Consider the following 140506-nt stretch of genomic DNA (forward strand, 5'->3'; position numbering starts at 1 on the left):
CTTTCTGACTGCTGGACCGACTTGCTGTTGTGCTCGGCGGCTTGTTGTTGTGCACATGCCATAGTGAGGCACGTGCGTGCCACAACTCTACTACTATTATAAAAATAAAAACTAAAGGGAACGTGTAGACTTGGTATTGAAAGACGCGTTCGAGAATGCTTCAAGGACACGGAAGTAGCTTTCGGACTGCTGGGCCGACTGAGACTAATAGTTGCGGTATGCATTCGCTCTTTGATGACAATATATGGCCTTCGAAGCATGCGGATGAGCTTGCTCTTAGCTACACCTCATTACCGATCAAGTGTTCTTGGGATGCCGGGCCGCCCAACTGTGGTGTGCACATGCCACAATTAAAATGCTGTTATAAACACAAAAGAAAAAAAAACGTCTAAACTTGGTCTTGAAAGACGCGTTCGAGAATGTTTTAAGGTCACGGAAGTAGCTTTCGGACTGCTGGGCCGACTTGCTGTTGTGCTCGGCGACTTGTTGTTGTGCACATTCCATAGTGAGGCACGTGCATGCCACAACTCTACTACTATTATAAAAATAAAAACTAAAGAGAACGTGTAGACTTGGTATTGAAAGACGCGTTCGAGAATGCTTCAAGGACACGGAAGTAGCTTTCGGACTGCTGGGCCGACTGAGACTAATAGTTGCGGTATGCATTCGCTCTTTGATGACAATATATGGCCTTCGAAGCATGCGGATGAGCTTGCTCCTAGCTACACCTCATTACCGATCAAGTGTTCTTGGGATGGCGGGGTGCCTAAACTGTGGTGTGCACATGCCACAATTATAATGCTATTATAAACACAAAAGAAAAAAAAAACGTCTAAACTTGGTCTTGAAAGACGCGTTCGAGAATGCTTCAAGGACACGGAAGTAGCTTTCGGACTGCTGGGCCGACTTGCTGTTGTGCTCGGCGACTTGTTGTTGTGCACATGCCATAGTGAGGCACGTGCGTGCCACAACTCTACTACTATTATAAAAATAAAAACTAAAGAGAACGTGTAGACTTGGTATTGAAAGACGCGTTCGACAATGCTTCAAGGACACGGAAGTAGCTTTCGGACTGCTGGACCGACTTGCTGTTGTGCTCGGCGACTTGTTGTTGTGCACATGCCATAGTGAGGCACGTGCGTGCCACATCTATACTACTATTATAAAAATAAAAGCTAAAGAGAACGTGTTGACTTGGTATTGAAAGACGCGTTCGAGAATGCTTCAAGGACACGGAAGTAGCTTTCGGACTGCTGGACCGACTTGCTGTTGTGCTTGGTGACTTGTTGTTGTGCACATGCCATAGTGAGGCACGTGCGTGCCACAACTCTACTACTATTATAAAAATAAAAACTAAAGAGAACGTGTTGACTTGGTATTGAAAGACGCGTTCGAGAATGCTTCAAGGTCACGGAAGTAGCTTTCGGACTGCTGGACCGACTTGCTGTTGTGCTCGGCGACTTGTTGTTGTGCACATGCCATAGTGAGGCACGTGCGTGCCACAACTCTACTACTATTATAAAAACAAAAAATAAAGAGAACGTGGAGACTTGGTCTTGAAAGACGCCTTTGAGAATGCTTTAAGGTCACGGAAGTAGCTTTCGGACTGCTGGACCGACTTGCTGTTATGCTCGGCGACTTGTTGTGCACATGCCATAGTGAGGCACGTGCGTGCCACAACTCTACTACTATTATAAAAATAAAAACTAAAGAGAACGTGTAGACTTGGTCTTGAAAGACGCCTTTGAGAATGCTTTAAGGTCACGGAAGTAGCTTTCGGACTGCTGGACCGACTTGCTGTTGTGCTCGGCGACTTGTTGTTGTGCACATGCCATAGTGAGGCACGTGCATGCCACAACTCTACTACTATTATAAAAATAAAAACTAAAGAGAACGTGTAGACTTGGTCTTGAAAGACGCGTTCGAGAATGCTTCAAGGACACGGAAGTAGCTTTCGGACTGCTGGGCCGACTTGCTGTTGTGCTCGGCGACTTGTTGTTGTGCACATGCCATAGTGAGGCACGTGCGTGCCGCAACTCTACTACTATTATAAAAATAAAAACTAAAGAGAACGTGTAGACTTGGTCTTGAAAGACGCCTTTGAGAATGCTTTAAGGTCACGGAAGTAGCTTTCGGACTGCTGGACCGACTTGCTGTTGTGCTCGGCGACTTGTTGTTGTGCACATGCCATAGTGAGGCACGTGCATGCCACAACTCTACTACTATTATAAAAATAAAAACTAAAAAGAACGTGTAGACTTGGTATTGAAATACGCGTTCGAGAATGCTCCAAGGTCACGGAAGTAGCTTTCGGACTGCTGGACCGACTTGCTGTTGTGCTCGGCGACTTGTTGTTGTGCACATGCCATAGTGAGGCACGTGCATGCCACAACTATACTACTATTATAAAAATAAAAACTAAAGGGAACGTGTAGACTTGGTATTGAAATACGCGTTCGAGAATGCTCCAAGGACACGGAAGTAGCTTTCGGACTGCTGGGCCGACTGAGACTAATAGTTGCGGTATGCATTCGCTCTTTGATGACAATATATGGCCTTCGAAGCATGCGGATGAGCTTGCTCCTAGCTACACCTCATTACCGATCAAGTGTTCTTGGGATGGTGGGGTGCCTAAACTGTGGCGTGCACATGCCACAATTATAATGCTATTATAAACACAAAAGAAAAAAAAACGTCTAAACTTGGTCTTGAAAGACGCCTTTGAGAATGCTTTAAGGTCACGGAAGTAGCTTTCGGACTGCTGGGCCGACTTGCTGTTGTGCTCGGCGACTTGTTGTTGTGCCTACGTCATAGTGAGGCACGTGCATGCCACAACTCTACTACTATTATAAAAATAAAAACTAAAGGGAACGTGTAGACTTGGTATTGAAATACGCGTTCGAGAATGCTTCAAGGACACAGAAGTAGCTTTCGGACTGCTGGGCCGACTGAGACTAATAGTTGCGGTATGCATTCGCTCTTTGGTGACAATATATGGCCTTCGAAGCATGCGGATGAGCTTGCTTCTAGCTACACCTCATTACCGATCAAGTGTTCTTGGGATGGCGGGGTGCCTAAACTGTGGTGTGCACATGCCACAATTATAATGCTATTATAAACACAAAAGAAAAAAAAAACGTCTAAACTTGGTCTTGAAAGACGCCTTTGAGAATGCTTTAAGGTCACGGAAGTAGCTTTCGGACTGCTGGGCCGACTTGCTGTTGTGCTCGGCGACTTGTTGTTGTGCCTACGTCATAGTGAGGCACGTGCATGCCACAACTCTACTACTATTATAAAAATAAAAACTAAAGGGAACGTGTAGACTTGGTATTGAAATACGCGTTCGAGAATGCTTCAAGGACACAGAAGTAGCTTTCGGACTGCTGGGCCGACTGAGACTAATAGTTGCGGTATGCATTCGCTCTTTGGTGACAATATATGGCCTTCGAAGCATGCGGATGAGCTTGCTTCTAGCTACACCTCATTACCGATCAAGTGTTCTTGGGATGGCGGGGTGCCTAAACTGTGGTGTGCACATGCCACAATTATAATGCTATTATAAACACAAAAGAAAAAAAAACGTCTAAACTTGGTCTTGAAAGACGCCTTTGAGAATCCTTTAAGGTCACGGAAGTAGCTTTCGGACTGCTGGGTCGACTGCGCTTATAGTGTCGGTATGCATTCGGCCTTTGGTGACGATATATGGACTTCGAAGCATGCGAATAAGTTTGACCCCAGCTACCCGTCATTACCGATTGAGTGTTTTTGGGATGGCGGGGCGCCTCACCGTGGCATGCACATGCCATAATTCAAATGCGATTATAAACCCAAAATCAAAAGTTTGTCTAAACCTGGTCTTGAAAGACGCCTGTGAAAATGATTCAAGAATATGGAAGTAGTTTTCAGACTGCTGGGCCAACTGAGACTAACATTTTTGGTATGCGTTCACCCATTGGTGACAATGTATGGCCGTCGAAGCATGCGGATAAGCTTGCTCCCAGCTACACGTCATTACCGATTGAGTGTTCTTGGGATGGCGGGGCGCCTAACTGTGGCATGCAGATGCCGTCAGTGACCAAGGTCTGAGAACGATTTCGCCACAGTTAGGGTGTCTTCTTGGAAGCAACGTTTAGTGCGCAGGCTATGGAGCTCGAGTCCGCAAACGGCTACCGGCGGACGTCAAGGCTGATACACGGATCAACAGGGGAGAGTACGACGGCACGTGATGCGCACAGAACCTGTTCCCTCGCGCGTTGTATTTTGTAACGTGCTTGTCATCAATGCAGTGTCTGTAATGAAAGTGTTCCTGCAATTAGTTGTAGTGATGTGAACCTCCATATAGGATTAGCTTGTTTGGAAACTCTTTGTCTAACAGAGGGTTGACAAGAAGTTGTTTGGATGTGAATTGGAAAGCAGAGGGTCACGCTTGGACTCGGGCAGACGCCTCAGTGCTGCAGTAAAGCGTCTCTTCACCTCTCAACTGCTCTTCTCTCACGCTGTCACCAAGCCCTCGAGTCGTTGAGGGGTGCCCATTCCGAATCTCAAACACCTTCCCTCCTTAGCTAGCGTGTAAGTTAGTCGAAGAGAATCATGGGAAAGTGGAAATTAACTGTGTTCCTGTCTGCATCTTTCACGTGCAACAATTTACAAGTAGTTATTTTATTTATTTGTTTCAGACATACTGCCAATCACAGCAGGAAGTTTCGCAGGGTCATACACGGAACAAAGATATACAAGACTGGCAACTTGGGCCAGTTGGATTACGTTCATGATTGAAAATTTTGTTGAAGCGCACTAAAAAACGGACGGACAGAAGAGGCTGACAAGGACAGCACTTGCTCTGAGAACTGATGGCTTATTATTCAGAAAAGTTATTTAAAACCGTTTTTTGTGCGCTTCAACAAAAGTTTTTAATATATACAAGACTGTTCACCCAGCTAACCCTTTGGTGAATTAAGAAGAAAGTTGCACGTAAAATTTAACAAATACACCTGGAAAGAAAAGAAAGTATTCATGCAAAGGCTACTATAGCACGCGGCATGAAAAGGAAGTCAGAATGATAAAGGAAGAGTATACATAAGTAATGTGTGAATTGCTCGTTACAGGATGAAAATGTTATCATTACATAAACAAACAATGGTATGTCAATAAGCACAAGTTGACATCCTTCTAATGTGTTACCTAGGCTTGTTTTGCAATTCGAGTGCTATAATAAAAAACAAATAAACACATGTAAACTTGGTCTTGCAAGATGTCTTTTAGATGACAACTACAGCGAGTCATAAGCAAAGCTATCCGACGGTCAGCCAGCCGTCTACGGCTACAAAATGTGTTGACCAAGACGTCTATGAGCCCTTTCGACTATAGCTGTTCAAGACGTTTTTTAGACCGGGAAATACCTTCTTGGGTGTTTCATGGGTTGTACCCTCACGTATTGCGGGCTCCCTTTGAGTGACGAACAATAACGCTACGCCCGAGATTCCCGCTAAGTAAGCGAAAGCAATGCAAAAAATTCCTTGTGTCGCATGCAGTTCCCGCCATAGTTCTGAATTTACGGCACCTACAGGTCACTCACTGTACCAACAAAGAGATCGAAAACACGGAGAACACGCAACATGGCGAGCATCCCGCTCATATACTATATATACTTTATGAAAACTTTAACAAAAGGCGCGCCTTCCCTCTATACCATTTTACCAAACCACAACGAGAAGTTCCACCCATTCTAAACGGAACGGTGACATTCCTTCATTCCTCAAAAAGGAACTACTTTAGTCAGGAGTACTGTTCCGCAAAAGACTGCGTATAACATAACGTATCACGCTATGCTAGCAAATAGCCGGCATAAATCAAGAGCGGTGTTTGTACCAGACGCGCTTCCAGCCATGAGCTGCCACCACGTGCCAGCGCCACGCTACAGTGCTTGCTAATATCACGCAGTAACCATACTAGTGCGCGAAGATGTCAACACGGGAGAGCGATCGCGCCTTTTATCACGCGCGCTGACTGAGCTTTTCTCTACCGTGCCACCCCACAGAGTTTTTTTCAAGGACACTATTGGCAACTTTCACAGAAGGTGGCGTCGTCACGCGGCATCCGTCGTAAATGTCGTTTGGGGGATGCCCACGCAACCAGCCCATGTCATCGTTCAGTCAGCCTCACTTTGGCGGTTCGCTGGTGCTTTATATTTTGTCGCTGGCAATTTCTACTACCATTATTCTGAAGTCGGACAGGTACTGAGTCGTAGTAGGAATAGTTCACTTTTTATTGTTTTCTTGATGAGCTAGAAAAATCTCGAAATAAAGCCTATTGGACTGGATAAACTTTTATTTGGTCCTCCAAAACACAGATCACTGTGTTGCGGGCAGCTCCCACGTGGGGACTGAGATGCCAAGCTCCTCAGCCTAGTTCACACTGAAACATCCGCTTTCTACAGCGACCGAAATTCCCCTGCCGCCGAAACGCAGCGTCGTTCGCACTGGACGCGCCCCGCGCCGCCGAATATGCCATCTACTACGGGGCGAACGTGGGATGGATGCGCTGTCACCCGGTTGTTGTCGCGGCTCGCAAACGCTACTACGCTATCCGGTGGTGTATACTTCGACGATTCTCGTGCGCAAGAAGCAAGAAAAGACAGTACTGCTTACTTTGCTGGCAAGTGGCTGTCTTGTAATGCACGAAGAGCAGAAAAACCACCGACGCCAGCGGCGTTGGTGGGTTCGTTTTGCTCTGCAAGACCGCAACAAGCTCGGTCACGCCAACAGCAAGCTCGGTCACCTCTTTCACGAAATACGTAGGCGAAGTAGGCACAGAGTAGGTTAAACTGCCGTTGGTTTCAACATTCAGTTACGTGCACTGCGGCAAAACAAGTGAGTAGGGCTTGGCCGCCATTTTTCAAAATTCCTCGACGAGCGCTCCTATTGGTCCGCGGTGACCGATTCGGCGGCAGACGCCGCAAAAATCGGTCCGAGAGCGATCGGCGCGGAGAGGGCCCTTTCGGTGGATCTCGCCGCCGCCGAACCGGATTCGGAGCACTTTCGGCGGCCGGAATGCTCGGTGTGAACGCGCCTTAAGTTGGATGCCGCTGTGCAGACGCCGTGCAGTCAAAGGCGATGTTTCCTGCTTTGCACGAGCGCGGCCACTCGAACTTCCCTGGCCGTGCCACGAGCAGCGTTCACAAAGCTGTACGTGCATTCCTTCACACCCCAGCACACGATGAGCTTGGCGTTCAAAACTTCTTTTCCTTAAATATACTCCGCCCACGCGTTTCTCAACACGCAGTGTCGAATAAAATACATGCTACATAGAGTCAATCACCTTCTGAGCAAAGCCTTAATTGACAACACGGTGGCTGCAGCCGAAAATACTACGCAGTTTGAAGCGACGGGCACACCGGCGGCTGCTGCTGGCGCGCCGGCTGCACGATCCCCCAAACGACAGCCATTTAGGGTAGAGTTACTATATATGCTACCTTTAAGTACCTAAAGGTGGCATATATAATAACTCTAGTGTTGCGCTTGCACTAGCGCCCTCTCTAGGTGGTGAAAGTTGCCAATAGAGTGAACTCTGGCGATAGTGTGTATGGGAGCTGCAAGCCAGCAACACATGGCACTTCAACTAGCATGGGAATTATGGGTAGAATACAGGGTTCAGTCTGAACTTTGTTTGTTTTTTCCTATGTGGCCTGAATCCGCTTTGTCAAAATACGAAGTTCAGCAAACGTGCAGCAGTTACACTTCACCACCTTCACCTTTTAAGGCGCACACATCTGCTCGTGAAATTGACAAGAGCCCGCTCCTTTATTTTACCACACCGAAAACACAATAACAGCCATTATTAGTTATTATTGGCTGTATAGCCTGAAGTGCGTTCGAAGTTCGCAAGCTCAATTAAGGGCTAGGCAAATGCGTGTTACCCGTCGTTCCCATGGTCCCTGATAAGGTACCTCGATGCGCTCGTTCGCATTCGCTCCGTTGGGTGGAGACAGGCGCGTCGTGTGCTACCGTGGTCGCCATTTCGGAGCCCAATGGCCCGATCGCCAAGGCGCTTGCTGCCAGCATTCAGGTTTTCGCTCATTTGTACACGGGTAAAAAAAGGCGCTCTGTGCTGGATTCACCTTCACAAATGCAAAGTTATTAACGCTTGTTACAGGTGATGTACACGGTTGTGGGTCACTGAGAGCTGCAGACTTCGCTGCTTACTTTTATGTTTTGCGGTTGTATGTGTTCGTGTGGTGTTCTTTTCTCTTTCTTTTTGGAGGCACGGCGCGTCAACTTTATTCAGGCAAGTGGGGCGAAACACTCTCTACTAGAAAGCAACATTGTAAAGGGCGGGTCTGTTGGAAAGAAAAGCGGTGCAACAATGCACATACTATTCAGTCGCATAACTTGTGCCTTTATGCTCGCAATTAATCCGGCCCAAATTCTTGAAGTGAGACGCACAGTACAAAATTTAATGTACCTTGCTTGTTAGTTTGAGTGAGGAACGCACTCGGTGAAACAGACTAATTAGCGAAAGATAAGGAAGCGAATGCAGTGCTTGCAGATTCGAAGGTTGCACTAGAGATACGGAGTGATAATAAGCCCAAAGGGAATATACGGGAGCACGACATTTTCGTCTCATCTCTAATGGCGGGCCGTCTCGAGAAGGTCCAGGTTCTTTGCACGCTAACTCTTAAATAATAATAATAATAATAATAATAATAATAATAATAATAATAATAATAATAATAATAATAATAATAATAATAATAATAATAATAATAATAATAATAATAATAATAATAATAATAATAATAATAATAATAATAATAACAATAATAATAATAATAATATAACACCTATCAGTAGTGGTAGTAGTAGTAGTAGTAGTAGAAGTAATGTTAACATTACTAAAAAATGGTAGCACACGAGAACCTCTGGCACTTATACAGGGCATACAAAACGTGCCCCAACCTTCAAAAAAAAGAACACAAATGACGATGTTATCCGTTGAAGAGTGGTTTTATTGACGCATGGCCTTCATTAGCGACACGCCTGAATGGTGTCGTTGTTGCAAAGACATGTAAGAGAGGAGCCGTAAAAAGAAACGGTATGACAGAAACGGCGGTATCGAACGTAGAGACAGCTGCGCCAGATGCAGCTATACTGACAGAAATGAAAAAAAAAAAGACAAAACAGATCTTGCAAAAGCCACCAGATGGCCTTCTAGATTCTCTTCGGTTTTACTGCTACTTGGCACACGCCTTTGCAGCCTGTCAAAAACGGAGTAACAAAAAGTGCTACCAGCGCCTGCAAAACGTGTCGCGTCTAAACTAACTATTTGCCTTTACCTTCGTTCTCATCACTACCGTACTGTTCACTATAGTGCGTACAGGTGTATACAAAGCAAAACTAACACTTCTAATCTATGGACCGACTTAACCACGGCTCTTTGTTTTTTTGAAAGGTACACAGTATGATAATGAATTCCGTACTATATGAGATTCCTTTATATGCCACACTGTGGCAACCGTTACGCGTGAAACGGTCGAGGAAAACAATTTACGTCGCTATTCGCAAGAACTATACACATGCAATCGAAAGAAAGATAAAGAAATATTGACAGTGAATTTTTGTCAGGGTACAAGTAAGGGCCGACTTCGAGGAAAAATGCGTGTCTTTTTCCGGGTAAAAGTAAATCTATATAGTCGTTTTTGTTTGTTGTTGTTTTTATTTTATCACGTTTGTCGGAGTACTTCAATCCCCCAGACACTGACTGCCTCAGTGCGAGGCAACGAAGTCGCAGGTGCGGATGTAGGAAATATGTGCAAGAGGTCTACGTTGCTCTGCTTGTTTCTCATGGGCCTTGCAGTCTTGTCCGGTAAATTTCATACCGAGTCGATTTTAATGAACCCATCTGTACTCGGTTTGACGACTACGAGTTTGAAGATTCAATTTCAATCATTAGCGTAGTAGAAGCTCGCGCAGGAGAGAGATTGATATAAAAATAGATTACTAGTACTACGCTCAAAATTAAGACGCTGCTATGAGCTTTTGAAGAGTCTAGCGCGCATTTTATTACCTGCGAAGCATGTTGGCAGGTATGTTACTGAGCCTGCGTGGTTGTGTACAAAAGAAGTAAGGTATCATACTGTGTACAAAGATAACTTGCGCGTTACTTAGAAGTGCGGTAGCTTGGGCTAGTTGGCATGGCATGACGATAATTATAGCGCGAGAACAAAACGATGACACAGAGTTCATGTCCTTCTTGTCTCTGTGTCGTCGTTTTGTTCTTGCGCATGACGTCATGCACGCAGCTTTATAACATACTAGCAGTTAACGTTGGCGGCTTTCAGAGGCGTAGTCAGAATTGTTTTTCTGCGAGTTGGGCGTTCAACCGTAGTTTGTGTATGTTAGTGCGTGCGTTTGTGTGTGTGCGTGTAATATATTGTTACGTAAGGTAATGTAACTGAAAGGGGGGTTTTTAATGGACCCTGAGTCCACGATCACCGTATGATGATGATGATCATTTCACCGCCATGGCTCGTTCCCCAGTCAGGGGGATCGCAGTAGAAGCAACGTCGTCTTCCTTCTCTACCGCCCCGCCGCGGTGGTCTAGTGGCTAAGGTACTCGGCTGCTGACCCGCAGGGCGCGGGTTCGTATCCCGGCTGCGGCGGCTGCATTTCCGATGGAGGCGGAAATGTTGTAGGCCCGTGTGCTCAGATTTGGGTGCACGTTAAAGAACCCCAGGTGGTCTAAATTTCCGGAGCCCTCCACTACGGCGTCTCTCATAATCATATAGTGGTTTTGGGACGTTAAACCCCACATATCAATCAAATCCTTCTCTACCCACGCTTCTCTTGTTTTTCCTGGTAGTGACACTTCGTATCATTCCCACTGTTTCAGACGAAGTCCTCCGGGTGAGTCATTCTTGTATCCTTCGTGTATATGGCTTCAGGCGGGCAACAAGCGTCACCTCTGTCTTGCATGAACAACGGCCGCTAGTGGTGACACATGCAATTTAATAGTTGACCTCACGGAGACGATGGACTATCACGAATAAACCGGCGTAGTGAGCCAGTAGCTTTTGGCTCAAGCCACGTCTGCGTATCGGGGTCCACACCCACACTAGATCACCGGGGGCATAGGTTACATGCCGGTGTTGACTGTCGTAGCGAGTTTTGGAGGACTCTTGCGCTGCCAGTGTACTTAGCAGGCAAGTCGACGTGTCTCTTCCGCACGACACAAAGTTTCCGCAATTGTGAAATCGTCATGGACGACAAAAGGAAAGATAGAATCCAGCGTATGTCGAGGTGAGCGAGCGTAGAGCAGATAGAAAGGGCTGTAGCCTGTCGTTTCGTGTTTCGCCGTGTTGAAGGCGTACGTGACGAATGGTAATACTTCATCCCAGTTTTTGTGGTCGGAGGCGACGTACATTGACAACATGTTGATGAACGTTCGGTTTGTGCGCTCGGTGAGGCCGTTAGTTAGTGAATGATACGCAGTTGAGGGTCGGAACTTGGAGGCACACAAACGAAGTAATGATTCCACAATATCAGTGGTAAATTGTCGTCCACGGTCACTTATTATCACGCGAGGCGGCCCGTGTCGGAGGATGACTGAATGCAACAGGAACTCCGAAACCTGGACTGCCGTGGCGGAGGATAAGGCAGCCGTCTCGCAGTACCGCGTCAGGTAGTCGGCGCATACAATTATCCACCGGTTACCTTTTGAGGAGCGTGCAAATGATCCCATCAGATCAATGCCGATCTTTTCAAAAGGGGAACCGGGAGGCTTTGCAGGTTGCAGGTGACCAACTGGACCCGAGGTGGGCCGCTTGTGGCTCTGACACTGGGTACAGCTGGCTACGTAGTTTTGAATCGTCTTGCTGATTTTCGGCCAATAGAACTGCTCTTTCATGCGACTAAGTGTTCGTGCGATTCGTAGAATGCCAGAGGTGAGGTCATCATGCGTGAGACGCAGAACAGACGTTTGGAGGGACGCAGGAACAACCAGCAGAAAGCGGGCGCCTGTCGTGGACAAGTTTCTCTGGTAAAGAAGACCATTTCGGACGCAGAATCAGCCTTCGCTTAATGACTTTCTTGCTCCAAGAAAGAGAGCTTTCAAGCTTGGGGCATTACGCTGCTCAGCGGCGAAAGTCACGGCATCGGGAAAGCCAGATGACCGAGAAGCGATAAGGTGGTCAAAGTTATCGCCTTCACAATTTGTCGTCGGTAGCGGCATCTTGGAGAGGCAATCCGCATTAGCGTGTAGACGGCCAGTCTTTTTTTGAAATGGTGAAGACATATTCTTGCAAACAAATGGCCCATCGTGCGAGGTGGCCGGATGGGTGAAGAAGGTGGACCAGCCAAAACAGGGAATAGTGAGCTGTGACGATACTGAACGGGCGACCATAGATATATGAGCGAAACCGTTGCACGGCAAGGACTACCGCTAGGCATTCCTGTTCGGTCAGTGTGTACTTGCGTTCAGGCTTGCCTAAAGAAGAACTTGCGTACGCCACAACGTGTTCCCTCTTGCCAGAACGCTGAACGAGAACGGTACCGATACCGATGCCACTTGCGTCTGTGTGAATTTCCGTGGGCGACGAAGGATTGAAGTACCGAAGTATTGGCTGTGAAGTTAACAAACACTTAAGCTGGTGAAAAGCGGCATCACACTCGGAGGTCCTCTGAAATGGGCTGTTCTAGCGTAGAAGGCTCGTCAGAGAGTGAACGACATCCGCAAACCTGGGTACGAACCGGCGGAAATACGAGCAGAGCCTAATGAAGCTACGCAGTTGTTTCACAGATTTAGAAAGCTCGAACGATTCAACGGCCACTGTCTTTTGTGGGTCAGGTATAATGCCATCTTTATCGACGAGATGTCCCAGCAACAATGTCTGTCGCTCGCCAAAGTGGCACTTTTTTGAATTCAATACAAGGCCAGCTTTTTCAATGCAGTTGAGGACGAGGTCTAGGCGAGTGTTGTGCTCCTCAAACGTACGTCCAAAAATTACGACATCGTCAAGGTAACACATGCATACATGCCACTTTAAACCACACAATATAGAGTCCATAATTCTTTCAAATGTCGCAGGAGCATTGTATAATCTGAATGGCTTAACGTTGAACTCGTAAAGTCTGTCGGTCGTAATGAGTGCCGTCTCTTTTTGTCAGCTGCGTGCATTGGAATTTGCCAGTAACCTGACCTCAGTTCAACAGATGAAAAGTAGGACGTGGAATGCAGGCAGTCTAGAGCGTCATCGATGCGCGGCAGTGAATAGACGTCTGTCTTGGTAAGAGAATTCAGTCGGCGGTAGTCAACGCAAAACCTCCACGTACCATCCTTCTTCCTCACTAGAATGATGGGAGCAGCCCGCGGACTTGCCAATTCCTGTATTATTAAATTTTCCAGAATTTCTTTGACTTGCTCGTCGATGACCTCGTGCTCCGATGGTGCCACTCGGTAAGGTTTCTGCCTAATGGAATGCGCCGATTTGGTGTGGATCTGAGGACGTATCCGAAACGCTGGGATTAAGGGCCTTTGGCTGTTTTTAGAAAAAATCGAACACATTTGAGTGCTTATATAGAACGTCGAGCAGTGTGTGATGTTCACTTTGGTCAAGTGATTTGCTGACCATTTGTAACAATTGGGCATCCTCGGAACCTTCTAAGCCTAGATGTTCATTTTGGCTTGCAGCATCAACAAGCGTAACCAGCGTCGTAGATGATTCGGGTTTAAATACTGCAAGTTTGATGCCGCCTGGTAAAACTGCAGGCTCCATGGAACTGTTCATTGTTCACACACCTGCCCGTCCATCAACGACTAGCACTATACAATGGGGAGTGAGGATGTTCTTTTTAAGACATGCCAAGGGAATCGGTTCGAGCGTGGCGTCAAATGTGCCACAGTTGTTACTGGAACATGTCACGGGAACACACACAGCAGAAAATGTAGGAACGACTGTGTCCACGGAGACGGAAAAGATGAATTCCTCCGGACAGGAATTTTCCAAGAGCGCCGTTGGGAAAGTACCTTGTATAGAAAGGTGCCCACTTCTGCAGTCTACAGTTGCCCCACACTCACACAAGTCGATACCCAAGATAACGTCATGTGTAGACCGCGGAATAACCGCAAACTTCGTGCAAAACACCTTGCCATAAAGCAAGACGTCCACAGTACAATATCCCACCGGACACAACACGTTACCACTTACAGCACAAAATGTCACCCCACGGTTCAGGCAAAACATCACTTTTGGTCCTAGCAGGTTCTTAAGATTTACGCTCATCACCGAGACTGTCGCGCCTGTACCCACAGGTGCCATAGTAGCCACTCCATCGACAATTACATGAACTTTGTTCTTCAACAGAAACGCTGACGGGGGTATATCTGTAGATGGCGCCTGTGATCTCGCAGCCTCACCCTCACTGGCCGCACCGACTAGTTTTCCGGCGGCGATGTCCGTGCGCGTCGCCGTGGCGACGGCGATCGGGGAGCATGTGGAGCTGGTGGTGGCGACAAACTTCGATCAGAGGCCGGTGAGGGGTAGCGTGACCCGGTAGGTGCGCGTGGTTTTCGTCACGTGGGGAGCGGATGGTCGAAAGGTTGGTGAGACATGTACCAAGACTGTCGCTGATTTGGGCGGTGGTCACAAAAAACGTGCGATGTGACCCGGGACGCCACAGCTGTAGCTCGCCGGAATTGGTCGAGAAGCACGTGGCTGCTCAGAGTAAGGACTCCTCTCGGAAGGCATGGGATAGTGGTGCCGCCCTTCAGGGGCACTGTAGGCAGTCGATGTTGGGTAAACAGGCGGGCGAAAACTTCGTTCGTAGTTTGGAGGTGGTTGACTTGGGAATCCAGCCTGCCGCGTTCCTTTATATTTATAAGCGTCTGCTGCGTTGATCGATGGATGTCATGGTGGAAGAGAAACAAGAGTCCGCACACGTTCAGGTTCGCTTGCGTACGCATCCTGAAAATTGCTGGAACGATGATAGGTCTGCTGACATCGAAGCAGCTCTTCTCTGACGATCTGCCGTATGGTCAAAGGAATGTCGTTAGGTGGCACTGTTTCAACACTAGCCACAGTGGGGACGCTGGAAAGGCGGCCGAATTTCGGAGAAATTCGTCGCATCTTGAGGGATTCAAAGGTACGACAGTGCTTAATCACGTCGGACACGGAGTTCAAACAGATTTTCCCAATTAAGAAATTGTACACGTCTTCGGCTATACCCTTGAGAACGTGTCCAACCTTGTCTTCTTCAGACATCCTTGCATTGACGATGTTGCACAGCTTCAAGATTTCTTCAATGTACGTCGTACATGTTTCTCCTGGAAGCTGTGCCCTCTGAAACAATGTCTGCTCCACGCGTTTCTTCTTTGCGTCCGAATCACCAAAGCACTTCTGCACTTCTTCAACAAAACGTTCCCAAGCCATGAACATGTCCTCATGGTTTTTACGAGGACATGTTCCCTTTCAGTTACAATATATTCGCTAGCAAAGTTAATAACTTTCGGGGAGAATTTGACCCACTCCAAGCACTTCCCGGCAACACCCCTGGTGGCTTAGTAAAAAAAAGGGTATGTTCAACTTTCTTCAATATGATAACGACGTGGGGAGAACGCCCCTGTGCGTGAACAATGAAGGAATTTGCATTTGATGATTTGATACCTATGATGGGACATCGCAAATGTCGCATCACTTCATGCAGGTTCTCAGACATGGTAGTGTACATCACTTACGTTAGTGCAGGCCATCTATAGACTTTTCCGCACGAAGTTTCCCTTGGCGCCACCATAATCCTCTCCGTGTTGGTGTATAGGCATCACCCACTCTGAAAATGCATTGCCGATTCACCGACGGCGGTCTTCGTACTCTTGTGCCCCAGACCTGCACAGCGGCATTTTTCTCTCCTGCAAAATGGTCTATAGACATTTTTCAACAGAAAGGGTCTCGGAGCACCTTCTTTTTTGACTGTGGTATGAATGTACAAAGACGTCATTGCCTCGGCTGTGTGCACTAGAAATACCATGCCTATTTACCTCAGACGAGAGGTGATTATGGCACCGCCAACCATGAAGCCTTCCGTGGAATGATGTTATATGACTTAGAAAGAGAACACCTCTTTTCTGGGCTGTAGCACGGGAGTACAAGGGCTGGTGTCATTGCCTCAGCTATGTGTGCTGGAAAGGTGATGCCTATTTACCTCAGACCAGAGGAGACTATGGCGCCGGCACCCGTGCAGCCTTCCGTGAAATTATGTTGTATAACGTAGAAAGAGAACATCTCCTGTTTGGACCATGACACGGGAGTAGAAAGGCTGAAAAAAGCTGACGTCATTGCCTCGGCAAGTACTTTCGGCGGGTCCCGCATGTTTGCCATAGCTCAGTAGCAGTTAGGGTGGCAGCAAGGGAGTCTTCAATGGAAAAGTGCATTGTCTTTGTCTGTAAGCTTCACCGTTCGTCAACGTTTTTTGGGAGCTTTTTGCGTTTACTTATACAACAACCCACCTGTTTATGGTTCATTTTGAAGTACAACACTAGAAAATTGTAGACTGAATTGGTTTGAACGTCCTTCACGGAGAGGTGCACCAGTTCGCTAAAAAAAGACGTTTTTAGACATCACGATAACTCCTTGATATTTCTGGAGCCCTCCACTACGGCGTCTCTCATAATCATATCAAGGTTTTGGGACGTTAAAATCCACAAATCACAAATTAACTCTAAAAAGATTGTGTTTTATACGACTCATGGCTGCTTCACGCATGCGCAAGATGGTTGCCGACGGGTATAAGTTTTCGTTTTAAGCACATGCTTTGATCATTTGTAAGTGCCAGCCTGTCCCGTCACGCTCCTCCTCCGTTTTCGTGTTTACCTCTGGCTTTTTATGCATTTCTAGAAATTCGGGGGCCAGGGGCTCAAGAGACGCTAAACAGAAAAGTGATTTTTCTTGTATAAGTAAATTGCAGTTTTGCAATACCAAAATAAACACTCTGCGATGATGTTTATTAGAACAGAGGAGTCGCAACGAGGTCGCGACGGAAAATGGGCAAACAGCAAGTCTGGCAAAGGCGGCACAGGTTCTCGCGCATTCAGAGCACGGGCTTTTCGTTGTCTTCCGAAGGCGCATACGCGTTGGTGCGTATGCTCCACTACAATACCCCCTGGGTGAAGGGTAGCCATCCTGGCGTCTGAGGGAGTAGGCACAATGAGGGGGTCGTAGTAGGGCTTGAGACGGTCGACGTGTACGGTCTCGCGTCCTCGACGGCGCAAATCTGGTGATTGTGTTAATGGCTCGATGACGTAATTCACCGGGGAGGTCGCGTCAATGACACGGTAGGGACCATGGTACCGGGCCAGAAGTTTAGAAGACAGGCCAGGAACGTGCGGGGGCACCCAAAGCCACACAAGGGAGGCAGCACGAAATGTAGGAGCTATGCGGTGAGCGTCGTCGTGTCGAGTCTTTTGTAGGCCTTGAGCCTCACTTGTCAGAGACCGAGCCAACTGACGGCAGTCTTCAGCGTATCTGGCGACTTCCGAAAGCGGGGAGCACTCAGATGCATCAGGGCGATATGGTAGTATAGTGTCGAGTGGGTGGGAAGGTTCGCGGCCGTACAATAGAAAGAACGGGGAAAAACCGGTAGTCGCTTGCGTCGCGGTGTTATAAGCGAAGGTAACAAATGGCAATACAGCGTCCCAGTTAGTGTGGTCGGAGGAGGTGTACATCCTCAGCATGTCGCCAAGTGTGCGGTTGAACCGCTCAGTAAGACCATTTGTCTGTGGATGGTATGCGGTAGATTTCCGGTGGATGATATTGCATTCAGCAAGGATAGCTTGGATGACCTCCGACAGGAACACTCGACCCCTATCACTGAGTAATTCCCGCGGAGCACCATGGCGTAGAATGAAGCTGCGGAGAATGAAGAATGCAACTTCGTGGGCGGTCGCTGCCGGTAGAGCTCCAGTCTCAGCGTAGCGTGTCAGATGATCGACTCCTACAATAATCCACCGGTTTCCAGAGATACTATATGGGAGGGGGCCATAGAGGTCTATACCCACGCGGTCGAATGGGCGAGCCGGGCACGGGAGCGGCTGTAACATGCCAGTAAGGTGCCGCGGAGGTGTCTTGTTCTGTTGGCAAGTGGTGCAAGACTGAACGTATTTCTGCACAAAGCGATACATTCCTCGCCAGTAATAGCGTTGGCGCAGCCTTTCGTAGGTTTTCAGGACACCTGCGTGAGCACTTTGGGGATCTGCATGGAAATTCATGCAGATGTCAGAGCGCATATGAGTTGGGACAGCAAGGAGTCACTTCCGACCACCAGGCATGTAGTTACGGCAGTACAGAATGTTGTCTCGTAAGGAAAAGTGGACTGCTTGCCGGCGTAGCGCTCTCGTGGAAGGGGCAGCAGACGGATCGGTAAGGTAGTCGACTAACAAGGCAAGGTGTGGGTCTTTACGCTGCTCCGAAAGCATGTCAGTCGTGTCGAGTGGTGACAAGGTGGTAAAAGGGGGAGACAGAGAAGCCACATCTGGTGTTAATGGCGATCGCGAAAGTGCATCGGCATCCGCATGCTTGCGACCGGAACGATATACGACACGGATGTCGTATTCTTGCAATCGAAGTGCCCAACGCCCCAGGCGTCCGGACGGGTCTTTCAAGGTGGACAGCCAACATAGAGCGTGGTGGTCTGTGACCACGTCGAAAGGACGGCCGTAAAGGTACGGGCGAAACTTCGTCAACGCCAAGATTATGGCCAAACACTCCTTCTCTGTCACGGAGTATTTCAATTCAGCCTTCTTGAGAGCGCGACTTGCATAGGCGACTGCGTATTCAGCTTGGGTGCCTTTCCGTTGTGCCAAAACTGCACCAAGACCGATGCCACTTGCATCGGTGTGAATTTCTGTGGCCGCAGCAGGGTCGAAGTGACGAAGAATAGGTGGTGAGGTCAGCAGGCGGCGCAGCTGGCGAAATGCGTCGTCACATGCAGGTGACCATGCAGATATGCCTTTACTGTTGGAAAGCAGACTCGTGAGAGGTGCGATGATGGACGCGAAGTTGCGCAAGAAGCGACGAAAGTAGGAGCAGAGACCGACGAAACTTCGTAGGGCTTTCAGTGATGTAGGCAACGGAAAGTCAGCGACAGCTCGAAGCTTATCGGGATCCGGAAGAACACCGTCTCTGGTGATGACATGTCCCAAGATGGTTAGTTTTCGTGCTACGAAGTGGCACTTCTTGGAGTTAAGTTGTAGGCCTGCAGAAGTTAGACACGTCAGAATCTCGTGGAGGCGAGCAAGATGTGTCGGGAAATCAGATGAAAAGACTACGATGTCGTCCAGGTAACATAAGCAGGTTTTCTACTTGTGGGCACGCAAGATGGTGTCGATCATGCGCTCAAATGTGGCAGGCGCGTTGCAGAGCCCAAATGGCATGACTTTGAACTCATATAGGCCATCCGGCGTTACAAAGGCTGTTTTAGGGCGATCACATTCAGCCATTGGCACCTGCCAATACCCACAACGCAGATCCAAAGATGTAAAAGACTCGGCGCCTTGTAAACAGTCAAGAGCATCGTCTATTCGTGGTAGCGGGTAGACATCTTTTTTCGTAATATTGTTTAAGCGGCGATAGTCGACGCAAAATCGTACGGTGCCATCTTTTTTCTTGACCAGAACCACAGGTGATGACCAAGCGCTTTGAGAAGGCTGTATGACTCCACGTTTAAGCATGTCATCTACTTGCTCCGTAATGACGTGGCGCTCTTCGGCGGAAACGCGGTAAGGACGCTGTCGCAGAGGCGAATGTGAGCCGGTGTCAATAGTATGAGCGATAGTGGTGGTGCGGCCCAAAGCAGGTTCTTGAAAGTCGAAAAAAGAACGAAACTCATTACGGAGAGCAACAAGTTGGCGGCGATGCGAGAGGGGAAGGTCTGCGTCAATAGCATTGTCGAAGGCTGACGAACTTGATGGCTCAGACGCATGAGTGATTGCAGCAATGTGACATGGCGTTTCGTCGGGAAGAATAATATCATCGATATGGTCGACAGGTTGCACATATCCTAACGTTTCACCACGAAGTAAGCCAATGGGGTAGTTGCAGTGGTTGTTGACCAGCATTACGGTTAAACCAGACGCAATTGTAAGAACAGCAAATGGGAGAACGATGCCCTTGCGTTCAGTAAAAACCGGAGATGGCGTAAACACCACCGTGCCGTCAGGTTGCGCCAGACATGAAAGGCTAATAGGGACCGAAGCTTCAGGAGGCAAGGTGATGTCGTCATCAGCGATGACTTTGCAGAGCAGAGGAGAGCGGTCGGGTGGTGGAAATTCACATGTTGGCACAAGGGACACTTCGGCACGGGAACAATCGATGATAGCTTCATGACGTGATAAGAAATCCCAACCCAGGATAAGGTCATGAGAGCAAGATGGTAGAACAAAAAACTGTACGACGTACAAAACGTCTCGAATGACGACGCGCGCCGTACACACAGCCGAGGGATGAATGCGTTGCGCGCTAGCCGTGGACAGCACCAAGCCACTGAGAGATGTGGTCACTTTCTTCAGTTTCCTACAAAAGTTTGCGTTCATCACAGAAACGGCGGCCCCGGTATCAATTAACGCTAATGTGGCGACTCCCTCTACATCGACGTCAACAACATTTTGCGGCGAAAATGGAGGCCTTGGGAATTGCGCACAAGTTGCAGTTCTTGCCCCCGGAACTGCACTGATTAGTTTCCCTCCTCAAGAGGTGGTCGACGACGCATAAGGGATGGCGATCGGTGACGAGGTGATGGGAAACGAGCAGTCGATGGGTGGCGATCCGAGTCGGAGTGCCTCTGTTCATATGCAGACGTGGTGGTCTGCTGCGGTGTGTAGGTAGGAGTTCCGAAGTTTGCGTGCGCAGGCGTTGGACGGCGGCGGCAGAAGCGTGCAATGTGGCCAGCGATGCCACACGTGAAACAGATGGGACGATTGTCTCGGGTGCGCCACTCATTAGATGGACGGAAAAAGCGAGGTGGGGGCCTGTAGACTGGAGGCGAGGCCGGAGGAGGTGGAGCCGATAAGGCGACTGGATGCGGTGGGGGCCGCGCGACCACAGCTGCGTAGCTGAGAGGTGAAGGCGGCGCAGTTGGTGCGTAGCCAGCAGTTGAGAGATCAGATGGCACCGAAGTGCACGGGTAAGAGGCCGGCACTGTAGGGAGTGCATTGCAAATTTCAGTGCGTATGGCCTGCTGCATATTCGAAGGGAGGCTTGTCGTGGGCGCGTCACTATGCGGCAGCAGGGAAAGCTGTCGGGCGACTTCCTCCCTGATGAAGTCTTTAATCTGGTTCGACAGAGTTCCTTGGTGAACGTTGCCATTGGCGAGTGCGACGGCCGAGATCGAATCTGGTGATGGGACACTCTGTCGGGCGATGGAACGCTGACGACGCAATTCATCGAAGCTCTGGCACAGGCTTACGAGGACTGCCACCGTGGTCGGGCTCTTCGCCAGCAACATCTGGAATGCGCCATCCTCGATGCCTTTGAGAATATGTCGAATTTTCTCTTCTTCAGGCATGGATGAGTTAACACGCCTGCAGAGGTCGAGCACATCCTCAATATAGCTAGTAAAGGTCTCACCAGGTTGCTGGGCTCGGTGGCGCAGACGCTGGTCAGCGCGGAGCTTGCGGACCTCTGGTCGGCCGAACGCTTCGGTCACGAGGGTCTTGAAGGTGGACCAGCTGGCGATGGCGGTTTCGCGGTTGGTGAACCATAGCTTGGCGACGTCAGCCAAGTAAAAGATGACATAGGCAAGCTTAGAGTCGTTGTCCCATTTGTTGCTGGCACTCACGCGTTCGTACAAGGAGAGCCAGTCTTCAACGACTTGCTCACCACTGCCGCTGAAGATTGGTGGGTCCCGCTGACGGGTAGCACCGGGGCAGGTCGACGGGGCAGCCGATGGTGCTGGCTGTGCTGGGATGGGCTGGTTGGCGACTGCGTCAGCCATGTTGTACGGTAGTCTTTCGGCCAACTTGCGAGAGCGGAGCTCCAGGTCTGCTTAGGGATCCCCGGCACCTCCACCAAATGCGATGATGTTTATTAGAACAGAGGAGTCGCAACGAGGTCGCGACGGAAAATGGGCGAACAGCAAGTCTGGCAAAGGCGGCACAGGTTCTCGCGCAATCAGAGCACGGGCTTTTCGTTGTCTTCCGAAGGCGCATACGCGTTGGTGCGTATGCTCCACTACAACTCGTATAATGAAAAGGCGCTCGGTAAGCATGAAAACAAGAAAAAAAGGGCAGATCCCACGTACTTGGGAATCGACATTATGCGAAGCATGCGGAGGTAAGGTGACCATGTTGCATCTTTTTAATTGAGCGACGTGTCATAAAACGACGCTAATTATATGTACAGTGTCAATTTTTATGAAAGGGAACACGAGAACACGTGGCCTGCGCGCTCCGGCGGCTGCTGGCAGCGCGTTCAAGCGGAAACGAGAGCAACCGCAGTCTCTTTTAGCGTCATCTCGCGGCGAGCAAAACAATTTGTCGCTGATATGGTACCAGCAGCAAGATTGTGACCCCTCCCCCTTCAAGGCAATTACGGGCTCTCCCGTAATCACCTTAAGAGGCAGGGGGTCGCAATGTTGCCGTTCTATATCGGCAACGAATGGTTGTTTTGCTCGCCACGAGACGCAAAAAGAGACTGTGGTTGCTATCGCTTCCGCTTGAACGCGCTGCCAGCAGCCGCCGGAGCATGCAGGCCACGCGTCGCCATGTTCTCTGTCATAAAAATTGACACTGTACAAATGTTGCACGCACAGAAATATTTAGAAGAGTTGCAGATGTTCATATAACCAGTTGTTTGCACTTGCGCAATGACGTCAAATAGAACATGCGTACTAGCAACGCCAGAAGCTGATAGGAAGCGCTGATGCTCGCGACGATACTGGCCCTGGACACTTCTACGTAAATTAACTTCAGCGCATGACTTTAACCCGACGTGACGGCTCTATCAAAGAAGCACATATGTAATGTTTATAAAATTGGGTAGGCAGCACTGCGAACACTTTTGACGCTTCAGGAAGAGATTCGCGTCTATTTGAAAGGTAGTTCCGAGTCCTGGCGTAACTCTGTGGTAAAATGCCTCATTGGCACGCAGAATACTTTGGTTCGATTCCAGTTGGGACCCTGGAATTTATTCTTTGCATTCGTCGGGTTGACGCTACCTATGTCGGCTATGAACGCTCGTACGTAAAAATTGCCCATGTGTGTCATTACTGGGTAGATACTAAGTGTCAATCAACTGTGGCACATACCCGCGTACCAGCCGCAAATACCCGCCAGTGGATATGTGCCACTTTCTGGCGGGTAGTGTCTGAGGACTTACGCAGCGGGATTGTGACATTATTCATGTCTTGACCAGCGCGTCATATTCGTTAAACCATTTTATCCTCCCATACTAACTTTGGTTCACGCCAAGTTACAAGGGTGACCACAAGAGCACCCAAACGTAAGCGACTAGATAGATGGATACGCTCCAAGTCGCCGAAGCTCGCTAAGAAATGTTTCGAATTTAAAACACACGTGACGACTCCACCTTGAAGTGCTAACCATGGCCAGCACACAGAAAAAAGAAACAAAAAACACAAGAAAGTGCACCACAGCATTCGTGTCATGCACTTTTTTGTGTTTGTTCTTTTTTTATGCACTGATCTCCATGAATATGTGCCAACTAGCCCAATTTGCTGGTTTACTTCACCTTGAAGTGCTCGCACCAGCTTGCCGTGACGTCTTAGATGGAAGTAAGGCTTAGAAGTCTGTCGGTAAAACAGAATGTTTACATTGAGGCACTAAAAAAACCTGTATTATAGCCACTGTAAACAAAAAAAACATTAACTGAACCAATGTGGCTGAAAACCACAAATATCTTGTGCTTCATGATGTTCCACTTACGTCCAAGCTTCGGCGTTTACTTCAAGTTTACTTACTTCAAAAGTAAACTTAGGCCTCCGTTTCCTCTTCAAACAATTATTCTATTACGGTGAAATCAATGACAGCTGAGCTCGAAAAGAATAATGCATCTCTTCGAACTGGTTCGTTGTTTCAGTTTAATGACCAGTTCATTGGCACGAGCCCGGTTCAAAGAGCACGGTCAATGGCCCGTGGCGGATCCAGAGGTGGATGGTAGGGGTGATCACATCCGTTCCCTCCCAAAGGTTGTATCAGCACTCCCATTCCGCTCCCTTCAGTGCCAGTCATCTACCTCTATCACCGATTAGGACAGATTAGGGGGACAAAATTAACGGTATTTATGCTGTGATGTGGTTGTTAAGACGATAGTGATTGCTGAAAACAAAAGTCAAGATTCTCCAGTACAACTTTGAGCAACCCCCTCCCCCCACCGAAAAAAAATGAGTGGCTCGATCTAACTGTTCATGAGCGCAGGAACGGTGATGTCACCCGCATGATGCGCAAAGTGCAAAAATACAGACGCATGCAAAACCGAGGCAGATTAGTCTCCCTACTTCTTCCTCTCTACCTTCTCCCCTCAAACCGGCGAACACGCGTTCCCGCCACTGACCGCAGCCGACTCTCTCCAAGCTCGCGGGTCTTGAAAAGCGTCTGCTGAAAAAAAGTACAAAGTCGTTTGCGTCCAATTTCTAAGGAGCTTCGCTCATTGGTTGTATCAGTACACGGAAATGCTAGTTATGATTACCATACATCTCACTTGCGTGAGGATTACAAACATACATGTGACTTAATGCCTTGTACTTTCTTTCAACCCAATGGTGGGCAACGAAGAGAAGGGCACCAAGAAGAAAGTCAAGGAAGCTTCAGGTCAGTAGTGCCTTATGTTCTTCATTCCTCAAGGTTGCTCTGGGCCTTATTCACTTTCCCAAATAGTTTAAAAAAAGCCCGTAGTTGTCCACAGTTGTCAACATATGAACCTGTCGTGATTACGTTTATTCGAGCAGAGAAGTCGCAACGAGGTCGCGACGGAAAATGGGTGTACGGCAAGTCTGGCACAGGCGGCACAAGCTCTCGCGCAAGCAGAGCACGGGGCTTTTCGTTATCTTCCGAAGGCGCATACGCGTTGGTGAGTATGCTCCCCTACAATACCCCCGTGGTGAAGGGTAGCCATCCTGGCGACTCAGGGAGTAGGCACAATGAGGGGGTCGTAGTAGGGCTTGAGACGGTCGACGTGTACGGTCTCGCGTCCTCGACGTCGCAAGTCTGGTGATTGTGTTAGTGGCTCGATGATGTAGTTCACCGGGGAGGTCAAGTCAATGACACGGTACGGACCATGGTACCGGGCCAAAAGTTTCGAAGGCAGGCCAGGAACGTGTGGGGGCACCCAAAGCCACACAAGGGAGCCAGCACGAAACGTAGGAGCTATGTGGTGAGCGACGTCGTGTCGAGTATTTTGTAGACCTTGAGCCTCACTTGTCAGAGACGGAGCCAACTGACGGCAGTCTTCAGCGTATCAGGCGATTTCCGAAAGCGGGGAGCACTCAGATGCATCAGGGCGGTACGGGAGTATAGTGTCGAGTGGTTGGTAAGATTCGCGGCCGTACAATAGAAAGAACGGGGAAAAACCGGTAGTCGCTTGCGTCGCGGTGTTATAAGTGAAGGTAATAAAAGGCAATACAGCGTCCCAGTTAGTGTGGTCGGAGGAGGTGTACATCCTCAACATGTCACCAAGTGTGCGGTGGAACCGCTCAGTGAGACCATTTGTCTGTGTATGGTATGCAGTAGATTTCCGGTGGATGATGTTGCATTCAGCGAGGATAGCTTGGATGACCTCCGACAGGAACACTCGACCATATCACTGAGTAATTCCCGTGGAGCACCATGGCGTAGAATGAAGCTGCGGAGAATGAAGAGTGCAACTTCGTGGGCGGTCGCTGCCGGTAGAGCTGCAGTCTCAGCGTAGCGTGTCAAATGATCGACTCCGACAATAATCCACCGGTTTCCAGAGATACTATATGGGAGGGGGCCATAGAGGTCTATACCCACGCGGTCGAATGGGCGAGCCGGGCACGGGAGCGGCTGTAACATGCCAGTTAGGTGCCGCGGAGGTGTCTTGTTCTGTTGGCAGGTGGCGCAAGACTGAACGTATTTCTGCACAAAGCGATACATTCCTCGCCAGTAATATTGTTGGCGCAGCCTTTCGTAGGTTTTCAGTACACCTGCGTGAGCACTTTGGGGACCTGCATGGAAATTCATGCAGATGTCAGAGCGCATATGAGTTGGGACAGCAAGGAGCCACTTCCGACCACCAGGCATGTAGTTGCGGCGGTACAGAATGTTGTCTCGTAAGGAAAAGTGGGCTGCTTGCCGGCGTAGCGCTCTCGTGGAAGGGACAGCAGATGGATCGGTAAGGTAGTCGACTAACAAGGCAAGGTATGGGTCTTTGCGAGTGCTTCTTAAGATAGAGAAAGGAAGAGAAAAGTGAGCCCCGTTATTGTCTTCTTCAGGAGCGACACCGCCACAGAGCTCACAAGGGATGGGGGTGAGGAGGGATAAAAAGGGTAGAAGTAAAGGTATAGAAAAGAGGAAGAAGGAGCAACAACAAACTGAGGGGATAGGAGAGACAGGAAAGATGGAAGCATGGTCACTGGAGTCCGAGGACGGGGTACACTTGCGAGAGATGTTGTCGGCGTCTGTAGATGGCGTAGAGCAGGTCCAGTAGGTCAGAACTGCACTGTCGTCGAAGACCGTCGGCGACAGGAGGTGACGTAGGGCCAGCCCAGTCGGCCAGAGCTACGAAGACGCCGAAGGTCGCGAGCGCGCGGAGCACACGGGCGCACAACCGGTCGGCACGGAATCCAGTGAGAGGTATGGGTCTTTACGCTGCTTCGAAAGCATGTCAGTGGTGTCAAGTGGTGACAAGGTGGTAAAAAGGGGTGACAGAGAAGCCACATCTGGTGTTAATGGCCCATTAACACCAGATGTGGCTTCTGATCGGGAAAGTGCATCGGTGTCCGCATGCTTGCGACCGGAACGATATACTACACGGATGTCGTATTCCTGCAATCAAAGTTCCCAACGCCCCAGACGTCCGGACGGGTCTTTCAAGGTGGACAGCCCACATAGAGCTTGTTGGTCTGTGACCACGTCGAAAGGACGGCCGTAAAGCTACGGGCAAAACTTCGTAAGCGCCAAGATTATGTCCAAACACTCCTTCTCTGTCACGGAGTAATACAATTCAGCCTTCTTGAGAGCGCGACTTGCATAAGCGACTACGTATTCGGTTTGGGTGCCTTTCCGTTGTGACAAAACTGCGCCAAGACTAATGCCACTTGCATCAGTGTGAATTTCTGTGGCAGCAGTGGGGTCGTAGTGGCGAAGAATAGGTGGTGAGGTCAGAGGCGGCGCAGCTGGCGAAATGCGTCGTCACGTGCAGGTGACCATGCAGATATACCTTTGCTTTTGGAAAGCAGACTAGCCAGAGGTGCGATGATAGACTCGAAGTTGCGCACGAAGTGACGAAAGTAAGAGCAAAGACCAACGAAACTTTTTAGGGCTTTCGGTGATGCGGGCATAGGGAAGTCAGCGACAGCTCGAAGCTTATCGGGATCCAGAAGAACACCGTCTCTTGTGATGACGTGTCCCAAAATGGTTAGTTTTCGGGCTGCGAAGTGGCACTTCTTGGTGTTAAGTTGTAGGCCTGCAGAAGTTAGACACGTCAGAATCTCGTGGAGACGACGAAGATGTGTCGGGAAATCAGCTGAAAAGACTATGATGTCATCTAGGTAACACAAGCAAGTTTTTCACTTATGGGCACGCAATATGGTAATCATGCGCTCAAATGTCGCAGGCGCGTTGGAGAGCTCAAATGGCATAACTTTGAACTCATATAGGCCATCCGGCGTTACAAAGGCTGTTTTAGGGCGATAACACTCAGCCATTAGCACCTGCCAATACACAGAACGCAGATCCAAGGATGTAAAGAACTCGGCGCCTTGTAAACAGTCAAGAGCACCGTCTATTCGTGGTAGTGGGTAGACGTCTTTCTTTGTAATCTTGTTTAAGCTGCGATAGTCCACGCAAAATCGAACGTTGCCATCTTTTTTCTGTACCAGAACCACGGGTAACGACCAAGCGCTTCGAGAATGCTGTATGACTCCACGTTTAAGCATGCCATCTACTTGCTCCGTAATGACGCGGCGCTTTTCGGCAGAAACGCGGTAACGACGCTGTCGCAGAGGCGAATGTGAGCCGGTGTCAATAGTATGAGTGACAGTCGTGGTGCGGCCCAAAGCAGGTTTCTGAAGGTCGAAAGAAGAGCGAAACTTGTTAAGGAGAGCAACAAGTTCGCTGCGATGCGAGGGGGGAAAGTCTGCGTCAATAGCATTGTCGAAGGCTGGCGAGCTTGATGGCTTAGACGCATGAGTGATTGCGGCAAAGTGACATGGGGTTTCGTCAGGAAGAATAATATCATCGATAAGGTCGACAGGTTGTACATATTGTCACGACGCAGACACAGCAGGAGTCCGATATAGAAAAGCTCACTTTAATTAAAATGTAAGGCGCTCGTAAAGAGGACCGGGCTAGAGCTTCGTCTTCCTCTCTGGCTGTGCGAGCTCTCCTCTGCAGGTTGAATGCGGCATTTGCCTCCCTCCAGGAAGAGCATCGACCCGATGCTCGGCTACAGAATACGCGGTGTATGTAGTTGACGTATTACGCAACTGGCTCACTGCAATGTGGCTTCATCCGAACAACGTGTACGATTTCAGATTTTTGAGCTCACGAGGAACTGTCAGGGATGACCTCATAATTCACGTCACTTAGGTGCCGTACAACATTGTAGGAACCAAAGTACTTCTTCAGTAACTTTTCAGAAAGGCCGCGTCGATGAATAGGGCTCCAGAGCCACACTTTCTCGCCTGGTTGATAAGTGACGTATTGGTGTCGCAGGTTATAACGTTGTGCGTCGTAACTCTGCTGTCAGGCGATTCGCACACGTGCTAGCTGCCGTGCCTCTTCAGCTCGTTGAGTAAAGGCTTGAACATCTATGTCTGTATCGTCGCAGTCGTGCAGCAGCACGGCATCAAGCATTGTCGTCACTTCACGGCCATAAAGAAGACTAAATGGCGTGCTCCGTGTAGTTTCCTGCTGCGCCGTATTATAGGCAAACGTCACGTATGGTGGAACGTCGTCCCAATTTTTATGATCCACGTCGATGTACGTACTGAGCATATCAGCAATTGTCTTGTTGAGGCGTTCTGTTAAGCCGTTGGTTTGTGGGCTGTAGGAGGTAGTTTTTCAATGCGCTGTTCCACTCAACTCAAGCACTGACTTGAGGAGCATAGCCGTGAAAGCGGTACCTCTGTCTTTTATTATAATTCTAGGAGCACCAAGCCTCAGAACGATATTTTCAATGAAAAATTGTGCTGCTTCTACTGCGGTTCCACTTGATAAAGCCTTTGTTTCTGCGTAGCGAGTAAGATAGTCCGTAGCGACAATTACCCACTTGTTTCCAGTATGCGAAGTCGGAAATGGTCCAAGGAGATCCATTGCAATTTGTGCAAAAAGCATGGTGGGAACTTGAACTGGTTGCAACGATCCGGCTGGTTTTAAAGGTGGCGATTTTCATCGTTGTCAATCGAGGCACGTGCGAATGTAATGCTTTACAGTGCCTGGAAGCTTCGGCCAGTAGTACTTGTGTTGGATTCCGGCCAATGTGCGCGTGTATTCGAGGTGGCCGGAGGTTGGCTCATCGTGGCAAGCGCTCAGGATCTCATCGCGAACGGATGTCGGGATGACAAGTAAGTGGGCATTTCCGCTGGGGGCAAAGTTCTTCTTGTATAGGACACCACTGCGCAAGCAGAATGATGGCAGGCTCCTTGCAAATATCTTGGGAACGCTTGTAGACTGGCCGTTAAGAAAACTAATAAGAGGGAGCAACTCACTGTCTTCTTTCTGCTTAGACGAAATGGTGACTGTGTCGACCACTCCTAAAAATGCCATGTCATCATCTTCTGAGACATCGTCTTGCTTTATAGGCGACCTGGATAAGCAATAAGCATCAGAGTGCTGCCGTCCCGACTTAGAGACGACTGTCATATCCCATTCTTGTAGGCGTAAGCTCCAGCGCGCTAGCCGACCGGATGGGTCCTTCAAGTTGGTCAGCCAGCAAAGGGAGTGGTGGTCGCTGACTACGTGGAAGGGGTGGCCGTAGAGGTATGGGTGAAACTTCAGAACTGCCCATACTACAGCAAGAAATTCCTTTTCCGTTGTGGAATAATGGGACTCGGCACGGGAAAGCGTCCTACTTGCATATGCAATCACTCTCTCGGCTGAGTCTTGCCACTGGACGAGTACAGCGCCTAAACCTACGTTGCTGGCATCAGTGTGGATCATGGTTGGAGCGTCCTCGTCAAAGTGAGCAAGCACAGGTGTTGTCTGCAGGCGGTGTCGTAGACCGTCAAATGCTGCTTGTTCCTCTTCGCCCCATAAAAATGAAACATCGTCTCTCGTTATGCGTGTTAAGGGTAACGCTATGTGCGAGAAATTGGCGATAAACCTGGGGTAGTAGGCGCAAAGGCCAAAAAAACGTCTTACGACCTTCTTTTCTGTTGGCACTGAAAATTTTCGGACGGCGTCAATCTTGTCGGGGTCCGGACGAACACCTTCATGGCTCACCACATGTCCTAAGAATCGGAGTTCCTTGAAACCGAAATGACATTTCTCAGGTTTCAGCGTTAAGCCAGCGGACCGTATTGCTCAAAATACTAACAGCAGCCGTCTCAGATGTTCCTCGAATGTTGGTGAGAAAACAATGACGTCGTCGAGGTATACCAGACACGTCTGCAACTTAAGGCCTGATAGGACGGTATCCATCAGTCTCTGAAATGTTGCTGGGGCTGAGCACAATCCGAAGGGCAAGACTAAACTCGTAAAGCCAGTCAAGCGTAACAAAAGCAGTCTTTTCTCTGTCCCGCTCATCGACCTCGATTTGCCAATAACCGCTTTTCAGGTCCATCGACGAGAAGAAGTGTGCATGCCTCAGCCTGTCAAGTGAATCGTCAATACGCGGCAGTGGGTATACGTCTTTCTTTGTCACGCGGTTCAGCTTGCGGTAGTCCACACAGAAGCGTAAGCTGCCGTCTTTCTTCTTAACTAGCACTACAGGTGACGCCCAAGGGCTCTTTAACGGCTGAATGATGTCATCATTGAGCATTTTCAGGACTGCTTCGCGTTCTTTCGGTGCCACGCGGTATGGGTTTTGTAGAATTGGTCTTGTCGTCTCTTCCGTTATAATTCGGTGCTTTGTTAGTGGCGTTTGATTTACCCTCGAGGTCGACGAAAAACAATCTTCAAACTGGCCGAGAAAATGTAGAAGACTCTGCCTCAGCGCTGGCGATAAATATGTGCTCACGTCGACAGGCAGTGGTGTTGAAGCGGCCGGTGTCTCTGCCTGTTGTACTGCGAAGCGCTCGCGGAGTTCTACAATTTCTTCGAAGTATGCAACTGTGGTACCCTCTGTAATGTGTCGACGCTCGTTGCTGAAGTTTGTCAACAGAACCTCTGCTTGCCCAGACACTACACTGACGAGACTTCTGGCAATAGTGATTCCTCGAAAGAGTAAAAGCGTCGATATTTGTTCCGCGACACCTTTTCCAGTATGCTGCGTGTTACACGTGACAGAGACGAGGCGGCATGACAACGGTGGCATGGTCACGTCGTCAATCACGCGCATGGGCTTGCGCTGCAGCGCTGCGCTATGATCCGCTGAGAAGGCCAGTACACCATCCGGTATATTTATGATGGCACCGTACTCCCGCAAGAAATCCATACCCAAGATGTCCTGTTTACAACACTCAGAAAGAATAACGAAGGTTACCACGAATGATGAATCCCCGATCTTGATTCGTGCGGTGCACTTTCCGGTAGGCGTCAGCAGCTGGCCTCCGGCTCCTCTAATTTGCGGCCCCGTCCATTCTATTTTTACCTTCTTGAGTTTGTCGGCCAGATTCGCACTCATTATTGAAAGGTCCGCACCAGTGTCGACCAGTGCGGTCACGTCGTGACCGTCAATTGAAAGTGTAATGTCGGCGATGACAATCTCGTCTTTCGTCGGTTCATTCGAAATGTGCGGCGCTTTGTGCGGCGGTAATGCGGGATTTTCAAATATTCGGCGATTCGCAACCTTCCCCCCTAAGGTCGCTGCTTTTAGTTTCCCCGGCGTGAACTGGGAGATCTTCCTCTCGCCATGTCCGTGGTGCTACCTCTATTAGATAGGGGAATATGACCTGGGGAGGGCGAGCGTGACCGGAACCCAGGAGAAACGTCCCGCGGGATCGCCGTGCTCGTATCAACGTTGCGCCTTCCGTCGAAATAGCGCTGAGGGGTAGTGGACGGAAATCCTTGATACCCGGCAACGCGATGAGGACAATACCGCACGATGTGGCCTGCTTCCCCACAATGGAAGCACAGGGGCCTGTAGTCAGGGGTACGCCATATGTCAGTTTTGCGGAGTGGTGGTCGCATCGGCGTCGACGTTTCCCTGTAGTACCAAGGCACTGTCAGCGGCTGTTGCTGGTGGTACGGCTGAAGTGGTGGCAAGTTAGATCTAGGCTGTCGACGGAGAATATCTGCATATGTTGGCCTGACTATTTCAGTGTTCGGCTCGGGAAGTGAAAGCGCTTGCCTTATTTCTTGGCGAACAACTTCTGTGACCGACGCAATCGCGCAGTCATTCGGTGTGGCGGCGAGCTTCTTCACCTCTTCATGCACAATTTCGCGTATCAGGTCACGCAAAGAACGCTCGTCAGGTGTCACAGTGGTCACAGCGGTTGCGCTGATTTGTCCGCTGTTGTTTGGGCGGTCGTACTGGTGGTACTGTAGCTGTAGTGCGCGTTCGATGGTGGTCGCCTCCTTCGAAAATTTGTGGACGCTTGAAGGTGGGTTCCGTACGAGACCAGCAAACAGCTGCTTTTTAACACCACGTATGAGGTGGCTGATCTTTCTGTTCTCGGACATATCGGGATCGGCTCGATGAAAGAGACGAGCCATGTCCTCAACAAACATAGCAACAGACTCGTTGGGCTTTTGAATCCGTGATTCGAGGAGTCGTTGTGCATGCTCCCGCCTTTCGGTGTTTGCGAAGGTGTCCAGGAACTTCCGTCGGAACTCGTCCCACGTTGACCACACGCGATTCGTGAACCATGTGCGAGCCCCGTCTTGAAGAGGAAAATACACGTACCCCAACTTCTGTGCGGCGTTCCACCCGTTAACGTTGGCTGTGCGCTCTAACTCCTCAAGCCAGTCATCTGCGTCCTCATATGTGTTGTCATGGAAGTCCACAGGAGTTTAAGGGGTGAAAACAGTCACCTGTGTCGTGCTTGGGCTCGTCATGGTGGGGCAACTGCTTCCCGGCGCGGTAATGTTTTCCGTCCAAGGACCGAACTCTGGGCTCAGACCTAACAGGCGGCGGCTGGCGCGGTGAACGGGTGTTTCGACGAGTGGAATTCTTTGTGAACTAGATCCCGGGTTGTTGGAAGGTGTCCTGGACATGTACCCAGCTCCTCTACCAGTGTCACGACGCAGACACAGCAGGAGTCCGATATAGAAGAGCTCACTTTAATTAAAATGAAAGGCGCTCGTAAAGATGACCGGGCAAGAGCTGTTTCTTCCTCTCTGGCTGTGCGAGTGCTCCTCTGCAGGTTGAATGTGGCAATATCCTGAGGTTTCACCACGGAGTAAGCCAATGAGGTAGTTGCAGTGGTTGGTAACCAGCATTACGGTTAAACCGGACGCAATTGTAAGAACGGCAAATAGGAGCACGATGCTTTTGCGTTCAGTAAAAACAGGAGATGGCGTAAACACCACCATGGCGTCAGGTTGCGCCACACATGAAAGGCTAATAGGGACTGAAGCTTCCGGAGGCAAGGTGATGTCGTCGTCAGCGATGAGTTTGCAGAGCAGAGGTGAATGGTCGGGCGATGGAAATTCACAAATTGGCACTAGGGACACCTCCGCACGGCAACAATCGATGATAGCTTCATGACGTGATAAAAAATCTCAACCCAGGATGAGGTCATGAGAGCAAGATGGTAGTACAATAAATTGGACGATGTACGAAACGTCTTGGATGAGGACGCGCGCCGTACACACAGCCGAGGGATGAATGCGTTGCGCGCTAGCCGTGGACAGCACGATGCCACAGAGAGATGTGGTCACTTTCTTCAGTTTGCGACAAATTTTTGTGTTTATCGCAGAAACGGCGGCCCCAGTATCAATTAACGCTTGTGTGGCGACTCCCTCAACATTGACATCAACAACATTTTGCGGCGAAAATGGGGGCCTTGATAATTGCGCAGAAGTTGTAGTTCTTGCCTCTGGAACTGCACTGACTAGTTTCCCTCCTCAGGAGGTGGTCTACGACGCATAGGAGATGGCGATCAGCGTTGAGGAGATGGTAAACAAGAAGTTGATGGGCGACGATCCGAGTCAGAGTGCCTCCGTTCGTATGTAGACGTGGTGGCCTGCTGCGACGCATATGTAGGAGTTCCAAAGGAGGCGTACGCAGGTGTGGGATGGCGGCGGCAGTAGCGTGCAATGTGGCCAGCGATGCCACACGCGAAGCAGATAGGACGGTTGTCATGGGTGCTTGCTGGATTCCGCGCCGACCAGTTGTGCCCTCGCGATCTCCGGCGTCAGCGTAGCTCTGGCCGACTGGGCTCCCCCTACGTCACCTCCTGACGCCGACGACCTTCACCGACAGTGTAGCTCTGACCGACTGAACGTGCTCTACGCCATCTGCTGACGCCGACATGAGCTCTCGCAAGTGGTGCCCCGTGCTCGGACTCCTGTGACCGTGTTTCCATCTTTCCTATCTCTCCTATCCCCCAGTTTGTTGTCGCTCCTTCTGGCTTATCATTTCACGTCTCTTCCTTTTTGCTACACCTTTTCTTCTACCCCTTTTATCCCTCCTCACTCCCATCGCGATTGGTAAACCAAAGCTTAGCTACGTCTGCCAAGTAAAAGATAACGTAGGCGAGCTTAGAGTCGTCATGCCACTTGTTGCTGGTGCTTACGCGTTCGTACAAGGAGAGCCAGTCTTGGACGTCTTGCTCACCACTGCCGCTGAAGATTGGTGGGTCCCGTTGGCGAGTAGTGCCGGGCAGGTAGACGGCGCAGCCGATGGTGCTGGCTGGGCTGGGACGGGCTGGTTGGCGACTGCGTCAGTCATGTTTCGCGGTAGTCTCTCGGGTAACTTGCGAGAGCGAAGCTCCAGGTCTGCTTGGGGATCTCAGCAGCCTCCATCAAATGTGATTACGTTTATTCGAGCAGAGAAGTCGCAACGAGGTCGCGACGGAAAATGGGTGTACGGCAAGTCTGGCACAGGCGGCACAAGCTCTCGCGCAAGCAGAGCACGGGGCTTTTCGTTATCTTCCGAAGGCGCATGCGCGTTGGTGAGTATGCTCCCCTACAATACCCCCGTGGTGAAGGGTAGCCATCCTGGCGACTCAGGGAGTAGGCACAATGAGGGGGTCGTAGTAGGGCTTGAGACGGTCGACGTGTACGGTCTCGCGTCCTCGACGTCACAAGTCTGGTGATTGTGTTAGTGGCTCGATGATGTAGTTCACCGGGGAGGTCAGGTCAATGACACGGTACGGACCATGGTACCGGGCCAAAAGTTTCGAAGGCAGACCAGGAACGTGTGGGGGCACCCAAAGCCACACAAGGGAGCCAGCACGAAACGTAGCAGCTATGTGGTGAGCGACGTCATGTCGAGTATTTTGTAGACCTTGAGCCTCACTTGTCAGAGACCGAGCCAACTGACGGCAGTCTTCAGCGTATCAGGCGATTTCCGAAAGCGGGGAGCACTCAGATGCATCAGGGTGGTACGGGAGTATAGTGTTGAGTGGTTGGGAAGGTTCGCGGCCGTACAATAGAAAGAACGGGGAAAAACCGGTAGTCGCTTGCGTCGCGGTGTTATAAGTGAAGGTAATAAAGGCAATACAGCGTCCCAGTTAGTGTGGTCGGAGGAGGTGTACATCCTCAACATGTCACCAAGTGTGCGGTTGAACCGCTCAGTGAGACCATTTGTCGGTGTATGGTATGCAGTAGATTTCCGGTGGATGATGTTGCATTCAGCGAGGATAGCTTGGATGACCTCCGACAGGAACACTCGACCATATCACTGAGTAATTCCCGTGGAGCACCATGGCGTAGAATGAAGCTGCGGAGAATGAAGAGTGCAACTTCGTGGGCGGTCGCTGCCGGTAGAGCTGCAGTCTCAGCGTAGCGTGTCAGATGATCGACTCCGACAATAATCCACCGGTTTCCAGAGATACTATATGGGAGGGGGCCATAGAGGTCTATACCCACGCGGTCAAATGGTCGAGCCGGGCACGGGAGCGGCTGTAACATGCCAGTTAGGTGCCGCGGAGGTGTCTTGTTCTGTTGGCAGGTGGTGCAAGACTGAACGTATTTCTGCACAAAGCGATACATTCCTCGCCAGTAATATTGTTGGCGCAGCCTTTCGTAGGTTTTCAGGACACCTGCGTGAGCACTTTGGGGACCTGCATGGAAATTCATGCAGATGTCAGAGCGCATATGAGTTGGGACAGCAAGGAGCCACTTCCGACCACCAGGCATGTAGTTGCGGCGGTACAGAATGTTGTCTCGTAAGGAAAAGTGGGCTGCTTGCCGGCGTAGCGCTCTCGTGGAAAGGACAGCAGATGGATCGGTAAGGTAGTCGACTAACAAGGCAAGGTATGGGTCTTTGCGAGTGGTTCTTAAGATAGAGAAAGGAAGAGAAAAGTGAGCTCCGTTATTGTCTTCTTCAGGAGCGACACCGCCACAGAGCTCACAAGAGATGGGGGTGAGGAGGGATAAAAAGGGTAGAAGTAAAGGTATAGAAAACAGGAAGAAGAAGCAACAACAAACTGAGGGGATAGGAGAGACAGGAAAGATGGAAGCATGGTCACTGGAGTCCGAGGACGGGGTACACTTGCGAGAGATGTTGTCGGCGTCTGTAGATGGCGTAGAGCAGGTCCAGTAGGTCAGAACTGCACTGTCGTCGAAGACCGTCGGCGACAGGAGGTGACGTAGGGCCAGCCCAGTCGGCCAGAGCTACGAAGACGCCGAAGGTCGCGAGCGCGCGGAGCACACGGGCGCACAACCGGTCGGCACGGAATCCAGTGAGAGGTATGGGTCTTTACGCTGCTTCGAAAGCATGTCAGTGGTGTCAAGTGGTGACAAGGTGGTAAAAAGGGGTGACAGAGAAGCCACATCTGGTGTTAATGGCCCATTAACACCAGATGTGGCTTCTGATCGGGAAACTGCATCGGTGTCCGCATGCTTGCGACCGGAACGATATACTACACGGATGTCGTATTCCTGCAATCAAAGTTCCCAACGCCCCAGACGTCCGGACGGGTCTTTCAAGGTGGACAGCCAACATAGAGCTTGTTGGTCTGTGACCACGTCGAAAGGACGGCCGTAAAGCTACGGGCAAAACTTCGTAAGCGCCAAGATTATGTCCAAACACTCCTTCTCTGTCACGGAGTAATACAATTCAGCCTTCTTGAGAGCGCGACTTGCATAAGCGACTACGTATTCGGTTTGGGTGCCTTTCCGTTGTGGCAAAACTGCACCAAGACCGATGCCACTTGCATCGGTGTGAATTTCTGTGGCCGCAGCAGGGTCGAAGTGACGAAGAATAGGTGGTGAGGTCAGCAGGCGGCGCAGCTGGCGAAATGCGTCGTCACATGCAGGTGACCATGCAGATATGCCTTTGCTGTTGGAAAGCAGACTCGTGAGAGGTGCGATGATGGACGCGAAGTTGCGCACGAAGCGACGAAAGTAGGAGCAGAGACCGACGAAACTTCGTAGGGCTTTCAGTGATGTAGGCAACGGAAAGTCAGCGACAGCTCGAAGCTTATCGGGATCCGGAAGAACACCGTCTCTGGTGATGACATGTCCCAAGATGGTTAGTTTTCGTGCTTCGAAGTGGCACTTCTTGGAGTTAAGTTGTAGGCCTGCAGAAGTTAGACACGTCAGAATCTCGTGGAGGCGAGCAAGATGTGTCGGGAAATCAGATGAAAAGACTACGATGTCGTCCAGGTAACATAAGCAGGTTTTCTACTTGTGGGCACGCAAGATGGTGTCGATCATGCGCTCAAATGTGGCAGGCGCGTTGCAGAGCCCAAATTGCATGACTTTGAACTCATATAGGCCATCCGGCGTTACAAAGGCTGTTTTAGGGTGATCACATTCAGCCATTGGCACCTGCCAATACCCACAACGCAGATCCAAAGATGTAAAGTACTCGGCGCCTTGTAAACAGTCAAGAGCATCGTCTATTCGTGGTAGCGGGTAGACATCTTTTTTCGTAATATTGTTTAAGCGGCGATAGTCGACGCAAAATCGTACGGTGCCATCTTTTTTTTTGACCAGAACCACAGGTGATGACCAAGCGCTTTGAGAAGGCTGTATGACTCCACGTTTAAGCATGCCATCTACTTGCTCCGTAATGACGTGGCGCTCTTCGGCGGAAACGCGGTAAGGACGCTGTCGCAGAGGCGAATGTGAGCCGGTGTCAATAGTATGAGCGATAGTGGTGGTGCGGCCCAAAGCAGGTTCTTGAAAGTCGAAAAAAGAACGAAACTTGTTAAGGAGAGCAACAAGTTGGCGGCGATGCGAGAGGGGAAGGTCTGCGTCAGTAGCATTGTCGAAGGCTGACGAACTTGATGGCTCAGACGCATGAGTGATTGCAGCAATGTGACATGGCGTTTCGTCGGGAAGAATAATATCATCGATATGGTCGACAGGTTGCACATATCCTAACGTTTCACCACGAAGTAAGCCAATGGGGTAGTTGCAGTGGTTGTTGACCAGCATTACGGTTAAACCAGACGCAATTGTAAGAACAGCAAATGGGAGAACGATGCCCTTGCGTTCAGTAAAAACCGGAGATGGCGTAAACACCACCGTGCCGTCAGGTTGCGCCAGACATGAAAGGCTAATAGGGACCTAAGCTTCAGGAGGCAAGGTGATGTCGTCATCAGCGATGACTTTGCAGAGCAGAGGAGAGCGGTCGGGTGGTGGAAATTCACATGTTGGCACAAGGGACACTTCGGCACGGGAACAATCGATGATAGCTTCATGACGTGATAAGAAATCCCAACCCAGGATAAGGTCATGAGAGCAAGATGGTAGAACAAAAAACTGTACGACGTACAAAACGTCTCGAATGACGACGCGCGCCGTACACACAGCCGAGGGATGAATGCGTTGCGCGCTAGCCTTGGACAGCACCAAGCCACTGAGAGATGTGGTCACTTTCTTCAGTTTCCTACAAAAGTTTGCGTTCATCACAGAAACGGCGGCCCCGGTATCAATTAACGCTAAGGTGGCGACTCCCTCAACATCGACGTCAACAACATTTTGCGGCGAAAATGGAGGCCTTGGGAATTGCGCACAAGTTGCAGTTCTTGCCTCCGGAACTGCACTGATTAGTTTCCCTCCTCAAGAGGTGGTCGACGACGCATAGGGGATGGCGATCGGCGACGAGGTGATGGGAAACGAGCAGTCGATGGGTGGCGATCCGAGTCGGAGTGCCTCTGTTCATATGCAGACGTGGTGGTCTGCTGCAGTGCGTAGGTAGGAGCTCCGAAGTATGCGTGCGCAGGCGTTGGACGGCGGCGGCAGAAGCGTGCAATGTGGCCAGCGATGCCACACGCGAAACAGATGGGACAATTGTCTCGGGTGCGCCACTCATTAGATGGACGGAAAAAGCGAGGTGGGGGCCTGTAGACTGGAGGCGAGGCCGGAGGAGGTGGAGCCGATAAGGCGACTGGATGCGGTGGGGGCCGCGCGACCACAGCTGCGTAGCTGAGAGGTGAAGGCGGCGCAGTTGGTGCGTAGCCAGCAGTTGAGAGATCAGATGGCACCGAAGTGCATTGGTAAGAGGCCGGCACTGTAGGGAGTGCATTGCAAATTTCAGTGCGTATGGCCTGCTGCATATTCGAAGGGAGGCTTGTCGTGGGCGCGTCACTATGCGGCAGCAGGGAAAGCTGTCGGGCGACTTCCTCCCTGATGAAGTCTTTAATCTGGTTCGACAGAGTTCCTTGGTGAACGTTGCCATTGGCGAGTGCGACGGCCGAGATCGAATCTGGTGATGGGACACTCTGTCGGGCGATGGAACGCTGACGACGCAATTCATCGAAGCTCTGGCACAGGCTTACGAGGACTGCCACCGTGGTCGGGCTCTTCGCCAGCAACATCTGGAATGCGCCATCCTCGATGCCTTTGAGAATATGTCGAATTTTCTCTTCTTCAGGCATGGATGAGTTAACACGCCTGCAGAGGTCGAGCACATCCTCAATATAGCTAGTAAAGGTCTCACCAGGTTGCTGGGCTCGGTGGCGCAGACGCTGGTCAGCGCGGAGCTTGCGGACCTCTGGTCGGCCGAACGCTTCGGTCACGAGGGTCTTGAAGGTGGACCAGCTGGCGATGGTGGTTTCGCGGTTGGTGAACCATAGCTTGGCGACGTCAGCCAAGTAAAAGATGACATAGGCAAGCTTAGAGTCGTTGTCCCATTTGTTGCTGGCACTCACGCGTTCGTACAAGGAGAGCCAGTCTTCGACGTCTTGCTCACCACTGCCGCTGAAGATTGGTGGGTCCCGCTGACGGGTAGCACCGGGGCAGGTCGACGGGGCAGCCGATGGTGCTGGCTGTGCTGGGATGGGCTGGTTGGCGACTGCGTCAGTCATGTTGTACGGTAGTCTTTCGGCCAACTTGCGAGAGCGGAGCTCCAGGTCTGCTTAGGGATCCCCGGCACCTCCACCAAATGCGATGATGTTTATTAGAACAGAGGAGTCGCAACGAGGTCGCGACGGAAAATGGGCGAACAGCAAGTCTGGCAAAGGCGGCACAGGTTCTCGCGCAATCAGAGCACGGGCTTTTCGTTGTCTTCCGAAGGCGCATACGCGTTGGTGCGTATGCTCCACTACAACTCGTATAATGAAAAGGCGCTCGGTAAGCATGAAAACAAGAAAAAAAAAGGGCAGATCCCACGTACTTGGGAATCGACATTATGCGAAGCATGCGGAGGTAAGGTGACCATGTTGCATCTTTTTAATTGAGCGACATGTCATGAAACGACGCTAATTATATGTACAGTGTCAATTTTTATGAAAGGGAACACGAGAACACGTGGCCTGCGCGCTCCGGCGGCTGCTGGCAGCGCGTTCAAGCGGAAACGAGAGCAACCGCAGTCTCTTTTAGCGTCATCTCGCGGCGAGCAAAACAATTTGTCGCTGATATGGTACCAGCAGCAAGATTGTGACCCCTCCCCCTTCAAGGCAATTACGGGCTCTCCCGTAATCACCTTAAGAGGCAGGGGGTCGCAATGTTGCCGTTCTATATCGGCAACGAAAGGTTGTTTTGCTCGCCACGAGACGCTAAAAGATACTGTGGTTGCTATCGCTTCCGCTTGAACGCGCTGCCAGCAGCCGCCGGAGCATGCAGGCCACGCGTCGCCATGTTCCCTGTCATAAAAATTGACACTGTACAAATGTTGCACGCACAGACATATGTAGAAGAGTTGCAGATGTTTATATAACCAGTTGTTTGCACTTGCGCAATGACGTCAAATAGAACATGCGTACTAGCAACACCAGAAGCTGATAGGAAGCGCTGATGCTCGCGACGATACTGGCCCTGGACACTTCTACGTAAATTAACTTCAGCGCATGACTTTAACCCGACGTGACGGCTCTATCAAAGAAGCACATATGTAATGTTTATAAAATTGGGTAGGCAGCACTGCGAACCCTTTTGACGCTTCAGGAAGAGATTCGCGTCTATTTGAAAGGTAGTTCCGAGTCCTGGCGTAACTCTGTGGTAAAATGCCTCATTGGCACGCAGAATACTTTGGTTCGATTCCAGTTGGGACCCTGGAATTTATTCTTTGCATTCGTCGGGTTGACGCTACCTATGTCGGCTATGAACGCTCGTGCGTAAAAATTGCCCATGTGTGTCATTACTGGGTAGATACTAAGTGTCAATCAACTGTGGCACATACCCGCGTACCAGCGGCACATACCCGCCAGTGGATATGTGCCACTTTATGGCGGGTAGTGTCTGAGGACTTACGCAGCGGGATTGTGACATTATTCATGTCTTGACCAGCGCGTCATATTCGTTAAACCATTTTATCCTCCCATACTAACTTTGGTTCACGCCAAGTTACAAGGGTGACCACAAGAGCACCCAAACGTAAGCGACTAGATAGATGGATACGCTCCAAGTCGCCGAAGCTCGCTAAGAAATGTTTCGAATTTAAAACACACGTGACGACTCCACCTTGAAGTGCTAACCATGGCCAGCACACAGAAAAAAGAAACAAAAAACACAAGAAAGTGCACCACAGCATTCGTGTCATGCACTTTTTTGTGTTTGTTCTTTTTTTATGCACTGATCTCCATGAATATGTGCCAACTAGCCCAATTTGCTGGTTTACTTCACCTTGAAGTGCTCGCACCAGCTTGCCGTGACGTCTTAGATGGAAGTAAGGCTTAGAAGTCTGTCGGTAAAACAGAATGTTTACATTGAGGCACTAAAAAAACCTGTAGTATAGCCACTGTAAACAAAAAAAAAACATTAACTGAACCAATGTGGCTGAAAACCACAAATATCTTGTGCTTCATGATGTTCCACTTACGTCCAAGCTTCGGCGTTTACTTCAAGTTTACTTACTTCAAAAGTAAACTTAGGCCTCCGTTTCCTCTTCAAACAATTATTCTATTACGGTGAAATCAATGACAGCTGAGCTCGAAAAGAATAATGCATCTCTTCGAACTGGTTCGTTGTTTCAGTTTAATGACCAGTTCATTGGCACGAGCCCGGTTCAAAGAGCACGGTCAATGGCCCGTGGCGGATCCAGAGGTGGATGGTAGGGGTGATCACATCCGTTCCCTCCCAAAGGTTGTATCAGCACTCCCATTCCGCTCCCTTCAGTGCCAGTCATCTACCTCTATCACCGATTAGGACAGATTAGGGGGACAAAATTAACGGTATTTATGCTGTGATGTGGTTGTTAAGACGATAGTGATTGCTGAAAACAAATGTCAAGATTCTCCAGTACAACTTTGAGCAACCCCCTCCCCCCACCGAAAAAAAATGAGTGGCTCGATCTAACTGTTCATGAGCGCAGGAACGGTGATGTCACCCGCATGATGCGCAAAGTGCAAAAATACAGACGCATGCAAAACCGAGGCAGATGAGTCTCCCTACTTCTTCCTCTCTACCTTCTCCCCTCAAACCGGCGAACACGCGTTCCCGCCACTGACCGCAGCCGACTCTCTCCAAGCTCGCGGGTCTTGAAAAGCGTCTGCTGAAAAAAAGTACAAAGTCGTTTGCGTCCAATTTCTAAGGAGCTTCGCTCATTGGTTGTATTAGTACACGGAAATGCTAGTTATGATTACCATACATCTCACTTGCGTGAGGATTACAAACATACATGTGACTTAATGCCTTGTACTTTCTTTCAACCCAGTGGTGGGCAAGGAAGAGAAGGGCACCAAGAAGAAAGTCAAGGAAGCTTCAGGTCAGTAGTGCCTTATGTTCTTCATTCCTCAAGGTTGCTCTGGGCCTTATTCACTTTCCCAAATAGTTTAAAAAAAGCCCGTAGTTGTCCACAGTTGTCAACATATGAACCTGTCGTGATTACGTTTATTCGAGCAGAGAAGTCGCAACGAGGTCGCGACGGAAAATGGGTGTACGGCAAGTCTGGCACAGGCGGCACAAGCTCTCGCGCAAGCAGAGCACGGGGCTTTTCGTTATCTTCCGAAGGCGCATACGCGTTGGTGAGTATGCTCTCCTACAATACCCCCGTGGTGAAGGGTAGCCATCCTGGCGACTCAGGGAGTAGGCACAATGAGGGGGTCGTAGTAGGGCTTGAGACGGTCGACGTGTACGGTCTCGCGTCCTCGACGTCACAAGTCTGGTGATTGTGTTAGTGGCTCGATGATGTAGTTCACCGGGGAGGTCAGGTCAATGACACGGTACGGACCATTGTATCGGGCCAAAAGTTTCGAAGGCAGACCAGGAACGTGTGGGGGCACCCAAAGCCACACAAGGGAGCCAGCACGAAACGTAGCAGCTATGTGGTGAGCGACGTCGTGTCGAGTATTTTGTAGACCTTGAGCCTCACTTGTCAGAGACCGAGCCAACTGACGGCAGTCTTCAGCGTATCAGGCGATTTCCGAAAGCGGGGAGCACTCAGATGCATCAGGGCGGTACGGGAGTATAGTGTCGAGTGGTTGGGAAGGTTCGCGGCCGTACAATAGAAAGAACGGGGAAAAACCGGTAGTCGCTTGCATCGCGGTGTTATAAGTGAAGGTAATAAAAGGCAATACAGCGTCCCAGTTAGTGTGGTCGGAGGAGGTGTACATCCTCAACATGTCACCAAGTGTGCGGTTGAACCGCTCAGTGAGACCATTTGTCTGTGTATGGTATGCAGTAGATTTCCGGTGGATGATGTTGCATTCAGCGAGGATAGCTTGGATGACCTCCGACGGGAACACTCGACCATATCACTAAGTAATTCCCGTGGAGCACCATGGCGTAGAATGAAGCTGCGGAGAATGAAGAGTGCAACTTCGTGGGCGGTCGCTGCCGGTAGAGCTGCAGTCTCAGCGTAGCGTGTCAGATGATCGACTCCGACAATAATCCACCGGTTTCCAGAGATACTATATGGGAGGGGGCCATAGAGGTCTATACCCACGCGGTCGAATGGGCGAGCCGGGCACGGGAGCGGCTGTAACATGCCAGTTAGGTGCCGCGGAGGTGTCTTGTTCTGCTGGCAGGTGGCGCAAGACTGAACGTATTTCTGCACAAAGCGATACATTCCTCGCCGGTAATATTGTTGGCGCAGCCTTTCGTAGGTTTTCAGGACACCTGCGTGAGCACTTTGGGGACCTGCATGGAAATTCATGCAGATGTCAGAGCGCATATGAGTTGGGACAGCAAGGAGCCACTTCCGACCACCAGGCATGTAGTTGCGGCGGTACAGAATGTTGTCTCGTAAGGAAAAGTGGGCTGCTTGCCGGCGTAGCGCTCTCGTGGAAGGGACAGCAGATGGATCGGTAAGGTAGTCGACTAACAAGGCAAGGTATGGGTCTTTTCGAGTGGTTCTTAAGATAGAGAAAGGAAGAGAAAAGTGAGCCCCGTTATTGTCTTCTTCAGGAGCGACACCGCCACAGAGCTCACAAGGGATGGGGGTGAGGAGGGATAAAAAGGGTAGAAGTAAAGGTATAGAAAAGAGGAAGAAGAAGCAACAACAAACTGAGGGGATATGAGAGACAGGAAAGATGGAAGCATAGTCACTGGAGTCCGAGGACGGGGTACACTTGCGAGAGATGTTGTCGGCGTCTGTAGATGGCGTAGAGCAGGTCCAGTAGGTCAGAACTGCACTGTCGTCGAAGACTGTCGGCGACAGGAGGTGACGTAGGGCCAGCCCAGTCGGCCAGAGCTACGAAGACGCCGAAGGTCGCGAGCGCGCGGAGCACACGGGCGCACAACCGGTCGGCACGGAATCCAGTGAGAGGTATGGGTCTTTACGCTGCTTCGAAAGCATGTCAGTGGTGTCAAGTGGTGACAAGGTGGTAAAAAGGGGTGACAGAGAAGCCACATCTGGTGTTAATGGCCCATTAACACCAGATGTGGCTTCTGATCGGGAAAGTGCATCGGTGTCCGCATGCTTGCGACCGGAACGATATACTACACGGATGTCGTATTCCTGCAATCAAAGTTCCCAACGCCCCAGACGTCCGGACGGGTCTTTCAAGGTGGACAGCCCACATAGAGCTTGTTGGTCTGTGACCACGTCGAAAGGACGGCCGTAAAGCTACGGGCAAAACTTCGTAAGCGTCAAGATTATGTCCAAACACTCCTTCTCTGTCACGGAGTAATACAATTCAGCCTTCTTGAGAGCGCGACTTGCATAAGCGACTACGTATTCGGTTTGGGTGCCTTTCCGTTGTGGCAAAACTGCGCCAAGACTAATGCCACTTGCATCAGTGTGAATTTCTGTGGCAGCAGTGGGGTCGTAGTGGCGAAGAATAGGTGGTGAGGTCAGCAGGCGGCGCAGCTGGCGAAATGCGTCGTCACGTGCAGGTGACCATGCAGATATACCTTTGCTGTTGGAAAGCAGACTAGCCAGAGGTGCGATGATAGACTCGAAGTTGCGCACGAAGTGACGAAAGTAAGAGCAAAGACCAACGAAACTTTTTAGGGCTTTCGGTGATGCGGGCATAGGGAAGTCAGCGACAGCTCGAAGCTTATCGGGATCCAGAAGAACACCGTCTCTTGTGATGACGTGTCCCAAAATGGTTAGTTTTCGGGCTGCGAAGTGGCACTTCTTGGTGTTAAGTTGTAGGCCTGCAGAAGTTAGACACGTCAGAATCTCGTGGAGACGACGAAGATGTGTCGGGAAATCAGCTGAAAAGACTATGATGTCATCTAGGTAACACAAGCAAGTTTTTCACTTATGGGCACGCAATATGGTAATCATGCGCTCAAATGTCGCAGGCGCGTTGCAGAGCTCAAATGGCATGACTTTGAACTCATATAGGCCATCCGGCGTTACAAAGGCTGTTTTAGGGCGATAACACTCAGCCATTAGCACCTGCCAATACACAGAACGCAGATCCAAGGATGTAAAGAACTCGGCGCCTTGTAAACAGTCAAGAGCACCGTCTATTCGTGGTAGTGGGTAGACGTCTTTCTTTGTAATCTTGTTTAAGCTGGGATAGTCCACGCAAAATCGAACGTTGCCATCTTTTTTCTGTACCAGAACCACGGGTAACGACCAAGCGCTTTGAGAATGCTGTATGACTCCACGTTTAAGCATGTCATCTACTTGCTCCGTAATGACGCGGCGCTTTTCGGCAGAAACGCGGTAACGACGCTGTCGCAGAGGCGAATGTGAGCTGGTGTCAATAGTATGAGTGACAGTCGTGGTGCGGCCCAAAGCAGGTTTCTGAAGGTCGAAAGAAGAGCGAAACTTGTTAAGGAGAGCAACAAGTTGGCTGCGATGCGAGGGGGGAAAGTCTGCGTCAATAGCATTGTCGAAGGCTGGCGAGCTTGATGGCTTAGACGCATGAGTGATTGCGGCAAAGTGACATGGGGTTTCGTCAGGAAGAATAATATCATCGATAAGGTCGACAGGTTGTACATATTGTCACGACGCAGACACAGCAGGAGTCCGATATAGAAAAGCTCACTTTAATTAAAATGAAAGGCGCTTGTAAAGAGGACCGGCCTAGAGCTTCGTCTTCCTCTCTGGCTGTGCGAGCTCTCCTCTGCAGGTTGAATGCGGCATTTGCCTCCCTCCAGGAAGAGCATCGACCCGATGCTCGGCTACAGAATACGCGGTGTATGTAGTTGACGTATTACGCAACTGGCTCACTGCAATATGGCTTCATCCGAACAACGTGTACGATTTCAGATTTTTGAGCTCGCGAGGAACTGTCAGGGATGACCTCATAATTCACGTCACTTAGGTGCCGTACAACATTGTAGGGACCAAAGTACTTCTTCAGTAACTTTTCAGAAAGGCCGCGTCGATGAATAGGGCTCCAGAGCCACACTTTCTCGCCTGGTTGATAAGTGACGTATTGGTGTCGCAGGTTATAACGTTGTGCGTCGTAACTCTGCTGTCAGCCGATTCGCACACGTGCTAGCTGCCGTGCCTCTTCAGCTCGTTGAGTAAAGGCTTGAACATCCATGTCTGTATCGTCGCAGTCGTGCAGCAGCACGGCATCAAGCATTGTCGTCACTTCACGGCCATAAAGAAGACTAAATGGCGTGCTCCGTGTAGTTTCCTGCTGCGCCGTATTATAGGCAAACGTCACGTATGGTAGAACGTCGTCCCAATTTTTATGATCCACGTCGATGTACGTACTGAGCATATCAGCAATTGTCTTGTTGAGGCGTTCTGTTAAGCCGTTGGTTTGTGGGTGGTAGGAGGTATTTTTTCAATGCGCTGTTCCACTCAACTCAAGCACTGACTTGAGGAGCATAGCCGTGAAAGCGGTACCTCTGTCTTTTATTATAATTCTAGGAGCACCAAGCCTCAGAACGATATTTTCAATGAAAAATCGTGCTGCTTCTACTGCGGTTCCACTTGATAAAGCCTTTGTTTCTGCGTAGCGAGTAAGATAGTCCGTAGCGACAATTACCCACTTGTTTCCAGTATGGGAAGTCGGAAATGGTCCAAGGAGATCCATTGCAATTTGTGCAAAAAGCATGGTGGGAACTTGAACTGGTTGCAACGATCCGGCTGGTTTTAAAGGTGGCGATTTTCATCGTTGACAATCGAGGCACGTGCGAATGTAATGCTTTACAGTGCCTGGAAGCTTCGGCCAGTAGTACTTGTGTTGGATTCCGGCCAATGTGCGCGTGTATTCGAGGTGGCCGGAGGTTGGCTCATCGTGGCAAGCGCTCAGGATCTCATCGCGAACGGATGTCGGGATGACAAGTAAGTGGGCATTTCCACTGGGGGCAAAGTTCTTCTTGTATAGGACACCACTGCGCAAGCAGAATGATGGCAGGCTCCTTGCAAATATCTTGGGAACGCTTGTAGACTGGCCGTTAAGAAAACTAATAAGAGGGAGCAACTCACTGTCTTCTTTCTGCTTAGACGAAATGGTGACTGTGTGGACCACTCCTAAAAATGCCATGTCATCATCTTCTGAGACATCGTCTTGCTTTATAGGCGACCTGGATAAGCAATAAGCATCAGAGTGCTGCCGTCCCGACTTAGAGACGACTGTCATATCCCATTCTTGTAGGCGTAAGCTCCAGCGCGCTAGCCGACCGGATGGGTCCTTCAAGTTGGTCAGCCAGCAAAGGGAGTGGTGGTCGCTGACTACGTGGAAGGGGTGGCCGTAGAGGTATGGGTGAAACTTCAGAACTGCCCATACTACAGCAAGAAATTCCTTTTCCGTTGTGGAATAATGGGACTCGGCACGGGAAAGCGTCCTACTTGCATATGCAATCACTCTCTCGGCTTAGTCTTGCCACTGGACGAGTACAGCGCCTAAACCTACGTTGCTGGCATCAGTGTGGATCATGGTTGGAGCGTCCTCGTCAAAGTGAGCAAGCACAGGTGGTGTCTGCAGGCGGTGTCGTAGACCGTCAAATGCTGCTTGTTCCTCTTCGCCCCATAAAAATGAAACATCGTCTCTCGTTATGCGTGTTAAGGGTAACGCTATGTGCGAGAAATTGGCGATAAACCTGGGGTAGTAGGCGCAAAGGCCAAAAAAAAAAACGTCTTACGACCTTCTTTTCTGTTGGCACTGAAAATTTTCGGACGGCGTCAATCTTGTCGGGGTCCGGACGAACACCTTCATGGCTTACCACATGTCCTAAGAATCGGAGTTCCTTGAAACCGAAATGACATTTCTCAGGTTTCAGCGTTAAGCCAGCGGACCGTATTGCTCAAAATACTAACAGCAGCCGTCTCAGATGTTCCTCGAATGTTGGTGAGAAAACAATGACGTCGTCGAGGTATACCAGACACGTCTGCAACTTAAGGCCTGATAGGACGGTATCCATCAGTCTCTGAAATGTTGCTGGGGCTGAGCACAATCCGAAGGGCAAGACTAAACTCGTAAAGCCCGTCAAGCGTAACAAAAGCAGTCTTTTCTCTGTCCCGCTCATCGACCTCGATTTGCCAATAACCGCTTTTCAGGTCCATCGACGAGAAGAAGTGTGCATGCCTCAGCCTGTCAAGTGAATCGTCAATACGCGGCAGTGGGTATACGTCTTTCTTTGTCACGCGGTTCAGCTTGCGGTAGTCCACACAGAAGCGTAAGCTGCCGTCTTTCTTCTTAACTAGCACTACAGGTGACGCCATAGGGCTCTTTGACGGCTGAATGATGTCATCATTGAGCATTTTCAGGACTGCTTCGCGTTCTTTCGGTGCCACGCGGTATGGGTTTTGTAGAATTGGTCTTGCCGTCTCTTCCGTTATAATTCGGTGCTTTGTTAGTGGCGTTTGATTTACCCTCGAGGTCGACGAAAAACAATCTTCAAACTGGCCGAGAATATGTAGAAGACTCTGCCTCAGCGCTGGCGATAAATATGTGCTCACGTCGACAGGCAGTGGTGTTGAAGCGGCCGGCGTCTCTGCCTGTTGTACTGCGAAGCGCTCGCGGAGTTCTACAATTTCTTCGAAGTATGCAACTGTGGTACCCTCTGTAATGTGTCGACGCTCGTTGCTGAAGTTTGTCAACAGAACCTCTGCTTGCCCAGACACTACACTGACGAGACTTCTGGCAATAGTGATTCCTCGAAAGAGTAAAAGCGTCGATATTTGTTCCGCGACACCTTTTCCAGTATGCTGCGTGTTACACGTGACAGAGACGAGGCGGCATGACAACGGTGGCATGGTCACGTCGTCAATCACGCGCATGGGCTTGCGCTGCAGCGCTGCGCTATGATCCGCTGAGAAGGCCAGTACACCATCCGGTATATTTATGATGGCACCGTACTCCCGCAAGAAATCCATACCCAAGATGTCCTGTTTACAACACTCAGAAAGAATAACGAAGGTTACCACGATTGATGAATCCCCGATCTTGATTCGTGCGGTGCACTTTCCGGTAGGCGTCAGCAGCTGGCCTCCGGCTCCTCTAATTTGCGGCCCCGTCCATTCTATTTTTACCTTCTTGAGTTTGTCGGCCAGATTCGCACTCATTATTGAAAGGTCCGCACCAGTGTCGACCAGTGCGGTCACGTCGTGACCGTCAATTGAAAGTGTAATGTCGGCGATGACAATCTCGTCTTTCGTTGGTTCATTCGAAATGTGCGGCGCTTTGTGCGGCGGTAATGCGGGATTTTCAAATATTCGGCGATTCGCAACCTTCCCCCCTAAGGTCGCTGCTTTTAGTTTCCCCGGCGTGAACTGGGAGATCTTCCTCTCGCCATGTCCGTGGTGCTACCTCTATTAGATAGGGGAATATGACCTGGGGAGGGCGAGCATGACCGGAACCCAGGAGAAACGTCCCGCGGGATCGTCGTGCTCGTATCAACGTTGCGCCTTCCGTCGAAATAGCGCTGAGGGGTAGTGGACGGAAATCCTTGATACCCGGCAACGCGATGAGGACAATACCGCACGATGTGGCCTGCTTCCCCACAATGGAAGCACAGGGGCCTGTAGTCAGGGGTACGCCATATGTCAGTTTTGCGGAGTGGTGGTCGCATCGGCGTCGACGTTTCCCTGTAGTACCAAGGCACTGTCAGCGGCTGTTGCTGGTGGTACGGCTGAAGTGGCGGCAAGTTAGATCTAGGCTGTCGACGGAGAATATCTGCATATGTTGGCCTGACTATTTCAGTGTTCGGCTCGGGAAGTGAAAGCGCTTGCCTTATTTCTTGGCGAACAACTTCTGTGACCGACGCAATCGCGCAGTCATTCGGTGTGGCGGCGAGCTTCTTCACCTCTTCTTGCACAATTTCGCGTATCAGGTCACGCAAAGAACGCTCGTCAGGTGTCACAGTGGTCACAGCGGTTGCGCTGATTTGTCCGCTGTTGTTTGGGCGGTCGTACTGGTGGTACCGTAGCTGTAGTGCGCGTTCGATGGTGGTCGCCTCCTTCGAAAATTTGTGGACGCTTGAAGGTGGGTTCCGTACGAGACCAGCAAACAGCTGCTTTTTAACACCACGTATGAGGTGGCTGATCTTTCTGTTTTCGGACATATCGGGATCGGCTCGATGAAAGAGACGAGCCATGTCCTCAACAAACATAGCAACAGACTCGTTGGGCTTTTGAATCCGTGATTCGAGGAGTCGTTGTGCATGCTCCCGCCTTTCGGTGTTTGCGAAGGTGTCCAGGAACTTCCGTCGGAACTCGTCCCACGTTGACCACACGCGATTCGTGAACCATGTGCGAGCCCCGTCTTGAAGAGGGAAATACACGTACCCCAACTTCTGTGCGGCGTTCCACCCGTTAACGTTGGCTGTGCGCTCTAACTCCTCAAGCCGGTCATCTGCGTCCTCATATGTGTTGTCATGGAAGTCCACAGGAGTTTAAGGGGTGAAAACAGTCACCTGTGTCGTGCTTGGGCTCGTCATGGTGGGGCAACTGCTTCCCGGCGCGGTAATGTTTTCCGTCCAAGGACCGAACTCTGGGCTCAGACCTAACAGGCGGCGGCTGGCGCGGTGAACGGGTGTTTCGACGAGTGGAAGTCTTTGTGAACTAGATCCCGGGCTGTTGGAAGGTATCCTGGACATGTACCCAGCTCCTCTACCAGTGTAACGACGCAGACACAGCAGGAGTCCGATATAGAAGAGCTCACTTTAATTAAAATGAAAGGCGCTCGTAAAGAGAACCGGGCAAGAGCTGTTTCTTCCTCTCTGGCTGTGCGAGTGCTCCTCTGCAGGTTGAATGTGGCAATATCCTGAGGTTTCACCACGGAGTAAGCCAATGAGGTAGTTGCAGTGGTTGGTAACCAGCATTACGGTTAAACCGGACGCAATTGTAAGAACGGCAAATAGGAGCACGATGATTTTGCGTTCAGTAAAAACAGGAGATGGCGTAAACACCACCATGGCGTCAGGTTGCGCCACACATGAAAGGCTAATAGGGACTGAAGCTTCCGGAGGCAAGGTGATGTCGTCGTCAGCGATGAGTTTGCAGAGCAGAGGTGAATGGTCGGGCGATGGAAATTCACAAATTGGCACTAGGGACACCTCCGCACGGCAACAATCGATGATAGCTTCATGACGTGATAAAAAATCTCAACCCAGGATGAGGTCATGAGGGCAAGATGGTAGTACAATAAATTGGACGATGTACGAAACGTCTTGGATGAGGACGCGCGCCGTACACACAGCCGAGGGATGAATGCGTTGCGCGCTAGCCGTGGACAGCATGATGTCACAGAGAGATGTGGTCACTTTCTTCAGTTTGCGACGAAATTTTGTGTTCATCGCAGAAACGGCGGCCCCAGTATCAATTAACGCTTGTGTGGCGACTCCCTCAACATTGACATCAAAAACATTTTGCGGCGAAAATGGAGGCCTTGATAATTGCGCAGAAGTTGTAGTTCTTGCCTCTGGAACTGCACTGACTAGTTTCCCTCCGCAGGAGGTGGTCTACGACGCATAGGAGATGGCGATCAGCGTTGAGGAGATGGTAAACAAGAAGTTGATGGGCGACGATCCGAGTCAGAGTGCCTCCGTTCGTATGTAGACGTGGTGGCCTGCTGCGACGCATATGTAGGAGTTCCAAAGGAGGCGTACGCAGGTGTGGGATGGCGGCGGCAGTAGCGTGCAATGTGGCCAGCGATGCCACACGCGAAGCAGATAGGACGGTTGTCATGGGTGCTTGCTGGATTCCGTGCCGACCAGTTGTGCCCTCGCGATCTCCGGCGTCAGCGTAGCTCTGGCCGACTGGGCTCCCCCTACGTCACCTCCTGACGCCGACGACCTTCACCGACAGTGTAGCTCTGACCGACTGAACGTGCTCTACGCCATCTGCTGACGCCGACAAGAGCTCTCGCAAGTGGTGCCCCGTGCTCGGACTCCTGTGACCGTGTTTCCATCTTTCCTATCTCTCCTATCCCCCAGTTTGTTGTCGCTCCTTCTAGCTTATCATTTCACGTCTCTTCCTTTTTGCTACACCTTTTCTTCTACCCCTTTTATCCCTCCTCACTCCCATCGCGATTGGTAAACCAAAGCTTAGCTACGTCTGCCAAGTAAAAGATAACGTAGGCGAGCTTAGAGTCGTCATGCCACTTGTTGCTGGTGCTTACGCGTTCGTACAAGGAGAGCCAGTCTTGGACGTCTTGCTCACCACTGCCGCTGAAGATTGGTGGGTCCCGTTGGCGAGTAGTGCCGGGCAGGTAGACGGCGCAGCCGATGGTGCTGGCTGGGCTGGGACGGGCTGGTTGGCGACTGCGTCAGTCATGTTTCGCGGTAGTCTCTCGGGTAACTTGCGAGAGCGAAGCTCCAGGTCTGCTTGGGGATCTCAGCAGCCTCCATCAAATGTGATGACGTTTATTCGAGCAGAGAAGTCGCAACGAGGTTGCGACGGAAAATGGGCGTACGGCAAGTCTGGCAAAGGCGGCACAAGCTCTCGCGCAAGCAGAGCACGGGGCTTTTCGTTATCTTTCGAAGGCGCATACGCGTTGGTGCGTATGCTCCACTACACTGTTTTAATTATTTAAATAACTTCACAATACTGAAGGCCATAACCAGCCCAAGCAAGAGTGGACAATCAACTGAAGCAAACAAGAAAATGAGTGTACACAAAAAAGCCGGGATTAAAGATTTATAACGCCGCTAGCGATCGAACAGGGTTTCATGAATGAACATGTATTACGTGCTGGTTAACAAAAAATAATTATGAAGACAAAAACGACCATTTTTCCTGTCTCGCTTTAAACTTAGCCTCCTCAAAAATTTATTAGGAAGACAGTTGCAGTCTGAAATCACTTGTTAAAAAAACCGTCTTCAAGTGCACGAGCTTTAGCAAAAAGCGGTTTCACAGCATGGATATAATTCTCTTTTGGTCGTACCCCAGCTGGAGAAAGTTCATAGATGAAGATATCTTCGCTGCAGGCATTTTTAGTGGCAATTAAGTCAAGAAAAGCTAAACGAAAAAAATCACAGCATATCCACGGAGTGAATGACGATGAGTGGGACGAAGCGTCCGTCCGTTCTACCGTCCGTGTGTCCGTTGATCCGTGCATGCGTCCATGCGTCCGATCGCGTTCGAGAATGCAGACGGTGTGCGGGTAGCACCGACGAGACGCGAGCTAAAGAAGCTGAACGCAAGCGTCTTCAATGTGCCCACCGCTCTGCTTCGTCCTTGTCCCACCAACGATACGCCACGTACAGAGACTATCCAGGAGACTCGTTCTCCGCGCACTTAGGCAAAGCGCGCACAGCAGCCACACAGGGAGCCACGGCTAGACTTCTCGATGTCTGCTTTTCCGCGCGCGCATCAAGGCATCCTAGCAGCGGCAAAGTGCCTTGATGCGCCATCTAAGAAATGAGAGGAGAAATTGTCATCCATTTATTTTGCCTTCTTTTCTTTCTCGTCTCAACTCTCGGTAACGCGTGACCAGTGACAAGGCTAGATAAAGAGAAGCTTCGTCCATAAAAAAAATCCTGTTGCAGTTTCTGGCCGTGAATGGTGCGTTTTTAAGAGGTTTAGTCTGTGATTGCGTGGCGAAGGTGGCGAGTAGGGGCGCGCGCCGTGACGACTCTGACGAGATGTTTAGGGAGCGAGACAAGAGCGATTCAAGCGGCACAGTTGTCGCAAGTTACAAATTATCCCCCCCCCCAAAAAAAAAAAAACAAATCGAAAGTGCGAATGCAGGCCTGCGAGGGTGCCTACCAGCTGAAGGCGGACCGTTTCGAAGGGAGAGAATCTCCACTTAAGAAGTTTTCAGTGTTACCACATGCTACCGAGCTAACAAACACGTAATTATCTCAAGAGAAGCCTAGAAGAAGCGGGAAATCATTGGCTTTCTCTGTTCTTGAAAATATTTCCTTTTCTAGCACTATCTCCAGGGTATAGTCTCAATACGGTTGAATCTGCATATTCCAGAGCATGATCGACGTTACTTGTTGATTACCGCAATAACTTGAGGATCGGACTACTTAAAGTAATTGATGAAGGCGGCATCGGTTAACGCAATATCACTAAAATATCCATACTTGCTTGGACAATGTGAATGATCCTCCCCCCAAAAAATTAAGAAATAAAGAAAAAAGAACGCGACAGGCGACTGCAAAATTTTTCGAACGATTCAGCAAAAAGAAGACAAAAACAAACCTGCCTATTGTAAAATAAATTGTCAACTTTAGGTGTTATTAGGACTTTGAGAATGTTCTTTGAAGTTTGATAGGACCAAATCGCAGCGGTGATTTCCATGGGTATGGCAACTGCCTCCAATGCGGGAGGCATTTGACTCAATTTCAAACGCTGGCGCTACAGGGTTTAGAAGGTTGAGTATGTTCGTCAGACATCGGAGGGAACACAGCGCTAAAAGGAGACGGTATACAAGGAGGGGCGACGCACACATGTACAGCACTGTGTGTGCGTCACCCTTGTCTGCTCTCCTGTTCTTTTGCACTGTGTGCCCTCCGCCGCCGTACACATGGTGGAGAGAGAGGCATACACAAATGACTACGGGATGAGCTACCTGATTGATGGTTACAGTCCCAGATGAAGCGTGAACATGACCTTCTCAAGAACTTTGCGTCCCGCAAACAATACATGCAGGATTCACCCTGGCCTTTGCGCTTGCCTAGTGAATTACCCGCCTCATTCCTAAGCTCAACCACGGAGAGCCATGCTGCCTCATGGCTTGCAGAAGTATAGACCTTCTTCCGTAAGACATCTGGGCGTGGCAATCTGGGGCTGTGGGGCTGTTAAGCAGATCTTACCTTGGTTTTGTATAGACTTTTTCGCTGTTTACAAACACACACAAATCTTACCTTGGTTTTGTATAGACCTTTTCACTGTGTACAAACACGGGCCCTTGATGACATCCAGTTTTGCCCACCAATGTGCCTGAACAACGCCTCCTCTAGAAAGATGCCTGCGAAATCGCACGCTTTTCAATGGGGACGGGAGCTTCCTCGTAGTTCAGTGCTTTCTCCGTTAGAAGCACTCAGAGCTGACACTACTACTTCCGCTGATTTCGGATATGACGCCATCACAAAAAGACACGACGGTGTAGCCTGCGAGACAGCAGTAGACATCGTTTTAATCTCAAAGGTGGCATGGTTTAAACCGGCCACCGCAGCGAGCACTGGCAGCCGACGACGTTTTCGGGAGCGGAGGTAGAGAGAACAGGAAAGAGCTGGGGATGGGCTTCCCGGCTCAAGTTGCAGGCGTCTTTCTAGAGGAGGCATGAGACTGAATAAGATTGGTGGACAACAAGAGCTTTAGAAAATGGCCCGCCGATTTTCTATAGTTTCTTTCTTTTATTTGACAGAATAAATTCAAATAAATGTTATTTTGAGCTACCTAAGAGTTATAAGAGGTTCCCTTGTACTTTACACACGTTCATTTTATGTGAAAAACCAAAGAGGGACTTTCCTTACTCTTGAAAAAAAAACAAACAAACTGTAAAACGTGCTTTCAGTTTCGACGTGAGGAGCTGGTAAATGACGGGGAAGGAAGTTTTTGGGGTACAGCACTTGCAAGGTCGTACTTACCAACCCAATCGCCTTCATGCGTATGCGTCTGCCACAACTCTGTTTATTTTTTTAAATATACAAAAAAGAATGGTTAGCAGCTGAATAAGGTGACATTCAAACACAGCTGTAAAATTGTCTATCAGCATCTTGTCTCTCCTCAGACCACTATTAATAAGACGTGTCAGTAGTAATACATACGTGCACCCGCAAGCAAAAGTCTATGGACCAGGTGAACGCGTGCCAAAATAACCGTCCAGCGGCAAGCTGTTTGCTGTCGAGAGCATTTTTTCTGACAGAATTAGTTTGTCAGAGAAATTTTCTTAGCAGCATGGGTCACCTGTACACGGCGCAGACCCCAAATGTACACGGACGGCAATGGTTCGTACACTTTTGCACACGAGTGCACAGATCGTTTTTTAGTCATATTGTCACGACAACACCAGGTACTGCGCTGACCATTATACAAATACCTATGCGCATACTGGACCATTTCCATTCACGGAGGTTTTGCATATAATCTTTTTTTTCGCCTAAACTGTCGGTTGCGTTCAACATGTTTTTATTGCCTTCATATATTTTCGTTATAATATAAAAAGAATGTCGTAGCTTTTACGCAAGGGAGATGCAATGAATGCGATATGTTATACGAAGTGAGGCCAGCAGCTAGCTCTTCTGGACCCGATCTCACGCAACTCTATAAGACGCATGTCGAAGAGGCAGTACGACTGCTTCACGGACGCTCTTCACACATGTTTTCGCACTGAGATCGCAGTATTTAAAAATTGGCCTCGGATCTGCATGTTACACTGCAAATGTCGTCAAAATTGTAAATTTTGGCTTTATACGCGACACGATGGTAACGGCAACGATGAAAACACCTTGATATTGTCCATATAATTGCTATCGCAAGAAAAAAGCTTAGCACTGCTGCATGCGTGGTATATTTGACGTAACGCGGAACATATACATGTTTCCCGGGGACGCTGCTGCAGGCACAGCTCGGCATACTCACTCATGAATACACTCACTCACACTCATTCTTACTCATTCGAACGAGGTGAGTGTGAGTATGATTGAGTATGAACGAGAGTGAGTACTCCGAGGGTCAATAGAAGTATGAACATGAGCGAGTACTTCGAGGGTGAGTAGAAGAGAGTAAGAACGTGAGTGAGTACTCAAGAGTGTAAGGAGGAGTGAGTATGAACGTGAGTACTCCGAGGGTCAGTAGAAGTGAGTATGAACATGAGCGAGTACTTCGAGTGAGAGTAGAAGAGAGTAAGAACGTGAGTCAGTACTCAAGAGTGTATCCAGGAGTGAGTATGAACGTGAGTGAGTACTCCGATCGTCAGTAGAAGTCAGTATGAACATGAGCGAGTACTTCGAGTGTGAGTAGAAGAGAGTAAGAACGTGAGTGGGTACTCAAGAGTTAAGTAGGAGTGAATATGAACGTGAGTGAGTACTCTGAGGGTCAGTAGAAGTGAGTATGAACATGAGCGAGTACTTCGAGTGTGAGTTGAAGAGAGTAAGAACGTGAGTGAGTACTCAAGAGTGTAAGTAGGAGTTAGTATGAACGTGAGTGAGTACTCCGATCGTCAGTAGAAGTGAGTATGAACATGAGCGAGTACTTCGATTGTGAGTAGAAGAGAGTAAAAACGTGAGTGAATACTCAAGAGTGCAAGTATGAGTGAGTATGAACGTGAGTGAGTACTCCGAGGGTCAGTAGAAGTGAGTATGAACATGAGCGAGTACTTCGAGTCAGAGTAGAAGAGAGTAAGAACGTGAGTGAGTACTCAAGAGTGTACCTAGGAGTGAGTATGAACGTGAGTGAGTACTCCGAGGGTCAGTAGAAGTGAGTATGAACATGAGCGAGTACTTCGAGTGTGAGTAGAAGAGAGTAAGAACGTGAGTGAGTACTCAAGAGTTAAGTAGGAGTGAGTATGAACGTGAGTGAGTACTCTGAGGGTCAGTAGAAGTGAGTATGAACATGAGCGAGTACTTGGAGTGTGAGTAGAAGAGAGTAAGAACGTGAGTGAGTACTCAAGAGTGTAAGTATGAGTGAGTATGAACGTGAGTGAGTACTCCGAGGGTCAGTAGAAGTGAGTATGAACATGAGCGAGTACTTCGAGTGTGAGTAGAAGAGAGTAAGAACGTGAGTGAGTACTCAAGAGTTAAGTAGGAGTGAGTATGAACGTGAGTGAGTACTCTGAGGGTCAGTAGAAGTGAGTATGAACATGAGCGAGTACTTGGAGTGTGAGTAGAAGAGAGTAAGAACGTGAGTGAGTACTCAAGAGTGTAAGTATGAGTGAGTATGAACGTGAGTGAGTACTCCGAGGGTCAGTAGAAGTGAGTATGAACATGAGCGAGTACTTCAATTGTGAGTAGAAGAAAGTAAAAACGTGAGTGAATACTCAAGAGTGCAAGTATGAGTGAGTATGAACGTGAATGAGTACTCCGAGGGTCAGTAGAAGTGAGTGTGAACATGAGCGAGTACTTCGAGTGTGAGTAGAAGAGAATAAGAACGTGAGTGAGTACTCAAGAGTGTAAGTAGGAGTTAGTATGAACGTGAGTGAGTAACATGAGTGTGAGTAGGAGTGAGTACTCCGAGTGTGAGTGGACGCGAGTGAGCACTCAGAGTATGAGTAGTCGTGAGCGTTAGCATGAGTAAGCCCACATGAGGGTGATCGAGTAGGCGTGCGTATGAACGTTAAAGAGTACACATGAGTGGGAGTAGTCATGAGCGTGAATGTGAGTGATTACTTAAGAGGGTGAGTAGTCGCCAGTGTGAACGTGAGTCAGCGCTCATTAGGTATAGTAGGCGTGGGTACAAATGTTAAGTAATATTCGTGAGTATGGGTAGATATCTGTGATTCCTACTGACCAACGCCGCGTTATTATGTTGCCTTTACTCTATACGTGCCCTTCCAAACGATATTGCTGCTTGATTTCGCCTATTATGTCCGGAACACTCGTTTGTTCTCTGATGAAAGCCTGCCATATTCTTGTCCCTATGGGTTACACCTATCATTTTTCTTACCATTGCTCGCTGCGTCCTCCTCAACTTAAGTTGAACCTCTTTTTATCATCCACGTTTCTGCTCCAGAGGTATATAAGTTCAAGAAAGATGTAGCTGTTATATACCTTACGCTTGAGAGATAGTGGAAATCTATCATTGATGCTTTAAGAATGCTTGCCGAATATGCTCCACCCCAGTCTTATTCTTCCTGTTACTCCAATCTCATGGTTCGGCTCCGCAGTTACTACCTATCATAAGTAGACGTACTATTTTGCAACTTCAAGTGCACTGTTACCTATCTCAAAGCGCTGTTCTTTTCCGAGGTTGTTGGACATTACTTTCATTTTCTGCAGATTAATTTTGCAAATTCCAAGAGAATGCACGTTGGTTAAAGGGAAACGAAGTTAAATGGGCAGATCAGATTATGAAGTTTGTGGGTGTAGAGTGCCATCAGCAAGCACAGGCCTAAGTTGACTGTCGGAACAGTGGACTGGCCTTTGTCCTTCAGTGGGCGTAGTCAGGCTGCTGCTGCTGCTGCTACTGATGATGATGAGTAGATGTGAGCATGAAAGTGAGTGCATATTAGTGTGGAAAGGCGTGAGTATGAACTTGAGTGAGTTCTTATGTGTGTGAGTAGGCGTGAGTGTGACTGTGAGTGAGTGCCTAGGCCTCATGACTGTGTGTAGGCGTGAGTATGAGCGTGAATGAGTGCCTGTGTGAGTAGGCGTGAGTATGAACGAGAGTTAGGGCTCATTAGTGTGAGTAGTCGTGAGTATGAACCTGAGTGAGTACACATGAGTGTGAGTGGTCGTATGAGTGTGAGTGAGGGCCTATGTGTGTGAGTTGGCGTGAGTATAAACGGGAGTCAGTGCCTGTCAGTGTAAATGGTCGTAAATATGAAGTGTGTGAGTGCTAATGGGCGTGAGTAGTCGTGAGTGTGAAGTGAGTGAGTGCCTACGAGTGTGAGTAGTTGTGAGTATGAAGGTGAATGAGGGCCTATGAGTGTGAGTTGGCGTGAGTATGAACGTGAGTGGGTACACATGTGTGTGAGTAGTGGTGAGTATGAACGTGAGTTAGGGCCTACGAGTGTGAGTAGTCGTAAGTATCAACGTGAGTGAGTACTCATTAGTGTGAGTAGTCGTGAGTATGAATGTGAGCGAGGGCCTTTGAGTGTGCGCAGACGTGAGTATGAATGTGAGTGAGTGCGAAGGCTGAGAAAACTGTAGTGATTGAGTATGAGCGAGTAGTCTCTCAAAGTGCCGACCTACGGCGGCAGGTGACCCTTACTGGTGCGGCCCGAGGTTGGAGGAGGTGTGCTACGAGGGTGACTCCAAGGAAGAGAAAGACTATAACTTTGACGACAGCGTAAAGGATCCCAAGGACAATAATAACGACAAACCCAAGGACAACAAGCCCAATGAGGCGAAAAAAACGCCTGCCACGAAAACGCCCTCAGGTGAGAGACGACGCTGCTGCACCGTGACTTCTCTTTCTAATTCCTTGCGTCATGCATCTATAGTTGTCGTTCTTCGCGCTTTTACTGGGCCAGGTTACGTCCAGTGAAAAAAAGGAGAAAAAATGGACAGAGAGAGAAAGACATTAATAATTGCTGACGTTCAACGTCCGAAAAACTGCCATATCCTAATGAAAGACGCCGTATCGCAGGGCTGCGGATATTCAGAGCACCTATGGTTCTATTACCTGCACCTAGATCAAAGTACACACGCCTCAAGAATTTTCACTTCTCTAAAAAATGCGGCCCCAGCGGCCGGGATCGGATCCAGTGACCTACGGGTCAGCGCTCGAGTGCCATAATCACTATGAGCCATCGCAAGTGGGGGAGATAAAAAGCAGGGAACCTACAACATAAGAAGAGCTCCGCCCGCATAGCCATGGCTAGGTGGGTGCCTTGGAAGTTTTTTGTCAGTGCTTCTTGAACAGTGCAGGCACCGGCCTGTCGTGTTGCCTCGCCTTGACTGTGCATGCCTGTTGAACCGAACGGTGCCGGTTTTGATTCCGGCTGCGGCGGAGGCATTTTAAGTGCAAGTGAAAACGCTAGACACCCGTATGTATAGATATACACGTTAAAGTATGGAGGAAGGAAAAAAAAAAACTTAGGAGAGGCCTTGATGTCACTCGTTGTGAGGCTGTGGTGAAGCCGGAAGTCGGCCATGTTGACTGGGCGAATTCTCCTCTCTTGTTTACATCCGAATGTAAAGAAGAAGGTACGAGTCTCTCTCCGGCTCGGAAAGCACGTGGGCTGCGCAGAGCGCGTGTCGTGGCGATCCGAAACTAATGGAACGGGGCTCAACACTCTGCGCTAGCGCGACACCTTCGACGAAATCATTTCGTCCGAGTATTAACAGCGAGTAACGGCTCGCCGACAACGAAGCAAGTACAAGAGAACGCGCACTAGATGCACTGACAACGGCGAGTGTTTTCACGTCATTGATTCAGCAACTGTGCAGACAACACGATCGGCCATGCGCCTTCTTCCACGGCTGCATTCCGACACTAGGCTGGCGCAGCGCCCGGCCCCTGTGCCCGTGTTCCGCGTGAAACTCACCGGCGTCAGCATTCGGCGACCGTGGTGACCTTGAGCACGGTGCAAGTGACACTTGAACGCGGTTGCTCTAACGTTAATATTACAATGCTCGGGGCGAGTATAACAAGCGGAACAGAAATTGTGTTTTATTACGCACACGCAAGCTGTTACTGTGCACATACCGAACACGAAACTACATATGTGCACATGGTCCTTATTGCGTCTCGCTGGGCACAACAGTTCCATCTGTTGCCACAAGCAGCAGCACTGCCCAACCATCACTGACCTGCAAGGCGTTCGTCGTGATTCCACTTCGTCATGGTGCCCAACGCCATTTTTCTGAACACTTCAAATGCTTCATTCGCGTCATCCGCCGCACGACACATAAATATGCGCTCGTTCTACGCAGTGTTCAGGCCCCGTGGTGGACGAAAGGTTTTGTAAACGTTGCTAAGAGTCCAATAACTGCTAGGAGAACACTACGTAACCAATAATGCGGCGCAGAGCACAGTTATTGTCTGCCACGGCTCAGCACGGGACCTGCGGAGGCACACCTGCCGCCGCCAGCCACGGCCATTCACTGCTAAACCAGCTACACTGTGCAACACGTAACCATACCAACGCCGCCATTGTGCCCAGTGAATATGGCCGCCATGGTGTCATTTCCTCCACACTTTTCACGTAGTAATGTTAACATTACTAAAGAATGGTAGCACACGAGAACCACTGGCACTAATACAGGGCATACAAAACCTGCCCCAACCTTCAAAAAAAAAAACACAAACGACTATGTTATCCGTTGAAGAGCGGTTTAATTGACGCATGGCCTTCATTAGCGACACGCCTGAATGGGGTCGTTGTTGCAAAGACATGTAAAAGAGGAGCCGCAAAAAGAAATGGTAGGACAGAAACGGCGATATTGAACGTAGAGACAGCTGCGCCAGATGCAGCTATACTGGCAGAAATGAAAAAAAAAAAGACAAAACAGATCTTGCAAAAGCCACCAGATGGCCGTCTACATTCTCTTCGGTTTTACTGCTTCTTGGCACACGCCTTTGCAGCCTGTCCAAAACGGAGTAACAAAAAGTGCTACCAGCGCCTGCAAAACGTGTCGTGTCTAAACTAAGTATTTGCCTTTACCTGCGTCCTCATCACTACCGTACTGTTCACTATAGTGCGTACAGGTGTATGCAAAGCAAAACTAACACTTCTCATCTATGGACCGACTTAACCACGGCTTTTTGTTTTTTTCAAAGGTACTCAGCACGACAATGAATTCCGTATTATATGAGATTCCTTTATATGCCACACAGTGGCGACCGTTACGCGTGAAACGGTCGAGGAAAACAATTTACGTCGCTATTCGCAAGGACTATATACAGGCAATCGAAAGAAACATAAAGAAGTATTGACAGTGAATTTTTGTCAGGGTACAAGTAAGTGCCGACTTCGAGGAAAAATGCGTGTCTTTTTCCGGGTAAAAGTGAATCTATATAGTCGTTCTTGTTTGTTGTTGTTTTTATTTTATCACGTTTGTCGGAGTACTTCAATTGCCCAGAAACTGACTGCCTCAGATCGAGGCAACGAAGTCGCAGGTGCGGATGTACAAAATATGTGCAAGAGGTCTACGTTTCTCTGCTTGTTTCTCATGGGCCTTGGAGTCTTGTCCGGTAAATTTCATACCGAGTCGATTTTAATGAACCCATCTGTACTCTGTTTGACGACTCCAACTTTCAAGATTCAATTTCAATCATTAGCGTAGTAGAAGCTCGCGCAGGAGAGAGATTGATATAAAAATAGAGTACTAGTGCTACGCTCAAAATTAAGATGCTACTATGAGCTTTTGAAGAGTCTAGCGCGCAGTTTATTACTTACGAAGCACGTTGGCAGATATGTTGCTGCGCCTGCATGGTTGTGTACGAAAGAAGTAAGGTATCATACTGTGTATATAGATAACTTGCGCCTGGAGGAGGTGAGCTACGAGGGTGACTCCAAGGAAGAGAAAGACTATAACTTTGACGACAACGTAAAGGATCCCAAGGACAATTTTCTCCACACTTTTCACGTAGCGCGCCGACTGGGCATGTCCTCTCCTATCTTTCCTTCCTCCGTGCTTCTGTGGCTCTCGCTGCTTTCGGTCTGCTGCTACTAGCACAGTAAAGCCGGGCAACGTTGTGCATGGCAACAGCGACGAGAGTCGGTCCAGGCGGTCCGCCTCTTGAAGTGGGTAATTTGAAGTGCACTAACCCAATGCGGTGAAGATCTGCATGTGACCTTTGTAAAGGGAAAAGAACCGAAATAATGTTACTTTAATCTTGCTGGTTAGACATAAGCAGCACTAGGAAGGAAAAAGAGTAAAAGCACTCACCGCGAGGCCGTCCTGAGCAGTAAGCAGGTACTCTTTGAGCATAGCCTCCTGAAGTTGCCTTCATTGCGGTCTAGGGTCTTCAATTTGATTCCTTTTATTCGTGTGGTCTAGTGCTAAGCTACACAAGGTTTCCTATTACAGATTTTTTTTTGTTTTTTATGAAGATATGCAATAGCAAAATGTATCGGAATGAGATGTGTCGTATAAAAATCATATTCAGGTGATTCCAAAAAAGTAGACACTTTGGAAAAAGAAGAATTTCAATAGAGCCATAAAAGTTAAAAAACACATCAATAAAAGCACAGTCCTCATTTAAAAACAGACAGGGAAACATCACACTGGACGGGAGCTGTCCTCGTGTGATGTTCCTTTGTCGATGGGTGCATACCGACATACTCGTATCCAAACAGTTCTAAATTAGTATTGCACTTCTGTGCACTTGTTCTATCAAAGCTCTAAGGTTCGTGCACCTGATAGATTATTTTATCATTCACTTAAATATAATTTTACTTTGTTTGTGTAAGCTTTGCAAAAAGCTTGTTTCGTATCTATTGCAAATTGGTTCACAATAGCCGTGAACATTGGTTCAGCATTGTATTGTGTTCTTATTTTCTGTGTGCCTATTAGAAGAGTTGTGGGCCAGTTGGTGATGCGTGCTTGGTAAAATGAAGTGCAATAAATGGAACATAAAAAGGTGAGACAGACAGGACCAAGTGTTCCTGCCTGTCTCACCTTTTGTTGCCCCATTTATTGGGCTTCACTTCACAAAGCGTGCCTAATAGACTTGTCATTGTGTGGATCTTGTAAGCTGCTAATGTGTGAATTGCTACAGTGCCTGTATAGTGAATCCAACAGGCTATGAGTCTGGAACATACAGGGAACATTATTTGTAGCTTTTAAGGGCGAGCACCTCACTTTAATCTTTTTTTTACTTATAGATGAATTTTGATCAAACTTCTATCTTTTATGTATTTTGACATGTTGATTTTAACTATGCCATTACTGTTTTTCTGTGCAACAAGTACTTTTAAAAAATATTGAGAAATCTGTGTTTTTTGCATTGCCCAATTTGTAGGTGAGTTTTCTCTTAAATGCTGGTAGTGATAAAAGACAGTGGCCTATTAAAATAATGTTGTATGGTCAGAGCTTGCAAGAATAAATGCTCTGGACCAATTTGGACCAAAGCTACAGCATGTAGATTTTTTGTAAGCAAAAAGGCTTTAGTAACACCCTCGAGAACAAACGTAAATGAAAAGGAATGAAAATAGATGAAAAATCAACTTACTGCTGGTAGGCATTTAAGGTGCAGCCTTCAGATAGCAGTTTCCGGTGTTCTACTAATTGGGTCACAGTGGCTGTTGCTTTCCTATCCACTTTATTCGGTATTTATGGTTGTGTAATAGCGGGTCTGATTAACGCCACCAGAATTGCATTAGTGCTTGATCTTGTGAATGGAAAAGCGACGGTTGTGGTAGCTCATTTTTTAGGTCATTGGACGCATTTTATGAAGGCTAGGTCTGTACCTGCAGCAAGTTTTGCATCCGCTTTATATCCTTCCCACTTATGTCATAATTACTGTGCTGCTGCTAAAAGCTACAAATAGTGTCCGCTATACCTTCCTAAGCTTCATTGTCCGTTGGGTTTTGTTATGCTTTGTCTAACGGGTGCGGTGATGGCGTAGTGGTTAGAGCATCCGCCTCGCATGCAAGAGGTCCGTGGTTCAAATCCCGGTGCCGCGCAGTTCCCAACCGGAAAAAAAAACCGCGTGTTGATGGAACTGCATTAAGAGGCCTGGCGTGTGGCCTCACCGGTAACCACCGCCGGGAACGCACTCCCTCACCAGAGAAGGATTGGCCACCCTAGTGCAGTATTTGGTCACTACCTCCCACATGCATACGTCAAATAACTCACGGCCCTCAGTTCCCAGCAGCTGCGAAGCAATTGACCATGGTGGCGGTCAGATCTGCAACGCAGCAGAGGGTGCTAAGAATCTCTGGACTACAGGCCGCCATTGGAACCTGAACTTGGCAACGTTTAACGCTAGAACCTTATCTAGTGAGGGAAGTCTAGCTGTACTATTCGAGGAGCTAGAGGGTATTAAATGGGATATAATAAGGCTCAGTGAGGTTAGGAGGACAGATGAGGCCTATACTGTGCTACAGAATGGGCACGTCCTTTGCTATCGGGGCTTGGCAGACAGAAGAGAACTGGGAGTGGGGCTCCTAACTCACAGAAACATAGCTGACAACATAGAGGAACACTATAGCATTAATGAAAGGGTGGTAGGTATTGTAATTAAACTGAATAAAAGATGCAAGATGAAGGTAGTACAGGCTTACGCGCCTACATCCAGCCATGATGACGCTTCAGTTGAAAGCTTCTGTGAAGACGTGGAATCGGCAATGAGTAAGGTAAAAACACAATATACTATAGCGATGGGCGACTTTAATGCAAAGGTAGGGAAGAAGCAGGCTGGAGACCAGGCAGTAGGAGATTATGGCATCGGCACTAGAAACGCCAGAGGAGAGCTGCTAGTAGAATTCGCAGAACGCAATAATTTGCGGAGTTTGAATACCTTCTACCGAAAACGAAAAAACCGCAAGTGGACATGGAGGAGCCCTAATGGCGAAAATAAGAACGAAATAGACTTTATAATGACTGCACACCCAGGAATCGTGCAGGATGTGGAAGTGGTTGGCAAGGTACGATGCAGTGACCATAGAATGGTACGGTCTCGAATTCGCCTAGACTTGAAGAAGGAACGACAGAAACTGATACGCAAGAAGCCAATCAATGAGCTAGCACTGAGAGGGAAAGTACAGGAATTCAGAGTGTCGCTGCAGAACAGGTACTCGGCTCTTAGTGAGGAAGCCAACCTTAGCGTAGGTACAATGAATGATAATCTGACGAGTATCATTACGGAGTGTGCAGTGGAAGTTGGAGGCAGGGTAGTTAGACAGGACACTGGCAAGCTTTCCCAGGAAACGAAGAACCTAAATAAGAAGCGTCAAATCATGAAAGTGTCAAGTACAACAGACAAAATAGAACTGGCAGAGCTTTCGAAGTTGATTAATAGACGTAAGGTATGCGATGTAAGAAGGTATAACATGGAGAGAATTCAACACGCTCTGAAAAACGGAGAAAGCGTCAAAGCAGTGAAAAGGAAACTTGGGATAGGCAAAAGTCGGATGTGTGCACTAAGGGACAAAGAAGGCAAAATAACTACCAATATGAATAGGATAGTTAAAATGCGAAGGAGTTTTACAGAGATCTGTACAATAGCCGAGACAACCACGACCTTAATACTATAAGAACTAGCAGTAACCCAGATGACACCCCACCAGTAATGATAGAAGTTCGAAAAGCTTTGGAGAGCATGCAAAGAGGCAAAGCTGCTGGTGAGGATCAGGTAACATCAGATCTGCTGAAAGATGGAGGACAGATTGTGTTAGAAAAACTAGCCACCCTGTTTACGAGGTGTCTCCTGTCGGGAAGGGTACCAGAGTCTTGGAAGAACGCTAACATCATCTTAATACATAAGAAAGGAGATGACAAGGACTTGAAGAATTACAGGCCGATCAGCTTGCTCTCTGTAGTATACAAGCTATTTACAAAGGTAATTGCTAACAGAGTAAAGAAAACATTGAAATTCAATCAACCAAAGGAACAAGCAGGATTTCGAACAGGCTACTCAACAATTGACCACATTCATACTATCAATCAGGTAATAGAGAAATGCTCAGAGTATAACCAACCACTATACATAGCCTTCATAGATTACGAGAAGGCGTTTGATTCAGTAGAAATATCAGCCGTCATGCAGACACTGCGGAATCAGGGCGTAGATGAAGTATATATAAACATTCTGGAAGAAATCTACAGGGGATCAACTGCTACCATAGTGCTTCATAAAGAAAGCAACAGAATACCAATCAAGAAGGGTGTAAGGCAGGGGGACACAATCTCCCCAATGCTATTTACCGCGTGGTTACAGGAGGTTTTCAGAAGCCTAGAATGGGAACAGTTAGGGATAAGAGTTAATGGAGAATACCTTAGTAACCTGCGCTTCGCCGATGACATTGCATTGCTGAGTAACTCAGGGGACAAATTGCAACTCATGATTACGGAGTTAGACAAGGAGAGCAGAAAAGTGGGTCTGAAAATTAATCTGCAGAAAACGAAAGTAATGTACAACAACCTCGGAAAGGAGCAGCGCTTTGAGATAGGTAATAGTGCACTTGAAGTTGTAAAAGACTATGTCTACTTAGGGCAGGTAATAGCCACAAAGCCTAACCACGAGATTGAAGTAACTAGAAGAATACGAATGGGTGGAGCACATTCGGCAAGCACTCTCAAATTATGACAGGTAGATTGCCACTATCCCTCAAGAGGAAGGTATATAACATCTGTATCTTGCCGGTACTTAGCTACGGAGCAGAAACCTGGAGACTTACAAAGAGGGTTCAGCTTAAATTGAGGACGACGCAGCGAGCAATGGAAAGAAAATACGTAGGTGTAACCTTAAGAGACAAGAAGAGAGCAGAGTGGATTAGGGGACAAACGGGGGTTAAGGATATCATAGTTGAAATAAAGAAGAGGAAATGGACATGGGCTTGGAATGTAGCGCGTAGACAGGATAACCGCTGGTCATTAAGGGTAACTAACTGGATTCCCAGAGAAGGGAAGCGGGTTAGGGGGCGACAGAAGGTTAGGTGGGCAGACGAGATAAAGAAGTTTGTGGGTATAAATTGGCAGCAGCAAGCACAGGACCGGGTTAACTGGCGGAACATAGGAGAGGCCTTTGTTCTGCAGTGGACGCAGTCAGGCTGATGATGATGATGATGATGAACCCAACGCGGACCACTAAAACATGACTTTATTTCCAAATAGGCCATTTCTTGGCACAAAAGTAACACTACGAAGTTTCTAAACCACTACTTTAACAACCAACGTCAATTATTAGTTGCCTTTAGTGTCAGTTTGGAGAACACCAGGGGGTCAAAATTTGCGGAGTCTTCCGATGTGGGGTGCCTCATGATCATATTGCACTTTTGGCACACAAAACGCCAACTATTATTACTAATATGAATCCACTCACTTGTAAGACTGATGTGCTAGGTTGCTTTCGTTCGAACCATAGGTACAGATGGCTTGAAACGACGTCACTGAAACTACCCTGTTCATGCACCAGCATGGAGGGGGGGGACGAAGGGGACGCGATGTTGGCGATGTCACATTAGTGTCACGGCCACTCGATCTACTTTCTTGGGTCACAGAAACATGACTTTTCTCAGTTTTGTGTATACCAAACTAAATCTCTAAACTGTCCTAATACTACAATATTAGCGCAAAAACACTTGACGGTAACTCACTCTAATTTCGATGGCAGCAACGTAGAGCTCAATGTTTTGGAGGGCCTTTTTTATAAAACTCAAGCGTCACCTTTATACGTAGTAAACGTCTATAGGCGGCCACAGCAAAACACCATCGCTTCAATACTCTCTTCGCCCGAGCCGTCGCGGCCACGCAAAAGCACCCTCTCCGAATACTTGGTGATTTCAGCGCACCAACTCAACTATGGGGCCACTCAGTTTTTACAGCCAAGGGTAGGGCTTTATGGGTTCACGTGCAGGACCACTGCCTCACCCTACAACCATGCCCACAAGATTAGGCTGTAGTGTAGCTGAATATGCCTCTCTCGTCCTTGCACCCATCCATCGCATTGAGGGTGTCACATGAACTAACCTGAATATTAACTTCGGTAGTGACCACTAAATTACACTACATTAACTACCATACATTTTCACCAGAAATTTAGCTCTGAAGCGCCCTGAGTCTTCTTAACTGGAATAAGTCCCGCGAGGCTCGTCGTCGCCTTGTCAGGAAATATATGACATCTCGGAATCGGAGCAACAACCCCACACTGACACAAGAATGCATACCACTATGTTACCACCTGATACTCATTTTGCAACAATTGACTCCCGACTTCTTCACATGGGCGATGCTAAACGATCTGTCCCCAAACTCCGGAGGATGAGAGTGACACAATCGCCGACTGAGACTGAGAATTACGAGACTACGAGACTGGATTAGCAAATTCAGGAATATGCTACAAAGCTCGCCTGCCAACATTGGGGCCAATATGCGAAAACATGCATAACCATCTAGACAGTAGGACAACATGGCAGCTCTTGCGACATTGATTAGACCCTTATGTAACCCTCACACCTAAAAATCCTCACATTAACCCACAAAGATGACCTTCTGAACAACCTTTTTAATGATCTCCGCGACAAACACCTACTCAGAAGATATCGATTCGATGCATCTGAATATATCGGAACACCAAATGATGATCTGAATAGTCCCATAACGGAGGCTGGTGTTAGAAACGCGCCTGCGAACTTTCCCACTTCATCTGCACCAGGCACTGACCTCATCAATATTAAGCTTCTCTCCAACTTAGATAAAAACTCAGTTATAGCCCTGACTAATTTTTTAACCATTGCCTCGACACTTCTACTTTGCCGGCTGCGTGGAAGGACGCCAGAGTTATTTTCATACCAATACCTAGTAAGCACATAAACACAGCCAACATGCCCATTTCCCCCACTTCATGCATCGGCAAGGTACTCGAACACATCATTCTCAAACGCCCTTACAAATTCATGGAACAGTACTTATACTCTCACGAAATGATAGGCTTCCGTAAATCCCTCTCCAGCCAAGATGCCATGCTTCGACTGAAGCATGACATTGTTATTCTTAACTCTAGCCTAACAATTCTCAGTCTCGATCTCTATGGGGCTTGCGACAGCACCAGCGACACCACCATAGTGAATGAACTGAGCGCTATAGGCGTTGGTAAAAAATACATAACGACATATCTATGCTCCGTTTGCACCGTTCGGCCACTATTCATAATGGGTCTGAACACTCTTGCTCTTACTCCTCGGGGAGTTTCGGCCGATCTTCAGGATGAGTCCTATCCCCTCTCCTTTTTAATCTTGCCATGATGTCACTTGCTAGAACCCTGAGATACATTAGATACATTACCCTGAGATATGTATCTCAGGGTTCATCATATCATCTGCATCAAGTGAAAACTTGCGATCGCAAGTTTTCACTTTATGCAGATGATATTACCCTCTGGAGGAGGGGCAGCTCTGACGGTCACAATCAGGAGACTTCGCAGACTGCAGCTGACAAGGTGGTGGTTTGTGCGGGTAACATGAATCTGGCCAGTTCACTCACTAAATACGAACTGCTCCTCCTCCCTGCCCATTGATGAAATGCAAAGCACATCTCCGATATGCAAATAACACTGAAAAACACACCCGTACCCAAAGTTGAAAAGCTCAGGTGCTTGCACTGCACATCCAACGAAATCGACTTAACAACCACACAGAGCTTTAGACAATGGTGGACCACATGCTATGTCTTTCAGAATAAGCACGGCAGGCTATGAAAGGCAGAGCTCCTCCGCCTCATGTAAGCCTTCGTCCTTAATAAAGTGACTTATTCTCTCTCTCTCTTACCTGCCCCTTATGAAAAAAAAGGAAATGACGTAGTCACCCTCATGCCCGAAATCTACAAATTCGCTCTCGGAGTCCCTATTCGCACGTCCGCTGCACAGCTCATGGAGATAGGCACATTCAACACGTTAAACGCACTCATTGAAGCGCAGTTAACGTCACAGTATGCCGCTATCTCCAACACACAGACCGGAAGATGTATACTCGAAACTCTCAGTATCAAGCCCACTCCAACCACAAACACCAAACTCACTATCCTGCATGAAATACACATAAATCTACACATTCCGCCCCTCCCTATACACATTTTCTCAAAAGGAAAAAAAAAACACCACCATGATGGGCTGCGCGCGGGAGTACAAAGGCTAAGGGCGCAGCCTTGTCAGTGCATTTTTCAGGGGTCACGCCAGTTAGCGCAGCCCAAAGAGGACTACGGCGGTTCCCAAGGAGGCGTTTTTGAAAAGGTCTATAGAAACATGCGCCCTGTGTACCACGAGCAACGTCGATGACAGTGCGCAAAAATTCTTTAAAAACAATTTTATACTTCCAAAGAAGTGCTATACGTATATGCTGCCGAAAACCCGTCCTGTTTCTGCCCTCTGTTCAACTCACAAAGCCAGATTGGTATTACAGCTTTCGTTCTTGCTTCCTCTTCTGAGGAAGCGGAGAAAGCAGCCATTAAATATAGCGGCTACAGTTCCAAATTATTCAGTTATTATCAGTGATTCAAAAACGGACAATTTCTGAGCGGGTAGGGTGTCCAAGACAGCCCTCTTCCACCTCCTCCCCCCGACACCTCTATAATATTGACTCCCGCGCACGCGGGTACTTGGACTGCATATCCTACGAAATCGACTAAACAACCATGCCATTAAAGCGCTTCAGACGTTTGCCGGTAGCATGACAGCTCATGCCAGTGCCTGAGGATTCACGGTCTGGCTGCAGGTGTTGGAAGAGCCAAGCCCCGTTTCGACAACGGCACCGTTTGTCGCGCGCTATTGCCTTCTAACATTTTACGACATATGCAACCACTACCGCCTCGGACATTTACCTTAACCGCGGCTAATGTCGACATCCCCGCGAAGGCGCGAAGTACTGTGGCGACAGCTGCAGACTCACACGTTTCCTTCTCCTTACCTTCTTTACATCATGTACACCTCTCTTTACCCGTCCTCCTCTTTTAAGTATTTCTCTTCAAGGAAAGCGAACCTTAACCATATCATATGGGGGTGCCCTCAGCACCCCCCTCCCATATCTCCCCAACAAATATTAAGTAATGAGGAGCAGTGGGAGGCTGCCTTGTGCAGCTTGAAACCAGGCGTCCAGGAGACCATCCTGGGTTGAGCAGAGAAGGCCGCGGAGGACTACCGCGTATAGCAATCTCTCGTCATTGCTATCTCATTGCCCCTTTCCTTTGAAAAATAAAAATAAAGTTTTTACCTACCTACCTACCTACCTACCTACCTACCTACCTACCTACCTACCTACCTACCTACCAACCTACCTACCTACCTACCTACCTACCTACCTACCTACCTACCTACCTACCTACCTACCTACCTACCTAGCTGCCTGCCTGTCTACCTACCTACCTACCTACCTACCTACCTACCTACCTACCTACCTACCTACCTACCTACCTACCTACCTGCCTACCTACCTACCTACCTACCTACCTACCTACCTACCTACCTACCTACCTACCTACCTGCCTGCCTGCCTGCCTGCCTACCTACCTACCTACCTACCTACCTACCTACCTACCTACCTACCTACCTACCTACCTACCTACCTACCTACCTACCTACCTACCCACTCACGCTCTGTATGAGATTGAGTGGCCGTGACGATGTTATCCAAGCATCACGTGCAGGTACGTTCTTTATTCACACACAGAGGCCTCCCGCCTCGTCGTCCCAAAATAGAAGCAGGCTATTCGAAACCTACGTGTAATCAAAGACGCCATCGTGGAGTACTGGTACCAATACAGATTGAAGCTGCGTCCATGATGTCACCTGCAAGCCATCTATAAAAGATATTCACAGGACGTCATCTGCAAATGCTAGCGTGGCAGTCGCCACATTCGAGGTCATACGTGCAGACTTGTTTCCGGCCGGACATGTTGTTTTGATATCTTTCAAAATCATTTCATAGTCATGCTATGTCAGGCATCCGTCGTTGGGGGGTGGTGTCAGCCCGCCAATAGAAAGGGCTTTAGCCGGCAGGTGTTATCTCTCCGCTCTCACTCCCTCTCCCATAGCAATAGCTGTGAGCGTGCGCTCTTATAGACCTATTCCATGTTTGTAAACACGGTGGGCCCCGAGTGACGTCACGGCGCGTTAGATCCACCTAGTCGCCCCATCTGAAAGCGCGCTCCCAGCCACTATGAACACGTGACGACGAGCGGTGTAGCTGCGCAAGCTGCCTTCGAGAACAGCGCGTCGGGACGCCTCTGGCATTTTAAAAAGTGGCGGCTGCAGCAGAGGGATTTGCAGTCGCTGTACAGGGGTTCTGAAATGAACATATGAGCTATGTTGACTTGTAGCTCTAGGTTTCAGAGCCTCATAAAACATATGAGTTATCTTAACAGAGGACATGTAGCTCATTTGGGAAGTGTCATCGTCGCTGATGCAGCCTATACGTCACACGTGCACACTTTAAATTCTACTAATGCAAGGACAGACCCAGTTCAGCAAGAGGCTATAGAGTACAATATACAAATGCGCGGTGTAAAAATACGTGGTCATGAATTGTTACGGTGAATCCCCACATATATTAAATGTACCGGAGAAGCTATTCGTGCAGATTACCAGAACGATCTCGGTGACCCTTTCATCCGCAACACGCTTGCGATAATGCTTCAACAACATGCTGGGGACAATGCGGTTACCTACTTGTGAGGTCCGCAGCTCAATTAGTACGCTCAAGCCGACGCCGCGAAATGCGTACGACTGGACAAGTTCCTTGCGTGATGTTTTTATGTGATTTTACACAGACGTGAAAATCTAGTGAAGCGCTCCAGAGCCAGAACAGGGCACTTCTGTCAGGTATGTCATCGCAGCCGCATATAATAATAAAAAAAGCAGTCTAAGTGATCCTTTTGTTCGCTGTTACTTGAAAGAACCGTACCCACGCAAAAACAAGCACATGCTTGATCGTTGGTTTGATAACTGAGTGACACCTTTGGTTCACGTAAGTATGGCGATATCATTTTGACGTGTGGAAGACTTTTGCAGTTATATCAACAATCCAACCGTGAAAAAGGCTTCGCATATGTCAATGCTGTCCAGAACGTTAACGTGCTTTGAGGTAAACGTGCTCAATACGTTTCCACGGCTTATTAAAGAAGTATTTTTGTATGGCTTATTCGAACGCTTGAGAGAGCTAATCGCTTTTCATGGATAAGCTGCTCTAAAACATAACCGGTAAAGTGGCGTCGAAGGCAAGTTCTCACGTTTCACAACTGTGGCTGCTCGGCGATGGTTTTCGTCAACATAAAACAGAAAAAAAAAGAATAAAGAAAGACCAGGTCCATCTTTCTTGTGCCTTTCCGCGCAAATCACTGTGAAAGTTCGTTGGTGCAACACTCTTTCTTCTTTGCACGGCCAAAAACAGCGCACGCACCAGCGAAAACACAGCAACAACTGTGGTAGGCGCCGCGGCTTTTGCCAACCGTGAGACAACAGCGCCAACCCGACAACAGCGCCACCGCATTTTCTTGACGTGTTTCCGGTGATTTTTTTGTATTTTCGGCCTTAGTATAGTGAACTAGAAGAGATTTAGTGGCACGAACAGCTTCGCGCAGGTGGCCTGTTTTCGCATGAATGCCGTGAGATGGCGCCACTGCATTTTTTCATACTACTGACACGTTCGTTTACGGTTGCCGCGGATTTTCCTCACGCAATAATTGCAGATTTAGATGTTATTGCGGCTGTTGTCCACACACTCAGGCCTGTAGTGGGTGGGGGGGGGGGGAGGGCGAAATTGTTATGATACATAGCGTTTTACTGAAAATAAATAGTAAAAATACTCGTTTTTCTCAAATAATCAAAGCTTTCAGCAAGACCCCCCCCCCCGAAAAAAAATTCTCCTGGCTTCATGCCTGCATACACCAATCTTACAAACGCAATTATTCATTGTTTGCACATTTCTGGCAGTAAAAGTGCGGGTAGATCAATAACACCCAAACTTTGTATTTTGTAAAATGACTTTTTGAGAGCCAGGATTTTACAAAATTAGCACCTGCGCCCGTTTTTGGAAGCCGACATCAAGAGAGCGAAACATTCTTGACAAGACGAGAGTGTTGATAAGTTCCCAGGGTAGTCCGAAGCACCTATCTAGGGGGCTCCCACCCTTCCACTGCCAGCAAAGACTCACTTATGTCCATCTTCATTCTCGCGATAAATTATTGATCATGAAGGTATTTATTATGCGATTAAGGTGAAGTGTAGCTTTCTACACATGGCAGGCAGATTTACGACAAATTACGACAAACATATACAGCAAACTTGACGGGTGGAGAAGGCCACCATTTTCTCGGTGGACAGTCTGACAGCCTGAAAGCACTGTTGGCTCGGCGTTGGAGTGAGAGACGGCTTCCCTCTCGGAAATCGCACTTCGTTGCGGTTTATGACATGCACATAGTCACGCCGAATGAAGTGCGGTTCAAAGTGGTGCTCGCATACGGCCCAAGAAATGCTGAAACCTTTATCTTTAATTTGAAGGTTCCGCTCCCACTTCTTGCGGAGGTCATCGTCCTTCGGTGCGGTGAACAGCGACACTTTTGGCCCATTCGGGTAGCCCGTGCGGCAGCCCGGAGCGAAGCAGTGCAAGTCTGTCCGCTCCTTCGCCATTCCGCGGGCTGCACGCGGCGAACACGCTCAGGGCACACGATACACACGAGAAGGCACGAAAGCGCAGCGGGTGCTCCCAACACTCGCGACACGCAAGCTCAGCCAATCTAGCAGGTTGAACCAGAGAACACGTTGGGCCCAGCCGCCCACGCCATACCACCGCCACACACACTATGAAAAGGAGCAGCAACGCCCCCACCAACCCTAGCGGCCGTCCAGAGCATAAAGGCACGCTGGGAAGCCAGGCACGCCCCTCCGGCCATGCTACCACATCTAGTTCACAATAGCCCTAGCAACCGGGGAACGTGGTGCGAGAGAATATAGGAGAGGATGGGTTCAGTGCCGCGCTAGCAGTGTACTAGTACACTCTAGCCACACCGCTCGTTGTCTCCCCGTTCGCTCTCTCGCCTCCCTGCTACCCACTTTCCCGTCCACTCGCGCCTCGCTCTCGACCATTCGCTGGCTGGGATCCTCTCAAGAACATCCGGAAATGTGCTCGTGACGTCGCTGTGAAACACCAACGCCGAGCCAAACACGCCGTTTGTGTTGTTCACTTCAACGTAATTTTTAACCGTGCACGCCAGCTACTTGACCTGGAAACGCATACCGCATTTCTCGCGACACAAAAACGTCGCGTGCGGCAAACAGCACTATTGGCTGCACGGTACAAGAATAAAAAAAAAAGAAAACATTATTGGGTTCTCACGAGCAAAACGCTGTTATGGACTCCCCGCAATGCATTCGAATTTCCTCAGAATCCTCTTCGGGGAGGTGAGGGCATTTTTTTTAGTAGGGAGCTGTAGCGGCGCCAAAGAACAGACTACCATGTCATGAATCGCTGACCACCAAGGTATGGCGGTGCACTCGCTGCAGCCACCAGGCGGGCAGAGCACAGAGAATGGCTCTTATCAAGTTGCCGACCTAATATCAGTGACAAAAACATGCACCCGTATGGGAGCGTCAACTATCTGAAACACTGAAGAAGTACTAAACGTCACGAAGATAAGTAACAGCTAATGGATGGAACATTATAGCAAATGACCTGTGGGAAGGACAGCGATGGCAGTGTGGGTGGAGCTGAGATTGTTTCATTTATTGTAAACAGCTTGAGGTATTGCGACGATGTCTTAGCATCTGCCACTGCTGCTGCGTATACATGAATGCACAACAGGACAAAGCGCTTCAGGGGCTTGCGATGAAGTATTCAGAGTATAACAAGGTGAGTTTAGAAGATAGTGCCGAAACATCACACGCGTTTTTATTATCTTGGGAGGGAGAGACAAACGTTATATTGGGTCCTTGCTGCTGTCAACGGAGGCGTGGACCGAGGAAGTAACCATGCTGCAGCCCCCATTTGTTCAGTTGGAGGCCAGAACTTGAGTACTCGTCGCGTCTGCGACAAGCCGGGCTGCCCATTGGTCCTCCTGGCGCGGGCTGAGCAGTATTTTTCCCACTGCTCAGGCGGGGTCATGTAGAATTAGTGCTGTGTTTTATGGTGTCTGTCACGGAGCGTTTATCGTACTTCACTTGGATAGAAAATTTTGAGCAGAATATCTGAATCGCATACAAAGCACGTGTCACAAAAACACGTCTATGTAGACTTAAGCCTTTTCACTACTAGCGCGATGACCGCATTGACTTGGACACTCACCGTGGGACGGGTGATTTAGCCGCCTTGCCATTACTTCTAGCCTCCTGTTGCCTCCACTTTACAGGTGCTGATGGGATGCACCAATGCTATTTACGTTGCTTGTTCTCTCTTTTTACCTTTCACTCATTTCTCGTCGTTATCTCTTCAAGACACACTAAACAAAAACAAAGCCCACTTTACTCGTATTGCGAAATTGCTCTTTCAGAATACAAAAATCACCACTCTTGCCTTTAGAAGACGAGGGATAAGCGAGAAAACGCGAAATAAGAAACGGCGGATAGTGAAACCCCCTTAAATTTTTCATGTGAAGGGCTGTGACGCCGTTGATTCTGGCGGCGTCTTCTAGTCTGCGTAGTTCTTCATTGGCAATTAAGAGCTACATATTCCGGTGAAGCAAGGAACGTTACATACCACGTTTCAAGAAACTCTACTGTGCTAGCGCGAATAAAATATTTTCAAATTCCTGACGTTGCGTACGAAAAAGAAGGTGCGAACAGTAGAAATGAAACTTGGAGCTTAATTTTTGAACCTATGATAGTCATATGAATGACAATAGAGTTTTCCGAATATACGATGTCAATCTAAACTGACTGTTTTACTTTGGGGCTTCTTTAAGTTATGTTTCACCTTCTATCTTCTTTTACGAAACAGACAATTCGATTTGCAACAAAGACTTCGACAGCGGTCCGTGCTTCAGTTCGATGCCGAAGTACTACTACCGCACGGAGACCAAGAGGTGCGAGATGTTTGTTTACGGAGGATGCGGAGGCAACGAGAACCGCTTCGACACGCAGAAGGCCTGCCAGGAGAAGTGTGGTGGTGGCTAAAGTTCTCTGAGACATCGCTCCCTGCGCAACGCTCGCCCAACTGTCAGTTCATTTGTAATAAAGGTATGGTTAAGCTAAGACTGTGTAATAAACGACGCAGGTTGTGCGATCTTACCTTATCCAGTGCTTCAAAACAAACTGTCTTTGCGGTGGTGGTGGTGGTGAAAAACATTTATTAAAGTGGAGGGACGTGGACTGACGCAGCAGCACCACATGCATACTTGTTCTCTTTCATAGTGCGGTGCCCCATTGGTCACAGCCGACAATCTGGCCCTCTTGACCAAAGCCTTCTGGGCCTGAAGGTCAGAGGAATTCAGCAGGGCAGCCTTTCAGTACTTTCTTGTAGGGCACGAAAACTGAGCTCTCATGTCCAACCCGAGATCAGAGCTTTTTTTTTTTCTTACACGCCCATATCATGCGGTAGATGTCAGGTGACCTCGCCAGTGTTGGAAGCGGCCAATGATTGTAGAAAGGGTTTCTCTAGGCTGATGTCGCCGTAGTATTCCTTAGATTATTTGCATATAAGCTCACCTGAAATTTCCTAACGTGGTCGGTAGAATACGCCTTCTTTTTGACGGCGATCGTCTTTATACATTGTCTAACAAACCAATATGGGCTTTGTCGATCAAGATATAGACAAAATTAGGCAGGCTAATAAAGTTTTTTTTTGCCTGTAGATACTGTGAACACTTTTCGGAAAAAAAAAAAGACAGGGGAGCGGCATGCGGTCTGGGAACAGTCTGTGTGTAAAACCTATGTGGTCTTTATATCACTATTGGTAAGACTGAGGTTTTTTTGTGAATTTCTTACACAACTTAGTGCATATTCTTGAAGTACCTTGTTCAAATATGCTGTAGAATACGTAGATATTGTCTGTGAGTGTCGGCATTCCGTACCGCACGACGTAGACTTTATCTTCTACATAATTTACGCAACAAGCAACTGGAACCTTCCTGGCACGGCAGAGCGGCTAACTGCCACCTTGTTCTTTGTTTTGGGATTAGCCATATGAATTTAGAACGCTAGGGAGAACTTCCACCAAGAATGCGCTGATAAGAAGGCAATGCAAAAAATGAAGGGACCATTTCGATGAAAAAACTACGAGGACAAATGCGTGTTTTTTCATTCTCTCTGTTACTGTATTGCGCTACTAAATCATCAGAATGGAATCCTACCAACTAGTCCAAGTGCCTGCGATTCGAGCATGAAGGCGCATTGTTTGAATACAGGAGAGCTCGACTAGCTGGCACCTATTGTGTAAAATAAGCGCATGAGTGGCGCCGCCTGCAAACAACTACATATCTACACCTGCGTTTAAAACATGCGATGCACCAAACCGCATACGCGGGCTCTTGCCCGTACTGTAGAGGACAGCCAACACTTGCTCACATTACTTGGGAATGTAAGTTAAGGTCAGCTAGAACTATTACGCCTCAGATTTCGGCGAAAAATTCACGATGGAGCAGTGGGACCTTGCTCGCCAGCGAGAAAAAGGAGGCCCAAGTGGTGCTCCTGGACCAGGCGCGTCGGGATGCTGAGGCTAGCGGAGCCCTGGACTAGGGGCCCCACCCACCTGTTTCTAACCCTTATTTCATTTTTGTTCTTTGTAACAAACGTTTTTCTATCCACCTGCCATTCCTAAAGACGGCGGGGCAACGTGAAAAGAAGAAGGAAGTCAGTAAGGCCTAATCTCTTGACTTTCTTCTTGTCTCCGTGTTAGCAGATCGAAGGTAAGTTTGCGCGGCTGTGATGTCCTCTCCTTTCATGCAACACGTGGTAGATGTTGTCTGAGTGGGGGCCGTACGCTGAAACGATCGCGAGAGGCGGCAGTCACTGAATTGTCGCCTTTGGTGCGCGCTGATTGATATGGAGCAAAACCGGAAAAGTGGGCGCATCATCTAGTATTTCCGTCAATGCCACGGTGCTCGACGGCGCTCTATGGTGCTGCTGACATACCTGGAATGAACGAACTCATCTGGTCAGCGTCGTTTCATGGTAAAGTTTAGAATTCAAGTCATGTAGACGGTTTCTAGCATAGAATCATATGGTGGACGTTCGCAGCATTTTTGACACTGATGCGTTCAGGGAGCTGCTGTGTTTTTCAGTAATTGCTTTGCGAGCGTGCGTTTCATTTGATTTGAACGCGTTAAGGCGCGTTTTCACCAGAGAGAAACTACTCTGATTTCGGTCTACGGGCTGTCTTTAGGAGTGTGCTTTTTCTTGTCGTCGGACTATGTACATTGACAAGACACAAACAGTCCGTCTGGGGTTTCTCGAAGACTCCGCCCGTGCCTTGTCGTGCTAACAGTCTCTGGCCAATTCTGTAGTCACATTGGAGGCACTCGCAGCGACAGCAACCAAACTTGCACACCTGCACCTCATTTTCAGCCATGCTCTCTGCTTTACCATTGCCCCTCTCCGGCTACGCAGCTGAGCCTCCGTCATATTCCATGGTAACGGGGGTCAGGGTTGGGGATACACAATAGGGTCGCGAAAAGAAGACTTCAGTTGAGTGCTCGAGCTGCCTATTCAGACGCCGCAGAAGCCTCGGAGGAAGATTATTAACTTCCCCAAGATTGCGCGCATAGTGGTCGTTTGAAGGAAGGACATAGGACAAATTTTCCGTCAGCCCCCGATCTCCCGAAGACACGCCGACGACAGGGGTGCGGATACGTTTTGCTTGTGTTTTCGGTTTTTTATCACGTTACACTACAATGAAATGCTGTCTTTTGAGGCGTAGTCATCTCGTCGTTGGCCTAGTGTGACCATGGGGTCTGGCGCCTTCGTCAGCGGGCGAGTCGTCGGCCACGTGTTTTTGTAGGGGTCATGTCAGTGTCATGTCTTTCTATAGTGTAAACACGCCTTTAGCAGCATGAACCTTTGGTTGCTTGCGTGCATGATCTCATGCCGGCAACATGTGATGTTTTGAAGATGTCGCTGCGGCGCATGACACAGCTGAATTTTCTATGTAGGCCGTGCTAAAATCTTAACAAAATGCATTTCATTTTTAAAATGGTTGCATTATTTAAAAGGCTGCATTCCTTAAATAGTTATATAGTGCACTTTAAACGATTACACAAAAAACGTTGAAGGCATTTGACATAAGTCTTGCATTTCAACTAGCCACAAGCAGGACCGGTGCCCGCGTAGAAGCCAAAAAACACCCCCCGTTAGTCGCTCTGCACTCGTGCCGTACGCGCATCCCTGGTTTTTTATACGTTCAAACTTCTGTGAGGCCCGCAGGATGTCTTCATGACCTCCCATAGTAGAGTACCAAGTACTCAAAATCGTTAGCCACTTTTTATAAGCACACAACTACCAAAGTTTCTTGTAACATTAATGCCACGAGCAAGTACTTGATTCAGCTGTGGGACACTTCTGGCTACACACAACGCCAGGCGACACCACGGCAGTCATTTTGGTGCTCCTTCTTCCCTTTTCGGATTCATTAGAGCGCACACGTTAAGAGCATTGTGGCCGATCGAAATTTTGTGGTGTTGCTTCGTGAAGACGTACGCCAGCTTTCTGGAGCTGAACAAGGCCGTTCAACCTCTCGCTGCGAAACTCCGCGCACTATGTAGTGAGGAACACTATGGATGCACAGGCTGTCGTATGGTGTCGTCGCTTGGCGCAACGTCGGGAAAACCAGGTGCAAAAATAGAAGAAAGGAGAGGAAGCTGTCAAGAAGTAGTAAGAGAGAAATAGAAATAAATCACAACATATCCACAGAGTGACTAATAATGAGTGGGCGAAGCGTCCGTCAGTCCGTTCGTGGCGCCGGTCCTGCTCTACTTGTTCAGGTTAGAGGAAGCGCTAACCAGACACAAGCCCAGATCAATTATATAAGGAAAAGCGAGGACCGAAGGTCAGTCATGGGGATACTGGAGCAGGGCAAGGCTGATAAGTCCATGCGTCCGTTCTTCCGTGCATCCGCGTGTCCGCCCATGCGTTAATACACCCGTGCCTCCATCCATCCGTCCGTCTGTGCGTCTGTTCATCCATGCATATGTTCGTCCATGCGTCCGTCCGTGTGTCCGTCAATGAGTCATACAGACAGACAGACGATGAATGGACGTGGTCAGGGGATGATTCACTGTTTGCCGATAAAACCCTCTGAAGCTTCGCCCACTCATCATCATTCACTCCGTGGATATATTATGAAGTGGTGACTACATATATGCATACATACAGGTGATGACCGACCCACGCCTTAAGGAGCTTCACTCAAAAAATTATGAAGAAAAACCGGAAAAGTGAGGGCAGCACCTAGTGTTTCCGCCAATGCCACGGTGCTCTACGATGCTCTACGGTTCTCCTGACATACCTGGAATGAATGAACGCATCTTGTCACCGTCATTTTGTGGTGGTAGAAATAACGAGATAAAAATAGATCGAAATAAAGAGAAAAAAATAAAGAATACAAAAGAGGAAAATAGGTAAATGCAGTAGAAAGAGAAAACTGAAGAAAAAAAGAAGGCTGCGCATCTACGCAGCTTCTTCAAGCTGGAAACCACTGGTGCGAACCATTGGTGTGAAGTTTTATCCTCTAGTAGCTTGCCAATGGGCTCTTAAAGGGCTCAGGAACCATTCGAGGCTGTAGGACAAGAGAGTGCATTGTTTTTTTTTTGCCTAAATTCACTACTCTTTTCACAGGTGCCGTCTCCTAATCGCTAATTCATTTCTTCATGTACACGAAGACAATGTCAGAACTGATAAGTAAGCCTATCAGAAATACTTCATTTTTTGACTACGCGTTGTTATTACCACTCGCGCAGTCAAAAATGCACAAAAAGAATTGAAAAAATAAGTTGATCGGGTGGAATGTTCATTCGAGGCAAGGCAGAACACGCGTGCGACTTCATCTCGAAGCAGGGTAGGGGGGACAATGCACAGCTGGTATTCCTCCTGCACGGGCCAATCAAAAGCCTGTTTCGTTCAGAGGTTGCTTCAGAACCCTTTAAGGGTTTTGAAATTTTTTAGCCGTTTTAAGCCATAGCAGCATCAGACCACTCATGACCACGATTTGGTATACTTAGTAAAATGGGTACGTAGCGCGACTTCTCATCGGTGACTGCTGTGACTTACCGTAACTAAATAGGAAACCGATGAAATAAATAATGGAACACCGCAGTTTGAAAACACGTGGGGCTATAGGCGTGCGGTGGTTTTCTTTTCACTAGAGGAGAGGGGGGCGAAGGTTTGTCGCAGCACCTCCGTCCCTGTTACGCCATAGCATGGAGCTGACCTCGCGCCCCCCCTCTCAGGTGACTATATGGAGGCAAAACCCCTGCCCTCCTTCCTCTACGTGCATGTACATATGAGTAGGGTCCCGTTGTAAATAATTAAACACTCGGAGAATCAGGGAAGCCACGGGATTTGTAGGGTTGCTCTGTCTCTTTACAGAATGTTCAAATAGGCCTATGCTCCATATACAGGGAGTCGTTTATAACAAGAAGCTTTCTTCGTCGGATATGATTTTTTAAATTAAGTGACTCATCATGCAAGAAGGAAGCTATAACGAATTATATGTTACCCGCATCCCGAGCACCGCCTTGCATCATTAACTCGTGGAGCGCGCGAGATTCCATGCGGGGCAAAGGAAACGATTCAGCAGTTGTGCGTATGCCCCGTGATTCGAGCACGATGAGCCACCTTGCTCGGTGCACAATGCCGTCAAGGGTCTACCCACGGCTATGCAGAGGCAGAGCTACTGTATATGCTACCTTTAGGAAGGATATCCTGTAGGGAGCGTACAGAGTAACTATACACAGATGGACGTCCTGTTGCCCGCATGGTACACCACACAGGTCTTCAAGGCGGTTCCTTCCTTCTTAGGAGACGCGGGACTGGACAAGCGGCTATGGAAGTCGCCCGCCATGTCCTTGGTATTGGACGCCACTTCTCCATCGCTTCTCTTCACATCCTTAATATTCCCTCCCCGTCCCCATGTAGGCGCTGAGCCATGCTTCCAAATAATGTTGCAGAAGTTGCATTGTTTCTCTTTTTGAACCTCCCCTCTTTCAGGATTATCGAGGAGCCTGGTTTCCACTCGTCTTTTGAGCTTAGGGTCATACGTTTGAAACCCACAATGACCAAGAAAATTATTGTTGTTCGATCAGAGCAGTAGCTCTACTTGTTCAGGTTAGAGGAAGCGCTAACCAGACACAAGCCCAGATCAATTCTATAAGGAAAAGCGAGGACCGAAGGTCAGTCATGGGGATACTGGAGCAGGGCAAGGCTGATAAGCACACTACAAGTCATGCGCGCCAAGCCGCTGATAATTACGAAAGGGGCTGATGTGACAAGCTGATCAGGGTTCTCCTGCATATCCTTTTGTGCCGCTTGCAAATCGGGATGTTGAGAAGTTGCGTTCTTCTCTCGATAATGATGTAGGGCTGGACATTGTAGAATCAGCTGCTCCATGGTGGCCATGCATGAATAGTGGCAAATGTACATGTGCGGTGAATGGAGGTGTGCATTCCCCTCTACCGGTCAGCAAGACTACTAGATTTAGATGATGGGTAGTGGCTGCATTCGCAAGACATTTTGTCAATGAATATTGTCTGGGATTCTCTGAGGGCGAGGTTATTAAAGATACGAGAAGGGGAGTGTGGTAAGAGTGCTTCTCACAACCAAAATCGAAACTGGAAGTGAAACCGACAGCGGAAAATAACCGACGAAGACGAAAGTGTGCACGGGGTCAGACGAACGTGAGCGCGTGAGTTTCGGAACAGCGACGGGCAGAGGAAGATTGCTGCCAGCTAGCAAGAGCGCTAGGCGTTGGGCCTCAGGGGACCGAACCAACGAGCGGGTGTCACCAACCCAACCGGGACGAGCGTGGCATGTTCCTGAGGCGAGTGGCGGTTCCGGGCCGGGCCTGACATGCTGTTCCTGTGGCGGACGAGCGTGCGGGCCAGGGCAAGCGGCTGATCCTGTCCAGACTCGGGTCCGGCACAACCAGTCACCGAGATCGTGGCCACGGTGCCACGTCGGAGCCGGTCCGGCACAACCGCCAATTGAAGGTGCGACCTCGGTGTTGCGTCGGCCGCAGCGTGGAGCCGCCTGGTCCAGCACGAGCAGCTGATGGTCTGCTCGTGCGCTACCGTGCACTTGGCAACCTTCCCGTGGCGAGGTTGCGTCGTCGACGCCATCGTCTTCAGCGGGAGCGTGAGTGGCACCCGACGGAATCAGACTTCTGAGTTGTGAGGATGCGTGGGTTACTCGCGGGCGCGTAGACATAAGGACTGTATGACTGAAATATGGAGCCAGTGTGTTATACAGACAGCCACCGTGTTGTGATCGTTTTGTGTCTGAAGTCAATAAATGTTTCTCTTGTCCTTGTCTTGGGTTTCTACGTCTGAGGGCCCAAGAACCACCACAATTGGCGAGCCTGCCAGGATCAGAAGATTCAAGGATGGCTTATTAAAATCTAAAGCCATTACTCAGACGCAGCCTTTGTCATGGACAGGGAGAAATTTATTGCACTTGGCCGACAGCTAGGGTTGGAGAACGAGGAGCTCAGAGAGTTGGTTGAGCGAGAGTGCGTTGAAGCTCGAGATGAGCGTGCTAGGGAGCGCGAGATTGCGAAAGAAAACGCTGAGAGGCAGCAGAAGCTGTTAGAGCAGCAGCAGAAGGTGCAGGAACAAGAGATGAAGATCCTCGAACTGAAGCTTCGACTTCAGGAGAGCTCAAGCAGGGTACAGCCAATGATGGCTGACGAACAAGGAGGACCCAGCATGAGCGCCAGAGGCATAACAGAGGTCTGCAATCCTCATAAACTGATTCCGCCCTTCAACGAGGCTCGGGACGACCTCGACGCGTACCTGCAGCGATTTGAACGGGTCGCCACGTGTCAAGGGTGGCCGCGTGAAAAGTGGGCTCTTTCGCTTAGCCTATGCATGACAGGAGAAGCGCTAACAGTCATAGGCCGGTTAGATCCAACAGCTGTGCTGAATTATGATCAGCTGAAAGCGGCGCTTCTTCAGAGGTTCCGCTATACTGCGGAAGGCTACCGCGAAAAATTTCGTAAAGCGAAGCCCAAAGAAAACGAGACTGGTCTGCAGTATGCTGCAAGACTTTCCGGCTACTTTGACCATTGGCTTGAAGTGGGAAAAACGAAGACAAGCTTTGCTAGCCTGCGAGATCTGATGATAAGTGAGCAATTCATGAAGGGTTGTTCTCCGGCACACAGGATCTTTCTCAAGGAGAGAAGTTGCAAAACCCTGAGTTCGCTTTGCGAGACTGCCGATAACTTCATGGAAGCACAGGCGCTCACAAACTTAGGAAGAGAACGGATTCCCAAGGATCCGGGACCTTCGGTGTCCAAGCCGGAGTCCGCGAAGAAGACGGAGAAGCCTGCAAGTCGCTGTTTCCTTTGTGACAAGGCAGGCCATCGCGCAGCCGACTGCTGGTCCCGCACGAAAGGGAATACTTTCAGCCGATGCGGAGTATGCAAACAAAGTGGACACAGCAGTGACAGATGCCCCGGTAGAAAATTTGGCAAAGACCAGGCATCATGTATGCTATCGGAAAAACGCGAAGACTTGACACCTGAACACCATAAGAGTGGCTACATTGTCCTCCAAGACGGCGGAACAATACCCATCGTCAATGCCACATGAAGTCGACGATCCGCGAACGTTGGAGTCACTGACATGCCTGTTGTGGAGGGGTTCCTAGAGGACAGACCAGTGCATGTGCTTCGAGACACCGGCTGCAACACAGTCGTCGTGCGGCACTCCTTGGTTCAGAAGGAGAAGTTCACGGGAACGACGAGCCCAGTGTACTTACTGGACCGTACTGTGCGATACCTCCCAGAGGCAAAAGTCCTTTTGCAATGTACATTGTTTACTGGGGAAGTACTCGTTAAGTGTATGACTGACCCATTATACGACGTAATTTTGGGCAACATCAAGGGCGCGACATTGCCGGATACGTTACCTATGAATGAGTCAGCACCACAGCATAACCATGGCCATGTGAAAACAAGGCGTGCACCATGCGCAGACTCTAGCAAAGGGAATGCTGTCAATGGTGAGCAGGATGTATCTGGCGATTTGCACGCAACCCAACCAAGATCGAATGCGGAGGAAGCGTATGAGCCACCGCATGAAGCCATGGAAAAGTGGCCCCTACCTGAAGAAGTCCTCGTGGGAAAAGCAGGAGAAACGAAGAAGCACACTTCTTTACCTGTGATGACTCTGCCTGCTTTACAAGTGGGAAGTGAGGCGCTTTAAAAATATGAAGTGGATGACGAAACTTTGCGAAAGTGTTTCGAGGCGGTTGGCAAGAAATTCATGTCGAACGATTGAGAAACGGTGTTTTTCATTCAGGACGGAACCGTATTCCGCAAGCACAACTTGCCAGATGGAACTAATTTGGAGCAACTTGTTGTACCACGACAGTTGCGTGAGGTGGTGCTGAAACTAGCCCACGAAGGCATCTTAGCCGGCCATCAAGGTATTACGAAGACAGTAAGCAGGGTCACTGGAGAGCTCTACTGACCGGGTGTCCAATTCGACACAAAACGCTTCGTGAAATCTTGCGACATCTGTCAACGGATGGTGCCACGCCACCTGGTGGGACGCGCTCCCTTGGGCACCACGCCTATCATCGAGACACCGTTCACGAGAGTTGGCATTGATATTATCGGCCCATTGTCACCAACATCTGAAAAGGGCAATCGCTACGTACTGACAATGATAGATTTTGTGACGCGATACCCCGCCGCGGTAGCACTTCCCTCTATTGAAGCGAGACAAGTTGCGGAAGGTCTCCTGGAAATGTTCTCTCGCGTTGGCATACCTAAAGAGATCATCAGTGATCGCGGCACGTCTTTCATGTCAGCAGTTATGAAGGAGTTCAGCCGACTGCTTTCATTCAAACAACTGCCTACTACGCCATACCATCCGATGGCCAATGGTTTGATTGAACGTTTTAATGGGACATTAAAACGCATGATAGGGCGAATGTGTCAAGAGCGTCCGAAAACCTGGGACCGTTACATTGGTCCGTTACTGTTCGCCTACCGAGAGCTTCCCCAATGTAGCACTGGATTCTCTCCTTTTGAATTATTATATGGTAGATACGTGCGAGGGCCAATGGCTATTCTCAAGGAGCTCTGGACGAACCCTCGCCTCGATGACGAGACCAAGACGACATACACGCATATGACGGAGCTGCGGCAACGTTTAGAACGCACCTGTGCGCTCGCACACGAAGAATTGATGAAGGCGAAGAAGCTGCAGAAAGGGTACTACGATAAGAAAGTGAGAAAGCGCGAACTTGTCCCTGGAGACCAGGTGCTGGTGTTGTTACCAGCCGATGCTAAGAAGCTGGTGCTTTCCTGGAAGGGCCCCTTCCCTTTTATTGAGAAACGCAGCGAACTGGATTACCTAGTACACCTGGGCCACAAGGTTACGCTCTTTCACTTCAACATGTTAAAGAAGTATGAGGAGCGCAAGCCACTAAGCCAACGAACGGTTGCAGGCGTTACCACGACGTTGCCAAGTGACACAGGCGAGGTTCAGTCCGACGAAGTGCCCCATATCACACTAGAACAGACACAGGACTGGACGAATGTTACCATAGAATCGGAGCTCAACGCTGATGCACGACAGCAAGCCACAGCGGTTCTTAAAGAATTCAGAGACGTGTTCTCAAATGTACCTGCGAAGACTGACATCGTTCACTGTGAGTTGAAGCTTACATCAGAGGCTCCCATACAGGTACGACAGTACCCGCTACCTTTTACTGTCAAAGGTGCCATCGAGGAGGAAGTGAAGGACATGCTGCAGTTAGGTGTCATTGAAAGGTCAACGTCAGCCTATCACTCGCCCATAGTGGTCGTCAAGAAGAAAGATGGCACCATGCGTTTGTGTATTGACTTCCGACAACTGAACAAGGTCATACTTCCGGATTGTGAGCCGATCCCTCGCTCAGATACGATGTTCGCTAAGCTTACGGGATGCAACTACTTCTCGCGCTTTGATTTTACTATAGGATACTGGCAGGTACCTATGGCCAGTCAGTCGAAAGAGCTCACGGCTTTCTCATGTGAATCTGGCTTGTACCACTTCAACTTTATGCCCTTCGGCATCAAGACTGCGCCGGCAGTATTTAATCGGTTAATGCGAGTCGTCACCGAGGGGATTCCCAATGTGCTATATTACTTTGACGATGTGCTCGTCGCTACTGAAACTTGGGAAGAACACTTGGTAACCCTAAAGAGATTGTTTGAGCGCGTCAGAGCGGCTCGTCTAACTATAAAACCAGCGAAATGTGGGGTCGGCTGTCCGACTACCACTTTTTTGGACCACACTGTTGGGCAAGGTATGCTGCAGACGAGTAAGAGCATTACTGATAAGATACAAGCAGCTGTGCCGCCAAGCACCAAGAAGGAATTAAAAGCCTTTCTCGGCCTATCAGGTTATTACCGCGACTTTTTGCCCAATTACGCCAAGTTGACATTTCCGCTCACAGAACTTACAAAGAAAGGCCACCCCAATAAGTTATTATGGGGTGAAGAACATGACAGAGCGTTTCGACAAGTGCAGAATCTATTGTCCACGCAGCCTGTGCTGAAGTCACCCGACTTGCATAAGCCATTTGTTCTGCGCACGGATGCGTCTTCGCGGAGCTTAGGAGCAGTATTGCTCCAGGAACACCAAGGCCGACGCTGGCGAGCCTGTGCCGTCTGCACCCAGTTTCCTACGCGAGCCGTAAATGACTACCCCGCGAAGCAGCCTACTCCACAATTGAAAGAGATGGCCTTGCCGTAGTCTGGGCTGTTCGCGAATTCCACATTTTTCTCTATGGCAAGCCGTTCACGTTGCAATGTGACCACCAGCCATTGACTTATATTCAGTCAGCTAGGCACCTAAATAATCGAGTCCTGCGGTGAAGTCTCCTTTCTATGGAATATGACTTTCACGTGGAACACATTCGTGGTGTGAACAACGTTGGTGCCGACTATATGAGTCGTGCGGCTTTTACCGAGCAGTGACTTATTGCCGTCGTACACAATTTTTTTTATCATGTTGTCATCATAGTGAAATTGGTTTTTTTACATCTAAACTGTGACATATAAAGTGTGCGGAACCTTTGTTATATTCGGGAACCGTGTTTTACGTGTGTACAACGTACTGGAAGTTGGGGGGAGTGTGGTAAGAGTGCTTCTCACAACCAAAATCGAAACTGGTAGTGAAACCGACAGCGGAAAATAACCGACGAAGACGAAAGTGTGCACGGGGTCAGACGAACGTGAGCGCGTGAGTTTCGGAACAGCGACGGGCAGAGGAAGAACGCGGCCAGCTAGCAAGAGAGCTAGGCGTTGGGCCTCAGGGGACCGAACCAACGAGCGGGTGTAACCAACCCAACCGGGACGAGCGTGGCATGTTCCTGAGGCGAGTGGCGGTTCCGGGCCGGGCCTTACATGCTGTTCCTGTGGCGGACGAGCGTGCGGGCCTGGGCAAGCGGCTGATCCTGTCAAGATTCGGGTCCGGCACAACCAGTCACCGAGATCGTGACCACGGTGCCACGTCGGAGCCGGTCCGGCACAACCGCCAATTGAAGGTGCGACCTCGGTGTTGCGTCGGCCGCAGCGTGGGGCCGCCTGGTCCAGCACGAGCAGCTGATGGTCTGCTCGTGCGCTCCCGTGCACTTGGCAACCTTCCCGTGGCGAGGTTGCGTCGTCGACGCCATCGTCTTCAGCGGGAGCGTGAGTGGCACCCGACGGAATTAGACTTCCGAGTAGTGAGGACGCGTGGGTTACTCGCAGGCGCGTAGACATAAGGACTGTATGACTGAATTATGGAGCCAGTTTGTTATACAGATAGCCACCGTGTTGTGATCGTTTTGTGTGTGAAGTCAATGAATGTTTCTCTTGTCGTTGTCTCTGTGTCTGAGGGTCCAAGAACCACCACAGGGAGCCATCCTTGAGTCCCTCCCGGTTGATATACTTGAGGAGGCTCAGAAGGCGTGCCATTTCAAAGGGAATGATTGGTGACAAACATGCATAGGAGTGGCTATAGAGATAGGGAATGCACGCAGGAGAGTTCGGAGATGATAAGGTAGAACACCTGTACTTGAGGCACCAAGACTGTGTGCCACCTCTTTACCTTCCCTCTGACACCGGGTGACGTGGATCCCCACGTGATCCAGTGTCCAGGGACTTTAGTATCAATGCTATCCGTCTGATTGTGCAGGAAAACTTTGTGGACGCTTAAAACTGTGACATCATCTGTATTTTAATTTCCTTTATGGCCCCGAATGAGCCTGTGTAGATAGTTCTCGACGATATGTAAAAACGTGCAGTTTTGCAAATCGAACCTACAGGACAAGCCAAGGCAACACCTGCCAATAAGCTCCGGTGCGACACTAGTGCGGCGCGTTCGCGAAAACACGAAAACGAATAGCATATTTCGCCCCACTGGCTGTATCCATGTTCACTGCGGGCTGGTGCCGGTGGCGTCGACGGCGCAGAGGAGCGCTGTGTTTTGTGTAGTCTAAGCGTGCAGACATCACACCGTCCTTGCCTAAACTAAGACAAAGATATAGTGTACAAAGATATAGTGTACAACTGCGAAAACCACTGGGGACGTCCTTCGCCAAGGCAAGGAAAACTGAAAAACCCGACAAACTTGAAGTAACCACGTTCAACTACGGCAAAGCTTTAATCACTGATTTATCCACTGCCATTTGCCTTACTTAACCAACAGACGAACGGAGACATATGTTTCTTGTTAAGTATGTATAAAAATTTGTATGCACCTAAAACTGTAGCAGGAGGCACTAGTGTTCGAATAGATAAATCCAGGCCTTGTACATGAGTTCGTCATGAGAGCGTTGGTCGAGTGTTTAGAACAAACAATGATCTAGACTCGGCAATGGGAGCTGCGTAAACTTCCCCGAGACTTCGTTCTGCTGTGGCAAGGATCACCACCCGTCATGTGGATGGACCCCAGTTGAAACGAAGCTCGGCTCTCGTGAGCACGACGAGGTCCACGGGTACTCAGTCAAACCCCGTTGCACGACTGGGCGAGGCTGGGTGTTTAGGGTCAGCTCGGGCCCACGTTACCTAAAGGACAATGTGTGCCCTAAGACAGGCCTTAGGGGACATATTGGCTCGGAGGTTAATTCAGGGCTTGGGCGAAGGGTCGCTACCTTAATCGGAACGGGTTAACGTACCACGGCATGGCGCTTGTTGGGCGGATCGGTGGGTTGAGGTATAGAATCCACTATGCCTTTATGCGCTGAGATGTCTGGCTGGCGTCCCCCTTGGACATGGTCGCGACGGCATGGAACACGCATACGCGATGCGTGGAAAGTGCGGGCAGGACCTCGACGGGTGAGTCGAAAGTGACTTGTCCACAAATATGTATTTTTTCCTCAAGCAATGTTTCCTTTAAAGATTGTTCTGATATTTTTAGGTTCAGTTTTGTGTTCCAAGGGTGAAAAAATTAGGCTAACTCGGGAATCACCCATACACATCTCATACTACCATATATAGAAGTGAAAATGTTGCTGCATATACATTACACAAACCATGGTAACTGTATACATTGGAAAGCACTATAAACGTTTTGATGAACTATATACATTATTAATAACTGGAGTGACGACCACGAGTGCGTCTATTGGAGGTAAAAGAGGAGGACGAAGATTGCCGGTGCACTCGAGGCACGCGGCAGCCGCTGGCAGTGGACACTTGCGACCCAAATTCCGATCAGCTAACATGGTTTCTGTTGGCCTCCACCTCTTTCTTTAGGTGTTCCCGTTTAGCTTCGGTCTCGAATCCCTACAATATATACAACAATGGTCTTCTGCAAAGTGCAAAAAGGGGGTGCCTTGATGAGCTAAGAGATTCATTGCTCTTTAAAGATTGTAGCTTTATGATGCATGAACTATATACATTCTGTATATACAATATATGTTATTCAATTCGACGCATTTCTGAGCAAACTTCGGCGATATTGAGCGTATGTATCTATCTATCTATCTATCTATCTATCTATCTATCTATCTATCTATCTATCTATCTATCTATCTATCTATCTATCTATCTATCTATCTATCTATCTATCTATCTATCTATCTATCTATCTATCTATCTATCTATCTATCTATCTATCTATCTATCTATCTATCTATCTATCTATCTATCTATCTATCTATCTATCTATCTATCTATCTATCTATCTATCTATCTATCTATCTATCTATCTATCTATCTATCTATCTATCTATCTATCTATCTATCTATCTATCTATCTGTAGCGGCGAGAGAAGAGAGACGTGAGACGGCGTCGAAGGCGGCAGACGGGGCCGTGCTGATCTCGCCACTTTATTCCACGCCTGAAGCGGAGCCGCGGTGGCTGTCTACGTCCGACGCGCCAGGTGCGTGAGCTCGTTCTCTTCCTCGCGCAGCTCGAGCTAGCATCAGCTGCACGAGAGGCGCGGCGCAGTCATCAAGAAATAATGGCGATGATGATGGCACTACAGGGCTCCCCTCCTAGCGCTTTGCGCGATTCGAAGGCATATGAAAAAAATAGTGACAAAAGCTACATACATGAACGACAATCCATAAACTGTTCATTTGGAAAGTCTAGGTTGTCAACGTTGATGGACCATCGGTAAGCAGCGGGTCTCTGGTGGGCGACTCTGGGAGAAACGCAAGGAACAAAGGAGGAAGTGCCGGGTCGCTGGGGTAGCCGACAAGCGGGTCTCACGGTGACCTGGCCGGACAGGCCGAGAGCGGACCGTGTGTCGCTAGGTCATGCTGCCAACGTCGGCAGAGGGCCGGCAGTGCGGGCCCTGACATTGGGGTCGACGCAACACAGACCTCAAAGTCGAGTGGCGTCTGACGTGCCGGCATAGACAGACGTGCCGACGCCCGCAGGAACGTGTCCCAACAATACCACCAAGTGCGCGGTGGGCAGTCGGGCACACGACCAGTGGTGGGACACCGCGTCGGACAGGCCGAGTAGGCGCCTGCGCCGTCTTCAGGGCCGTGACCGCAACCCGTGGCCGCGCAGCAGGGCGGCCCAAAAGTTGCCGCAATGTGTGACGCCAAGCACGCCGTCGTCGCCGACGTAGGGCAACGGGTGGCAGACACGCATGAGGCATGAGCGCCGTCGCGGTTGTGACACACGAGCTGGCATTGTGGACACACGTCTGGCCGTTGCCGTCTGGAGGCAGAGGCTCCGGGGAATGGCGGTGGTGGAACCCAGCCAGCGTGGGCTCGCCCGGAGCACTGGACGGGACACCTGTGCTCGTGCAATGACCTCCGGCAGTCCGCGTGCAGTCCGGAGGGCCGGCGTGCAGGTCTGCACAATTGATGGCCGCCTCCAGCCAACACCCCCCAGACTGCCCCATCGCAGGCGCTGCATGCCCGGTGAGCCCCGTCCGAAGTGGACCGGGTACGTCGTCCTCAAGCGCGTCAGTCACAGTGGCAGCGTCTTGGAAGCCTGGCCGTGGTTGATGGCTGGCGGCCTCTACCTCAGCTGCGGGAAACTGCGAGGACGATGGTGGTCGTTGCCGGCAGGACGTGCAGAACACTGAGGCTGGTCGACAGTCGCCTTCGGACATCGGAGAGGGTGAAGGCTCCGCAACCGGGAGGCGAATAGCGGGCGTGACAATGCCCATCGTCGTGGTAGCCACCAGGGCGTTCGGCGAAGTTGCCGTCGTAGAGCCTGACGTGTCAGCCGTGCCGTGAGCCATGGAGGTCGGCCGAGACGAGCCGGTGGTAAGCATTCCTGCAGTGTCGTCAGCCGAGGACGATGAAAACACAAACCCCGTGGCTGATTGGCCGCATTCAGCCCAAATGTCGAGAACCTTGGCGAATGGGTAGTCGAGCGCAGGACACGCGTTGCCAGTGGCCAGACGAGAGGTTAAGTCTCGTTTATCGGACGCCGTTGAAGGCGAAAGCCTCGAGGTCGGGAAGTCAATAACGGGCGAAAGGTCACCTGTGCCAGACTCCGATGCGGGCGGCAAGGTGGTCGTCATGGAGTCTGGTGAGGCCACGGTGTCGAGTGGCGTCGTCCTCGTGGAAAACATGCAGGTAGCCAGCGTGCCAGAAGGACCATCGGCCGAGGACTTCGAAAAAACGCACTTCGTGGTGGACAGGTTGTCGGCAGCAGGAACGACCTCAAGAACCTCGTCGGATCTGTGACCGGGTGCGAGACTCACTGCGCTAGTGGCCGGACCCAAGGTGGAGGGAGACGTTGTCGGGGAAGTTTGGTTGCGGTCAGATGAGAGCTTCGGGCTGGAGGGTCCAGCACGCTGCGACGCAGGGAAAACATGAAAGTCGCGGGTGAACGGCAGCGGGTGGTATGTGAGGCCATAGCTGGCAAGCACCGCAGAGCAGAGGTCATCGTAAAGCTGCTGGCTGGAGGTTGAAGTGCCAGAGAGATGACGCAACTCTACCGGAAGGGCGTCTTGAAGAATGGCGTGCATCAGCGGCTGGTCCGTGACGCCATTCAACGCCAGAACGGCATCGAGCTGCATGAACCATACCTTCGGGTAGGTCGATTGGAACGGCGGCACTGGCGGGCAGAGTTGCGGGAACATGGCAGCGGGCCACTCGGCGAAGGGCGTGTTCTCCGGGTCACCAATGTAGCGGCGAGAGAAGAGAGACGTGAGACGGCGTTGAAGGCGGCAGACGGGGCTGTGCTGATCTCGCCACTTTATTCCACGCCTGAAGCGGAGCCGCGGTGGCTGTCCACGTCCGACACGCCAGGTGCGTGAGCTCGTTCTCTTCCTCGCGCAGCTCGAGCTAGCATCAGCTGCGCGAGAGGCGCGGCGCAGTCATCAAGAAATGATGGTGATGATGATGGCACTACATATCTATCTATCTATCTATCTATCTATCTATCTATCTATCTATCTATCTATCTATCTATCTATCTATCTATCTATCTATCTATCTATCTATCTATCTATCTATCTATCTATCTATCTATCTATCTATCTATCTATCTATCTATCTATCTATCTATCTATCTATCTATCTATCTATCTATCTATCTATCTATCTATCTATCTATCTATCTATCTATCTATCTATCTATCTATCTATCTATCTATCTATCTATCTATCTATCTATCTATCTATCTATCTATCTATCTATCTATCTATCTATCTATCTATCTATCTATCTATCTATCTATCTATCTATCTATCTAGCCGCTTACGTTTCCATGCTCTCGTGGTCACCCTCTTAACTTGGCGTGAACCAAAATTAGCATGGGAGGATAGGATGGTTTGATCAATATGCCTCATTTTACAATACATGAATAATGTCACAATTCCATCCCGTACGCCGTCAAGCACTATCCGCCAGACAGTGCCACATACCCATGGGCTTGGATGTGCCACTGGTGTGCTGGTATGCGCCACTGGTGATAGACACCTATAATATCTACTCAAGAACGACGAAAACACACATTGGGAATTCGAACGCGCGAGCACGAAGAAATACCCGACATCAGTAGCGTCGACCCGACGAATGCAAAGAATAAACGCCAGGGTCCCAGATGAAATCGAACGCAAGCATTCCGCGTGGCAATGAAGCATTTTACCACAGGACTACGTCAGGTCTCGGAAGTACTTTTCAAATAGACGCTAATGTTCGTGAAACATCAGTAGTGGCTGTAGTGCTGCCTTCGCAATTTTATAAACATTACATATGTACTCCTTTGATACAGCCGTCAAGCCAGGTTAATGCCAATTGTGGTTAGTTGCTATGCGCTGTAGTTGATTTTCTGTATCAGTATCCAGGGTCAACGTCCTCGCGAGCAACAGCGCTTCATATCAGCTTTTGGTGTTGCTAATACGCATGTTCCAGTTGGCCTCAGTGTGCAAGTGCAAACAACTCGTTGTATAAACATCTGCAACTGTTCAAAATATTTCTGTGCGTGCAACATTTGTACATATATTTAGCATCATTTCATCACATGTCGCTCAAAAACGAAATTGCAACACGGTCACCTTCCTTCCGCATGCTTCGCATAACGTCGATTCCCAGGTACGTGGGATCTGCCGAATTTTTTTCACAAAGTACGCAGCCTGCAAAACGCTCTGCTTCTTTGGTGCAGACAACTGGAACGAATTCATTGATATAAATGCTTCCAGCGTTCCACGTCCCTGTGAAGCAGAGTGCATCATCTGCGGTCAGGACGGGATCATTTTCGATGTCATCAATGTGTGCGTTGAGGTACCGCACGTTGAGAAGAGCATGGGTGAACTCGGTCGAGTGCTCGACGTCTTCTCGCGGGGCAGGAAGGTACCACTGTGTTAGCGTGCGCAACTTGTGCTTCTCGAGACGTCGAAACTTGCTGAGAATGTCCTTGTGTTCATTGGAGATCTTGTGGTAGGAGTGGCGTTGGTCAGGTACACGTTGTCGACGTTGATACAGCGACTGAGTGCCGCGTTCACGAGTGTCTGCTGGTGCATCTTGATGTATTCGTGTACTACCGAACAGTACGTTCCCCTTTGAGAGCTGTGTACCCTCATGGCACTAGCTTGCAAGTGAAGGAACTGCTAGCGTCTGCAGGAAGCACCCGTCTTACGGTTGAGGGTGAGCGTGACCATGCGTGTTTCGATTGGTATCCAGTGCAATCCTGCATCGTATCCGGTTCGCGCGGCTTCGCTGGCCTGCAGGTCCAGGTTTGCTTGACAGCGAGCGTTCTTCGCTTTCGCCTACTGGGCTGCCACCACAGGGTCTTGGTGGCGATTACGAGCTGCTACTGCGTCGGGGGCCCATCGCGCTGCTGCCTTGGTATCTAAGGTGTTCATGCGACTGAGCGGCAACAAATAGTTTTAACTGCGTGAGCTCTCGGTGAAGAAAAAAATGGGCCCCGTATCTGCGTTTAATTTGCAATTGCCGCCGAAAGACGATAGTCTTGCGTATGGATCCAGAGAGTGAACAAGGCATTTATTTGATGTTCTGCTCAAGAAAATCAGTGAAAGGTATTCTGGAGGCGCTGCGTTAGAGTGCCTCGAGCGTGCAGCGGAGGCGAACGAACGCGTGAAGCCACGTCACACGTCAGACATGAGCGCCATCTGGCATTTTTTTTCTAAAACAAAGCGTGTGGCTCTGAGACGGGTGTATGTGCCCGTCTCAGAGTTGATAAGGTGTAGAACGCAAGGTTACGGGTAGGTGCCACCACCGTCTCGTTTTAGCAAAGCGTTGGAAACACTCGCCATTCTGTGCAAGCGTTGCATGGTCAGCGCAGCGTGATAAGCGCTACGGTGCTTAAAATTACTTATGTATGCCTTATTTAGTAAAACGCGCACATGCAGAATACATACGTGTTGTTAAGGTGGCCCGGATTTGCGCAATAATTGCTTTTTAATCGACAATTGCACAAGTATGAACACTAAATGTTGAGCAACATAGATAGGTGCTGCGGATGCGGTCAGCCGTTTCAAATACCCGATGTTGTTAATATTGCAAAAACAGACAAATGTACAGACAGACAGACAGACAGACAGACAGACCAATATTTTTGTGTCGAAGGCCCGCAAAAATACTATCGTCTTTAAGAGAAGTGCATGTGCGGAGAACATTTCTGAAATCACCGGTGTACACGCTGCCGCCGCCGCCAGACAAGGTGCGATCTTATGATACCTGGTGAGCAAGCTCCTAATGGAAAACAAAACGCAGACATGAAGCCGGAGTTCTTGCTTAATATAGCTGTAGCGTCTCAATGCGCCACTCGTCAAGGAAGAAAAGGTTGGCATTTGGGCCGCGCGGCGGGTGCAACGCGATAATAAAAAAATCAGTTCGAAAACTGAACGCTGTCAGGGCTCAATCTTTCCCGTGTTAGCTCCGACAGTTAATGGTGACCCGATAAAGAACACACAGCCCCGATCATCCCGCATGGATCCCGCCGGCTCTGCCACCAATCCTACCGGTCCTGACGCCAAAGAAGACGCCAAACCTCGCGGTGCTGCAGTCGCTGCGATTCAGCATGTCAACCTGCCACCATTTTGGCCAAACAGCCCAGCCACATGGTTTCTGCAAATCGAGGCGCACTTCTGTCTGCGGCAAATCACCAGCCAACAGACCAGGCACTGGCATCTGGTATCCTGCTCACCTCCGGACGTAGCCAACGACTTAGCTGATATTTTAGCGTCGCCACACCCGAGCCATCCCTACGACACGTTGAAGGCAGATATCATTTCCCGCAAGTCTGAGTCCGAACACAGGTGACTCCAACAGCTCTTCACGGCTACAGAGCTCGGTGACCGTCGCCCATCACAGCTCCTGCGACGCATGTGCCAGCTCCTTGGCGGCCCCTCCGTCCCTCAAGAGGAGAAGCTGTTACGTGAGTTGTTCCTCCAGCGCTTATCGCAGAGCATGGTCCCGGTCCTCGTAGCTGCAGGAGATGTCCCACTAGACACACTCACTGAAATGGCTGACCGAGTGGCGGACTACTCGCGGGCACATAGCCTCAACGCCGTTACCACACCACCACCGGCCACCGCTACAGACCCGGCGCTCGCGAGCATCGAGAACCGTTTAGACATCCTTGTCAGGCGCCACGATGACTTTGTACCTGCGCATCGTCGACCGTCATCCAGGTTCCAGATACACAGTCGCTCCTCGACGCTTCCACGTTTTCCGGAACTTCGGCCACCCGACGCGCCACGAAACGTTTCATCCTCAACCTAGTGCTGGTACCACCGCCGATTCGGTGCCTCTGCTCGCAAATGCACTCGCCCATGCTCCTGGTCGGGAAATGCGACGGCCGGCCACTGACGGCGGCAAGTGGTACTGGTCGAAAGTCATGCCGCCTTTTCTATGTTTCTGATAAGATCACTGGCGCTTGCTTCCTAGTCGACACAGGAGCCCAGGTTAGCGTCATCCCGGCCTCGTGTGCAGATCGCCGTTGAAACGAACAGACCTGCCCACTCCAAGCGATAAACAATTCCGCCATTCGCACATACGGCCAACGCTCTCTTACACTTGACCTTGGACTACGCCGTACGTTCCGCTGGATTTTCATCCTCGCTGACGTCTCGCAAGCTGTTATTGGAGCTGACTTCCTCAGTTTTTTCAACCTTGCTGTGGACATGCATGCTCATCGCCTCATTGATCTCAACACCCACCTCTCCATCAACGGTGTACTCTGTACTTCCTCGCCAACGGGACTGCGAGCTCTCACACCTGCTTTGCCGTATGCAAAAATACTCGACGACTTTCCCAGCATCACGAAGCCGCACACCAGAGAGTCACCGGTGAAGCATTCCATCACTCACCACATTGTGACCACTGGACCTCCCGTTTTTACACGACCCTGTCGACTATCTGGAGAAAGCCTCGCCATCGCCCGCCGTGAGTTTGAGCACATGCTTGAACTCGGCATTGTGCGGCCTTCCTCCAGCAACTGGGCGTCGCCACTCCACATGGTGCTGAAGAAAGATCCTGGCGACTGGAGACCATGTGGGAATTACCGCGCTCTCAATGCCCACACCTTACCAGACCGCTATCCACTTCCTCACATCAAATTTGGCTGGGTGCACAATCTTCTCTAAGATTGACCTAATGAAGGCTTACCATCAGATTCCTGTAGAACCCGCCGACATTCCGAAGACGGCCATCACCACCCCATTCGGTCTGTTTGAATATGTGAGGATGCCTTTTGGATTGCGCAACTCTGCACAGACCTTTCAGCGCACTATCAACGAGGTCACGCGAGGTCTCGATTTCGTATTTGCCTACCTTGATGACCTCCTTGTAGCAAGCTCATCCGGCCCTGAGCATGAAGCCCACCTGCACACTCTGTTCCACCGCCTGGATGATTACGGCTTCGTAATTAATCCCAATAAGTGCCTCTTCGGCGTCGCTACAATAGAGTTCCTAGGCCACCTTGTCACTCCAAAGGGTATCCAACCACTCGCCAGCAAAGTGAAGGCTATTCAAGACTTTCCACCCCCGACTTCACTGAAGAGACTCCGAGAATTTCAGGGCCTACTAAACTTCCATCCCCGCTTTCTTCCAAAGTGCGCCACATTCCTAAAGCCCTTGACCGACCTATTGGCTAAAAAGAAAGACCTGGCTGCGCCACTGGAGTGGCCCAAGGACGCTGCATCTGCCTTCGACACTGCCAAGAAGGCTCTGGCAGACGCTACCATGATCATACATCCCGTCCCTGATGCCCCAATTCGTCTCATCACCGATGCATCAAGCGCGGCAGTTGGCGCTGTTATCGAGCAGCACGTATCCGGTTGGCAGCCCCTTGGGTTTTTCTCGCAAAAACTGAAGCCACCAGAGACAAAATACAGTACATTTGCCCGAGAACTCCTCGCGGTATACCTCGCCATCAAAAATTTTCGTCATTTATTTGAGGGCCGGGACTTTTACGTCGTTACAGACCACAAGCCCCTGACGTTTGCCTTCCATCGCAATCACAGCAATTATACTGCACGGGATATCCGTCAACTATGCTTTATTTCCGAGTTCACTGTGGATCTCAGAGACGTACATGGGCCGGAAAATGCTGCTGCTGATGCACTATCCCGCATCGATGCCTTGTCGACCCAGCCTCCACTAGACATGTAAGAGCTAGCAGCTGCCCAAAGCAACGATCCTGAGCTACATCGTCTTCGCTCTTCATCCACGTCTCTATTGTTCACGGAGTGCCCGCTTCCATTTTCTACCTCATTAATAACATGCGAAACGTCTACTGGTATCCCCCGGCCCTTCGTGCCTTCAGCTTTTCGTCGTGCAATTTTTGATCAATAGCACAACATGAGCCATCCGGGTATTCGTGCGATCCAGAAGCTAGTCACATCTCGTTTCCTTTGGCCAAGCATCAATGCTGATGTCCGACGCTGGGCGCGAACCTGCCTTGAGTGCCAGCGCGCTAAAGTTCACCGTCACACTGTCATGGCAACATCCCCGTTTCGGCCTCCAGACGCAAGGTTTTCTCACGTCCATCTCGACATCGTCGGTCCTCTTCCATCATCGCAAGCAGCCTGTTACCTGCTGACATGTGTGGATCGCTTCACCCGATGGCCGGAAGCATTTCCCATTTCCGACATTACAGCACCAACAGTTGCCAAGGCTTTCACAAACGACTGGGTGTCGCGCTTTGAATGCCCTTCTGTCGTCACCACTGATCGCGGTCGTCAGTTTCAATCGGCCCTTTTCACCGCATTTGCCAATATCCTGGGCATTCGACACATCCACACAACTGCCTACCATCCTTCCGCCAATGCCATTATCGAACGGCTTCATCGACAACTGAAAGCTGCCCTCACTGCTCACCAGCCAAGAGAACGTTGGCTCGACCACCTCCCCTTCGTACTTCTGGGCATCCGATCAGCATTGAAAGTGGATCTCGGCTGCTCATCAGCCGAACTAGTCTATGGCGTTTCCCTGCGTCTTCCAGGAGAATTCTTCGAGCCATCATCGCCACATTCCACTCACGATGCCTCCACGTACATTCGAGAGCTGCGCACTACGTTTCGGGACCTTGCTTCTGTGATTCCTGCCGACCGACAGCCCCAGTCTGTGTTCGTCAGTCAGGACCTGCATGACTGCAGTCACGTCTTCGTTCGGCGTGAACAAATACGGCCACCACTAACACCAGCCTATGATGGCCCATTCCGCGTACTCTATCGTACACCTAAGACGTTCACGCTGGGCATCAATGGCCGTGAAGATGTCGTGGCTGCTGATCGACTGAAACCTGCGTATTTTGCCGCTCTCGCGGCCACGGGGTTTCAATCTAAAGTCCAAATGCCAACATCCAAGCATGTCTACTGGGCGACTCCTCTGGTGATTCCTACGGCTCTCGCTCTACGGGGGGGAGCCTTGTAGAGTCTCAATGCGCCGCTCGTCAAGGAAGAAGAAGTTGGCATTTGGGCCGCGTGGCGGGTGCAACGCGATAATAAAAAAATCAGTTCGAAAACTGAACGCTGTCAGGGCTGGATCTTTCCCGTGTTAGCTCCGACATAGCCATATGTTTCATTCGCCTGTAGGCAGAGGTAAGCATGACAATCCAACGTGCCGATGTGCCAAGGACTGTATATCTGAAATGTGTTAGTCACAAGCGTAGGTCTACGTGACCGCTAGCAAGCGCTTGCGCTCAAAGCGAAGTCAATTGTGAGGATAAAGGATTAAAGTTGCGTGTCTAATGTTTAAAAAACATGCTATCAACTTCGGTGCACATGGTGACGCAGAGTATGTCAATCAAGCATAATATGGATGATGGATGAAAAACTTTTATTGGGGTCCTGAAGGATTCTACCCCCGTTTTATAGGGGTAGAATCGCGGGCCGCTCCCACGTTGGGACGGGGAGGCCAAGCCTCACCGCCGCATCGTGGGCCTTCTGGACAGCCTTGAGTTGTTGTATGAGAACCGGACTCGTGAGCATTAAATGAAAGGAGTTCTCAGAAAATTCTTCATTTTTTCTTTGTAAAGAGGGGCACCTCCAGAGCATGTGGTTAAAATCACTGCGATTCTGGCAGTCTGGACAAAGTTCTGAAATATCGGAGTAATGGCTATAGGTTACGAGGCTAGGGTATGTTCCCGTCTGAAGCATGCGAAGAGAGATTGCCTGTGGCCTAGACAACTTTTCGTGTGGCAATGGAAATGACCTACGGCCTAATTGATAATGCTTCGTGATCTCGTTGAAGGTAGTCAAAATGTCCCTAAAATGAAGGCTGCTGGCTGACTCCTCTGTCTGAGAAGCACAAGTCCCGGCGCGGTAAGTGAAGCCTCGCGCCTTGGAGTGGGCTAGCTCGTTGACATTGGGAAGGCCTCCAACCCTTAAGCCAAGGTGAGCAGGGAACCAAATAATTGTGTGGTGGGTGAGTTCTTTCTGAGCGAGAATTCTCAAAACTTCCTTGCAAACGGAACCAGAAGCGAAGGCCCTAGCAGCGGATTTAGAGTCCGTATAAATATCAGTCCTTTGTGGATCAAGGAGTGCTAGTGCAATGGCCATCTGTTCTGCTTTGTAAGAAGAAGGGGTTCGAACCGACGCCGAGGATAAAATCTGACCCTTAGTATCTACGGATACTACTGCAAAGCGAGCGGAAACGCCATACTGGGCGGCATCAACAAAGCATGAAACAGCCGACGGCGGGGCAACGTGAAAAGAAGAAGGAAGTCAGTAAGGCCCAATTTCTTGACTTTCTTCTTGTCTGCTGTTAGCAGATCGAAGGTAATTTTGCGCGACTGTGATGTCCTCTCCTTTCATGGAACACCTGGCAGATGTTCTCTGAGTCGAGGCCGTACGCTGAAACGATCGCGAAAGGCGGCACTCCCTGAATTGTCGCCTTTGGTGCGCGCTGATTGATATGGAGCAAAACCGAAAAAGTGGGGGCATCATCTAGCATTTCCGTCAATGCCACGGTGCTCCCGGGCGCTCTATGGTGCTCCTGACATACCTGGAATGAACGAACGCATCTTGTCAGTATCGTTTTGTGGTAAAGTTTAGAACTCCAGTCTTGTAGACGGTTTCGAGCATAGAATCATTTAATGGACGTTCGCAGCATTTTCAACACTGATGCGTTCAGGGAGATGCTGAGTTTTTCAGTAATTGCTTTGCTAGCGTGCGTTTCATGTGATTTAAACATGTTAAGGCGCGTTTACACTAGAGAGACACGACTCCGATTTTGGTCTGTGGGCTGTTTTTGGGAGATGTCCTTTCTCTTGTCATCGGCGTTTGTACATTGACAAGACACAAACAGTCCGTCTGGGGTTTCTCGAAGACTCCGCCCGTGCCTTGTCGTGCTAACAGTCTCTGGCCAATTCTGTAGTCACATTGTAGGCACACGCAGCGACACCAACCAAACTTGCACACCTGCACCTCATTTTTAGCCAAGCTCTCTGCTTTGCCATTGCCCCTCTCCGGCTACGCAGCTGAGCCTCCGCCATATTCCATGGTAACGGGGGTTGGGGATACACAATAGGGTAGCGAAGAAAAGACTTCAGATGAGTGCTCGAGCTGTCTATTGAGACGCCGCCGAAGCCTCGGAGGGGAGATTGTTAATTTCCCCAAGATGGCACGCTTAGTGATCGTTTGAAGGAATGACATAGGACGAATTTACAGTCAGCCCCCGATCTCCCGAAGACACGCCGACGACAGGTCTGCGGGTGCGTTTTGCTGGTGTTTTCGGTCTTTTATCACGTTACACTACTATGAAATGCTGTCTTTTGAGACGTCGTCATCGTCGTCGTCGGCCTAGTGTGACCATGGGGTCTGGCGCCTTCGTCAGCGGGCGAGTCGTCGGCCGGTGGTTTGCGTCTGCCTCGTGTTTTTGTAGGGGTCATGTCAGTGCCATGTCTTTCTATAGTGTAAACACGCCTTTAGCAGCATGAACCGTTGGTTGCTTGCGTGCTTGATCTCATGCCGGCAACATGTGATGCTTTGAAGATGTCGCTGCGGCGCATGACACAGCTGAATTTTCTATGTAGGCCGTGTTAAAATCTCAACAAAATGCATTTCATTTTTAAAATGGTTGCATTATTTAAAAGGCTGCATTCCTTAAATAGTCATATAGTGCACTTTAAACGATTACACAAAAAACGTCGAAGGCATTTGACACAAGTCTTGTATTTCAAGTAGCCACAAGCAGGCCCGGTTCCCGCGTAGAAGCCAGAAAACACCCCACGTTAGTTACTCTGCACTCGTGCCGTACGCGCATCCCTGGTTTTTTATGCATTCGAACTTTTGTGATGCCCGCGCGATGACTTCATGACCTCCCATAGTAGAGTACAAAGTACTCAAAATCGTTAGCCACTTTTTAAGCACACAACTACCAGAGTTCCTTGTAACAATAATGCCACGAGCAAGTACTTGATTCAGCCGTGCAACAGTTCTAGCTACACACCGCGCCAGGTGACACCACCACAATCATTTTGTAATACGGCCCCCGGTGCCCCAATGAGTGCTCCCTCTTGCATTTTCGGATTCATTAGAGCGCACACGCGAGGAGCATCGCGGCCGATCGAAATTTCGTGGTGTCGCTTCGTGAAGACGTGCGCCAGCTTTCTGGAGCTCAACGAGGCCTTTTAACCACTCGTTACGAAGTTCCGCGCACTATGTAGTGGAGAGCACTTAAAATGCTCAGGCTGTCGTATGCTGTCATCGCTTGGCGCAACACCGGCAAAACCAGGTACAAAAATAGATGAAAGAAGAGAAAGCTGTCGATAAGTATAAAGAGAAAGAAATAAAAAAAATGGCCCCATATCTGCATGTTAATCTGCAAATGCTGTCTAAAGACGATAGCCTTGCGCTTGGAAAGAGTGAAGAAGACATTTGTTCGATGTTCTGCGCAATAAAAATGGTGAATTGTACTCTGAATGCGCTGCGTTAGGGTGCCTCAAGCGTGCTGCGGATGCTAACGAACGCATCAAGTCACGTCACACGTGAGACATGAGCGCCATCTGGCAGTTTTTTTTTGAGATAACAAAGCGCGCGGCTCTGAGACGGATGTGCGCGCCCGTCTCAGAGGTGATAAAGTGTAGAACGCAAGGCGACGGGTAGGTTCCTCCACCGTGAAGTCTTTGACAAAGCGTTGGAAACACTGGCTTTTCTGTGCAAGCGTGGCATGATCAGCGCAGCGTGATAAGCGCTACGGTCCTTAAAATTACATATGCATGCCTTTTCAAGTGAAAGGCTCACATGCAAAATATATACGTGTTGTTATTGTGCCCCAAGCATGCGCAATAATTGCTTTTTAATTGACAGTTGCACAAGCATGAACGCTGAATCTTGAGCAACATTGGTGGGCGCAGCGGATGGGGTCGGCCGTTTCAAGAACCCGATGGCGTTAAGAGAGGACATACATACAGACAGACAGACAGACAGACCAAAATTTTTGCGTCGAAGGTCCCCAAGAAAGACTATTGTCTTTAAAAGACTATATCGTCTTTAAAAAATCACGGCATATTTACGGAGCGAATAATGATGAGTGCGGCGAAGCGTCCGTCAGTCCGTTTGTGCATCTGTGCATGCGTCCGACCTTCCGTGCATCCGCGTGTCCGCCCGTGCGTTAATACACCCATGCGTCGATCCTTATGTTCGTCCATGCATCCGCCCATCCGTGTGTTCATCCATGCGTCCGTCCATGAGTCATACAGACAGACATACGATTGACGGACGTGGCCAGGGGATGATTCACTGTTCGCCGAAAAAACCACCCGAGGCTTCACCCCACTCATCATCATTCACTCCGTGTAAATGCTGTGAGGTGGTGACCACGTACATGCATACATACAGGTGATTACCGACCCACGCCTTAAAGAGATTCGCTCCTAAAATACGAAGAAAAACAGGAAAAGCGAAGGCAGCACCTAGTATTTCCGTCAACGCCATGACACTCCACGATGCGCTACGGTGCTCCTGACATACCTGGAATGAATGAACGCATTTTGTCACCGTCGTTTCGTGGTGATAGAAATTACGATTTAAAAAAAAATAGATCGAAATAAAGAGATAAAGAAGAAAAAATAAAGACTGAAAAAGAGGAAAATAAATAAATACAAGAGATAGAGAAAACTGAAGAGAAAAGAAAAAGGCTGCGCAGCTACGCAGTTTCTTCAAGCTGGGAACCACTGGTGTGAACTACTGGTGCGAAGTTGTATCCTCTAGCAGCTTGCTGATAGGGTCCTTGAACCATTCCACGCTGTAAGACAAGAAAATTCTCTAAGCAGAAAGTGCATTGTTTCCTTCTTGCCTTAATTCACTACCCTTTGCAAAGGGGCTGTCTCCTACCCGCTGATTCATTTCTTCATGTACACGTGGACAGTGTGAACACTGAGCAATAAGTCTATCAGAAAGATTTAATTTTAAATGCGAAGCATTTCTTAGCGGGCTTCGGTGACTTTGAGCGTATCTATCTATCTATCTATCTATCTATCTATCTATCTATCTATCTATCTATCTATCTATCTATCTATCTATCTATCTATCTATCTATCTATCTATCTATCTATCTATCTATCTATCTATCTATCTATCTATCTATCTATCTATCTATCTGTCTATCTATCTATCTATCTATCTATCTATCTATCTATCTATCTATCTATCTATCTATCTATCTATCTATCTATCTATCTATCTATCTATCTATCTATCTGTCTATCTATCTGTCTATCTATCTATCTATCTATCTATCTATCTATCTATCTATCTATCTATCTATCTATCTATCTATCTATCTATCTATCTATCTATCTATCTATCTATCTATCTATCTATCTATCTATCTATCCGCCTGTCTGTCTGTCTGTCTGTCTGTATGTCTATCTATCTATCTATCTATCTATCTATCTATCTATCTATCTATCTATCTATCTATCTATCTATCTATCTATCTATCTATCTATCTATCTATCTATCTATCTATCTATCTATCTATCTACCTGCCTACCTGCCTATCTATCTATCTATCTATCTATCTATCTATCTATCTATCTATCTATCTATCTATCTATCTATCTATCTATCTATCTATCTATCTATCTATCTATCTATCTATCTATCTATCTATCTATCTATCTATCTATCTATCTATCTGCGACTTTTATCTTTCCTGGCCGTTTCGATTATGGCATCGATACCAAACTTGGTATGACATAAACTGACTGTATGACGAACATACTCGACTAGTCCGAGCATGAAATCATGATATGTATGTCATAAATGCCATGATTTACATTTCATGGTCCTGCAGCTCTTGCTGTGGTTTCATTCACATGGCATGTTGCAAAACTGGTATGGTATGGCGAGATTGCATGGCGAACACAAGCGACAGACCCTAACATGAAAATCATGACGTGCGTGTCATGTAACAACATGAATACATGTCACGCTCATGACGCGCTCGCCGCAGTTTCCCTAGCGTCACATATACCAAATATGGTATCACAGTACGTCAATGGATGACGAAGGTGTGTGACTGGTGCAAACATGATAATCATGAGATGCGTGTCATGTAACATCATGACTACATGCCACGCTCATGACACGCCGGCGGTCGTTTCGCTAGCTTAAATTACACCAAATTTAGTATTACGGGACGTGAATGGGTGACGAAGGTATGATACTGGTGAAAACATGATAAACATGAGATGCGTGTCATGTAACAACATAACTACATGCTACGCTCATGATGCACTCGCTGCCGTTTCGCTAGCTTCACATGTACCAAACTTGGTATTACGTGACGCGAACGGACGATATAGGTAAATGACACATCCAAACATAATAATCACGACAGGCGTGTCATGTAACGACATGACTGATGCCACACTGATGATGCACTGGCGGATGTTTTGCTAGCTTCACATATGCCAAACCTGGTATTACGTGAAACCAATCGATGACGAAGGTGACTGGTGACTGGTGCAAACATGATAATCATAACATGCATGTATTGTGAGAACATGGCTACATATACATTTCGACGTGACTCGGTGCGGGTGCTCGCTGGCGTTGCGGGTGCTCGCTGGGTGCTCGCTGGCCACGCCAGACGCTGGTCATGCCATATACTAGCAGGCGCGCAACTCACTGCGTTGCTTTGACGCATGCGCGGTTCAGCGCGTACAGCGTCCCTCCATCACAAAAAGAGGGAGACGCAGTGTGGTCATGGTAATGCATTGGTGCGAAACGCAGCATGTCGCATTTCGCGCCTGTTGCCGTCGGGCCGCGCCGATGGACGCTGGTAGCACCTGGCGTCAGACTTACGTTAGAGTACTCGCGTTTTGCTAACGTAGCATCGCTGTGCCAAGCGTGCGCGCGTGCGTCAACGCTACATTGAAGTATATTGGGCTTTTCATGATGCGCTCGCGGCCGTTTTGCTAGCTCCAAATATACCGAATTCGGTGTCACGTGATGTCAACTGATGAAAAAATATATGAATGGTGCAAACATGATAACCCTGACACGCGTGTCATGGATGAACATGAAAACATACCACGCTCATAGCGTCCTCGCGACCACTTTGCTAGCTCCACTTATACCAAATTTGTTATCACGTGACGTGAATAGAGGATGAAGGTAAACGACACATCGAAACATAATAATCATGACACGGAGTTCATGTACGGCGTCATTTATTTCCACCTCGTAACGTTGTGCTGATTTTAAGATGACATATCAATATTTCTGATTTGTGCTTCGCATATCATCGATTCCCACTGTAAGTGGTATCTGCGAATTTTTTTTCTGCTATGCGTTGTTATTACCACTCGCGCAGTCGAAAACGCACAAAAAGAATTGAAAAAATAAGTTCATCGGGTAGAATGTTCATTCGAGGCAAGGAAGAACATGCGTGCGACTTCATCTCGAGGCAGGATAGGGGGGACAATGCACAGATGGTATTCCTCATGCACGGGTCAATCAAAAGCCTCTTTCGTTCAGAGTTCGCTTAGGGACTCTTTTAAGGTTTTTGAAATTTTGTAGCTGTTTAAGCCATAGAAGCATCAGACCACTCATGACAACGATTTGGTATACTTCAAAAAAAAAATGGCAGCATATCCACGGAGTGAATGATGGATAGTGGGGCGAAGCATCCGTCCGTCCATTCGTTCTTGCTTCCATCCATCCATGCGTGCGTCTGTGTGGCCGCCAGTGCGTCCATCCGCCCGTCCGTGCGTGCGTTTTTTCGTAGTCCACACATTCATCTGTGCGTCCGTCCCTGCTTTTGTCCATGCATCCGCTCCTGCGTCCGTTCATGCGTCCATCTGCCCGTGCGGCCATCCGTGCGTCCGTTCATGCATCTGTCGGTGTGTCCGTTCGCCCACCTATTAAACACTCCAAGTATCACCATCTCGCATCTTCTCACCCTATAATGGAGTGATATTGAATTGATGTGGCTGTACCCTCTAGATTGGGCGGTGGCTAACGCCACCAAGCCGTAATACTTAGTGAACCTCATATAGAAGCTCATATAAAAGTGAACCTCATATAGAAGCGCAATACTTATATTTCTCATATAGATGCACTGCCATCCAGCGGACATTCCAAGGACTGAACGAGATGAGGTACACTCATACTTTCTTACGGCTTGCGCTTCGTGTCTACTTCCCACCTTTAACCGCCTCGAGTTCATGGTAAATACTAGTTCACTGTATTCCAGGCACTGCGGCCCAACGCGTGCTAAACCTTTCTGAAACCTAAGAGGTTACGCCCAGCGAGTATAACGTAGCAACCCTTTCTTGTCTTCTGTGCGTTCTTGAACAATAAAAAAAATTCGCAGCGTGCGCGTTAACTAAAAGCCAAATTTTCCTGTCTCCCATTCCCCCTTAGCTGCTATTGGCATGTACATTGAGCCCCATATCTTATTGTTCAACAACGCACAGAAGAAATCTCTCACCGGCACCACCTAGGCGCTCGAAATGTTATACTGGTTGCACACTACCACTACTACTACTACGGCTTTGAGGAACGAACGGGTGCCGCTATAATGAGCTTCGCCCCTAAAATGCGTCCGTAGCGCGACTTCTCGTCGGTGACTGCTGTGACTTACCGTAACTAAATAGGAAACCGATGAAATAAACGATAGAACACCGCAGTTTGAAAATACGTGGGGCCATATGCGTGCGGTGGTTTTCTTTTCACTAGAGGGGAGGGGGGCGAAGGTTTGTCGCAGCACCTTCGTCTCTTTTACGCCATTGCATGGAGCTGACCTCGCGCCCCCCTCTCAGGTGACTATAAGGGGGCACAAACCCTGCCCTCCTCCCTCCACGTGCATGTACCTATGAGTAGGGCCCCGTTGTAAATAATTAAACACTCGGGGAATCAGGGAAGCCAGGGGATTTGTAGGGTTGCTCTATCTCTTTACAGAATGTTCCAGTGGGCCCATACTCCATATACAGGGAGTCGTTTATCACAACGAGCTTTCTTCGTCGGATATGATTTTTTAAATTAAGTGACTCATCATGCATGAAGAAAGCCATAACCAATTATATGTTACACGCCTCCTGAGCACCGCCTTGCATCCTTAACTCGTGGAGCACGCAAGATTCCATGCGGGGCAAAGGAAACGATTCAGCAGTTGTGCGTATGCCCCGCGATTCAAGCACGATGAGCCACCTTGCTCGGTGCACAATGTCGTCAAGGGTCTACCCACGGCTATGCAGAGGCAGAGCTACTGTATATGCTACCTTTAGGAAGGATATCTCGTAGGGAGCGTACAGAGTAACTCTACACAGATGGACGTCCTGTTACCCGCATGGCACCCCACACAGGTCTTCAAGGCGGTTCCTTCCTTCTTAGGAGACGCTGGACTGGACAAGCGGCTATGGAAGCCGCCCGCCATGTCCTTGGTATTGGACGCCACTTCTCCATCGCTTCTCTTCACATCGTTAATTTTCTATCCCCGTTCCCATGTAGGCGCTGAGCCATGCTTCCAAATAATGTTGCAGAAGTTGAATTGTTTCTCTTTTTGAACCTCCCCTCTTTCAGGATGCTCGAGGAGCCTGGTTGCCACTCGGCTTTTGAGCTTAGGGTCATACGTTTGAAACCCACAATGACCGAGAAAATTATTGTTGTTAGACCAGAGCAGTAGCTCTACTTGTTCAGGTTAGAGGAAGCGCTAACCAGGCACAAGCCCAGATCAATTCTATAAGGAAAAGCGAGGACCGAAGGTCAGTCATGTGGATACTGGAGCAGGGCAATGCTGATAAGCACACTAGGTCATGCGTGCCAAGCCGCTGATAATTACGAAAGGGGCTGATGTGACAAGCTGATCAGGGTTCTCCTCATGTCCTTTTGTGCCCCTTCCAAATCGGGATGTTGAGAAGTTGCGTTATTCTCTCGATAATGATGTAGGGCAGGACATTGTAGAATGAGCTGCTCCATGGTGGCCATGCATGAAGAGTGGCAAATGTACATGTGCAGGGAATAGAGGTGTGCATTCCCCTCTACCGGTCAGCAAGACACTGCTAGAATTATATGAGGAGTAGTGGCTGCATTCGCAAGACATTTTGTCAATGAATATTGCCTGAGATTCTCTGAGGGCGAGGTTATGAAAGATGCGAGAAGGGGGCCATCCTTGAGTATCTCCCGGTTGATATACTTGAGGAAGCTCCGAAGGCGTGCCATTTGAAAGTGAATGCTTGGTGACAAATTTGCATAGAAGTGGCTATAGAGATAGGCAATGCACGCAGGAGAGGTCGGAGATGATAAGGTAGAATACCTGTGCTTGAGGCACAAAGACTGTGTGCCACCTCGTTACCTTCCGTCGGACACCGGGTCACGTGGATCCCCACGTGATCCAGTGTCCAGGGACTTTAGAGTCAATGCCACCCGTCTGTTTGTGCAGGAAAACTTTGCGGACGCTTAAAACTGTGACAAAATCTGTATTTCAATTTCTTTTATGGCCCCGAATGAGCCTGTGTAAATAGTTCGCGACGATATGTAAAAACGCGCAGTTTCGCAAATCTAACCTACAGGACAAGCTAAGGCAACACCTGCCAATAAGCTCCGGTGCGACACTAGTGCAGCGCATTCGCGAAAACACGAAAAGGAATAGCAGATTTCACCCCGCTGGCTGTATCCATGATCACTGCGGGCTGGCGCCGGTAGTATCGACGGCGCAGAGCAGCACTGTGTTTTGTAATGCGGGGCCACACGACGCCTTTCTTGTCGAAGCGTGTAGTCAAAGTGTCCAGACATCTCACCGTCCTTGTCTAAACTAAGAAACGCTACAAAAGTACAGTGTACACCTCCGAAAACCACTTGGGACGTCCTTCGCCAAGGCAAGAAAAAGCGAATCACCCGACAAACTTGAATTAACCACGTTCAACTACAGCAAAGCTTTATTCACTGATTTCTTCGCTGCCATTTGCCTTACTTCACCAACAGACGAACGGAGACACATGTTTCTTGTTAAGTAGGTATAGAAATTTCTATGAACCTAAAACTGTAGCAGGAGGCATTAGTGTTCGAATACATAAAACCAGGCCTTGTACAGGAGTTCTGCATGAGAGCTTTGGTCGAGTGGTTAGAACAAAGGATTATCTAGACTCGGCAATGGGAGCTGCGTAAACCTCCCCGAGACTTCGTTCCGCTGTGGTAAGGATCACCACCGGTCGTGTGGATGGACCCCGGTTGAAACGAAGCTCGGCTCTCGTGAGCACGTCGAGGTCCGCGGGTACTCAGTCAAACTCCGTTGCACGACTGGGCGAGGCTGGGTGTTTAGGGTCAGCTCGTGCCCACGTTACCTAAAGGACAATGTGTGCCCTAAGACAGGCCTTAGGGGACATATTGGCTCGGAGGTTAATTCTGGGCTTGGGCGAAGGGTCGCTACCTTAATCGGAACGGGTTAACGTACCACGGCATGGCGCTTGTTGGGCGGATCGGTGGGTTGAGGTATAGGATCCACTATGCCTTTATGCGCTGAGATGTCTGGCTGGCGTTCCCCTTGGACATGGTCGCGACGGCATGGAACACGCGTACGCGATGCGTGGAAAGTGGGGGCAGGACCTCGACGGGCGAGTCGAAAGTAACTTGTCCACAAATATCAATTTTTTTTCCTCAAGCATTGTGTCCTTTATAGATTGTTTTGATATTTTTAGGTCCAGTATATTGTTCCAAGAGTGAAAAAATTCGGCTAACTCGTAAATCACCCATACACATCTCATACTACTATATATAGAAGTGACAATGTTGTTGTATATACATTACATACACCATGGTAATTATATACTTTGGAATGCCTTATATACGTTTTGATGAACTATATATATTATAAATTATGGGAGTGACGACCACGAGTGCGCCGATCGGAGGTAAAAGAGGAGGACGAGGATCGCGGGTCCACTGGAGGCACGCGGCAGCCGCTGGCAGCAGACAGTTGCAGCCCGGATTCCGATCAGCTAACATGGTTTCTGTCGGCCTCCACCTCTTTCTTTAGGGGTTCTAGACTAGCTTCGGTCTTGAACTCCTACAATACATACAACAATGGTCTTCTGCAAAGTACAAAAAGGAGGTGCCTCGATGAGCTTAGAGACTCATTTCTCCTGAAGGATTATATATCTATATGATGCATGAACTATATACATTCTGTATATGCAATACATGTTACTAATTGCGACGCATTTCTTAGCGAACTTCAGCGACATTGAGCGTATCTATCTATCTATCTATCTATCTATCTATCTATCTATCTATCTATCTATCTATCTATCTATCTATCTATCTATCTATCTATCTATCTATCTATCTATCTATCTATCTATCTATCTATCTATCTATCTATCTATCTATCTATCTATCTATCTATCTATCTATCTATCTATCTATCTATCTATCTATCTATCTATCTATCTATCTATCTATCTATCTATCTATCTATCTATCTATCTATCTACCTGCCTACCTGCCTATCTATCTATCTATCTATCTATCTATCTATCTATCTATCTATCTATCTATCTATCTATCTATCTATCTATCTATCTATCTATCTATCTATCTATCTATCTATCTATCTATCTATCTATCTATCTATCTATCTATCTATCTATCTATCTATCTATCTATCTATCTATCTATCTATCTATCTATCTATCTATCTATCTGTGGGCAACTGTGGGCGCAGGTTAGCCAGATGAGGACAGAGGACGTTCGAGGACAACGAGAGACTTTTATATACACGAAGACGGAAAAACGGGTACACACAACATAAACTCACACATATATACACGCGTTCACTGTCCTACGCGAAATGGAGTTAATGTTCTTGTTCGTCCACTCACAGTCTACTCTTGGGGCGTGAACGTTGCGCTTGACCTTGAGCTCTCTGGTAGTCAGGAGGCGGTGTGCCTTGTGCTTGCGGAGTTCGTACCGAGGCGGGGCCCGGTCTAGAAGATAACCGCCAGGGCCATCCCAGTACGGTGGTCAACGCCTGGGCTTGCCTGTACACCACCGAGAACAGCGTACCGCCCGTCTGCCGCGAACAGACCTGGGACAGCGTCTCGCTCCGAGACCAGAATAGCAGCTGGCCTTGACGAATGCCGCTTCAGAACAACATGGGGGCGAGGTGGGGCGATGCCCAGTCCAGGACGCACCCGAGGACTTCAACGCCGAGACGAGGCCCGGACACGGATGGTCAGAACGAGCAGCCGGGGCGTGGCCCGAACTTGTCCTTGCGCTCTGCTCTCTGTGGTGAGGTGGGGTGATGCCCAGTCCAGGAAGCACCCGAGGACTTCAACGGCGAGACGAGGCCCGGACACGGAGGGTCAGAACGAGCAGCCGGGGCGTGGCCCGAACTTGTCCTTGCTCTCTGCTCTCTGGGGTCAGGTGGGGCGATGCCCAGTCCAGGAGGCACCCGAGAACTTCAACGCCGAGACGAGGCCCGGACACGGAGGGTCAGAACGAGCAGCCGGGGCGTGGCCCGAACTTGTCCTTGCGCTCTGCTCTCTGGGGTGAGGTGGGGCGATGCCCAGTCCAGGAGGCACCCGAGGACTTCAACGCCGAGACGAGGCCCGGACACGGAGGGTCAGAACGAGCAGCCGGGGCGTGGCCCAAACTTGTCCTTGCGCTCTGCTCTCTGGGGTTAGTCGAGCTGTCGCCGTGGCTCGGGAGCTTTTCACGTGGTACGCGCACGAGCACGCGCATAGGCGCGCTCATAGTTTTATCGCTATCACCACGATGATGATTCCCGCGCACCTTGAAATACTAAATCGGCCCCGCACACCGATTTTCTACGTCAAAGCATGACGCACACTCTCCAGGGCAGCGTTTTCTTACCACATCTTCCCCCCAGTTCAAGAACAGCGAAACGGTGGGGTAAAAAGGGTAGGCATGTTCATAGAGTAGACTGGAATATCCAAGTGTCTCGCCGGCACCATAGGGCACTGTAATATACACTCAAAGATTTACTGGCATAAAAGCGCACTTTGGCAGCGGTATTCTTTATCATCGCCCATCCACATTGGCGGATGACAGTGAAAAAAAATAAATAATAATAAAAAAGGCAAAAATATGTGACAAGATTGTGCCTCACCTAAAAGAATCTGTACACTTTTCAAGTGTAACTCGACTTCATGTGCCTTGAAATAACATTTCAGCTCTTAGGTTGCCATATTAAAAGCGTACAGCTGGTTTCACTTAGCTGACAATTATTCTCGGTGACTGTGATTGTTCGTGGACCCAGGAACTCGGACGCGCAGAGCCGTGACCGTGAACACAGAAAATACATTATCAAGTAAGACGGAGCACAACTGAAAGACATAGACAACTGACACAATACGCATAAACTGAACACATTCAACGATGATAATGTTTTGTCTTTGACGATGTACCAAGGGCGTCCACACATGGAATGCACGGCACCGCACGCTCGTGACCCGATGCCTAGGCCAACGACCACTCACTCATGCCGTTGCGGGGAACACAGGCACCGGGCAGCACGATGAATTCGTCGAGTCAAGCTTAGGAGCATCGACGCCCAGTAAGTCAGGCAAACATTATGTCAGCGCGGGGAATTGGTTCCGCATGCAGTTCGAAGTCCATTGTCGTGTCGCAGTTCAGTTCAGAATCGGTCAACCAGGTTTGTATTCTTTCTCCTTTTCTTCCATGTACTAGCGCAGAACCAGAGCTCTTTCTTCCTATGTGCTTCTGTGTACCGCGGTGGCATCCCGATGTTTACGCAGATGTTCGATCCAAACATCGGGGTCTGAGCGCCAGGCTACATAGTCCAAAGCACGCCACATCTTTCGGTTGTCTCGAAGTTCATTTGCCTCCGCATGGTACGGAGTACCATGTTTTGGGCTCACAGCGTTTCTACCTCCACTACTACTCTTGGAGTTCCGGCCCCTCTTGCTCGAATTATGGTCATCTTCTGGCTCTGTTTTAGTGTTTTTCAATGCCACTCGCTTTTCGTTGGGCTCCGAAGCAAGAGTCTCAGATGCGCATGACGTGCTCTATGTATAGCCGAGAGGTTTCAGCTGACCACTGCAGAGGCCATGCTGCTCTATACTTCCGTCACCTTCAATGCCATCACATGTCTGCTTAACACATTCACTAGCAGACCGTGTACCCAGAGCTACATCATCACGTTCTCCAACACACACTTTTTTGGGTGTACCTGACAGATTTGTGTCAACATCATGAGTAACTATGTCATCCTTGCGAGGATTGACTTGGTCCTCTTCATTTACCTCCTTAAGCACTGCCTTATTTGCAATCTCGGATTACCGAGATAGCTGTGCTGATCTCAGACAACAGCTTCTCCCCTTCCTGTCGCAAACGCACACACTCATTGTCATTTTTGCACATGTACCGCAGTTCAAAATCAATTCTCTTTTGTTCCTCATCAAGGTCTTCTTGCAACATTCGCTCTAAGTCGGCGCAAGACCACCCGACCTCCTCTCCAATACAAAGCAGTCTTTGCACGTTAAGAGGCATCCTGTGCGCGACCAATTCTCGGCTGAAAAATGTTAAGTGCTGATCCTGGCAGACTCATGTCCGTTCCGATCGGGTGCAATTTTTCTAAATCCATCGGTTCGTCCCGCCCGTCTGGCTCTCGGCAAGAAGGTAAGGCCGATCTATCCTGGCAGGCTCGCCAAAATTTGTGGGCAACTGTGGGCGCAGGTTAGCCAGATGAGGACAGAGGACGTTCGAGGACAACTAGAGACTTTTATATACACGAAGTCGGACAAACGGATACACACAACATAAACTCACACATATATACACGCGTTCACGGTCCTACGCGAAATGGAGTTAATGTTCTTGTTCGTCCACTCACATTCTACTCTTGGGGCGTGAACGTTGCGCTTGACCTTGAGCTCTCTGGTAGTCAGGAGGCGGTGTGCCTTGTGCTTGCGGAGTTCGTACCGAGGCGGGGCCCGGTCTATAAGATAACCGCCAGGGCCATCCCAGTACGGTGGTCAACGCCTGGGCTTGCCTGTACACCACCGAGAACAGCGTACCGCCCGTCTGCCGCGAACAGACCTGGGACAGCGTCTCGCTCCGAGACCAGAACAGCAGCTGGCATTGACGAATGCCGCTTCAGAACAACGTGGGGGCGAGGTGGGGCAATGCCCAGTCCAGGACGCACCCGAGGACTTCAACGCCGAGACGAGGCCCGGACACGGAGGGTCAGAACGAGCAGCCGGGGCGTGGCCCGAACTTGTCCTTGCGCTCTGCTCTCTGTGGTGAGGTGGGGCGATGCCCAGTCCAGGAGGCACCCGAGGACTTCAACGCCGAGACGAGGCCCGGACACGGAGGGTCAGAACGAGCAGCCGGGGCGTGGCCCGAACTTGTCCTTGCGCTCTGCTCTCTGGGGTGAGGTGGGGCGATGCCCAGTCCAGGAGGCACCCGAGGACTACAACGCCGAGACGAGGCCCGGACACGGAGGGTCAGAACGAGCAGCCGGGGCATGGCCCGAACTTGTCCTTGCGCTCTGCTCTCTGGGGTTAGCCGAGCTGTCCCCGTGGCTCGGGAGCTTTTCAGGTGGTACGCGCACGAGCACGCGCATAGGCGCGCTCATAGTTTTACCGCTATCACCATCATGATGATTCCCGCGCACCTTGAAATACTAAATCGGCCCCGCACACCAATTTTCTACGTCAAAGCATGACGCACACTCTCCAGGGCAGCGTTTTTACCACACTATCTATCTATCTATCTATCTATCTATCTATCTATCTATCTATCTATCTATCTATCTATCTATCTATCTATCTATCTATCTATCTATCTATCTATCTATCTATCTATCTATCTATCTATCTATCTATCTATCTATCTATCTATCTATCTATCTATCTATCTATCTATCTATCTATCTATCTATCTATCTATCTATCTATCTATCTATCTATCTATCTATCTATCTATCTATCTATCTATCTATCTATCTATCTATCTATCTATCTATCTATCTATCTATCTATCTATCTATTGATTGCTCTAGCCGCTTACGTTTGGATGCTCTCGTGGTCACCCCCTTAGCTTGGCGTGAACAAAAATTAGCAAGGGAGGATAAGATGGTTTGATGAATATGGCGCACAGGACCATACATGAATAATGTCACAATCCCGTCCCGTACGTCGTCAAACACTACTCGCCAGACAGTGGCACATCCCCGCGGGCTTGTATGTGCCAGTGGTGTGCGGGTATGCGCCACTGGTGATAGACACCTAATATCTACTCAAGAACGACGCGAACACACATGAGGAATTCGAACGCGTGAGCATTAAGAAATAGCCGACATTGGTAGCGTCGGCCGGACGAATGCAAAAATTAAACGCCAGTGTCCCAGCTGGAATCAAACGCAAGCATTCCGCGTGGCAATGAAGCATTTTACCACAGGACTACGTCAGGTCTCGGAGCTACTTTTCAAATAGACGCTAATCTTCGTGAAATGTCAATAGTGGCTGTAGTGCTGCCTACCCAATTTCATAAATATTAGATATGTACTCCTTTGATACAGCCGTCACGTCAGGTTTCCGTCAATTGTGGCTAGTTGCCATGCACTGTAGTTGAGTTTCTGTAGCCGTATCCAGGGACAACGTCCTCGCGAGCAACAGCGCTTCATATCATCTTCTGGTGTTGCTACTACGCGTGTTCCAGTTGATTTCGTTGCGCGTGTGCAAACAACTGGTCATATAAACATCTGCAACTCTTCAACATGTCTGTGCGTGCAGCATTTGTACATACATCTAGCGTCATTTCATCACATGTCCCTCAAAAACACAATTACAAAGGTCACCTTCCCTTCACATGCTTCGCATAACGTCGATTCCCAGGTACGGGGGATCTCCCGAATTTTTTACAAAGTACACAGCCTGCAGAACGCTCTAGTTCTCTGGTGCAGACAACTGGAACGGATGCATTGATATAAATGCTTCCAGCGTTCCACGTCTCTGTAAAGCAGAGTGCATCATCTGCGGTCAGGACGGGATCATTTTCGATGTCATCAACGTGTGCGTTGAGGAACCGCACGTTGAGAAGAGCAAGGGTGAACTCGCTGGAGTGCTCGACGTCTTCTCGCAAGGCAGGAAGGTACCACTGTGTTAGCGTGTGCAACATGTGCTTCTAGAGACGTCGAAACTCGCTGAGAATGTCCTTGTGTTCGTTTGAGATCTTGTGGTAGAAGTGGCGGTCCGCTTTGGCGTTGGTCAGGTACAAGTTGTCGTCGTTGATACAGCGACTGAGTGCCGCGCGCATGATTGTCTGCTGATGTACTCGTGTACTACCGAAGAGTACGTTACCCTTTGAGAGCTGTGTCCTTCATGGCACTAGCTTGCACGTGAAGTAACTGCTAGCGTCTGCAGGAAGCACGCGTCTTACGGTTGAGGGTGAGCGTGACCATGCGAGATTCGATTGGTATCCAGTGCAATCCTGCATCGTAGCCGTTTTGCACGGCTTTGCTGGCCCGCAGGTCTGTGTTTGCTTGACAATGAGCCTTCTTCGCTTCCGTTTTCCTGGCTGCCGCCGCAAGGTCTTGGCGGCGAGTCCGAGCTGCTACTGCGTCGGGGGCCCCATCGCGCTGTTTCCTTGGTATCTAAGGTGTTCATGCGACTGAGCGGTAACAGATAGTTTTAACTGCGTGAGCTCTTGGTGAAGAAAAAAATTGGCCCCGTATCTGCATTTAATCTGCAAATGCCGTCGAAAGACGATAGTCTTGCGTATGGATCGAAAGAGTAAACAAGACATTTATTTGATGTTCTGCTCAAGAAAATTGGTGAATGGTATTCTGGAGGCGCTGCGTTAGAGTGCCTCGAGCGTGCAGTGGAGGCGAACGAACGCATGAAGCCACGTCACACGTGAGACATGAGCGCAATCTGGCATTTTTTTAAAAAAGAAAGCGTGTGGCTCTGAGACGGGTGTGTGCGCCCGTCTCAGAGGTGATAAGGTGTAGAGGTGTAGAAGGCAAGGTGACGGGTAGGTGCCACCACCATCTCGTTTTAGCTAGGGAGCCTACATGAGCGGCCGTTTTTAGGAGGATGTCAGCCTTTGACCCACTACATGCCGCCAACGCACCGCCGCCCGCCAAAACACAATGTTGCCAGACAGCAACGCCGCGCTGTCGCCCCATCTTGGTGCCCGCACTGCGTCTACGCCCGGTTGCGTTTAGTTTTCAATAATATGGCGTCGAACGTTGCGGTAGCGTGTTAAACGCTGCCGGTGAAGCCTTAGAATGCCTGGATGCTGCGTACCGCTCTGCACTAACCACAACAGAAAGGGGGTGCGAATGTTCCGCTTCCCAGCGAGCCCTGGCCGACGACAACTATGGCTGGCTCAAGTGAAGCGAAACGGCTGGGAGCCCACCAGTGCGTCTCGTATTTGCTCTGTGAGTACTGCGTATTTCGTTCACTGTTTTTTCCTGCGGCACACGTATATGTGTTTCGCGGTGTTCGCGAATGAGTAGATAACCGAAGTAGTCGTTGCTGCATCCACGCATTGCGAGTAGGAAGCCCACAAACGGGACGCATCCGCGCGTTCGTACGGAGGCGCGCTCGCTAGTCTGAGCTGTTGCCACGCTTGCGGTCGTGTCGGCATAACCTCAGTATTATGTCGCAAGTGTTTGTGTGTGGGCTGCGAATTTCTTCGTGCGCTCACTTTGAGAACTGGGTTGCTTACACGGTCGGCTCCTTTTTGTTGCGCCGTACTTCGCGTAGCTGGAGGGAGCGGCGGCTGGCTCCAAAATGGCGGCGCACAGAAAACTATGCTGAATTTGGTGGAAGCTGGCAACAGCGTGCTCCGTTGCCCGCTGGTTTTGGCTGAGTTTCTTGAAGGCGCTTATTAAGATGTCTCCACCCTAAAAACGGCCGTTCATGTAGGCTGCCTAGTTTTAGCAAAGCGTTGGAAACACTCGCCTTTCCGTGCAAGCGTTGCATGGTCAGCGCAGCGTGATAAGCGCTACGGTCCTTAAATTACTTATGTATGCCTTATCTATTACAACGCGCACATGCAGAATACATACGTGTTGTTATGGTGCCCCAGACATGCGCCATAATTGCTTTTTAATCGACAATTGCACAGGTATGAACGCTAAATCTTGAGCAACATAGGTGAATGCTGCGGATGAAGTCGGCAGTTTCGAATACCCGATGTTGTTAAGAGTGGATCAACAGACAAACGTACAGACAGACAGACAGACCAAAAAGTTTTGCGTTGAAGGTTCCCAAGAAAGACTACCATCTTTAAGAGAAGTGCATGCGCCGAGAACATTTCTGAAATCATCGGTGTACACGCTGCCGCCGCCTCCAGACAAGGTGTGATATTATGATGCCTGGCGAGCAAGCTCCTAATGGAAAACAAAACGCAGACATAAATCCGGAGTTCTTGCCTAATATACCCATATGTTTCATTCGCCTGTAGGCAGAGGTAAGCATTACGAACAAACGTGCCGATTTGCCAAGGACTGTATATCTGAAATGTGTTATTCACAAGCGCTTGCGCTCTAAGCGAAGTCGATCGTGAGGATGAATGATTAAGGTTGCGTGCCTAATGTTTACAAAACATGCTATCAACTTCGGTGCACGTGGTGACGCAGAGTTTGTCAATCAAGCATAATAGAGCAACAAAGAACACAAATGTCTTGTTTATTTTACCTAATACTGCGATAACAAAGTCAAGTTATTCTGAAGGGTCGATAACAATATACCAACAACCTAGCTTTTTGAGCCTTTTACCGATAGCTAGAGAAAATATAAAATTAAAGCAAGGCAGGTAGGCCAACCAGGACTATGGCACTCGGCTTGCTACTCTGCACTATTGGGCACGGTAGCAAGAAAGAACGAACGAGCGAACAAAGAAAAATACCCTGAATGAGCCAGAGGAAAAAGTAGGGCGGTAAGCGTCGCCTATCGTTTCATCACTGCCGCAATGATCGCAAGCAGCACTGTCTTCTATGCCAATTACAAAGGCGAAAGAATCGGTGAAAGCGACACCAAGCCACAATCGGCAAAGCACCGTTGTCTAGAGCCGAGAGAGTCCCCATGGATGTCGAAGTCAACGAGACGGGTCTAGCCTATGTAGTTTTCAGTGCTGCAAACGTGGTTTGTTCTGTAAGCATTTTATGTATTCATAAGCAATCTCTCGTTGCTATTGTCATAGCAACATCTGTCATTGAGAATGAGATGGATCCTTTTACACCATCTTTGTGGGCAGATCGATCGGGTGTTTTGTCATGTTCATTGTCCAATATGCTGGTGTGACTTCGCAGCAACTGGAACATGATATAATGTCCTTGAAAAGAAAGGAAGTGGAGCTGCTGTGATACTGCGGCGTCCTGGAGCGATTCATGAACATGATCCTTCGTGGACTCCGATCGTAAATATGCACGTGCTACCTTGACGACCTGGTCTTTTACGACAGGACCTGCCGTGAGCACAACTAACGGCATTAAGTTATTCTGGACGGCATCCGCCATGCGAGACTGATCCTTAACTGGAAAAAGTGTCATTCTGATGAACCTCAAATGACTGTTCCGGGTTTTCTTGCCAACAAAAAACATATCCGTGCCGACTCCGGAAAGTTAGCTGCAATCCGCGGCTTAACCGAATACCGTAAAAGACCTCCGTAGCCTCATTTGACTGTACTCGTATTTCTGCCAGTTTATCAATGACTTTGCAATTCTGGCTCATTCACTAACGTCGCGGCTTCACAAGAGCACACTTTTTGCATGAACTGCTGAGTGTGAATATGCGCTCAGTGAGCTGAAATTTTTACTTACCTATGCTCTGATTTTAGGCCATTTTGGTCCTGAGGCACCAGCTTAGCTTCACACTGATGCTAGTGGCATGTGTATTAGAACTGTACTTGAACATATGCACAGCGGACGCGAACAAGTGGTCACTTATGCAAGTAATGCACTCACAAAGGCAGAAAGAATCTATACTGCCACCGAATTGGAATGCCTTGCTGCCATGTTTGCCATTCAGAAGTATTGACCATCCTGTATGGTCGCTTCAGGATAGCCACCAACCAACATTCACTTTGTTGGTTGGTTGGATTACGTGACCAGACCAGCCACTAAATTAGTTGGTAATTACGGCTGCAGGAATACAACTTTTCCCTGTCAGATGTCGCTGTGACACTGGTGCTCAATGTTTGTCTATACTTCCATCAGCAAGCACTCGAGTTGAGGAAGATGACTTGTACGAATATCTTTTTGCAATATCAACGGAGTTTTCCGACTTCACGATCTTCAAGCGTGAACACGAGCAAAACTCTCCGATAAGGACTCTTCTTGATGCCATTTGGTCAGCACCACAAAGTTCACCTTTCACAATATCCGCAGGTGTACTGTGTAAGAACTATGCCGCTGAAGGTGCTCCCCTTCTCCTCGTCGTGCCCCAGAATCTTAGACCCGACATCCTTCGTGTCATGCACGTTTACATCGCATCAGGTCACCTAGGCATTGCTAAAACGCCTGTACAGAGTGCGTCAGCATTTCTACTGGCCTAAGCAGTAGAAAACGACAAAGCAGTGCGTTGCCAGATGTGCTATTTGCCATGATCACAAACACCAACAACGCCTTCAGTGGTTGCCTTGCAGCCCATTTAACCCTTCCCTTTTAAAAAAGATTGGCGTTGACTTTCTTGGCCCTTTACCCAAGTCATCTACTAGGTTTCACCGTAATATAGTGTTATGGACTATCCGACGCGATATAATGAGACTGCAGCACTTGTTCTGGCTACAGCAGCTGGCGTCTCGTTGTTCCTCCTACATTCTGTCATTCTCCACCATGGTGCTCCACGTGTTGTGATTAGTGACCGGGAACGGAAGTTTGCAGCAGATGTTGTTGAGGAACTCTTACGCATCTGTGGGTCTGGCTATCGGCACTCATCACCTCATCACCCTCAAACAAATGGCGTCACTGGGTGCAAGAATCACACCTTAACCAGCATGCTTGACCGGCAGGCTCCAATAAGCACAAAAAAGAACTGTGATTAAATTTTGCAGTTCGTTCAACACCCACTCTTCACGGCCAAGCACGAAGTCACGGGATTTGCACCTTTTTTCTTGCTGTCCGCACGCCATTCTCAAAGTTTTGTCGGAAAGATGTTTCCCTGGTCTGCACATGAAGACTTCTCACTAGCCCGGACATTATGCCGCACTGAGGAAGGTCATAGACTGGCTCACCTCTGTACTATATTTACCACAACACCATGCCAAAACTCGTTATGACACTCGACACATGTCTGTCGCATTCGCCCTGAGAGACCCTGTTTAGCTGTGGAGATCTGCGCGAAAAAAAAGGGTCTACACACGAAGATTTTGCCAAGTTACGCCGGTTCGTACGTCATATTGCGAGGTTGAAGTGCACATCACATTTGTTTTCGCTAAAGTGACCTCTGACAACCAGTGGACACGCCGAACCTAACCAGGGCACATTTCTCGGCTGAGGCATTACTACCATCAGCCTACGTAACTCGATCGGAGAGCTTTGTTGGGAGAAATTGTCACGCTGCGGGAATTCGCTGGAGTGAAGACGACGAGGATGCAGAAGGAGGCACGAGAAACGAGCAGTGGAGGCACTGACTATCTTTTCTCTCGCACTGCTTTATGCATCTATAACGCTTGTCATCTTGGTAATAAATATATAGCATCGTTACAATAAGTTTTAACCTCTTCCTTTCTACTTTCTCTTCTCGTCGCCCTCACATCACTCCTCGTAAACCTCAATTGCTTACCCGCACCGTTGATATACCGCACACATGGCTACACTTCTTATCATTTTGCCTTCGTGACACTAAGCGATGACATGAAATGACAGAAGTACGACAGCCCGGCCCCTTAGTGTGCTACGCGCTTTAATATACTTTGCAATACAAATTTAAACGCTGTAGGCCCGTGTGCTAAGACTTGGGTGCACGCTTAAGAACTCCAGGTGGTCGAAATTTCCGGAGCCCTCCACTATGGCGTCTCTCATGATCATATGGTAGTTTTGGAACGTTAAATCCCGTATATCAATCAATCAATCAATCAATCAATCAATCAACCAATCAATCAATCAATCAATCAATCAATCAATCAACCAATTCGTATTTCCAGCGCTGACCATACCATCTAGTTACGGGAAAGATAGTCTTAGCCGGCTGCAATCCAGCGAACCACACCATGGACTGCGCTCAAGCTACCCTGAACTGGTTAGGCATCTCAGAAGCTATATTTTCGCAATAAATATCTTTAGTGTCTCAGGATCTCAGCAGAGCAGCCCGAGCTAGCATATACTGCCAGGAGGGCAGCTGAGGCTACTAGATTTCTGGACAGAAAGGACAACTGAATTCAGGGCGTTAAAAGTTGATCGCATTTTGTACTGCACAAATTTCATTCTGTGTTTCTCTTTTCCCGGTGGTACAATTTTAAAAATACTCGTGTGATGGCAGCACTATATAACAATCAGCCACATGGCTTTCCGTAGTACCAGTAAACCTCAGCCGTAGCATTTTATTTAAAAAGCTTTTCGGCGTCATCGTCTAAACAGGACACAACTCGGTGGGGCTAAAATAATAAAATGTACACTTATAGCGTGCTCAACGTAGGAGAGACGTGGCCGAGGGATAAGCGATGTCACAACGAAAAACATAATGGGCGATGGGTGAAACCAACACTTCTGGTTTGGTTTCAACGCAAGCGTCGCCTATCATCGGCCCAGGTTGAACTTGCCGAAGCATCTACAGCCTCTCCTATGAAGCGCATGAAAACGAGGCCTTGGGGCTCAGTCGCTATCTCTGCTAACGAATAGCGAGGGTGGCCGAGCATCAGGGGGGTGCGGTCGATACGCCCACGTCGTATCTGCTCAACCAACGAGGGGTCGCTGCGGCGTGGGTCTATAGAAATTTGCGGTAGAACGTAAATGGGACCGTGCCCGATGGCATTGAACACCAGTGCCCGGATCGGTGCAGTTGGGCGGAACGCGCTCGCACGGTGCGGTATTACGGGATATTGAATACCGTGGCTGTTCTGGTGGTGCCGTTCAACGTTCGGGACGTTCAATGGTGAAACTTTGGTATCTTTCGCGGGACCAGAGACACGGGTAGGCCTCATAATGTGTGCTGATTTGTGTGCACTTAGGCGCTTATTCTTAAGCGTTACTTTTGGCTAGGAAATAGGGCTGATCAAATCTTCTCGCCTTCGAAAAGTGCATCAAAATACCGTACCGAACCAGCACATTTCGTGCGACCATTTTCAACTGGTGACCAAATATTCGGTAGGTACCAAGATCTTGGGAATTGACCTTTTGCAAGACATTTGGATGAAAAAAGACTACTGTGTCGCAATTTTTTAAAGACGATAGTCTTTCTTGGAGACCTTCGACAGAAAAATTTTGGTCTGTCTGTCTGTCTGTCTGTCTGTCTGTCTGTCTGTCTGTCTGTCTGTCTGTCTGTCTGTCTGTCTGTTCAATTGTCAGTTTGTCCACCCTTAAAGATACCTCAAATAGTACCTAACGGCCAACCCCATCCGCAGCGGCCACCAATAATGCTCAATGTTTAGCGTTCATAGTTGTGCGATCGTCAATTAAAAAGAAATTATAGCGCATATCTGACGCGCCATGACAACAGATCGATGCTTTGTATGTCCGCCTTTATACTAGAAGAGGCACACACAAGTAACTCTATGGACTGTAGCGTTTATCGCGCTGCGCTGACAGTGCAACGCTATGCTAAAAAAGGCAAGTGTTTCCGACACTTTGCTACGACGACACGGTGGGGGAACCTGCACGTCGCTTTGCGTTCTACATCTTATCACCTCTGAGATTGGCGCGCATCTTTCTCCGCGGGGGGCGCACGGCTTCGTTTTCGAAGATAACTGCCAGATGATGCTCGTGTCTACCATGACTTGATGCTCTCGTTCACCTCCGCTACACGCTCGAGACACTCTAACGCAGTACCCTCAGAATACCATTCCCCAATTTTCATGCACAGAACATCAAAAAAAAAAAACGTTTTGTTCACTTTCTCCAGGCGCAAGACTATCATCTTTCGACGACATTTGCTGGGTACCATGCAGATTCGGGCGAATTCTTTTAGTGAGCGAATTGCGAGGTGGCGCTAAGTATGTGTACAAATTCAGGCACTGACGTATGTCAAACAGCCGCATATGTTTTACATAACCAGTTGTTTACAGTTTCGTAACGATGGTAACAGCAACACGAATATTATCAGCACCAGATGTGGTAAGCTGATATAAGGCGCTGGTGCTCGCGAGGATTCTTTGCATTCGTCGCGTCAACACTGCCGATGTCAGGGTTTTCTTAACGCGCACGCGTTAAAACTACCTGTGCCTGTTATCACTGTTCTTGGACATATACAAACTGTTGTTCACATATGGCACATACCCACATATTTGTGGCATATGCCACACGTCTGGTGGAAATGGTTTGACAACGTACGCAACGGGATTGTGACAATATTCAGTCCAGCGAGTGACCAACGAGTGATAATTATCAAAGCATTTTACCCTGCCATACTGCTTCAGGTTTACCTCAAGCTAAGAGGGTGATTACTAGTGCATCCAAACAAAGACGGTTACTTAGATAGATAGATAGATAGATAGATAGATAGATAGATAGATAGATAGACTTGGAATAGATAGATGTTGTCAAGATAGATGCGCTCAATGGAATTCGAACCCGGGTCCGCTGTGTGCCAGCCCAGTATTCTACCACTGAGTTATGCCAGCGCTTGAAACTCGTTTCCAAACTCGCCCTATGCAAGGTTAATATTGAGAAAGGAATCAGGCTAATATTGTTACAGGAAATAAAGTATACACTGGCGAGCAAATGCATACTGGCGAATATACTGGCGAGAAAATGGGTACAATGCTGCTGTAGTCCGAGCACGTTCACATTCAGCACTTCGTTGTCGTCATCCTCAGGCATCTACTTAGCCCGTGACATTACCCGCCGGCGGCAGAAGCACCGTCCCGGTGCGATCAAATGTCGGAGCGTGAGTAGTACAGTTTAAGCCGTGAGACTTGCACTATATCGGTCGGGACTGAAGCTGGTACTGACGTGGTATGGAGTGGAGCTATCTCATAGGTCACGCTGGTGACCTTGCGTATGACGTGGTAGGGGCCAATGTACCGGGACATCAGTTTTTCGCAAAGACCAACACGACGTGATGGTAACCACAGCAAGACGAGCGATCCCGGGGAGTACTGTACGTCACGGTGCCGGCGATCGTAAGCACTCTTTTGGTTAAGCTGCGAGGCACATAGAAAATCCCGGGCAACTTGGCGGGCGATGTCAGCTCGGGCCAGGGCATCACGAGCATAAGCAGTCGATGAGGGGGCGTCAGATTGGAGCATGGTGTCCATGGGCAAAGGCGGGTCATAACCAAACAGTAGGTAAAAATGTGAAAATCTAGCTGTATCATGACGTGAACTGTTGTATGCGAAGGTAACGAAAGGTAAGTGGATGTCCCAATCTTTGTGATCCTTGGAGACGTACATCGCTAACATATTCGTCGGGGTACGGTTGAGGCGTTCCGTGAGGCCGTTGGTTTGCGGATGGTATGCTGTAGTGAACTTGTGGTGGGTAGAGCAGGATCGCAGGAGCTCGTCGACTACTTTAGATAGAAAACAGCTGCAGTGGTCGGTGATCAACTGATGAGGAGCACCATGACGCAGAATGATGTCATGAAGAAGGAAATCGGCTACATCAGTAGCGCAGCTGGTGGGGAGGGCGCGTGTAACGGCATACCGCGTTGCGTAGTCGGTAGCAATAACAATCCACTTATTACCGGTGGCCGACACGGGAAAAGGTCCTAGAAGATCGAGGCCAACTAAAAAAAATGGCTCATCTGGTACTTCAATGGACTGGAGGGTACCAGCAGGTCCCAGAGCAGGTGTTTTGCGGCGCTGGCAGAGGTCGCATGCCGCAACGTACTGTCGCACAGAACGGTAGAGGCCAGGCCAAAAGAATCGGCGGCGAATGCGGTCATACGTGCGTGACACCCCTAGGTGTCCAGCGGAGGGGGCATCATGAAGCTGGGCCAAAACGTCTGAGCGAAGATGCACAGGAACAACGAGTAAAGGCTCAGCACCATCTGGGCGGGCGTTGTAGCGGTGCAAGATTTCGTTGTGATGAACGAACAGTTGTAAAGAGTGGTCAGGGTGGGAAGAGTGCATATCATTGATAATGGCACGCAAAGAGAGGTCGCGGCGTTGTTCAGCAGCTATGTCGGTGAAGTCGGTAATTGAAAGAACGAGGGCCTCTTGTCCATCTTCCATCGTGTCAGGGGGATCGACCGGGTAACGGGACAAGCAGTGGGCATCCTTGTGAAGTTGTCCGGATTTATAGGATACGAAAAAAGTGTACTCTTGTAAGTGCAGCGCCCAGCGACCAAGGCGTCCTATAGGGTGATTTAAGTGAGGAGAGCCAGCAAAGCGCATGGTGGTCCATAATAACTGAGAATGGTCGGCCATACAGGTACGGTCGGAATTTCGCAATGGCCCAGACGAGAGCTAAGCACATAGAAAAGTTAGGAGTTCACAAACCACGAACGTGGTGGTTGAATCGTTACATGGTTCAGAGCGACGCCCAGCACTTTGCGGCATCGTTTTAAGCCCTGTCGGGCTCCTCCTTCTTGAGTGGAACAATAATCACACACACAACAGGCGAGGGGTACGAGCTTGCACGGCCCACGTGAACGTCCAGTATTGAGTCCAATATTGAAGGTGGCACCAGCGGGGCTCTTCCTCGTCGTACGTGTGCCGCTGATCGAGGGGTCCCAAGCTTCTGACAGCATACATCAAACAGTCCGCCGATCTGTTCGCTCAATTAGCAGGGTGATTTGCGGTACTGCCGCGGTTTCTTCCAAGGAAGATGCTGTCTTTGTTATCCTCTCTGAAACGGCTTACGGCGTCGTGGCGACACGACGTCTCCTCCTCCGGCTACGGCTAGCAGGAACAATACCTGGCGGGCATAGGCAGCCGGCCAGTCAGCTACTTGTTTGAGGATTAAAAGAGCGCCGCTCCCCCGTCTGCTATGGCGCCGGTCACGGTGTTATTCTAACACCGTGGCGCCGGTCATAACAGCTTCCCCCTCGCCAGATGAGTCACGGAGGGCAGCAGTCACCACTGGTGCAAGAGCACTCCTGAATGGCTTAGAAAGAGCGGCTGAGCGCGTCAGCGTTTCCATTCAATTTGCCATTCACCTAATGCCAAAATGATATTTTCGAAGAATTAAGCTCCGCCTCACAAGGCGACTGTTCTTTGATGTCACGGTTTGCAGCCAAGTAAGGGGATTATGGTCTGTCCCTACTTTAAATTTAGCACCTCTGAGATAACACTGCAACTGATGAATGGCCTACACAAAGCAAGCGCACTCCTTTCTTGAAGCGCAGTAAGTTATCTCTCGAGCACTCAATTTCTGGCTCAAGTACAGCGCAGTTTTACTTGTTACCATTGTCGTCCTGACATAGAACAGCTGCCTCCTTCTTTTCATTGCTGACCCCTTTCATCGGTTCTGTCCCGCTGAGAGCATCGGTTCGGAACTCGGATTCAGCGAGCACTAAAATTGTCCTGATGTTCGTCCGTTTACGCTCGCCAATGACAGTCTACTACTGAGACATGAAGCTCACCAGCCTCTCGAAAGCTTAACCTAACCTGTGACCTAACGGTCTACCTCAACGGTTCGGGAAAGCTTGATGATCTGCTCGTGATCACTAGATCAATCATTCTTCAAAGAAGACAACAAAAAAGTAACAAACACTGCCTTCTAGCAGGTTTGTTCGGTTAGTTACCTGCCTTTGCTAACGCCTATGAATAAAAAGAAACACTGAGTTCATCTGAGCACTTTCAATTATTCTCATTTCTACAGCATGGCAAAAGACACGGCACTAAAAACATTTGGAAATACTAGAAAAATAAAACAACTTTCCAGTTTTCACCTTCTGCAAATTTTTGCACTAATGAATAAATCTCTTTGATGCTATCTTTCAGCTTTTGGTTCGGTGGTTTTTTCTTGCGAAATATTTACACCGCAGCATCACGTAACTTACAAAAGTTAAAGGACTTGAATACGCATCCTAAATGTAACACTGAGTAACAATATTTAACACGCCTGTGCAAAAATACTCGAACTGACCGTTCCCCTTTTCTCAACTAGATTTTTTTGAATCGCACCTGATGGGGTCATGTTCCCGGCGGTTTTCGAGCACGCCAGAAGCTACAAAATGCACTAACTCTAAGCGGTGCACTGCCGTAACACCTCATTTTCCACTTCGGCCTGTTCCCCTCAGGAATCTGAAAGAGACGCCCGAAGCAGGGGTGAAACCTGCGCCATTTTTCGTTTGTGTTCTCCCCTACGCGGTATTTAGCCACTCGGCGCTTTCGACTTTGACCCATCGGGCAAAGGCGCTTTCCCTAAGTCATCATACGTAACCGCGCTTTTCGTTGGGGTAACGCAACTTGGTTTTCCCCTCCACGTCTGTCTCGCCGCTGGCGCCTCCATGGATGCCACCATGGACCTTTCCTGAAACGGATTAATGGCCTACCCTTTCGTCTTTCTCGGGACGAAGTGGGACATGCGCTAGGCTTAGGTGGTGCCGAACGCTTCCGCCTCTTTCTTTTTCAGTGATGTTTGCTTGCCAGCTCGATAGTATCGCTGCACTGCTGAAGCATGGCGTTCTTGCTCTCATCAGGCACTCTCGCTCCGTCAGTTGACGAGATCGGAGGCACCATGGCCCGCTGCCGGTGGGACTAGCGCCGCCCTTTCGTCGTCGTTTGAAGGAGGTTTTGGCTGGTTCGAGTGGGACGAGACTCACTGGTCGCATGCGTTGACCCGGCGACTCCCACACTGGTTTTTCGTCAGTTTTTCGCAGGTTTTTGGTGAGGTTTTTTGTCCCCTTTTTTCTTTTTTTTCTCTTTTTTTTCTTTCGTCAGGTTAGGCTAGTTTTTTACCTAGACTTCGTCAGGTTAGGCTAGCTTCTAACTGACTTGGTAGCCTCGTGGTGGTTTTACCACGATGACTACCAACCTTCTCTCGCAGATTAGGCCGCGGGTGCACTAATCGCGCGTGCCTAAGGGCGTCGGCAGTGCTGACATTTGCAGGGAGCTTGTAAAGCGTTTTAAGCTCAGTCAGCTGAAATGTGTGCAGGACTATGGAATGAGAAAGGTTCGCGAACGATGAGGCGAGTCGGCGGTTTTCCGACGATCCATTCCTCGTCAATCGCGATGCGAGGATCAGGTTCCAATACCGAGGTGTTCGGGTGAAGGTAGTGCGCGTTATCGGCTTCCCGGTGGACGCGGATGTGCGCATCATAGTGCAATTGTTGGGAAAGTATGGCGTTGTTCTGGATGTGTCACGAGAGGAATCGGCGTTGCCGGGAGTCTTGAGCGTCATCCTCGTGGTCCGTATGAAGATGCACCAGAGTGTCCCCAACATCCACCAGGTGAGGGACGTCATCGTCCAGTTTGAGTACGAGGGTGTCACGCGAATTTGCCGGCGATGCTGCAGAACCGGACACCAAGCGGCGAAGTGTACTGTACCACACTGTGTGCGCTGTGGGGTTTTTGGTCACGACCAGTGCGTGCTCAAATGCGAGTGCTGCGGCGGCGATCATGGCCCCTCGGAGTGCAAGGCGCAGACGAATTCATTGGCCGCCCCGCGTGTAGCCTCTTCTTCCCAAGAGCAGGTGAGCGGCGTTGCGGAGGAACGGGAGGCTGCTCCAGGGGACGCCGAGGGCTTGACCCAGCCACAGCCGGAGCCCATTAGCGAACAGGCTCCAGGAGGGGAAGAGCAGGAGGCGGGGTTGAAATTAGCTGAGGCCCCCACCCCTACTGCTGCCACCGAACCGTCGCCAGCCTCGCCTGCTGGTATACCCGGGACCAGCCCTGCTGACGCGCCTGCTGCCGAGGACAAGGAAGAACCCATGAGCTGGACCGACGCTGTTCGGGGCAAGAAGCGACCCGCCCGCAGATCACCAGGGCCCCCCAAGGAGAGGCTGGCAGCGGCTTCGAGCGGTGGCCCCAGCAGCCCTAAGGACGACCTCCCGGTTCCTAAGCGACCCGCAGCGACAGAGTCTGACGAGGAATCTACCTCGTCGACTGTCACGGGCAGTACCGTGGGTGAGTTAAGCAACAGTTCTTCTTGCCCTAACTGTGGACCAGGCTATTGCGAATGTTCGTTAATGTCTGACACAAGGTACTCGTCCACGAACGAGGACTCCCTCTCCGAGAGGGACTCTCGTTGGTAGGTTTATTTTAGGTAGCTTTTCAGCAGCTGATACCTTCGAGTATTTACTGTTTCCTCTCTCTTCTGTGTTTTTCTTTTAGCTTTCTGTTAATCCTAGTGCCTGTTTTCTCTCCTATCTCTCATCATGGCTTCTTCTCTCACTATTGCTACCTTTATTTGTCGAGGTATCACAAGAGCAGCGAAACAAGCCGAGGTTATCCATTTAGCTTGGTCTCAAAAAATGGACATTCTCGTTTTGCAGGAAACATTTTTGTCAAGATTGCGACAGATTAACAACTTCGACAGAACGTTAGGCACCAAATCCTACTGGAATTATGGCGGTGCACGTTGCCGGGGAGTTGCTGTCATTTTAATGCCACGATTCACCGGTTCTGTGCTAGGCTATACCAGGGATTCAGATGGCCGTGTTCTGTCGGTGGGTCTTGACTCTGGCGTTAGAATTGTGAATGTTTATGCTCCAGCGCAGTACAGACAGCAGAAAGATTTCTTTAACTCCTTCTTATCCAGTTGGCCCTTCCCATGTCATTTTAGTAGGCGATTTCAACTGTGTTTTGAAACAAGCGGATCGCGTTTCCCTTAAAGTAACTCCAAAGTTTAGAGACCGAAACGGCGACCTAGAGTTGCGGGAGCTTGTTAAAGAGCTGGGACTTGTCGATGCTTGGCGGTCCCTCCACCTTCTCCAGTCAGGAATGACTTGGACGGGGAGGGGGAGCCGGTCGAGGATCGATCATTTTTATGTCTCACCCTCGCTTGCTCCTAGCATGCACTCTAGCTGGCTGTGTTCTTCCGCATTGAGTGACCATAGCCTCCTTGCATTGAGATTGGCCGACTCTAGTTTAGTGCCATGGGGCGAGCGACCATAACGTTTAAATCCGCGGCTCCTTAAAGATAAGGACGCCACAAAAGATGTAGCAAGCTCTCTAATTGGTTCAATCTGGAGCATCATCATCATCGCCATTCATCATCGTCGTCATTTTTCTAGCCACCGCGCTGCGCCTCTTGTGCAGCTCACGCGACAGCTCGAGGCGCGAGCGGTAGAGAACGAGCACCAGGCCTGGCGGTTTGGACGTGGCAGCCGCCGCCGCTCCGCTTTGGCAATCGCCTTTGATGATAAAGTGGCGAGAGAACGACACGACCACGTTAGCCGCTGTCCCGTCTTCCTCTCTCGCTACAACTCCTTGGCGACCAGAACTTAGGCGGTAGCGAATGGGACACGGTGAAAGCCGGAGTCCCAGAGCGCTTTCGGGGGTGGTGCAAAAGGTGGGCGCCGGAGGAGCGCACCGAGATCAAAGCGGTCTCTGACGCGATTCTCCTGCTCTGAAAGCCATTGTCTGGCGGCCCGGGGGTAACCGCGGCTCTCACTTCACTGCGCAAAGAATATAGAGTCCTGCTCCAGCGAAGCTGGGACCGCTTGCGGGCCACAGCACGCGCAGAGCAGTGGTAAATGGAGGCTTGGTGCAGCAGAAATGTCCTTCGCAGACACTTAGCTAGGAAGAGCTCAGCGATAACCTCTTTGGTCAATCCAAACACAGGCAGTTTAGTGGAAACGCAGGAAGAATTATTAGATGTGGCAAGGCAGTTGTACAAGAACCTTTACGCCGAACCACTTCCCACTCCGTACTGGTTTCCTTTCGCCAAAACTTACGAGGACTTCGATAAATGTGACACTCCTCTCGTCGAAGAGGAGGTGTTTGCAGCCCTTAAATCCATGAAGCGTAATCGTAGCCCAGGTTCAGATGGTTTGACAGTCGAGTTTTATGTCAAGTTTTGAAAGGTATTGGGGGGGGGGGGCTTTTACCACATTGGCAAACAGGCTTCTCCATGAGGGGACCCTGTCAGCAACTCAAAGGGAAGGGCGGATCACTCTCCTGTGCAAGGATGAGACGAGACGCACTGACCTGAGAGCCTGGCGGCTCATCACCCTTCTAAACTGTGACTACAAGCTCATAGCTAAGTGCCTGTCCATTCAACTCACTCCAGTGCTTAGTACTGTTTTGGGTCTATACCAGGCATGTTGTGTTCAAGGTAGATCGTGCCAACTTCATGGTTTTGCTATGAGGGACCTTATAGAATGGTCGAATTCACGCAACCTAAATGGAATCCTTTGTTCTTTTGATCAAGAAAAGGCTTTTGATATTATCAGTCATAAGTACATCTTTAAAGATTTAAAGCAGGCGGGCTTCAGTTCCAAGTTCATTAGCATGGTCAAGGCTCTCTAGTTTCGTCCTAGTTCTGCTGTTGTCATACAAGATCGCGTCTCGGAGTGTTTCGGTGTGTGCCGTGGAGTCAGACAGGGCAACCCACTGTCGCCCGCTCTCTACGTTCTCGCATTCAAACCGCTCTTGCAGAGTCTTTCTAAAGACACCAGCATAGGTAGATTTCCCCTTCCGCCAGGTCTCCCCCCCCTGGTGGCAACGTTTGGCTATGCAGATGACCTCTCTATTCTCGTCCCGGACGAGGCAACTGTTTGCACCGTCTTGCACATTGTGGAGGGGTACTGCTCGGCAAGCGGCGCCAGGATAAATAAGTCGAAGAGCGCAGTCATGTATCTGAACTGCGCTCCCTCCAGTCCACGTCCTGTACAAGGCCTCCCCATAAAGGAGCGCCTACGTATATTAGGTTTCCATTTCGAGCCAGATGGCCTGACTACCGAAAACTGGCGGTTAGCAAAGCAAAAGCTGACCTACAGGATTAAGGAACTCGGTGCCTTGTCTTGTCCGCTTACTGCTAGGGCCACAATAATTCGATCACTGTTGTTTAGTTTCTTTATGTACATAGGTTCGGTTATGCCAGTTAAGCCCCACACCAAGCTTATCTTGGAAAAGAAACTTCTCGATTTCCTTTGGAGGCGTGCCTCTCCTTTTGTGTCGCTCCCCGTGTCGAAGTTGCGTAAGGACGAAGAAGGACTAGGTATTCCCGACCTTAGCGTCGTTACCATGACATTACACGTTGAATGGACACGGGTAGCTCTTGATTCAGATATGCTCCTTACTAGAAGCTTCGCGTCGTATTTTCTGAGCACGCGGCTTAGGTTGTTCTCGCCTGGGGCATTTTCGAATTCGTTGCCTCGGGTGGGAACGCCTTCTGCCTTCTATGCAGGGGCCACTTCTACTTTGGCCCGTCTCTAAGAGGTCGACCCCGAGATAGATTTAGTTTAGGTAGAGCTTCACGAGTTAGTTGATAGACTTACCCCACAATTACCCGCAAACTGTGTAGCATTTGACCTGTCTCACCATAGTCCTACCTGGCGGTGAATTACCGCCAGTTTCCTGGACACCAAGCGCGCCACATTCCTGTATCACCGGGCCAGAGGGTGCCTGCCTCTAAAGTTCAGGCCCTTCACGAGAATTCCTCAACGAGGAACGTGCCCGTTTTGTGGCACTATGGAGGACCTGGTTCACGTGTTCCTCCAGTGCGC

At 49.2% G+C, this 140506-nt stretch overlaps 1 protein-coding gene across 1 annotated transcript; it reads left to right on the forward strand.

The window, feature by feature from the left end:
• The first annotated feature begins 9774 nt into the window (after nt 1-9774).
• On the forward strand, nt 9775-80070 carry LOC119179801 (uncharacterized). Its single transcript, XM_075868212.1, has 4 exons — nt 9775-9861; nt 43490-43540; nt 61446-61625; nt 79776-80070. Exons 1-4 carry the CDS (start codon nt 9804-9806, stop codon nt 79949-79951), a joined length of 465 nt encoding a protein of 154 aa, XP_075724327.1. The 5' UTR covers nt 9775-9803; the 3' UTR covers nt 79952-80070.
• Nucleotides 80071-140506: the final 60436 nt, after the last annotated feature.

This window comes from Rhipicephalus microplus, chromosome 7 (assembly GCF_043290135.1).
Source record: "Rhipicephalus microplus isolate Deutch F79 chromosome 7, USDA_Rmic, whole genome shotgun sequence".
NCBI classification, from domain to species: Eukaryota; Metazoa; Arthropoda; class Arachnida; order Ixodida; family Ixodidae; genus Rhipicephalus; species Rhipicephalus microplus.

Coding starts and splice junctions, on each gene's coding strand:
- LOC119179801 (XM_075868212.1), top strand. CDS start 9,804: ATGTGCAAGAGGTCTACGTTGCTCTGCTTGTTTCTCATGGGCCTTGCA. Junction 9,862..43,489: donor GGGCCTTGCAGTCTTGTCCG/GTAAATTTCATA, acceptor CTTTCAACCCAG/TGGTGGGCAAGGAAGAGAAG. Junction 61,626..79,775: donor TGCCACGAAAACGCCCTCAG/GTGAGAGACGAC, acceptor TTTACGAAACAG/ACAATTCGATTTGCAACAAA.